The following is a 122785-nucleotide window of genomic DNA, read 5'->3' as shown; positions in this document are numbered from 1 at the left end:
TCTACAAGGCCATGCTAGGTAAAGCTCCGCCTTATCTCAGTTCACTGGTCACGATGGCAACACCCATCCGTAGCACGCGCTCCAGCAGGTGTATCTCACTGATCATCCCTAAAACCAAAACACCTCATTCGGCCGCCTTTCGTTCCAGTACTCTGCTGCCTGTGACTGGAACAATTGCAAAAATCGCTGAAGTTGGAGACCTTTATCTCCCTCACCAACTTCAAACATCAGCTATCTGAGCAGCTAACCGATCGCTGCAGCTGTACATAATCTATTGGTAAATAGCCCACCCATTTTCACCTACCTCATCCCCACAGTTTTTATTTATTTACTTTTCTGCTCTTTTGCACACCAATATCTCTACCTGTACATGATCATCTGATAATTTATCACTCCAGTGTTAATCTGCAATATTGTAATTATTCGCCTACCTCCTCAAGCCTTTTGCACACATTGTATATAGATACATTGCACACATTGTATATAGATATATATATATATATATTTTGTCTACTGTGTTATTGACTTGTTAATTGTTTACTCCATGTGTAACTCTGTGTTGTCTGTTCACACTGCTATGCTTTATCTTGGCCAGGTCGCAGTTGTAAATGAGAACTTGTTCTCAACTAGCCTACCTGGTTAAATAAAGGTGAAATAAAAAACCCTGGACAGATAACAGGTAGGTCGCCAGTTCGTCCCTTGTTGTCAGAAATACAGCATGCATACACATTTGTTTAGTATTTGTTAAAATGTTTTGTTTAAAAAACGTGTAAACCAGTGAGAAAGGTTAGGTAACTAAGGTGAATAAAGAAAGTTGCATACACAACATAGAATGTGTGGATGTTTTTGGATATCATTCTCACTAATTATTTTTGCCACCTATACATTAGGCTATATATTTCCATTTTTCCTCTTTGCATCTTCAAAGAAATATACATTGCCACTCAATCTGTATTCATCTTGTGACTTCTCCTTGGAAGAAGGAGAGAGGGACCCTAGGAGGGACGTAAAGGAGTTGATGAAATCCTGTTAAGACAGACAATGAGGTGAGAGGAGGTCCTAACTAGTCAATGATCTAAGTTGATCGAAACCTGTTGACACTGTAGCCTTTAAGGACTGGAGTTGCACACAAGTCATAGAACAACATAAAACAGAAAGTGACAGACTAATAATACGTTGTTGGTAAATGGTAGTTTAGTTACGTGCAGGACATATTAAAACACTGACATGCAGCTTTTCTCAGATGAGAGGTTACTATGTGAAGGAATGTGTTAGGATTGGACGTTGTCTCTTTATGTTTCTTTTGAGATGGTATGGCCTCTGAGGACCCCCAAGACCAACTGGATGAGGCTATTAAAAAGGCAGAACGCCTTGCTGAGGAGCTCAACCAAGAGAAGGACCCACAAGCCCAACTGGACGAGGCCATTAACGAGGCAAAAAGGCTGGCTGAGGAGCTCAACCCAGAGCGGGTAATGTAACAAGTTGTACATTACCGGTAATGTAACCCCCATAGCTCCCAGGCATGCATAACTATTCTCAACACAACCCCAGCACCACAGCGTTATGATTTATCATTGCCTTTTGTTTGTCAAAGAAGACCCCACATGGCACAAATGTGAATTTAAACGTAGACTCCGTGATATGACCTGAACACGGACAACAATGATATTGCCCATTGAGTATGATGCACAAGGGTGCACTTGTTAGCATCCTTGTGCACTTCTATACATGTTAGCTGTGTGAGTGAGCCAGAATGTGGGTCTACTGCAGGTGCCTTTCCTCAGCTGACAAATCACTTCACCTTATGTGAAAATATAATTATTGCTTGTGCTCCATATGTGCACAAGCTTTTATTAGTGGGCCAGCCATGATAATTGAAATGCACTTTTTAGGAAAATAAGAAGAAAAAGACAAACAAGCCTCCAGGGATTAGGTGCAGATGGAGACAAAGGGATGAGAGGACAGATTGTTCCTCAAACCAGGAAGGCAACTATATCCACTTCTCTTGGTAAGTTTCATCCCGTCTAGGTGTTTCATTTTATTGGTCCCTGATCTGACCTTTTCCTTTCAAACATACTGTATCATAGCACATCAAACGTTTGTTGCCGTGCCATAGGCCGGTCTAGTACCATCTACCCAAAGCACATAATACATTACATTCAGGTCTGATCCCACCTTTCCCTGTCTCTAACTGTTGTCTGTTTCTGATGAAAATACATATTTAATGGAAGGAGTGTCAGAACTCCAGAAAATCTTTTGAATTAAAATCCTTTTTATTAGAATTTTTTTCAGCTCCAAGGGCCAGTACGTCAAGAGCCAGACTAGTGCAACATTTTGTGCCTGTCACTAAGGAGGAAGAATCAGGTATTGATGAGCGATTGAATAGATTAATCTATACAATTCCTTGTTATTCAGTGGCCTTGTAATTCATTTATTGTATTTTTATTCAAGCTGTAATCGGTAGTTGAAACAATAACAAAGCACACTCCCCTCCCCTGTTTTGGTTAAAAGCTGAGTGATGGGGTTGGCGAAATGTAACCACTTTCAATTTATAGACAGAGCTATGGATGCAATAACTTACCATCAATGTTATTAAAATAATAGTTTGAACCATGTTTTAAGGCTATACTGTGTTTGTTTTTTTTTACATTTACTGTGTTTGCACACATTGACTAAAACAAGATTATAGTTTGGGTTTACGACAGTTGGAATTAAACTCATGAGGCATTAATAAGTTATAATCTTCTAGAATCAATGGGTATATATCATTAATAAAAGTCCAAAAATGGCTTTAGCAACCTCTCAATTCCCCTTTAAGTCTAATCCCTTTTTGCATATCTTATTTTAGAGACAAGGACCAGTGGATTGGAATCCACTCCAGTTTTAAACATTGATGAAGAAATAGGTATGTTTAAATTGTTTTACATTCAAAATTGGGGTCATCTTGGTGTTACTGAACTATACTGCATCTTTATTTTGACAGTGATGCAACATTTTTAAATGTGGTTCTAGTCTCCAGAATTTCAGATTTGAGATCAGATGTTTGATATGAGGTTACATTACAGAATGTCACCTTTTGTTTCAGGGTATTTTCAGACTTTTCTGATTTATCGTTTTGAAATGAAATCACTTTATATGTCTAGTTGTTAGTTTTATTAGTCGTATGTTCAGGATACTGATGGTAACACCATCCAACGAAATGATTACTTGCAGGTAGCTTCTCGACAATGCAATTCAAAATGCTGGAGTTTTGAGACAAATTCAACATTTTAGAGTCACTGTCCAAATACTTCTGTAGGGGAGTGTAACAACATCCTGGCAGAGATTTTTCCTGCACATTTCCTTTAATATGAAGCAATCTGCCATTCCACATTATGGAATTAGTCTTAGTTGAATTCATTCAAATCCATTATTGGAATGTTTACACGGTGTTGTTCCTTTTGCAACCACTGTCTGTAATTGTGAAAGCTGGAAGCATTTGCCTTTGAGTAGAGTTTACTCTGTAGTCAAAATACACAAACAAAATATTCCTAATATTGAGTTGCACTCCCTTTTGCCCTCAGAACAGCTTCAATTCGTCACGGCATGGACTCCAGAAGGTGTCGAAAGCGTTCCACAGGGATGCTGGCCCATGTTGACTCAAATGCTTCCCACAGTTGTGTCAATTTGTCTGGATGTCCTTTGGGTTGTGGACCATTCTTGATATACAAAGGAAAATGTTGATCATGAAAAACCCAGCAGCGTTGCAGTACTTGACACAAACCGTTGCACCTGGTACCTACTACCATACCCCCTTCAAAGGCACTTAAATATTTTGTCTTGCCCAGTCAACCTCTGATTGGCACACATACACAATCCATGTCTCAATTGTCTCAAGGCTTAAACATCCTCCTTTAATCTGTCTCCTTCCCTTTATCTACACGGAAGTGGATTTAACAGGTGACATCAATAAGGGATCATAGCTTTCACCTGGTCACTTTGTCAGGGAAAGAGAATGTTTTGTACACTCAGTGTGTTTTTGCTGTTTTAAGAACATTCAGAATTTCTATTCGACGATAGGATCAAGTTCTATTGTTTGATATTCCAATTTAGACTTTAGTCAATATTTTGGTCTGCCTTGTAATTTAATTTACTGTGGAATCAAAGCTGGGATTCTTGGCTTGTCACACCATAGATTGTGCAGAGATATATTTGCTGTCACCTACTCACCTACTATGTGCGTTTTAATAGATTAATTATATAATATTCTTCATTTAATCCTTTCCCATTTTGTGTTTTCAAAAAAGCAATACTTCGTCAAGAAATTAACATCCTCCTAGCTGATTTAGAAGACCCTGAGTGTGCAAATCCTGCTGTGCCTGGTGCATGACACAGTTGGAGTGTGAGGAAGGAACTCTCACAGGATAGGTGGAGGGAGTCCAGGCCTGAGATTTTATATTCTCTGCTGGCTGCAGACCATGCTTCTTATTAAAAGATCTGTCAGTCATGCAATTTGAAAAGGGCTATTTTGCGATGTAGAGACTGTCTGCCGAAACAGCTTTACTGCGAATACTGCGATGCCTCTAAACATGCAAAGTTCCCCCTGCACAACAGACAGTCCATGATCGAGGGATTATACACGCCCCTTCCTCCAACTACAGCCATATCGCTCCACAGTGATGGCAAATATGCACTTCATGAACAGGGTGTGTTTTATTTTATTTTTGTGGCTGAATGTATTATATCAAAGTTGAAAAATGTATTCTTGTTTATTGTTGTATATAAATATTGTCCCTAGATTGTTTCTTACCATTGGACGTACCAGAGGTGATATGTGGTTGCCTGACAAGCACAATCCATGTTGGCCCTGGAAAACATATAAACCTTGTAGGAATAAATGACATGTGCAATATCTACAAGAACCAAACAGTGATTTAGCAATGCAATGTAAAACAACATGAATTCAGACTACATTTTTCCCTCAAGGTTGTTACAATGTCACAGTGTCTGTGCTGACCTGCACAACCTGTCTTAGCACCTTGACAGCAAACTTGGCAGATCTGATAAAGAATGGGCGCTGGCCTGCCACTGTCAACTGTGACACCATATACCAGGTAGATCTGTTCAGCTCTTTTGAGGAGCTGAAAGTGTCAGCCCCAGGAATGTTCCATCTGGCGTTTATGCAGATTTTGGAGCAGCAAACTGACTTCTTTGGCAGGGTAACAATCAATTATACTCAGCTTTACCAATGTATGACTTCAGGTTAACAATATGTTAAAGTTATGTTACACAACGCGTTGTAACAAAATGTATTTCCTGTACTACAACTAGGTTAAAACTGCAGGTCTCTTGCTACAGTATGTGTTAGCCTCCTGCACCACTGGCCTGCCATGCCCCTTATCTGTGCCCCTCTTGCATCCAATATTTCCTGCTCTTTACAACATAAGTACTCATCCTACTTTGCATTGGCTTTCACCTGCTTTGCTGTCAACACTATGCACTGGCCCTGCTTTAACTCAAATCCAGTCAGCCATAGTCAATTATAGTATGTTTTGTTTATACTATTGTTGTAAGTTATTTCATATTTTCTATATGTATTTTTCCTTAACCAGAACGGAATGACCTGTGGGGACACTTTTCAAAAAAGCTTCTTTGAGTGGATGTACTGCCGCTCTGAAATTGATCAGGTCTGTGATATACAGTACTTTGACTGCCCAGCCTGTTCCACCGGCATGCTTGCAGTGTCAGTGGATGGGAACAAGAAGCTGTATCGATTCAAAAAAGGGTATGTAAAACTATTCATAATTTATCAAATAACACCGTACTCTATATCATTTAAACAATCCAAACAAAGTTTGCCTAATCTTTGTCCAGTGTGAACATTTTCAAATGCAGTTGAGTTTGTAATGAAATGAATTATCAATATTGTCAAATGTCCCACAATCAGTTACTGAGGTTGATTGATATTTCATATGTCATATATTTAATGTATTTCACGTATCCTTTTATGGACTGATGAGAAAGGATTCTTTGATGGCGTATTTATCTGCAAGGATGAGGATGTGTCTGACTTTGAACTATGTCCATACAAAGACTAAACATGTACAATTCCTGTGTATCCTCTAATCTGTGAAATAGGATTGGCCTCGGGCCATCTGACTCAAAGGCAGACTCATTATACACTATTCCAATAAAACATATAATTTTGGAGAGATGATAATCTTCTCTCCAAGTCCAAGGTCGTTACACCACTCCCTTTGTTCAGAAATGTAACACATTTTACAAGTGCTTGTTTTTTACAGTCAATCTCCAACTCCTGATCTCCATTGTAGCGAACACAGGGGGTAGGTCAGCGCCCTCAGCTAGATTTTAAAAACCTAACCATTGTCCTGTTAACACCCCCCCCCCAAAAAATATATATATATTTATACTCTTCTACTTCCTTGTCGAGGGTTATGGAAAAGGGCTATGAGGAGCATCCCAGTGGACAGCAGCAAAAGAGTCGTCAAGGATAACAAACAACAAAATTGATGAAGAGGGACTCGGAAGTTGCCGTCTGCCGCCACAGAATACTTCTAAGGAGCCTCAACATGATGCGTGGAGAGATATTTGCTGTTCTTGCAGAAGGAATTGTCTGGCAGCAGGAACATACAATTCATGTGTACGGATGTGATCTGCAAATTTTGGCCATCCTGACCAAAGTTGCCCTTCATTGGCCAGAGCTCGCCACTCTTCTAGACATGAAACCACTTCTTTCCGTCATGCATGCAAAGGCGCATTGTTTGAAATGCAAGTTAAGTTTTTCTTTATTAAACTGTTCAAAGAGATTTTCCAGCTTCAGTCCTTTACAAGGCTTTCCATTTAGATGTTTGTTATTCACATAATTGCAATATAAAGTCAATAATGTAAATTAAGATGAAGTAGCGAGGACGGAATCAGGAAGGAGCTTGCACAACTCTGGGGGAGGTAGTGGAACAAGGGAACAGCTTCAATCTGTTCCAAGCAAATGTCCAAAGGAGGTAAACAATTTGTTTAAGGTTGTTCTTTTCAGCTATGTCAATACTTATCTGGAATAATGAGTTCTATTTGTCTTTTCTAGCAAGAACAGACATGCTAACCATCCAGGCCGTGGGGTGGAACAGAAGGAAGAAAAGCAACCTGCACAGAGTATTGTCCAGAAGATACTTGAAGGTGTATTGTGTGGATCAATACATGTATTTTAGAAGTATTATACCTATGCATCTAATTTATTTTAAAACAATTAATTATTCTGTTTTGTTTTTGTCATAATTCTCAGACAACAGCAAAAATCCAGGAGGAGACACAGACTCTCAAACTTTAAGAGTGATTTGGGTGTAGGCGATGAGACTCTGTACAACTGGACAATGGAAGTTCAGCAATGGGCTAATACAGGTAAATGAATACAACAACAAAAACCAACCTAAATGTAACTCTCCTGGGCTGTCACCTTGACGTAGTGGAGAGGCCTGCGTACTCCAATGACCCTGAGAGCTAACCCTTAGAGGGTTATTCCACCGGCAGGTGCAATCAAGCCGGACAGGTGGAAGGATAGGAGGCAGACAAAACATTCCCTGGTTCTCCAGGTTGGGGCTCACTCACCCCCCACATAACAAATCATTTGTTACAGAAACCTTCACAGGCCTTATGTTCCTCCAGGAAGTGAGTGCAACTACTCACCGTTGGAGATACGTTGTTCATTTATAGATTTATTGTATTTCAGAGGAAACAAATGAGAACATGGATGGTCCTCAGGTAATACAGAATTGAAGTTCTGTTTCTTAGCATCAAACAAAGGAAACAGAACCTCTACCGTCAGACAGGTTTGTTACATTGCATGAATATTGAATTGCACTCACTTCACTTCTCTTTCATTTCAAAGCCAAGCAATGTACAAATAATTCCATTCTCCTTTTTTTGATGACAGGTGGATGCAAGAAAAGACACCTTCTGCTCAGAAAGATATTGGAAGAAAAGGCCAAATTGACAGCTGCCATAGAGGAGTACAACACCTGTGTACCAGATTCAGCAATACCATCTGCAGATTAGATCCTTTCCGCAGACCTTCATGCACGGCCTTGGGAGCTGCATGGACAAAGTAAGTTGTAAGTTATTGTGACACACAAACAATGTTTCTGTTTTGCTATCTGTGTTTGTTCAGTTGCTCAAACACAGACAGCACTGCCATTAAAGTTACAAATCCACATCTTATGAATTTACAGCTGACCTACTCAAAGACAATAGCCTTTGACCGGGATGATGCTCCTGAGATGGCTGAAGGAAAGGGAATCGGAGAATTAAGACCTTGCTTCACACGTGACAGTTGACCTAAAGGAAAAGTCTTTCAAAATCAAATCAAATCAAATTTTATTTGTCACTGGGAATGTTAATGCCTAAAATGAGGGTTCCGAATGCGGAGAATGTGCAAGACCTAACTGCTTCAATCTACTGTGACAGTGTGATAAAGAATATAAGGATATATGAATGAGTGATGGTACAGAGAATAGGCAAGATACAGTAGATGGTAACTTTCATGTGAGATGATATAGTATAATTGATGTTGGCACCCTGTAATTGCTATTGTATTTAAGGAATACTTCATTGTATATTCCCTACACATTACGATTGTTGGTGTTCGGCTGGCAATTGAATCAGTCGGAAGCTGGGAGCAGAGGTCTCTTCTCCATGCTTCAGAGGAGAGTCAGCAGCCTCAGAAGACACCAGGACTGTGTCAAACTGATATACAGCAAAGCTATGGGCCAAGACACCTCCCTCCTAGAAAATAACTTCATAGATGACCTCCTGGTTGAGGACCTAGATGACATCTATGACATCATCCACTACTGCTCTGATGACGAGTAATATATGACAGACTGAAGGTGTTTGTTTGGGTGGTTGCAGTTTGCACTGGGTGAAAAGTGATTCCATTTGTTTTGCATATGTGCTTTATCTGCCTTCCTAAGGAAAAATAGGGGTGTATAAAGGTTCATGGCAGAAAACAAGTGTATGTATAGAAATGCTTATATAAACTATGTTACATCGATGTTGACACTTCTAGAAGTTCAAAAATAGACACTCAACAGTCTATATGTGGCCTTTCAACCCCTATACCCATGACCCACATGGCTTTATAACCACACCTCTATTGCCATGGTCCTCGGCACATGATATTCCTGATAAGCAACAATGATGAAAATTAATTGTCATTGCATATTCAAAAAAAGCAGTTGTGGAATGATTTGGCATTCACTTTCACTAAATATTTTCCACTGACAACGAGCCTAGAGACCAAGCAGATAGACGTTCTGCCTCTATGAGCTAAACATGCTGCATGCCAATATGACTCAGAGGTAGGCCTATATCCAACATAAAAAATGCAGGTAAAGTCATATATTTAATTGCATTATATATACTGTATATATATGTAAACTATGTTGATATACACGCAGTCCTATGTATTATAATATATAGCCTAGCTGTGCCTAGCCTATAGGCCTATAATAAACATGGATATGAATTGTCAAGGTCAGTCGGCCAAAATGCTACATTCTCATCACTTTTGATGATTCTTTTCTCATTACTGAGACATTCACTAAGTACTAAAGTTGATCAGCCCAATCCACTGCTCATAACTAATATATCAACATTGTACTATGTGCCTAGGCCTCTGGTCAAAAGTAGTGCACTTTTAAGGGAATAGGGTGGCATTTGGAAAGAAATAATCCAGTATCTTTATCCTTTTGAACTAACATTCTTCCAGTAGAAAGACAGAAGGAAACAAGTGACCTTTAAGTCTCAGATTTGAATTAATTTGTTCCAGCCAGAATATTGTAGCTTCACTATATTGGAAAAGGCCCTCGTAAAAAAACGTATATGTTAACCTGTGCGCCTTTTCTAATAGTGCGCCGGCATTTTATTTCAGGACTACGGACAGCTACTGTTAGCTAGTGCGGCAGAAATGCAGGGTTTGCCGTGACGAGTTCAGAATCATGGCAGTGGAGACTGGAGAGTGTCACTAACAACAAAAACGAAGACCACAAAGATGATTTTTGCCTACTGTAAACATTTGCGTTTCAAATCACAATATGAATCTGATTTTCAACCATCTGACCTACTACTGTCTGATTCATATAGCCTGAAATTAAACATATATATTTAATAAGATAGTAAAATGAATCAATGCGAAAATAAAATACTGACTACTTTAATACACAAGTGAATTTATCACAATACTTTTGGTCCCCTAAAATGGCGGAGCTATGTACAAAACGTACTGTAATTTCTAGATATGGATAAAATACACTCAAATTAAAGCTGATAGTCTGCACTTTAACCTCATAGTCATTGTATAATTTCAAATACGAAGTTCTGGAGTACAGATCCAAAACAAAACAAAAAATGTGTCACTGTTGCAATACTTTTGTAGCTCACTTTATAGAAAGAATATCTAAATGCATATTCTCATGAAACTGATTGAGATCAAATGGTTGGCATTCTAATGCTCCATGAATGTTTAAATTGTAAACCATGGTGAATTTGGCCAACCATTTATGATTGACAGTGATACATGTGAAGGGAGAGTGAGGAATGCATTTGTGCATAAAGTAGGTTAAACTGGAGAAACGCGGTCCTCGGCCTTGATCCAGTCATCGTCCCATTTCTTGCCACTGTAAGACAAGAAAGAAAACATGAGGAATGTCTTGTTTTTAAGCAGAAATAGAACATAAATAATTCAATATGTAATCGTGAGCAAGGGTTGCACCTATTACTTTCAAAGGGTTTTATGATTTTTGGTTAAACCTAGTGCTGCCTTCTCCTCTCAAATATAATATTTCAACTACATAAAGTACCTTGCAAAAGTATTCATAACCCTTGGATTTTGCCACATTTTATTGTGTTACAACATTGGATTGAAATTGATTTAATTTATCTTTTTTTGTCACCAAGCAACTCAAAATGGTGTACTCTAATGTCAAAGTGGAAGAACATTTCGATTTTTTTATAAACATTTACATTTACATTTAAGTCATTTAGCAGACGCTCTTATCCAGAGCGACTTACAAATTGTGAATTCACCTTCTGACATCCAGTGGAACAGCCACTTTACAATAGTGCATCTAAATCATTAAGGGGGGGGTGAAAGGATTACTTATCCTATCCTAGGTATTCCTTGAAGAGGTGGGGTTTCAGGTGTCTCCGGAAGGTGGTGATTGACTCCGCTGTCCTGGCGTCGTGAAGTTTGTTCCACCATTGGGGGGCCAGAGCAGCGAACAGTTTTGACTGGGCTGAGCGGGAACTGTACTTCCTCAATGGTAGGGAGGCGAGCAGGCCAGAGGTGGATGAACGCAGTGCCCTTGCTTGGGTGTAGGGCCTGATCAGAGCCTGGAGGTACTGCGGTGCCGTTCCCCTCACAGCTCCGTAGGCAAGCACCATGGTCTTGTAGCGGATGCGAGCTTCAACTGGAAGCCAGTGGAGAGAGCGGAGGAGCGGGGTGACGTGAGAGAACTTGGGAAGGTTGAACACCAGACGGGCTGCGGCGTTCTGGATGAGTTGTAGGGGTTTAATGGCACAGGCAGGGAGCCCAGCCAACAGCGAGTTGCAGTAATCCAGACGGGAGATGACAAGTGCCTGGATTAGGACCTGCGCCGCTTCCTGTGTGAGGCAGGGTCGTACTCTGCGGATGTTGTAGAGCATGAACCTACAGGAACGGGCCACCGCCATGATGTTGGTTGAGAACGACAGGGTGTTGTCCAGGATCACGCCAAGGTTCTTAGCGCTCTGGGAGGAGGACACAATGGAGTTGTCAACCGTGATGGCGAGATCATGGAACGGGCAGTCCTTCCCCGGGAGGAAGAGCAGCTCCGTCTTGCCGAGGTTCAGCTTGAGGTGGTGATCCGTCATCCACACTGATATGTCTGCCAGACATGCAGAGATGCGATTCGCCACCTGGTCATCAGAAGGGGAAAGGAGAGATTAATTGTGTGTCGTCTGCATAGCAATGATAGGAGAGACCATGTGAGGTTATGACAGAGCCAAGTGACTTGGTGTATAGCGAGAATAGGAGAGGGCCTAGAACAGAGCCCCGTGGGACACCAGTGGTGAGAGCGCGTGGCGATTGGTAGGAGCGACCTGTCAGGTAGGATGCAATCCAAGCATGGGCCGCGCCGGAGATGCCCAACTCGGAGAGGGTGGAGAGGAGGATCTGATGGTTCACAGTATCGAAGGCAGCCGATAGGTCTAGAAGGATGAGAGCAGAGGAGAGAGAGTTAGCTTTAGCAGTGCGGAGCGCCTCCGTGATACAGAGAAGAGCAGTCTCAGTTGAATGACTAGTCTTGAAACCTGACTGATTTGGATCAAGAAGGTCATTCTGAGAGAGATAGCGGGAGAGCTGGCCAAGGACGGCACGTTCAAGAGTTTTGGAGAGAAAAGAAAGAAGGGATACTGGTCTGTAGTTGTTGACATCGGAGGGATCAAGTGTAGGTTTTTTCAGAAGGGGTGCAACTCTCGCTCTCTTGAAGACGGAAGGGACGTAGCCAGCGGTCAGGGATGAGTTGATGAGCGAGGTGAGGTAAGGGAGAAGGTCTCCGGAAATGGTCTGGAGAAGAGAGGAGGGGATAGGGTCAAGCGGGCAGGTTGTTGGGCATCACAAGAAGCGAGATTTCATCTGGAGAGAGAGGGGAGAAAGAGGTCAGAGCACAGGGTAGGGCAGTGTGAGCAGAACCAGCGGTGTCGTTTGACTTAGCAAACGAGGATCGGATGCCGTCGACCTTCTTTTCAAAATGGTTGACGAAGTCATCTGCAGAGAGGGAGGAGGGGGGGGGGGAGGAGGATTCAGGAGGGAGGAGAAGGTGGCAAAGAGCTTCCTAGGGTTAGAGGCAGATGCTTGGAATTTAGAGTGGTAGAAAGTGGCTTTAGCAGCAGAGACAGAGGAGGAAAATGTAGAGAGGAGGGAGTGAAAGGATGCCAGGTCCACAGGGACGCGAGTTTTCCTCCATTTCCGCTCGGCTGCCCAGAGCTCTGTTCTGTGAGCTCGCAATGAGTCATCGAGCCACGGAGCGGGAGGGGAGGACCGAGCCGGCCTGGAGGATAGGGGACATAGAGAGTCAAAGGATGCAGAAAGGGAAGAGAGGAGGGTTGAGGAGGCAGAATCAGGAGAAAGGTTGGAGAAGGTATGAGCAGAGGGAAGAGATGATAGGATGGAAGAGGAGAGAGTAGCGGGGAGAGAAAGCGAAGGTTGGGACGGCGCGATACCATCCGAGTAGGGGCAGTGTGGGAAGTGTTGGATGAGAGCGAGAGGGAAAAGGATACGAGGTAGTGGTCGGAGACTTGGAGGGGAGTTGCAATGAGGTTAGTGGAAGAACAGCATCTAGTAAAGATGAGGTCGGCGTATTGCCTGCCTTGTGAGTAGGGGGAAGGTGAGAGGGTGAGGTCAAAAGAGGAGAGGAGTGGAAAGAAGGAGGCAGAGAGGAATGAGTCAAAGGTAGACGTGGGGAGGTTAACCCAGGACTGTGAGAGGTGAGCCGTCCTCAGGAAAGGAGCTTATCAAGGCATCAAGCTCATTGATGAACTCTCCGAGGGAACCTGGAGGGCGATAAATGATAAGGATGTTAAGCTTGAAAGGGCTGGTAACTGTGACAGCATGGAATTCAAAGGAGGCGATAGATAGATGGGTAAGGGGAGAGAGAGAGAATGACCACTTGGGAGAGATGAGGATCCCGGTGCCACCACCCCGCTGACCAGAAGCTCTCGGGGTGTGCGAGAACACGTGGGCGGACGAAGAGAGAGCAGTAGGAGTAGCAGTGTTATCTGTGGTGATCCATGTTTCCGTCAGTGCCAGGAAGTCGAGGGACTGGAGGGAGGCATAGGCTGAGATGAACTCTGCCTTGTTGGCCGCAGATCGGCAGTTCCAGAGGCTACCGGAGACCAGGAACTCCACGTGGGCCGTGCGCGCTGGGACCACCAGATTAGGGTGGCGCGGCCACGCGGTGTGGAGCGCGTTTGTATGGTCTGTGCAGAGAGGAGAGAACAGGGATAGATAGACACATAGTTGACAGGGTACAGAAGAGGCTACGCTAATGCAAAGGAGATTGGAATGACAAGTGGACTACACGTCTCGAATGTTCAGAAAGTTAAGCTTACGTAGCAAGAATCTTATTGACTAAAATGATTGAAATGATACAGTACTGCTGGAGTAGGCTAGCTGGTAGTGGCTGCGATGTTGACACTACACTAATCAAGTCGTTCCGTCGAGTGTAATAGTTTCTACAGTGCTGCTATTCGGGGGCTAGCTGGCTAGCTAGCAGGTTGATTGCGTTACGTTACCTTAAAAGAACGACAATAGCTGGCTAGCTAACCTAGAAAATCGCTCTAGGCTACACAATTGTCTTAGATACAAAGACGGCTATGTAGCTAGCTAGCTACGATCAAACAAAACAAACCGTTGTACTGTAATAGTTACTACAGTGCTGCTATTCGGGGGCTAGCTGGCTAGCTACGTTAAAAGAACGACAATAGCTGGCCAGCTAACCTAGAAAATCGCTCTAGGCTACACAATTGTCTTAGATACAAAGACGGCTATGTAGCTAGCTAGCTACGATCAAACAAAACAAACCGTTGTACTGTAATAGTTAGTTACTACAGTTACTACAGTGCAGTACTACTACAGTTACTAAAGGCATGCCTAAATTAGTTCACAAGTTAAATTTGGCTTAACAAATCACAATGTTATATGGACTCAATAGGGGTTAACATTATTTTTGAATAACTACCCATACCTCTGTACCCCAGACATTGAAAATCTGTAAGGTCCCTCGGTCAGGTATTGAATTTCAAGCAGCAAAGACCAGGGAGCTTTTTGAAAGCCTCAAAAAGAAGGGCAGTGATTGGTAGATGGGTAACAATAACAAATCAGACATTGCATATCTCTTTAAGCATGATCAAGTTAATAATTATGGTGTGGATTATGTATTAAACATTAAACCACCCAGACACATCAAAGATAGTCATCCTTCTGAACTGAGCTGCAGGACATGAATGCAACTGCTCAGGGGTGTTACCATGATGCCATTGGTGATTTTACAGTTAGAAGCTGTCATGGTAGAACAACTGAGGATGGATCAACATCATTGTCGTAACGCCACAATAGTGACTTTAATTACAGTGAAAAAAAGAATACAACTATACAGAAGAGAAAAAACATCTAATCACGCATCTTGTATGCAATAAGGCACTTGAGTTAGTACTGAAAAAAACTGCAAAGGAATATACTTTTTGGCCTAAATGCAAAGCCTGTTTTCCACCAGACATTGGGAGAGGAAACAACCTTTCAGCAGGATAATAACCTACAACACAATGACAAATCTACACTGGAGTTGCTTACCAAGAAGACAGTGAATGTTCCTGAGTTTCCAAGTAAAATTTTGGACTTTAATCTGATTGGAAATCTATTGCAAGACTTTTAAATTGTTGTCTAGACATGATCCCCAACATATTGACAGAGCTTGAAGAATTATAAAAAGAATAATGGCCTAATTTTGCACAATCCTGGTGTGTTAAGCTCTAAAAATACTTACCCAAGAAGACGCACAGCTGTAATCACTGTCAAAGGCGTTTCCAAGGGGTCTGACTACTTTTGCAAGGCACTGTAACATCCAATACCAAGGTACAGCCAAAACCATATGTGTTTGGAGGGTGAAGCTAAAATGTAGAATTTGGATCTATAATCCAGAATTTTGTATTTTAAATACAAGGTTTCATGTACTATAACTTTAATACACATTAAGTGAATTTGTCCAAATACTTATGGCTTCTTCATATTGGGGGTGACTATATACATAAAGTGATTTCCTTTCTAAATTGTGAAAAGGTGACTTGTACAATCGCCTCATATGAAACATTTGATCTCAAATCCAAAATGCTCTAGTTTAGAGTCAAATTGTACATTTTAGCATCACTGTCTAAATACATATGGTGTTGGTTGTACAGTATATTCTCAATTCATTCTAGATTAGTTGAAGTAACATACCATCCAGAGCATGGCTTCCACCTCACGTTCTGCTCCTGACCCTTTATTATGAAACAAATAGAAATGTCTGTTTTGTTTTAAAGCTGCACTATGCAGAAATGGCTCCACAATGTCATGGTAGCTAATATCAGCTGTTTGAAGCTGTTGTACAAAACCAAAGTAACAAAACTTAAGAACGGGAAGCATAGAAATAACGCAAACTGTAGAACAGATCTACTGCTTCTTAGATTTGCTTTCAAGTAGAATGATGATATGTAACTAACATTTCTATGTGAATTTGGTCGGGCCACCCAGAAGGTTATATATTGCCACTTTAACTACAAGGTCTATGCACTGCAAGTTAACTACAATTGGTGTTGCACTAGGATTAGCCTGTAAATACAGTCACAGGAATTTCAATGTTCTGCCGATTTACCTCCTTTGAAGTTCTATTGGCAAGAATCTTGAAAATCGGTTGCCCAGGATGCACTGGACACTCAACCAATAAATGCATGTATTTATTTAATTACCACCCACCAGAACATGAATAAAGTTAGCGGGACAATCTTTTGCATTATTCATTTTCCATCTATGCCTAGCCTTATACTACACTCTTAAAAAGGGTTATTTGGCTGTCACCATAGGAGAACCCTTTTTGGTTCCAGGTAGAACCCTTTTGGTTCCATGTAAAACCCAATAGATTTCTACCTAGAACCAAAAAGGGTTCTCCTTTGGGGACAGCTAAAGAACCCTTTTGGCACCCTTCTTTCTAAGAGTGGACTGTATGCCTGCCTCCTGAAAAGTAGGGGACCATCAATCACAAATTGTTTTGTATATTTATTAAAAACATAATTTAAATTATTGACATTAACATTTATGAATAAACAATATAAGTGAGATACTAATTTACCTTTTTGCATGTAGTCATATTTCCTCTTCCTTGGTCGGGGTAGGATGGGGTTGACGGTGTCATGCTCAACAAGTTGGAGGGTTTTTTGAGGGTGACAGGACTTTCTCCCCATCTTCTTTGGTTTGGGTGTAGCTGGTCTCCTGGGCGGTGGGGGTTTAACCTGGTTGGGGATCCGGGTGAAGCTGGTCTCCTGGGTGGTAGGGATTATTGTGGGTTGTGCCTGGTTGAGGATGGGGGTGTAGCTGGTCTCCTGGGTGGTAGGGGATATCGGAAGTTCAGCCTGGTTGAGGATGGGGGTGGAGCTGGTCTCCTGGGTGGTGAGGGATATCGGGGGTTCAGCCTAGTTGAGGATGGGGGTGGAGCTGGTCTCCTGGGTGGTGGGGGATATTGGGGGTTCAACCTGGTTGAGGATGGGTTGTAACTGGTCTCCTGGGTGGTGGGGGATAGCGGGGCTTCAACATGCATGAGGATGAGGGTGTAGCTGGTCTCCTGGGGGGCAGCTGTATCAGACAGCTATTTGGGCAGCAACAGGAGGAGAGTTGGAGGGTTGTAGTGTGGGGGCATGGGTGTTGATTGCCACTGCGAAATAGAACATATTAAGGAAATGGGACAGGCAAGTGGGCAACAGTTTCCAATTGGCAGAGGTGAGCATGTATATTTAAGTAAAAGGCCCGAGGAGGTGTGGTATATGGCAATATACCACGGCTAAAGGCTGTTCTTAAGCATGATGCAATGCGGAGTGCCTGGATACAGCCCTTAGTCGTGGAATATTGGACATATACCACAAACCCCCAAGGTGACTTATTGCTATTATAAACTGGTTACCAATGTAATTAGAGCAGTAAAAATAAATGTTTTGTCATACGGTCTGATATACCAAGGCTTTCAGTCAATCAACATTCAGGGCTGGAACCACCCAGTTTATAAATAAACTTCTACACCGGATATGTGAAAAGAATGTGTTGAAATGTTGCTTGCCTGAACTAACTCCTCTACTTTAATAATAACAATAATTATACATGAAACATACATAGCTTTACAATTGTAGAAACTAACAAACAATCAATAATCTAACTAAACAACAGCAGACTAAACAAAAGGAAGAAAAACATTCAACAAAACACTTTGGCGCAAACATGCATCCTTTATCCTGATCTTGTCCACATTCTGATTGTGCCCACATTTTTAGAATGCGTCTACACATGGTCTTATCAGTCCACTGTGTCCGCATTGTGGACAGATTTACTGGTCCCGCGTTATGACTTAAATGTAAATGTTAATTCTTTTACAGATATTCTTTCAAAAAAACACTTCTTTATTTATTTTAAGACACCTATATATTCCATAAGTCAATGGTGTCACCTGTCAATGATTTTAGAAGGCAGATGATGATGATTTAAATGGTTTCACTGTCAACTCCAGACGTGGTCAGGAAGATCTGATCACAATGCTTCTTTTAATCGTCTACACCGGTCTTAAAATGTGAGAACAATCAGATTGTGGACAAGATCAAGACATATAATGCATGTAAGAACCAGGTATAAAACCGGTAAGAATGGCTCAAGGAAAGGGTGTGATGTGTGAGTATGTGAGTGAGACAGCAAGTGAGTGAGCGAGCAGGTGTTGTGCGTATGTGTGAGTGTGTGAAACAGAAGAGGTGTGTGTGGGATTGGGGAGGTAAGGGTAGGCCATGGTGAAGAGGTGGGTTTTTAGGCGGGACTGAAAGATGATGATGGACTCAAGAGTCACGGATGGCTGGGGATGATTTAGTGTGGGTTCCAGATGGGCTGCTGAGCAACCCTTTTGAGAAGGCCCTTGTCACTGAAACTCTGGAGCTTGGACCTGGGCATGACAAGGTGGCCAGGACAGGAGAGGCTGTGGTTAAGCAGAGGAATAATTAGTTTTTTACATGACAGATGGCTGGTAGGTGAATGAAGAAATCATAGAGGTCAGGGGTAGCAAGGTGGGGGAACAGTAGCCTAGTGGTTAGAGCGTTGGACTAGTTACCGTTGGACTAGTTACCGCAAGGTTGTAAGTTCAAATCCCTGAGCTGACAAGGTACAAATTTGTCCTTCTGCCCCTGAACAGGCAGTTAACCCACTGTTCCTAGGCAGTCATTGAAAATAATACTTTTTTCTTAACTGACTTTCCTAGTTAAATAAAGGTAAAATAAAAATAAAATGCAGAAATCTTTTGAGAGGAAAACATAATAAAGCTTACCAGCTTGTTTGCTGCATTAACCAAGATTGCATATCTTCCATGTTTCATTCATCTGTTGCCTTCATTTTTGGGGGCTCTAACTTGACCTTTAGCCTTTGATGCTACTCCTATTGATGTGTTACAACTAGGACACAGCTTAAGGCTGGAGCCATTCTGCATGAAAGGAGGACATGAAAGTGTCAGAAAGAATAGCCCTATACACATAACTTTGACTGATGGAATGCACCAGGGAGTTCCACTCTGGCATGAGGCTTGAATTGACAAGGAGAAAAGAGATTGTGAGATAAAAAAACTATACTAACAATAGCAATTAATAAAGAGATTTTGGACAACTAAGGAGCTGACGTTGAATTCGCATTAAACATCAAGCCCTGACCCTTCTCAAACCCACTAAAGAAGTGCTGTGTATGTGTGTTTGAAGGTGACATGGGTTTCAATGACTCAATCATATGGGTCAGATCTGATAATGGACCTCGCCTAGTAATAAAACTATGCCTGAGGCTTTAACATGCCACACTGTAACGTAATGTCTCATACTAACTGTTGACTACTATTGTAACCTAGATGTAGGCTACCTGCCATAGCCTCAGGTGCATAGGGCAATGAGTGTTGTTAGTTGACAGATGAAACAATATCTGGGTCAGTGGGATTTGGTTACTTATTTTAAGATGCCATTTTTGAATAGTCTCCTCCAATTGGTTTGCATTTTTAAACTACAACCTGGTTTGTTTTTGAAAACACAAGAAATATAAACTATCACATCTATATGGTTGTTGCTAAGAAAAAGGGACACTTATTGTGGATACATTCTATAACTATTCTCCCATTTGGAGTAAAAAATCATTTAAGTGTGAAATGCCTTCATTCGTCGTTATCTCATCTCTTTCGGAACCAAGCCATCTTGGAAAGGGTTTTGGTGGTGTCTCCTGTGGATGTAAGGCTCTGTTTGTTCTCAAGAGGTCACAATGTCCTTCTTAGTTATCTGGTCTCCATGGGTGTTCATTCCTCATTGATTGTCTGAGATGAGCTTCTCCACTCTCCACCTCGGGTAGATATTCAAAGTTCCAAATCACTTTACACATGCAGCTGCAGACTGGCGGTGTCCTGGTCTGGTAGGTGAGTTCATTTTCTTCACCTCATGTTGAGGTTGAAAGTTTCAACCATTTCAAACGTGTAGCTCTGCGCTTCATGTTTACTGGTCTAAAGGTTGATTTCTCTTCCAAACCTCTTGGTCAAAAGGGATGTTCCGTCATGCTGTCAAGCTCTCTGACCTCACCACTTGGGTTCGTGGCTACTTAATGTGCAAAGGATATCAAAAACTATTACCTCATTAGAAAACTAAAATCACATTCCAATCTTAACACAAATACCTTCATATATTTTCATAATATATACACAATGTATTGGATGGAAACTTGACAAATAAAGGAGGTATCCTTTCCAAGTTAGTTTTTAATACATCACAAAATGAAAACCAATATTACATTAATTTTCTGCATCTCCCCACTGACCATTTCCCACATCAGATTGCAGTTGTAAATGAGAACTTGTTGTCAATTGGCCTACATGGTTAAATAAAGGTGAAATTAAAAATGAAAAGAAAAACATTGATATGTTAGAAATATTGTTCCATTATTTACTTTTTGGACGTTAGAGTTTTGGATGGGCAAAAGTCTCTGTGGACAAAGGGACATTCATTTAGTTGATACTAAAGGGTAAATAGAGAGTTCTCTCCTGCTTAATTTATGACAGAGTGTGAACGGTCAACCATCCAGCAGCTCCCCCTCTCCCCTCTGTGGGAGAGAGAGGCCTGGTTACTGTCACAATCCCATCAGTCTGATCTGAACTAATTCTGATCCTCACAGGACAGTCATGACACTGGAGAGACCTGAAAATAGCTGTGCAGCGACGTTCCCCATCCAACCTGACAGTTTTTGAGAAGATCTGCAAAGAAGAATGGCAGAAACTCCCCAAATACACGTGTGCCAAGCTTGTAGCGTCATACCCAAGAAGACTCAATGCTGTAATCGCTGCCAAAGGTGCTTCAACAAAGTTCTGAGTAAGGGTCTGAATACTTATGTGAATGTCATATTTCCATTTTTCTTTTTAAAGAACATTTCTACATTTTCTAAAACCTGCTTTTGTTTTGTCATTATGGGTTATTGTGTGTAGATTGATGAGGGGATAACAAGATTTAATCAATTTTAGAATAAAAAAAATGTGGAAAATGTTAAGGGGTCTGAATACCCTCCAAATGCACTGTATATAAGCAGGGATTTGCCATCACCAAATGGACAGGCTGAAATCAACATTGAACGGCAAACAAATGGCATCACTATAGTCTCTAGGCCATTCCAAATTCAACGAGGTGCCCCACTTGACCATAGCTTGCTCGGTCTGACCACAGCGACCGTGCAAACAAGTGTGCCTGGAATTAAACCCAACTACTAGTAGTGATTTCAACATGCTTTTTACATATTGTGGCCTGCGATTTGTAAAATTCCTTTTGCCATGCATTCAGGGCCACCTCTACTCCTTTTTGAGAGTATGCGGTCCCCTTCATATCCTAAAAGGGAAGTATGAACTTGCAATATATCATATGGCCAATGCCATTGTACCATATTGCAATTGGACAGCCATCAAGTCAATTTCATACTGCAAATGTTGGTACTTGCAATATATCATATGTCTAATGGACACTGTCCATTTCCAATATATTTAAGCAGTGATCACCAAATTGACTAGCTGAAATCAACACCAATGAGCAAGGGAGAGGAACCACGATCACTGCTAGGCCATCCCGAGTTCAACGAGCCAGACAACATGTTATACTGCAATTGGACAGTGTCCATTGCCAATATACTTACATTGGGATTTACCAATATGAATCAGGCAAGCTGAAATTAACACCTAAGAGTGAAGGAGAGGAATCAAAATGTCTTTTTGGCTCATACTATATATAGGTAATCAACATTTTGTACATTTCCAATAAAAGACGTGGCTAATTGGATAGTGCATGTGTCATTGCTCAGAATCATCATACACAGTCTAAGGACAGCACAGATAGTGTGTGTGTACTGTATCATGTCCCAGTGGTGGACTTCAGCAGTTTAAGCCCTTTAACTGCATGTCCAAGTTGTGATGGTATATGCCCATTGAACATACGATATATTGCCAGTGCCAACAATTGCAGTATGAAATCATGTGTCTACTGGACACGGTCAATTTCCAAAATATTTAAGCAGTGATTTCCCATCACCAAATTGACAGGCTGAAATCAACACCAACGAGCGAGGGAGAGAAACAACTAGCTCTGCTAGGCCATCCCTGAGTTCAATGAGCCCAACAATTGGGCATCACAGCAATGTACCTGCATGTCCAATTTGTGATGGTAAATTGTAATATATTGCTAAAAGACAGTGTCCATTACGCATATGATACATTGCCAGTCTGAACATGTTATACTGCAATTGGACAGTGTCCATTGCCAATAGGAAAACCACCATAAACCCTGAAATCTCCAGCATTTTCTGCCAAGATTGAACTGCCAAAGGGGGCGATGTTGCAATCTACTGCAAAGATGGCCTGCAGAGTTCTGTCTTATTATCCAGGTCTGTACCCAAACATTTCGAGCTTCTACTTCTAAAAATTCACCTTTCCAGAAACAAGTCTCTCACCGTTGCCGTTTGCTATAGACCACCCTCTGCCCCCAGCTGTGCCCTCGACACCATATGTGAATTGATTGCCCCCCATTTATCTTCTGAGCTTGTGCTACTAGGTGACCTAAACTGGGACATGCTTAACACCCCGGCCATCCTACAATCTAAGATTGATGCCCTTAATCCCACACAAATTATCAATGAACCAATCAGGTACAACTCCAAATCCGTAAACATGGGAACCCTCATAGATATCATCCTAACTAACTCAACAATACACCTCTGCTGTTTTCAATCAAGATCTCAGTGATTACTGCCTCATTGCCTGCATCCGTAATGGGTCTGCGATTAAACGACTACCCCTCATCACTGTCAAACGCTCCCTAAATCACCTTAGGCCTTTCTAATCGACCTGGACAGGGTATCCTGGAATAACATTGACCTCATCCCGTCAGTAGAGGATGCCTGGTTATTCTTTAAAAGTGCCATCCTTGCTATCTTAAATAAGCATGATCCATTCAAAAAAAATTGAACTAGGAATAGATATAGTCCTTGGTTCACTCCAGACCTGTCTGCCCTTGACCAGCACAAAAACATCCTGTGGCGTTCTGCATTAGCATCGAATAGCCCCCGTGATATGCAACTTTTCAGGTAAGTTAGGAACAAATATACACAGGCAGTTAGGAAAGCAAGGCTAGCTTTTTCAACCAGAAATTTGCATCCTGTAGTACAAACTCAAAAAGTTCTGGGACACTGTAAAGTCCATGGGGAATAAGAGCACCTCCTCCCAGCTGCCCACTGCTCTGAGGCTAGGAAACACTGTTACCACCGATAAATCCACTATAATTGAGAATTTCAATAAAGTATTTCTCTACGGCTGGCCATGCTTTCCACCTGGCTACCCCTACCCCGGTCAACTGCCCGGCACCCTCCACAGTAAACTGCCCAAGCCCCCACCATTTCTCCTTCACCCAAATACAGATAGCTGATGTTCTGAAAGAGCTGCAAAATCTGGACCTCTACAATTCAGCCGGGCTAGACAATCTGGATCCTCTCTTTCTAAAATGATTTGCCGAAATTGTTGCAACCCCTATTACTAGCCTGTTCAACCTCTCTTTCATATTGTCAGAGATCCCTAAAATTGGAAAGCTGCCGCGGTCATCCCCCTCTTCAAAGGGAGTGACACTCTAGACCCAAACTGCTACAGACCTATATCTATCCTACCCTGTCTTTCTAAAGTCTTCGAAAGCCAAGTTAACAAACAGATTACCGACCATTTCGAATCCCACCGTACCTTCTCCACTATGCAATCTGGTTTCAGAGCTGGTCATGGGTGCACCTCAGCCAAGCTCAAGTCCTAAACGATATCATAACTGCCATCGATAAGAGACATTACTGTGCAGCCGTATTCATCGACCTGGCCAAGGCTTTCGACTCTGTCAATCACCAAATTCTTATTGGCAGGCTCGACAGCCTTTGTTTCTCAAATGATTCCCTCGCCTGGTTTACCAACTACTTCTCTGATAGAGTTCAGTGTGTCAAATCGGAGGGCCTGTTGTCCGGACCTCTGGCAGTCTCTATGGGGCTGCCACAGGGTTCAATTCCCGGGCCGACTCTTCTCTGTATACATCAATGATGTCGCCCTTGCTGCTGGTGATTCTCTGATCCACATCTACGCAGACGACACCATTCTGTATACTTCTGGCCCCTCTTTGGACACTGTGTTAACTAACCTCCAGACGAGCTTCAATGCCATACAGCTCTCCTTCCGTGGCCTCCAACTGCTCTTAAATGCATGTAAAACTAAATGCATGCTATTCAATCGATCACTGCCCGCACCTGCCTGCCTGTCCAGCATCACTACTCTGGACGACTCTGACTTACGCGGACAACTACAAATACCTAGGTGTCTGGTTAGACTGTAAACTCTCCTTCCAGACTCACATTTAAGCATCTCCAATCCAAAATTAAATCTAGAATCGGCTTCCTATTTCGCAACAAAGCATCCTTCACTCATGCTACCAAACATACCCTCGTAAAACTGACCATCCTACCGATCCTCGACTTTGGCGATGTCATCTATAAAATAGCCCCAACACTCTACTTAACAAATTGTATGCAGTCTATCACAGTGCCATCTGTTTTGTCACCAAAGCCCCATACACTACCCACCACTGTGACCTGTATGCTCTCGTTGATTGGGTTAGGGTTAGGGTTCCATACACGTCGCTTCATACACGTCGCCAAACCCACTGGCTACAGGTCATCTACAAGTCTCTGCTAGGTAAAGCCCTGCCTTATCTCAGCTCACTGGTCAACATAGCAGCACCCACTCATAGCACGCTCTCCAGCAGGTATATCTTTGGTCCCCAAAGCCAACACCTACTTTGGTCATCTTTCCTTCCAGTTCTCTGCTGCCAATGACTGCAAAAATCACTGAAGCTGGAGACTCATATCTCCCTCACTAGCTTTAAGCACCAGCTGTCAGAGCAGATCACTGATAACTGTACCTGTACATAGCCCATCTGTAAACAGCCCCTCTGTAAACAACCCATCTATCTACCTCATCCCCATACTGTATTTATTTGTTTATCTTGCTCCTTTGTACCACAGTATCTCTACTTGCACATTCATCTTCTGCACATCTACCATTCCAGTGTTTAATTGCTATATTGTAATTACTTCGCCATCATGGTCTGTTTCTTGCCTTAACTCCCTTATCTTACCTCATTTGCACTCACTGTATATATACTTTTTTCCTACGGTATTATTGACTATGTGTTGTTCATTCCATGTGTAACTCTGTGTTGTTGTATGTGTCAAATTGCTATGCTTTGTCTTGGCCAGGTCGCAGTTGCAAATGAGAACTTGTTCTCAACTAGCCTACCTGGTTAAATAAAGGTGAAAATAAAGGTAAATAAAGGTTAAATAAAGGTGGGAAAAAATGAAAAAATAAATTGTGTTTTGCCAATAAAATACGCTGCTAATTGGACAGTACATGTGTCATTGCTCACAATAAGGATATTGACAATGGGCACTGTCAAAAACAGCCCAAGGACAGCACAGGTAGAGTGTACGTATAATGTACAATGTCCCAGTAGTGGACTTGTGAGTTTATGCCATTTAACTACTTGTACAATTTGTGGTGGTAAATGCCCATTGTAATAGATTGTTTTCAAACAGTTTCCATTTAACATATGATATATTGCCAGTGTCAAAGTTTCATACTGCAAAGCATGAGTAGCTTAATTAAGGAGAAGTGTCAGGGGCCTCCCGGGTGGTGTAGTGGTCTAGGGCACTGCATAGCAGTGTTAGCAGTGTGTTTCGGAGGACGACATGGCTTTCGACCTTCGTTTCTCCCGAGCCCGTGCGGGAGTTGTAGTGATGAGACAAGATAGTAATTACTAACAATTGGATACCACAAAACTGGGGAGAAAATGGTGTAAATTATTTTTTTTACAAATTTAAAAAAAGGAGAAGCGTCAATGTCCTTGAGTGGCCCAGCTGGGGCCTGGGCTTGAACCCGATTGAACATTTGTGGAGAGACCTGATAATAGCTGTGCAGCGATGCTCCCCATTGAACCTGATAGAGCTTGAGAGGATCTGCAGAGAAGAACGTGAGAAACTCCCCAAATACAGATGTCACAAGCTTGTTCCTTCATACCCAAGAAGGCTCGAGGCTGAAATCGCTGCCAAAGGTGCTTCAACAAAGTACTTAGTAAAGGGTCTAAAAACTTATGTAAATGTGATATGTTTTTTATTTTTAATAAATTTGCAAAAAATCTAAACACATTTTTTTGCTTTGTCATTATGGGGTATTTTGTGTAAATTGATGAGGGGGTAAAGGCTGTAACATAACAAAATGTGGAAAAAGTCAAGGGGTCTGAATACTTTCTGAATGCACTGTATGTTGCAAACCAACCTAACATCCTGAGTTGGTACTTTCAATACTTACATGTGCCATTTGGACATTATATGGGCCATTTGGACATGGTTTGCTGACCTAGACGTTTGGAACCTGACTTCCTATGATCATATGTGGCGAATGGACATATCAACCTGATTTGGTACTTTAAATACTTACATGGGCCATTTGGACATGGTTTGCTGACTTTTGTGACAAGTGGACATGTTGTCCATTTGGAGTATTACATGCCTGATATCAAATCAAATTTTATTTGTCACATGTGCCAAATACAACAGATGTAGACCTTACCGTGAAATGCTTACTTACAAGCCCTTAAGAAAATAGAGTTAACTGCATTGTTGGTTAAGAAAATATTTACTAAATAAACTAAAGTAAAAAAAAAAAAGTTAAATAAAATAACAATAATAAGGCTATATACAGGGGTACCGGTACCGGTACAGGTTAGTCGAGGTCATTTGTACATGTAGGTACGAGTCAAGTGACTATCCATAGATAATAAACAGCGAGGAGCTGGGGGGGGGGGGGGGGGGTCGATGTAAATAGTCCGGGTGGCCATTTGATTCATTATTCAGCAGTCTTATGCCTTGGGGGTAGAAGCTGTTGAGGAGCCTTTTGGACCTAGACTTGGCGCTCTGATATCAGTTGCCGGTAGCAGAGGGAAGAGTCAATGACTTGGGTGACTAGAGTTTGACAATTCTTTGGGCCTTTCTCTGACACCGCCTAGTATATATGTCCAGGATGGCAGGAAGCTCGGGTCCGGCGACCTACGAGCTGTTGGACATAATATAGGCCTTATGGACAAAATCGCATTAAAAACTACAAAAAACTATATCCATACGGCTCTTGAGTAATGGATAATTGACAAACAATTCAAAACATTTTCAAAAACGGTGCAAAACGTACTTTCATTTGCCATATGGTTTCTGACAGTAGAGTGCACACGCCATCTATAGGATTTTTAGTTTATTACATGGTACATTCAGCATATACCATTTGCAAAATGTTTTGGACAATCCACCATACAAATCTGTGGTATTTTCTTTTGTGTATCTGGTTTGTCCAATGGCAATAAGTCGCCATTCATTTTTGTACATAAAGCATATGGTTTCACTACAATATTAATTACATCGGTAGAAAAGACAAAACAACCTACTAGTTCGCTGACTATACAGCTAAACACTGCAACAGTTTCCATGGGACAGAGAGCAATCATTCGAGCTCCACCACTGATGTGCTAGACTGTACCAACCAAGTTATTATAACATAATAGGACTGACCTTCCGACTCCTAGATGAGTTCCTCCAGCACCGGTCGGACGTGTGCCCTTGTCGACCACAACTGGTGCAGGAGGACACTCCTACTCCGGTCCCCCTCGATGCCGTACCTCCTAATTCCATAGAGATAGGGACAGGGGGGCTGGGGATTGGAAACGACAGGACCTGATCCGAACGCCCGCGAGCAGCCAGCAGGTTGTCGAGACGGATAGCCAGATCGATAAGTCAATAAGTCCATCCAGTGTGAATGTGGTGTCCCGACATGCCAGCTCCCTGCGGACGTCCTCCCTGAGACTACATCTGAAATGATCAATCAAGGCCCTGTTGTTCCATCCTGCTCCTGCTGCCAAAGTCCTAAACTCTAAGGCAAAATCCTGTATGCTCCTCGTCTCCTGACGCAGGTGGAATAGCCGTTCACCTGCCGCCCGACCCTCGGGTGGATGGTCAAAAACAGCTCTGAATCGGCGGGTGAGCTCTGGGTAATTATCCTTAGCCGAGTCCGGACCATCCCACACTGCGTTGGCCCACTCGAGGGCTCGCCCAGTAAAGCAGGAGACGAGGGCGCACACGCTCTCCTCTCCAGAGGGAGCAGGACGCATGGTAGCCAGGTATAGTTCCAGTTAAAGGAGGAAACCCTGGCACCCAGCCGCCGATCTGTCATACTCCCGTGGGAGTGTCAGCCGAAGAGCCCCGGAGCCAGATGTGGTCGCAGAAACAGGAGGTGCTGGAGAAGGGGTTGCTAGAGATGAGTTGGGGAGGCCACTCCTCTCCCATCGATCCATTCTCTCCATCATTTGGTCCATAGCAGAACCAATCCGGTGAATCACGCTGGTATGATGGAGGACCCTCTCTTCCATCAATGGGAGAGGAGACGCTGCTGCTCCTGCTGATTCCATGGTGGTGCGGGATTCTGTCACGTCTAATCAAGGTGGGTGGAATCAGGCGCAGAGAGCAGATAGCGATATGAAAGTTTATTCTCCAGTGAACAAGAAACACGGTCAACCCAATACACACAGGGTGAAACAATCCAAACAGGATAAAAGACGAACCGGAGAATAAGAACACAAGATACACCGACAGACATGGATGACAAATAAACAATCCCGCACAAAACAAGGGCGGGACAACCTACTATATATACAGACACTAATAAACTAAACAACACACAGGTGAAACCAATCAGACAAAACCAACAGATACACGAAAAGGGATCGGTAGTGGCTAGTAGGACAGTGACGAAGCGGAAGTTGTGACAGGTTTGGACAAGCTGTCTGTGAATATCTTAACCGTAGATTCCTCAGATTGGAATATGTAAGACATATGCCCCTCACTTGTACACAAAAATCCTTTAAAACATTCTGGAGCCTCACACAAAACATCCTCCAGGCTTTTGTCATTGGATTCATGACATGAGCTGCAGAGCACCCCGAGAATTAGCCTAGGAGACATATTTTCTATGTTTAATATTTGGGCCTTTATTTTGGGCCTTGTTCTGGATATTTATAATGTGCCACAGCCAATACCCCAGGACATTCCTGCTTCATCAGATAACAACCATAAGGGCAATAAAACTGGGGGTGGGGGACATACACGTTCCAAAAGTTCAAACACTCATCCCCCCCAGTTCAACCAGGCCCCTAGACATCAATCACCATGACTACTTCAAAGGATGCAATATAGATATAAAATAACACACACCCTCTAATACGTGACCACAGGAACAGGATGGCCTGGCCGGAGGCCCATATTTGGACATGTGTACGTCATCATGAAACACGGGTCATGAAATGAATTACTTTGACCCGTGCCGTCTACTTTATTCTCTCTCTTGTCAAAACACAACTGATAGGCTCAAATGCATTAAGAAGGAAATAAACACACCTATTAATTGAAATGCATTCCAGATGAATTTGACTGGTACTGTATGTATTTCACCCACCCAACCATTTCATTTACTGGGAAGAGACTTGCTAACGACACTAAACACTACGATTTATTGTACTCATGAGTGGGCAAATTGAACCACTCCTCGAGACGGAGTGGGAAACTGACTCTGTCTCAGTATATTCTGTCTCAAGTTCCAGACTCATTATGAACAGAGCACTCTAATAATGCAATATTTTAGTAATCTGAAGCTAATCTACCTTTTATTGTTTGCGTTTCCTATGGGAACAGAGGGATCAAGCTTGGGACTGATATTACATTTGAGGTCTCCATTCCCCGACACATCTGGAGTTTGGGTCAAAGATAAGATGTGTCCTTGGTGTTGTGAACTCAAATAGGCTGTAAGGGACTGAGGACAATTTGGAACGGAGGTATGAATAATTGAAAAGGATACAGATTTTGTCAACCTGACATGATGATTTCCAAATACTATTTCGATAGCGTTTGAATAACACTGGTGATTTAAGTAAGAAGGTCATTTTAAAAGAAAGAAGAAAAAAGATGTTTCCATTAAGTGTGACACTGTCCAAAATTAAAATGAGTAGATCCAAGACTAAACCAGCACCAATTCTTTGCAGGCCCGAGCAGATTTGTTAAACAACAGGTTTCATATTTTATTGATGTCCCAAGGGACAGAAAGTACAGAACCCAAGCCATACATCAATGCAACTGGTCTAGACTATAATATTGCAAGTGAAAGGAGCTCTGGAATTGTTTACTTTAATAGGTGCCCGTTTCGCTTAATGGTACCCTGTATTATCTGAGTATTATCTCCAGTATGATTATGTATACGCATGGTTTTATCAAGGCTTCCTGCCCAAATTGCAGTAAGCTCGATTGAAAAAGAAAGGGAGGTAAATAGCATAGACCCTAGTAGTACCGAATGTTGCATTTTTATGACTGATTAATATATAGCATAGTGAATACTAATTAAATGTTTGTTTTCTCTTCCAGGACTGATGGAATGTCCAATACCCAATATTCTGATGAGTTTAAAAAGGATTCTGTATCTCTCCCTTTGAAATGCTTCCTGAGGCAGGTGCTTTGGAAGAGCAGTTAGTGAAACTCTGCAGTACTATAAAGTTTAAGGGTACCCAGATCGGGCTGTTAAGGGAACTCCCAAATTAAGTATATCCTGGTCATTTGTTTTGATTTTTCCATACGTTTTACCACACACACACCAGCATACACACGCAGCCCACCTGTTATGAATATTTGTAATGGTTAATACCATTTCTGATTTATTTTATGTGTGATTTTTCTATGAGTTTAGTAGGTTCTTCATGGGTTAACAAAGATGCACCTTAAAGGGCCACAAAATACATTTTCTGAAGTAGGCTTCTCTGCTTCCCAAAACTCCCCCAGGTGGCCGTCCCCATCACTATCTCCAGCCTGGGTAATAGTCAAGTGGCACAATGGAGGTAAAGAACCTTTTAAAACCCAGGTGGAAATGGACCACATCAGATCACCCTCACCACCCCCACAGTGGTAAAGTGCTTGGGAAAAGACACATGGATATTGATGTGGACAAAAGGAGGTAACCTTACAGACTGAGATCTTGATTGGGTGGAGGATCAAATCAAATCAAATTTTATTTGTCACATACACATGGTTAGCAGATGTTAATGCGAGTGTAGCGATATGTTTGTGCTTCCAGTTCCAACAATGCATTAATAACCAACAAGTAATCTAACTAACAATTCCAAAACTAATATCTTATACACAGTGTAAGGGGATAAAGAATATGTACATAAAGATATGAATGAGTGATGGTGCAGAGCAGCATAGGCAAGATACAGTAGATGGTATCAAGTACAGTATATACATATGAGATGAGTATGTAAACAAAGTGGCATAGTTAAAGTGGCTAGTGATACATGTATTACATAAGGATGCAGTAGATGATAGAGTACAGTATATATGTATACATATGAGATGAATAATGTAGGGTATGTAAACATTATATTAGGTAGCATTGTTTAAAGTGCCATCAATTTCCCATCAATTCCCATTATTGAAGTGGCTGGAGTTGAGACAGTGTGTTGGCAGCAGCCACTCAATGTTAGTGGTTGCTGTTTAACAGTCTGATGGCCTTGAGATAGAAGCTGTTTTTCAGTTTCTCGGTCCCAGCTTTGATGCACCTGTACTGACCTCACCTTCTGGATGATAGCGGGGTGAACAGGCAGTGGCTCGGGTGGGTGTTGTCCTTGATGATCTTTATGGCCTTCCTGTAACATCGGGTGGTGTAGGTGTCCTGGAGGGCAGGTGGTTTGCCCCCGGTGAGTTTGCCCTCACTACCCTCTGGAGAGCCTGATTGCCGTACGGCGGTGATACAGCCCGCCAGGATGCTCTCGAGATCTGTAGAAGTTTGTGAGTGTTTTTGGTGACAAGCCGAATTTCTTTAGCCTCCTGAGGTTGAAGAGGCTGCTGCGCCTTCTTCACAATGCTGTCTGTGATGAGGTGTTTAGTATGAGATGATTTGATTTTAATAATGCAACCTCTCTGCCCAAGCAACCCATACCCTGGCCTACTTTCCCCCAGGATATGGACATTTGTGTTATATAGCTAACGGAACCGGTCCCCAGTTGGGAGAAAGTCATTGAAAGTATAACCTTTCTGTCTACAATAATCTTACCGTTACTGTTGAGAAATGGAACATTATACCCTAACATGGTCATTGGGAATACATTATAAACTTAAGAATGTCAGTGTGTAATGCTAAACCTACTTCCTCAGTAAGTACTTCCTATGTAGGTGTGTGGTGGGAAAGCCTACTATTATCTGCCAATAAACTGGTCAGGCTCATGTTATGCTGCCTATGTTGTTCCTGCTGTGAGTGCTACCCAAGAACCCCCACGTCACCCTTTCTCCCACTTGTATAAGAGGACCATTGTGGCTGGCCCTGCAAAAAATAATTATCTGCATTAATCCCTAATTATGGTTTGACAGTTGTACTCGATTCCATTAGAAAACTAGCAAATGATGTAGAAATAATGGATAATGCCTCTGCTACTGAAAAATGAACTGCTGAACTTGTAGCTATGCATACTATGGTCTGGAAGAATAGATTGGCTTTGGATATACTTCTAGCATCTCAGGGAGGGGGGGGGGGGTCAAGAATGCTGTACTTACATTCCAAACCCCTCTATTGGTGTTGCTGAGTTAGTTGCCACTATCAGAAAGGTTGTTGCTACTGTGGCAATGCGAGATAACGAGTGGAGCTGGGATCTGTTTGCATGGGTGAAAACTAGCCTGGGGAACATTGGAACTCTTGTCTTGCAATGTCTCCTGGTACTGGTCGGATTCCTATCCTTCTGTCTGTTCTTATGCCTGACGATTTTGATGAGGAGATTAAGTGAAACAGCAGTATCTCCTCCCCACCAGATGGTCATGACCATGAAGTGAACCTCAATGACCTGACGGATCTAGCCAATGTCGCCCCCTTTATTTGGGATCCAGATTTCCCTATTGGAGACGATAGTGCCTACTGATATCAAAATGACCCCGATCCCTGTGAACTGCCCTTTTCCCCAGATTATTATTATTATTAAGTTACCTTTCAGGTGTTCCATTGATATCACCCCTTTTTGTGTAAAATGCCAATTTCCTAGAAACCAGAAGGTTTTAAGTTCTGTCTGACAACATCTCAGATATATAATTTGAGGTGAGCTATTCTAAGGTTTATGTTCTGTTCTGTGATAAACTGCATTTCATAGACTCCTATTACATCTGCACCCTAACACAAGGGCATTGTGTTCTGGAACTGTTGATTGTATAAAGAAATTATAGTGCATTTAGAAAGTATCCAGACCCCTGGACCTTTCTTCATTTTGTTACAAACTTATTCTACACTGCTCAAAAAAATAAAGGGAACACTAAAATAACACATCCTAGATCTGAATGAATAAAATATTCTTATTAAATGCTTTGTTCGTTACATAGTTGAATGTGCTGACAACAAAATCACACAAAAATTATCAATGGATATCAAATTTGTCAACCTAAGGAGGTCTGGATTTGGAGTCACACTCAAAATTAAAGCGGAAAACCACACTACAGGCTGAGCCAACTTTGATGTAATGTCCTTAAAACAAGTCAAAATGAGGATCAGTTGTGTGTGTGGCCTCCACGTGCCTGTATGTTCTTGTTATGTACTTGAGTGAAGAGCGGTTTAACAGGAACAGAGTTCTTTTAATGAAAAAACAGGAATGGCATAGATCCTCTTCCGACGTTGTCAATGGCACAATAGAATACCCGCAGAGAGGGTGACAAATGAAACACAAAGTCCCTCTGATGAATAGCTGGGTAGCGGCGACAGGCTGCAGGTCGCTCTGGGTCGGTGCGGGTCACAGAGGAACGGTGGTAGCTGATCACACGTAGCATATGATGAACTGGACACGGTGCAAACAAAAGATAGTTAGTAGAGTACAGGATGCACCTGCCAGGCAGACTCCGACAGGATAGGACTAGGAGGAAGCAAACGAGACGATAGCTTGCTTCTGGCATGAGAAACACAAACGAGAATCTGACACCGAAAGTAGCAGGAACAGAGAGAGAAATAGAGACCTAATCAGAGGGAAAAAAGGGAACAGGTGGGGAAAGGGTGAACGAGCTAGTTAGGGGAGATGAGGAACAGCTGGAGAAGGAGAGAAAGAGAAGGTAACCTAATAAGACCAGCAGAGAGAGACAGAGTGAAGAGAAAGGACAGGAACAGACATAATAAGACATGACAGTTCTCCCTACAACGACCGGGGCATGCTCCTGATGAGGTGGTGGATGGTCTCCTGAGGGATCTCTCCTCCCAGACCTGGACTAAAGCATCCGCCAACTCCTGGACAGTCTGTGGTGAAACGTGACGTTGGTGGATGGATCAAAACATGATGTCCCAGATGTGCTCAATTGGATTCAGGTCTGGGGAACGTGTGGGCCAGTCCATAGCATCAATGCATTCCTCTTGCAGGAACTGCTGACACACTCCAGCCACATGAGGTCTAGCATTGTCTTGCATTAGGAGGAACCCAGGGCCAACCGCACCAGCATATGGTCTCACAAGGGGTCTGAGGATCTCATCTCGGTACCTAATGGCAGTCAGGCTACCTCTGGTGAGCACATGGAGGGCTGTGCGGCCGCCCAAAGAAATGCCCCCCCACCCCATGACTGACCCACCGCCAAACCGGTCATGCTGGAGGATGTTGCAGGCAGCAGAACGTTCTCCACGGTGTCTCCAGACTCTGTCACGTCTGTCACATGTGCTCAGTGTGAACCTGCTTTCATCTGTGAAGAGCACAGGGTGCCAGTGGCGAATTTGCCAATCTTGGTGTTCTCTGGCAAATGTCAAACGTCCTGCACGGTGTTGGGCTGTAAGCACAACCCCCACCTGTGGACGTCGGGCCCTCATACCACCATCATGGAGTCTGTTTCTGACCGTTTGAGCAGACACATGCACATTTGTGGCCTGCTGGAGGTCATTTTGCAGGGCTCTGGCAGTGCTCCTCCTGCTCCTCCTTGCACAAAGGTGGAGGTAGCGGTCCTGCTGCTGGGTTGTTGCCCTCCTACGGCCTCCTCCATGTCTCCTGATGTACTGGCCTGTCTCCTGGTAGCGCCTCCATGCTCTGGACACTACGCTGACAGACACAGCAAACCTTCTTGCCACAGCTCGCATTGATGTGCCATCCTGGATAAGCTGCACTACCTGAGCCACTTGTGTGGGTTGTAGACTCCGTTTTATGCTACCACTAGAGTGAAAGCACCGCCAGCATTCAAAAGTGACCAAAACATCAGCCAGGAAGCATAGGAACTGAGAAGTTGTCTGTGGTCACCACCTGCAGAACCACTCCTTTATTGGGGGTGTCTTGCTAATTGTGTCACGGTTCTCGTCTGTCGAAGGAGAAGCGGACCTAAATGCAGCGTGGTGGTTATTTATGTTCTTTAATGAAATGAACTAGACATGAAATAACTGACAATACAAAAACAACAAACGGAACGTGAAAACCTATACAGCCTATCTGGTGACAACAAACACAGAGACAGGAACAATCACCCACGAAATACTCAAAGAATATGGCTGCCTAAATATGGTTCCCAATCAGAGACAACGATAAACACCTGCCTCTGATTGAGAACCACTCCAGACAGCCATAGACTATGCTAGATTACCCCCACTAAACCACACACCCAATACCTAACAAAACCCCAAGACAAAACACACCACAAGAGTGGAAGAGTCTGGCTGACTCGCGGATCTGGAAGAGTCTGGCTGACTGGCGGATCTGGAAGAGTCTGGCTGACTGGCGGATCCTGGCAGACTGACGGCTCTGGCTGCTCCATGCTGACTGGCGGCTCTGGCTGCTCCATGCTGACTGGCGGCTCTGGCTGTTCCATGCAGACTGGCGGCTCTGGCTGCTCCATGCTGACTGGCGGCTCTGGCTGCTCCATGCAGACGGACGGCTCTGGCTGCTCCATGCTGACTGGCAGCTCTGGCTGCTCCATGCAGACTGCCAGTTCTGGCAGCTCCTTGCAGACTGGCAGCTCCTTGCAGACTGGCAGCTCTTGCTGCTCCATGCAGACTGACAGCTCTGGCTGCTCCATGCAGACTGACAGCTCTGGCTGCTCCATGCAGACTGACATCTCTGGCTGCTCCATGCAGACTGACATCTCTGGCTGCTCCATGCAGACTGACAGTTATGGCTGCTCCATGCAGACTGACAGCTCTGGCTGCTCCATGCAGACTGGCAGCTCTGGCTGCTCCATGCAGGCTGGCAGCTCTGGCTGCACTAAACAGGCAGGAGACCCCGGCAGCGCTGTAGAGGCGGAAGGCACTGGCAGCGCTAAACAGGCGGGAGACTCCAGCAGCGCAGGAGAGGAGGAAGGCTCTGGCTGCGCTGAACAGGCGGGAGGCTCTGGCAGCGCTGTAGAGGAGGAAGGCTCTGGCTGCACTGAACAGGCGGGAGACTCCGGCAGCGCAGGAGAGGAGAAAGGCTCCGGCAGCGCTGAACAGGCGAGAGACTCCGGCAGCGCAGGAGAGGAGGAAGGCTCAGGCAGCACTGGAGAGGCAAGGCGCACTGTAGGCCTGATGCGTGGTGCTGACACTGGTGGTACTGGGCCAAGGACACGCACAGGAAGCCTGGTGCGGGGAGTTGCCACCGGAGGGCTGGTGTGTGGAGGTGGCACAGGATGGGCTAGACCGTGAAGGCGTAATGGAGATCTTGAGAGCAGTGCTGGCACAGGACGTGCAAGGCTAGGGAGGTGCACAGGAGGCTGGTGCGTGAGGCTGGCACCATCTTCACCAGCCGACTAACACGCACCTCAGGACGAGTATGGAGCGCTGACCCAGGTGCCATCAAATCCCCGACACGCTCCGTCGGGCGAATTCCATGCTTAAAGCACCAACACAGCAACTCCCTCATTTCTCTCTCCTCCAATCTCCCCATTAACTCGTCACAGTCTCTGCTTCGCTCACCTCCAACACCGGCTCTGGTTCTGGTCTCCTCCTTGGCTCCTCACGATGAACAGGGAGATTTGGCTCAGGTCTGACTCCTGACTCTGCCACACTCTCACTGAGCCCCCCTCCCAAGAAATTTTTGGGGCTGACTCTCGGGCTTCCATCCAACCTGTGCTCGCCGTGCTGCCTCCTCATACCGGTGCCTCTCCACTTTCACCGCCTCCATTTCTTCTTTGGGGCGGCGATATTTTCCAGGTTGAGCCCAGGGTCCTTCTCCGTCCAATTCGTCCTCCCATGTCCATTCCTCTCTTTGTTGCTCCTGCTGTTGCTGTTGCCTGTTACCACGCCGCTTGGTCCTATTGTGGTGGGTGATTCTGTAACGGTTCTCGTCTGTCGAAGGAGAAGCGGACCAAAATGCAGCGTGCTGGTTTTTCATGTTCTTTAATGAAATGAACTAGACATGAAATAACTAACAATACAAAAACAACAAACAGAACGTGAAAACCTATTCAGCCTATCTGGTGACAACAAACACAGAGACAGGAACAATCACCCATGAAATACTCAAAGAATATGGCTGCCTAAATATGGTTCCCAATCAGAGACAACGATAAACACCTGCCTCTGATTGAGAACCACTCCAGACAGACTATGCTAGATTACCCCCACTAAACCACACACCCAATACCTAACAAAACCCCAAGTCAAAACACACCACAATAAACCCATGTCACACCATGGCCTGACCAAATAAATGAAGACAAACACAAAATATTTCAACCAGGGCGTGACAAATTGCCTATAATTTCCACCTGTTGTCTATTCCATTTGCACAACAGCATGTGAAATGTATTGTCAATCAGTGTTGCTTCCTAAGTGGGCAGTTTGATTTCACAGAAGTGTGATTGACTTGGAGTTACATTGTGTTGTTTAAGTGTTCCCTTTATTTTTTTGAGCACTGTAAAATGGATTTAAAAAAAATCCTCATCAATCTGCACACAATGCCCCATGATGACAAGCCAAAAACAGGTTTAGGCATTTTTGCAAATGTATTAAAAGACAAGCTTGGCACACCAGTATTTGGGGAGTTTCTCCCATTCTTCACTGCAGATTCTCTCAAGCTCTCTCAGGTTGGATGGGGAGCGTCGCTGCACAGCTATTTTCAGGTCTCTCCAGAGATGTTCGATCGGGTTCACATCCGGGCTCTGGTTGTGCCACTCAAAGACATTAAGAGACTTGTCCCGAAGCCACTCCTGTATTGTCTTGGCTGTGTGCTTAGGGTCATTGTTCTGTTGGAAGGTGAGCCTTTGCCCCAATCTGAGGTCCTGAACGCTCTGGAGCAAGTTTACATCAAGGATCTCACTGTACTTTGCTCCGTTCATCTTTCTCTCAATACTGACTAGTCTCCCAATCCCTGCTACTGAAAAACATCCCCACAGCATACTGCCACCATCATCCTTCACCGTAGGGATTGTGTCAGGTTTCCTCCAGACGTGATGCTTGGCATTCAGGCCAAAGAGTTCAGTCTTGGTTTCATCAGACCAGAGAATCTTGTTTCTCATGGTCTGAGAGTCCTTTGGGAGCCTTTTGGCAAACACCAAGCGGGCTGGCATGCCATTTAACTGATTAGTGGTTTCCGTCTGGCCACTCAACCATAAAGGTCTGATAAGTGGAGTGCTGCAGAGATGGGTGTCCTTCTGGAAGGTTCTCCCATCACAGAGGTACTCTGACCAAGGCCCTTCTCCCCGATTGCTCAGTTTGGCCAGGCGGCCAGCTCTAGGAAGAGTCTTGGTGGTTCCAAACTTCTTTCATTAGGAATGATGGAGGCCACTGTGTTCTTGGGGACCTTCAATGCTGCAGAAATGTGTTAGTACCCTTCTCCAGATCTGTGCCGACACAATCCTGTCTCGGAGCTCTACGGACAATTCCTTCGACCTGGCGTCTAGCTTTATCTGAAGCTTCAATAGACATCAGTGCACATGCACACTATCTAGTCCTTGGAAAGAGAGCTTTGTAAAACAGACAAGTCATATAATCAATTCTCAAAGCTGTACCAGCCCATTTTATTAATTTACACACTTGATCTCATATAAATAATTTTATTTGGGGCTTTCCAATCTGAAAAGCCATTTCCTTGAGTCAAGTCATTCATTGTTATGACCGAACAAAAGCAGTAATGGTTTATTTAAGTGATAAGACTTCATTTGAGTTTTTCTGCCTGTTCCGTGTTTTGCGTTGTTCCATTCCTAATAACAATTTGGAATAATGTCAGTAATAATCACATACCTCCACAACAAAAACTGAAAGTGAAGTTTCCGTACACTCATTCAATCATTAAGGAATTCGGACCAGGATTGTTTTGTCATCATGTTTAATACTTAATTTCAGTCATCATTGCCTGCAATTAAATATATGTTAGGCCAGAAAGTCAACATTGTGTGAGCAAGTGTTGCTTATTTACACATAAAAAGTTGTCAAGTAAATATGGTCAGTGTGTGTCTTCATCACTGTGCTTTCTGTTTCTCCCACTGTTCTGGTGTCAGCGTCTTCTGTTCAAAGGCATGGATCTCTTTTAGCTCTTCAGCCAAGCAGGTGTTCACCATCCTGAAAAACCAAAAATCAGAAACAAGAGTCAACTACAGTCTACTCCACATATCCATTCAAAGTTAGCTCATAACACATATCAGCTCTACCTGCCCACTGTGCCTACCTGTGTCTCGCCAGCAGTGGTTTCCCCTCAAACTGGGGAGACACTATTAGAACTTTGAAGCTGGCAGCACATCTGTTAGGGGATGTGTCTTCAACTTCCTGTGAAAATAAAGCCGGTAGAACAGGTCATTGGTGGGGTGTGTCACACCATAGCTCAGGAGTGGCAACGCACCTCCCGGGTGTGAATGGTTTTGCTCCAGTCCTGTACTAACACACAAGACTCAACTAAGGTTCTGATCATGAGCAATTGATTAGTAGAATTGGGTAAGAGCAGAGCTAGAACAAAAGTCTGTAAACCCAGTAGCTCTCCAGTAGGAGTGTAAATGTACAAATACAAAATGACCAAAATCAGCCCAATTCTGTATCACTAATTGTTTTTTTTCACCAATCAATCACAGCATAGGGCAATTTTAGATTTTTTTCAACACCTTTTTCTCCCCAATTTTGTGGTATCCAATTGATAGTTACAGTCTTGTCCCATCGCTGCAATTCCCTTACGGACCCGGGAGAGGCGAAGGTCGAGAGCCGTGCGTCCTGCAAAACACGAACCAACCAAGCCGCACTGCTTCTTGACACAATGCCTGCTTAACCCGGAAACCGCACCAATGTGTCAGAGGAAACACCGTACATCTGGCGAGCACGTCAGTGTGCCAAACCCTCTCCTAACCCAGACGACGCCTCATGGGTCTCCCAGTCACGGCCAGCTGTGAGACAGCCTGGGATCGAACCTGGGTCTGTAGTGACGCCTTAGACCACTGCGCCACTCAGGAGGCCCACGCACATTGAATATAACAAACAATTAGTCACCCAAAACATGCACCCCTCCGTTGAATTTCAAAATCCCGATGTGGCCCGAGCTTAAAATAAGTTTGCCCACCCGTGTCATAGGGGTATAATACAAAGCAGGATCAATGAGTTAGCCTGCTAACTTGCCAAAATATTCTAAAATAACTTTTTATTCTTGGAAATATAAGCTTGTTCTAAATGATCCAACAACCAAAACCACATGTCTAAGTTTCTTAATTAAAGCAGAAAATCTATATTTATTTCTGGTTGTTTATCAAAGTTGTTTATCAAAGTATAACACCCAGATCTTTTCACATCAGATTTTCAGAGGTGATCTGATTAGTCAAAAGACCAATTAGTCCCCAAAAAATATCAGAATTGAACTCCCTGTGTAAACGCAGCCTGTGATGCGCAACATCCATGTTCATTCATTGTGGAATAGGGATACATACCACATGCACCGCTCCGATCTCCTTGATTAGTTTGTCACGGATGTGATCTGTTGTAACAGACATACTTTTGGTGTCGCTTTATGATCCAAAACGTTACGGTAGGTTATTTTGTTAAACAAGATGACGAAGCGAAAGGGAAGGTCCACTACCATGTATGTATTGAGAGGCGGAATTAGATACTCCGAAAATGTGAAAGTATCCAATCGCAACTATGGAGTCAGAACGTCTAACCAAACAGCTACCAAACAGGGCGGGAAGAATATTTTTTACACCAATGAGCACTAGAATTGGACCATCTCGGAGTGACCAATCAATTGGGACATGTGGGGGTCCTTATTTTACGATCTTGTTTAATTTCATGCATGAATAAATAGTTTGTAAATATACCATCTCACGTGACCAAAGATACAAAATTGTGGGATTTTTCTCGTAAATTCACATTTTGAAATGTCTAAAATGTTAGTATTATGTGTGCTTTGTACAATGTTGTGTCAGGCATTAGCTTGAACCTCTATTAATTTGAAAACAGAAAACGTTTTGTTAAAACAAAGATTATCTATTATACTGAGAAGATAGTCGAGTGACCGCTCTAACAGTGGAAATACATGTCCTCCAAGATGGAAGGCAGGCGAGATCAGGTGGGACCATTCTAGCCAATGAGAGGGCAGATACGCCTGACACACCAATACGTCGTTTTTCTCAAAGTTGCAGGAATGCCACGTGCATCCACTTATAGTAGTACATCTGTAACAGCATGAATATTAAACGTTATTAGTCAAATAAGCCTCAAGTAATTCGACACTATCATAGATCTAAATACAAAATGGGTTTACCTCACATGGACAGATTTTGGGTGGAGTAAATACTCTCGCTTCGCTTCTTCCTCTCTTGTTTACCATACATTTTTTCTCAGGTGGTATCGGTTAGGGGGAAATTAATGTGCAAATGTATTTCATAATGCTGGAGTAAGACTATATATTACCATACTACTCACATCAGGTTTAAGTTCATTTTGTAACCAGGTAGAAGTCAGACTAGCTAGCTAACTGTTAGTTGACACTAACTTGCTTATTATTGACACATAACTACATTTGGATTTTATTTTGGTGACTTGATTATTTCATGTACATCTACTATGGTCTTGGAGGTAGAGAGTTTATTCGGGGTGTACATGCTGTATTGCACCAATCCCAAATTCAAGGGTCGTATCTACATTGGTTTCACTGTGAATCCGGAGCGTCGTATAGGACAGCACAACGCCGGGCGACACCGAGGTGGAGCCAAGAGGACCAGTGGAAGGGGACCTTGGTAACTAACAGAACTAATGTAAAATAATATGTTGCCATTTCTACAGTCTTTGGGAGACCTTGTGCATCATGTGGATTTTGTCTTTGTACCGTCTACAGGGAGATGGTTCTCATCATTCATGGCTTCCCCTCTGACATAGCTGCTTTGAGGGTAAGTCAGTAGGAACTGCTATCTTTAGCCTGATAGGCTGATCACACCGCTCGCGTCGCGAAATTTAGAAATCGATGTTATTCAATTAATGCGCCAACGAGTATCTGCGTTGCCAATGGCTAAAATAGAAGTAATTCCTATTTCTGACGCAGATCGTGCTGCAAGTCCTGCCTCTCCCATCTCCTCATTGGTTTACGCTTCGAACACACCGACTGTGTCTTTGCGTTTTGATACACCAGAAGTACATTAATTTCCACTGGAACTCTGCGCTTGCCTTGCAGCATTGTGTTGCAGTGCGTTCTGTGTGGTGCATATTGGATTTTTTCGAATGCATCAAATTGAATGCATTGAATTGACAGAAAGTAGCAAATGTGAATGTTGAATTTTTATTGCACACATATCAAGTAAAAAAAATGTGGGATAACATAATTAAAACAGTTTGGCTGTAGACTTTCTTTACATTTTTTTTTTTATAAATGTATTTGCCAAGTATATTATTTATTCGATGACATCCACAAATTAATTGTGAGAGAGCCTATCGTATAATTTCCCTCCAAAATTCAGTTTTTGAGCGAAATGCAATAATAAATAGTCAAGATAGCAGAGTAGGCTCTTTCAACATGGAGGAAGGTGGTCTTGATCGTGCTGTTGGACCGGGACCAGCCCCGCTGAAAGCGCCGTTCTGTGTGGGTCCAGAGATGGTTAAAGTCCCGAAAGCAAGTAGGGGAGTACCACCGTCTCATTCAAGAGCTTCAATTGTTTGGAAGAGGAATTCCGAAGTTACTTTCGTCTGGACCAAAGCCAGTTCGATCACCTGCTCCAGATGGTCGGAGCCAGGATCGCTCAAATGAATACCAACTACCGGGAGCCCATCAGCCCAGATGAACGCCTGGCGATTTGTCTCTGGTAAGCTAAATTCTAGTACATTTTTTAAAGCCTTTGATAGCATAATTGATTGATATTTGATATATTGCTTTTATGTGCAAGCTAAAGGGCTCTCTAGTTAATAGTCCCTATTTGACATCAGATGTATTTTTACAGAATGTCCATTAGGGCTATAACTTTTCCCAAAGTTGGTTTATAATCCTTTTTTAATTATGCAATGTTACCAAATGAAAAGAAAGTTGGGGTGCCTTCTGCTCTGATGAAGGTAGGCTAGTCTTCTCCAGGACCCATTGTTGTTCAAGACAGTTAGTCATTCATTAAGTTCTTATTGGACTTGCATTCACTCTTAGAGAAAGGTTCTAAAAGTGTCCTTCTGCTTTCCCCATAGGTTAACACTTTTTGATTCCTGGTATAACCCTTTGGGGAAAAGGTTATACATGGAACCAAAAAGGGTACTACCTGGAACCAAAAAGGGTTTTCCTATGGGGACACCCGGAGAACCCTTTTAAGTAGATGGTACCATTCTTTCTAAGGGTAGAGTTGGCCTGGGCTACAGTTTATTGATATAGTCATAGACTGAATTGTACTGTTTCAAGGCATTGTTAATGATGGTTGATGAGTATTACAATATAATTAGTAGAGTATAATAAACAGTAATGAGTAACAGTACTCAATATGAGTAGATAAAATATGTGGGTGGAATTCAAGTTACACACACTGTTGATAATTATTTTGAATTATATTTTAGATTCTTGGCAACGGGACTCCTACAGGACCATCAGGTTCAGCTTCCGAGTTGGACGGTCCACGGTGGCAGGCATTGTCCCCGCTGTGGCACAAGCCATTTGGGACTGTCTGGTTGGTGGATACATGTCTCTCCCCAAGGAGGAAGATTTGAGGGGTATCGCTGCCGAGTTCCTGGAGAGGTGCTATTTTCCCCAACTGTCTTGGCTCCATTGCCGGGAAACATGTAGTAATCCAGGCTCCACCGTGCTCAGGTTCACAATTCTACAACTGCAAGGGTACATATTCAGTTGTACTCTTGGCTGTAGTAGATACCATTTGCGGTTTTCGTGTTGTCAATGTTGGTGCTTACGGCAAGTGAAGTGATGGCGGGACCCTCCGGGACTCTGCCTTCGGCCAGGCTTTTCAGGATGGCACCCTGGAGAGTCCACCACCTGCATCACTCCCTGGGGCAGAAGACCTGGGACCTGTTCCCCACGTCTTCGTCGGCAACGAAGCCTTCCCTTTGCGACCCAACCTCATGAGGCCCTACGCTGGACTCCAGCTGCCATTGCCCAAAGCCTGTAAGGATCTTTAACAAACGACTGTCCAAGGCAAGGTTAGTTGTTGAATGCCTTTGTGATTCTGGCAGCCCGGTGGAGAATGTATCGGAGAGTGCTTGGTCTCAGTCCCTCAAATGTTGATGCCTGTGTGAAGGCCACGTGTTCTCCACAACTACCTGCGGAGGTCTTTTCCAGGAGCCGCTCTGGATGAAGATGTGCACGCCAAATGGTTACCTACCTGATGTCACCAGGGCAGATGCCAACAACACCCCCAGACAGGCACTCCAGGTGAGGGAGAAACTGACCACCTACTTCTCATCGCCAGCAGGTGAAGTTCCATGGCAGTATGCCGTGGAGTGAAACAGCTCTTTTAAGAGCCCCCTAACACAAAGGTTATTTTAAGAACCATCCACCGTTGTCCATAAAATTGCATTTTTCCCACATATTACTTTATGTATCATTTCCTCTCTTCATTTGGAAGTTATATTTAAGTGAAATTTGGGAGTAAAATCACACCTTAACCCCTTCCCTCTCCCATTAACGGCAGTATTATACACACCTGGCATGGTACATCAGGTGAGCGGGAGCACTAATTAAGGTTATACGACATGATAACAAAGGGAAAGGGTACCCTAGGGTCCATACAAATAGTACCATTTACAACCATGTTCACTGGTCTGACAAAATACAGGTGGGGAAAAAACTAATTAGGAAGAGAATGTGTTTTTACTTTCATGTCTTAGATCTGCAAATGTGTAGGGAAGAAATAAGCAGACTAAGTCTAAATGAGATATTAATAAACTGAAACTGACTATGAAAACATAATTTAATAAGTATTCAAGTACAGGAAAGAACATGACAGGTATGTATGTTTTTTTTAACTATTGAAAGAGGTGTGTACGTGCTTGTAAAAATGAAAAATAAATGAATGTATAGGCTGTAATCTGTAAGGGAACAACAAGAGCATGTATTTTTGGCACAACTGCAGACAGATACAGGCACTACTCATAAAGCCTAGACATAGTAGGGGAACTTCAGACATGGCCATAAAGAGAAGAGAGGGCAGGGCACTGGAGAGCTGAGGTACAGAGAGGACTGGAGGAGAGGTGTGTGTGTGTGTGTGTGTGTCTCTGAAAAAAAGAAAATAATATTTAGCCATAACACAGCTAAACAAACAAATGGCCCCTGGATGTCATGGACCAGTCGATGGAACTTAACTTCACAAAAAGTTTCAACACCCTGGTTTTCAAGTGGTTTTAAATTAAATAAATATATTCACCTTTAGTCTTGTAAGAGACCAACAAGAGCATCTGTGAATTCTCCAGTGTATGAGTTTCAATTCTGTCAATTCAGAAATCTAATAATGAATGCTATCCTAAGACTTTATAAACAAATTACTTTATGAATTGACTGAATTTAAACGGAACTGCCGTGTGTGAAAAGAAAGATACAATGAGGGAGGTCAAAACAACAACCAGACAACTCCTCTTCCTGTCCTTCCTGTGAGCTGGTTGGCTAAATTGACTCCATTTATGGAAGGGAAGAGAAAAACAACACATACAAGCTTAACATAAATCTCACCTTTTATGGTGTTATATTATGTTAACTAAATACTGCTTGTGTAGTTAGTGGTGTAAATATTGGAACAGGGTGGTAAAAGTTGGTAATACTTGCTGTTTACTCGTGGAATTTGTATTTCAGATCAAAAGATGAATATGACAGGCAAATATTTAGACAGCAAACTGTTTTAGGATATTTTCTAACCCAGAAACAACAGCTATACATTTGCCTCATATTAATACTTTGATCTGAAATACCAATTAGCCTACATGAGTATACTGTAAAAATGACCTACTTTACTTCACTGTCACAACACTTATGACACTACTTGTGATGTGGAGGAAAAAGAAACGGATCACTGAACTCGACTTCGAAAAGCAGCTGATACATTTTAACCTTGACTGTTGCTTTTCTTTGCTGGCAGCCTCTTCGGTGTTGGCACCAGGCTCATGGCAAAGAGGGTCTCTTCATCCTCCTTCCTGTGAGCATCAGGTTGGGCTGCATCCCTCTCGACGGCTTGGAGGAGCCTCTGCTGAAATGAGTTGAGTGGATCTGGCGATGGTTGCCCTTGTAGATGACATTGAGGGTCTTGATGCACCGGTGGCGACAACACTTGTGGATGACGTAGTAGGTCTGGCTGTAAAATTGTCACTCGTTGCCCGAGGCACAATAAATGGATCCAGAAAATAAAGAATGTGGCAGAAGCGCCAAGGCTGCTGGCCTGAAGCTGCTGACCCAGACCTCTTCTTCTCTTTCGCTACCCTTCTCTCTCTGATACCTGTCCCTGAGTCCTCTCCACTTCCTCCTACAGTCTTCTTAAGATAGACATGAACATGATAAGCCAAACCATTACCTAGCATAATTATAGTTATTAGATAGCTATCATGGACATGTCACCTACTGTACACACAGACACACACATGGTTATCTGACCAAATTATTAGTGGTACAGTACTATACCATTTCTATTACTATTTATCTGACATTCAAACTCATTCAAACATGATTATTTGGGAAAGTTATCAGGGATAGTAATTAGCATCATTTAATGACTTTCACACACACACCTCATTGGCTAGGTTAGCAAGCTAGCTAATGTTAAAAATCTGTCGTTATGCCCCTGAACAAGGCAGTTAACCCACTGTTCCTAGGCTGTCATTGAAAATAAGAATATGTTCTTAACTGACTTGCCTAGTTAAATAAAGGTAAAAAAAATAGCCACATCTAACACTTTGCTCACTACTAAACTGACCTGGCAATCCTACTCTCGTGGACACTTGTCTCCAAGCAGCGTTCTTTGTGTTTATGTCCCTGTAGCTGTCAGCAGTTGTGTCAAAAAGACACTGTTTTGAGGAAACTGCGAAAATGATTCTCCTCCATGTGTCCAACCGCATGCGACCATCTGCAAAAGATACCTGCATCAGTATAGTTACTTAGCTGCACAAAATGTTATGCAGTAGTGATGCAATTACGCAGTCGGTGTGTTCGAAGCATTACAGAATCAGGTACCCATGTGCCATCTCCTCATTGGTTATACCCACGTGGGTGACTGAAAGACAAACAAGGTCAGTGGCGGTAATGAACCTAATTTATGAAAGTTGCAAATCATAGTATAAAGTCAAGAGAGGAAAAGGCCTGGAAGGAAGAGAGATGACTAGAAACGATTCAGTTTACCGTTTTATGTGTGGATTAATTGGCGAAGTTGAGGACCTTGTGTATTTCAGGTAAAATAACAACTCCATGTTTATATCCCAGGACAAATTAGTTAGCAAGTGCAAGCTACTAGCTAAATTGCCATAAATGTTTAATGCTTTTCGACCTGTCCACAAAATAATATAATTCAGAGTTTGTTTTGATATTTTAACCTGTGTGTCGTGATCACGTTTGGTGTGGGGGTGACAAAATACATTTATGCACGATGGCGCACGCGCGCAGCCGGTTTGGGTTCTGTGTAACTTTCAATTCAACAACCTTAGTTACACCCCATACGTGTCACTTCCCCACCAGATTGACATTTCAAGACCTAACCTCTGTCTTCTCCTTCCTTCCATCAATAGTTTGAATGGGCATGGCAGAACCCCCACTCCTCCCGACGCCTGTCCCATGTCACCCGGCGCTCAAAGAAGGAATCCAGCCTGCAGTTCCACTGGCGTGTGGTGTCCAACATGTTGCGGGTGATGCCGTGGAGCCGCCTGCCCCTCACCACCCGCTGGCTCAAGCAGGAGTACAGGATGGACTTTGAGCCTGGCCTTCAGCCGCCGCTGCACGTCCCTTTGGCCTTCGGCAGCATCAGGGCCAGGAAACAGAAACCGAAGGATGTGGAAGAGGAACAAGAGGAGAAGGGTGCAGATATATGCCTCCTTTGTCAGGGGACTGTTAAGGTAAAGCTCATGGCGCTTTATAGTAAAGCTGTAGTGGCCACCAATCCTGGTCCTGGAGAGCATTGAAGACGCAGGGTTTTGTTCCAAACCTGCATTGAAATATCTAATTTAGCTAGTTGACTGCTCATGTGGACCTTGATTAATTTAATCCTTTCAGTCTGCAGATAAGATGACCTGCTTCCATCCCTTATGTCACATGACCAGTCACCTGATTTGCTTAGCCAAACACTTTCTGACGGGTGAGGCCGCACATCTCCTTCCTGTGGAGGGGGAGTGTCCTGGTTGCCGTCACTCAGTACTGTGGGGGAGTCTGATTCGCCACAAGAATGGCTGTTACGGAGATCTGGAGAAGAACACATCCTCATCCCAAGTAAGTGGCGATTCAAATGTAGGAATAATGATTGTCAGTGTTTTGTATTTTACTTATTAATTGCCTCAATAACTAACAGTAAAAATATTAGGATGAAGGCCCAAGGCATCTGTGATACTTCTGTTAAATGACTTGTAATAATGCATCTGTGCTGTTCCACAGAACCATTGGACAGATGAACTGCAGTTCTAATCTGAATGTGATCAGTCAGAACCTTCGTAATATGAACTTTGAACTGCTACCGAGTCACCATGACTGTACAGAGAAAAGACTGCGAAGATAGGATGAAATACAGTAGATCAATGACTAGCAAGTTACTCTTTAATGGACCTGCAACAGCAAAGCTGTTGATCCCATCAGAAGATTTAATGTATGCACAAAAATCATGCTAATCTGGTGTGAAAAAATGTTTTTAATGCAGCATCTGAACCCTTTTTAGATTGTATCTGTTAACTGAAAAACAATCATGAATAAGGCCGTTTTAAATGTGTGTAAAACCTATGTATTGTATGTACAACCAATAAAACATAGATGCTTTGTTTTGGAGCCAAGGAAAGCACATGTTTTTGACCCTGAGGAAGTGTTTATTTCAATATGATGTACCCACAAAGTTTCACTCCTTAAACCCATCACTAAAATAGCACCTGAGACCATACAGATCTAAACAGACATACTCTATCATCAGAAGACAACAAAATAACCAAACTTTATCATAAAAAAGGCAACCATATAACATATAAACATCAAGTGTTTGTGCAAGACAGAAAAAATAGTGACAAATAGATTTGAAAAAAGTGCATGGCTAGATAGACCCATCAGTGTCTCTTCATGATGGCTTTAGGTTCCTTTCTATGTACTTCATCTCTTGTCACTGAGCAGGGCTAGTATATGCAGTGACCACAGGCTTTAAGAAAGAAAACAACATGATTAAACAACAATGAAAGCATTCTCAGATTAAGCATAGCAGCTAAACTGTAAATACATTGTGTATGTGATCAAATAGCTTCAGTGAAGTGTTCAAGAGCATGTGAGTATGGAACATGCATCTGGTCAAACCATTTGGCATGTGTTCAAATTCTCATGCTCTTAAAATGAACTCTTACCATGCTGGGTGCTGCAGGGGAGCAGAAGCGGAGCAGCTTGCAGCTGTAGATAGTCAGGGTGACAGAAATGCCGAGGAGAGTTGCGTGCACGAGGAACCACTCGACATAGAATGGATACACTGAATTCTGGGTCAGTGTGGGCGATAGCAGACACAGAAACAGAGTTTGAGGTATGAGTGAATGACACTACCATACTGTTGCTACATTTACTTTTCTAACCATCTTCAGCACAATTTGTATTGTTTTAATATTCATGTATTCCATCAACAACCTTTGACACATATAGATGTTCTGATTGCTACCAACTACTAAGTCTCTGTGCTGTACAAGACAATAGTTTCCCCAGAACTTCCCCAAATCTTTTCAGTGTGAGATTCAGCTGAAGTAGTTGATCTCAAACAGATACATTATATAGGTATTATATACAGTATACTGTATAGTCTGTGTTCTAACTATTTCTATGCGACTCACCATCAGCTTGTCGCAGGTGATGTGATGATGTGTGTTGTTGTAATCAGTGAAAAGCCAGCAGTCTGGCACTAAGTGGGTGTCAGACAGCTTTCCTCCTACGACGACCACGTTGAACATGGCCATAAGGCAGGTAGCCAGCTGTGTCCCCAGACATGCCTTCAGCTGAAAGGATGAGGAAAATAAGACATATGTTTTTGTCTTCCAGATATAAATGAACTCTGTTAGAAAAATCAGGTAATCTCAGTTAGAAAATATGATAATTTAGCCTGGTCACAGATCTGTTTGTACTCTCTTGCCAACTGACTGTAGGAGTAGGCAAAACAGCACAAACAGATCTGGGTTCCGACTATGATGACTCACTGTGGGAACATGAAGACTCTGTGCTGCTATGGCCACACTTCCCGCCACTATCGCCTACAGAGAGCACAGCACAGTTAGCTGAAAATCCCCCATTTCATGGCAAGATACAGCAAGGAAAAACAAGAACAAATCATAGGTTTCTTCACTTGTTCAATAATAGCATGAATTTATTTACCATAGTAATAAACCTAATAAGCGGCCAAGGACATGCATAGAGAAGTATCCTACTCACAGACAGGGAGCCTATCGCCCTGGTTACTTCTTCATTTCTCTGATCCAATCGGTTGGCTACACTGACATAAACTGAGTTGAGCACAAACACACCCAAAGTGATCTGAGAGACCTATGATGAGAGGAAATATCCACAAAGTTAATAAGATTCCTACAGAATAAATGCAGTAGGAAGAACAGTTTTATGCTTGCATTTTAACGTTATTAAATCAAGTTAAGTAATTGAGAACCAATTAACAATGGAATACAATATCAGTAGTTTAGAAAAATAGCCTTATTCTGTAGGGAATTGATGAGGATTTAGTTGTTTCTTAGATTTCGCCTTCCGCAAAAATAGACTCACACACCCCCAGTGCTTTGGGCTGGAACTCCTGGTAGGTCTTGCGGGTCGGAGTCTCAGTCTCAGCACCTGGAAAGTCGTGGTCCAGAAATGTAACATCGAAGAGGGAACCTCTCTCTTCATTCACGTCGCCGGCAGGTTGTGAATTGGCGGGTGAGTCAGCAATAACCCCAGTTTCAGCAACAACTTCGGCGGGATAGAGGATGGAAAACCATATGCCAATGTGGAAAACAGACCCCTAACTGTTTTAGCCTATACATAACCATAACTGTTCTAGGCAATAGGCCAAGGTAGGCATCCAGAATTGGACAAAAATAAACAAATTGATTTCTTATGGTTAGTTTACGTTTGTTTGGAAATTACATTTGTTGAACACATTATCCGGACATTTTGAAGGAATTATGCAGCCTAGTAGGTTGAATTAAAGTAAACAAATGCAATACGAAAAGAATTTACCTTCCATTTCCACAGAGTTGCTGCAAAGATATCCTACAGCCTATTTAATAAACAGCCTACGTTTTGTATTTGAACGTTGCACATAAAATGAGACGAGTAAACGCCCAGTAAAGTTTTATTTTCCATAATGTCTGCCCTCTAGTGAGAGAAATTTGATCCTACATTCCGAAGTTGTGGCATAGGCACATAGGCAAACCATTTTTCAGAAATTGTATTCCATAATCATACATCTTATTACTAAATCCCAGTATGTTTTGAGTCGCACATTAATCAATCAATCATATTGATTTATAACGCCCTTTTTACATCAGCCGATGTAAACAAGTGCTATACAGAAACAGCCTAAAACCCCAAACAGCAAGCAATTCAGATGGAGAAACAGTGACTAATTTGGACATTTGGAAATATAACAGAACATAAAAGTTAACTCAATACAATTTATTTTAAAAATAACACTTTTTAATTACAAAAAGAAACAATATTACTCTTAGCAATCAGAAATGACATATACTGTACAACCATATACAATATTTCAGTCAATGGGAAAAAATGGCCACCAGCTGCATTAAGTACTGTCCAGCGACGGTGGGTTTGTGTCCATAGGCGACGTTGTTGCCAGTGATGTCTGGTGAGGACCTGCCTTACAACAGGCCTACAAGCCCTAAGTCCAGCCTCTCTCAGCCTATTGCGGACAGTCTGAGCACTGCTGGAGGGATTGTGCGTTCCTGGTGTAACTCAGGCAGTTGTTGTTGCCATCCTGGTATCTGGTCAAATAGTTGATTTTAAACTATTAGAATATAGGCCAGTCAGCTCAGACACACCATAGGCCTAGTATTTGTGGGCCTGCAGTCGAAACTAAAACTTCGACCTGGTCGAGTCTGTTGTTTAAACTCCAACCAAACGTTTATTTTCCATGATTGCTCGTGTCTATTCTTTATGTTATATTTCTGTTGACACGGACCATTCTGGCAGCTTGGCAGCAACAGTAGACCACCTTGCAGCAGCCAGTGTGACAGAGATAGCAACGAGAGCAGCCTGTATCAGGACCTATGAGAAGCCCCTGACTGCAGCGTGCAGTTCGGGGCCGGGCTCAATGTGGTCGGAATCAAACATCGGGGCAGGGCTCAATGTGGGTGGAGTCAAATGCAAACCCTTCCCGTCTCCTTCAAGGTCACCCAAGTTGAGTTAAACGTCAAAGGTATCAACGTCAACGAAAGCAAATCTTAATCGAACCTACATGGATAAAAATATAAACCATGGAAGTAAGTGAGACTGTCATTATGCACTTTGTAATATTAATGTTATACCAGTGCAGTGGTATATTTATATATATATATATATATATATATATATATATATATATATATATATATTTTTTTTACCTTTATTTAACTAGGCAAGTCAGTTAAAGAACAAATTCTTATTTTCAATGACGGCCTAGGAACAGTGGGTTAACTGCCTGTTCAGGGGCAGAACGACAGATTTGTACTTTGTCAGCTCAGGGATTTGAACTTGCAACCTTCCGGTTACTAGGCTACCCTGCTGCACCCATTTGCACGTGAGCTAGCTAATTGCTCTTATTTGGACAAATTCGCCTACTTGAGCAGTAAGCCTAGGTTTAAATATACAGTTTCTGCAATCGATTAGATTGTTGATATTCTGTGTTTCTTCAATGTATGCCTTGTTGTGTTTGGCTGACTCTAAATTTGTATTGTTGATGCCATTCCCTTAGTTACACATAGCGAGTCTACACAGCCTACACATAGTATATACAATAATGAAATCACCTGGTTACAACATACATGGAGAGTCAAGAAAAGACATTACAACTTGTCTATATTGCAAACTGAAGTTAAATAAGAAAAACTTCAAAACACATTTCCGAAGAAAGCATACACATTGTTTTGAAATATTTTTTGCATGTGAGTGCATTGATGTGAGAAATGGTGTGTTTGCAGTCAAAAATAAATTTTCTGGACCAGCAACATCCATACATGTTGTGAAAAATACTTGGGCTAATTCAGTTCCAACTGTGTTCAAACCTGTTATGCACGCTGGAGTATAAAAAGCTGTTGAATTGTACTTTTTATTTACTTTCATATACACTGTGTTCACAGAAACATTGCTCGGATCTTGTCCCCTGGACCTTGGAGGACTTTTGGTGTGGATGATGTTCAGGTTAGATATTCATTTAAATTATTCCACTGAACTGTACCATTTGATTGTCATTCCTTTATTGAAAATTGTACCTTGTTCACACCACAGGGCCTACAAAGCAAGGTTTCTCAAACAACTGGGAGGAGTTTGTTTTGAAGGTAAGATGCTGGCTATTCAGTATATTATATTTTTTCTGTTATAACATTTTAAAAGCTATTACTATTTCTGTGCTTGCAGCATGCAAAGCACACTATTGTTATTGCTCATACGTTTTCTTGTCTATTATTCTTGACACTTTTTGGGACCTATTTCCTACCATTTTTACACTACATACACAATTCATACATCAAATTCTTCAAAGCTGGATGCTGATATGACATGCTGTGACTTCTTGGTGTCTTCTACATCCTGAAATATATTCCTAGAGGGGGGGTGGTATTATTATTATGATTTACTATTATCATTATTGTTATCATAACTATCTAACTGAACAACCTACTCTTTCTTAACTTACAGTACGCTCTGATAATCAGACGCCTCACAAGTCCTCAACTGGCAGCTTCATGAAATAGTAACCGCAAAACACCAGTCTCAACATCAACAGTGAAGATGCGAGTCCGGGATGCTGGCCTTCTAGGCAGAGTTGCAAAGAAAAAGCCATATCTCAGACTGGAGTTGCCTCTTCACTGTTGATGTTGAGACTGGTGTTATGTGGGTACTATTTAATGAAGCTTCCAGTTGAGGACTTGTGAGGCGTCTGTTTCTCAAACTAGACACTCTAATGTACTTGTCCTCTTGCTCAGTTGTGCACCGGGGCCTCCCACTCCTCTTTCTATTATGGTTGGAGCCAGTTTGCGGTGTTCTGTGAAGGGAGTAGTACACAGCGTTGTACGATATCTTCAATTTCTTGGCAATTTCTCACATGGAATAGCCATTTCTCAGAATAAGAATAGACTGAAGTTTCAGAAAAAGGTCCTTTGTTTCTGGCCATTTTGAGCCTGTAATCGAACCAACAAATGCTGACTCTCCAGATACTCAACTAGTCTAAAGAAGGCCAGTTTTGTTGCTTCTTTAATCAGGACAACAGTTTTCAGCTGTGCTAATATAATTGCAAATGGGTTTTCTAATGATCAATTAGCTAATCCAAGTTTATAATTTTAAAAGGCTAACACAACTTTCCATTGGAACACAGGAGTGATGGTTGCTGATAGTGGGCCTCTATACGACTATGTAGATATTCCTTTAAAAATCAGACGTTTCCAGCTACAATAGTCATTTACAACATTAACACTTCTACACTGTATTTCTGATCAATTTTATGTTATTTTATTGGACAAAAAATGTTTTTCTTTCAAAAACAAGGACATTTCTAAGTGACCCCAGTTGGGGTGTGGAAGCCCGACGAACCGGCAGGAGTGTGAGACCCTGGCGAGCCGGCTGAAGCATGGGAGCCTGACGATCCAGCTGAGGCAAAGCACCTGTCGATCCCGCTGTAGAGAGGGAGCCCGATGATCCGGTGGAGCGTGACGTGGAATGGGAAGCCACCGAGCCAACCGAGGCAAGGGAACCTCTCGAGCCAGCCAGGGCGTGGAAGCCCGACAGGCTAGCTTAGGCACCCCCGGTTCCATCGACGGCGGAATCCACCCCGAAGTCACCAACAAAACAAAAGACAAAAAACTCCTGGACCGGCCTGGCGAACAAGAACTGACGATCCGGCTGAAGCCCGACGTGGGATGGGCGCCATCCGAGCCACCCGGGGCAAGGAAACCTCTCGAGCCAGCTAGGGCGTGGAAGCCCGACGAGTTGGCTAGGCACCCGTGGTTCCATCGGCGGTGACCCAGAGCTGTCCACTTAGGAAGCAACACTGATTCACAATAAATTTCACATACTGTTGTGCAAATGGAATACAACAGGTGGAAATTATAGGCAATTAGCAAGACACCCTCAATAAAGGAGTGGTTCTGCAGGTGGTGACCACAGACCACTTCTCAGTTCCTATGCTTCCTGGCTAAGCCCTGCAAAATGACCTCCAGCACGCCACAAATGTGCATGTGTCTGCTCAAACGGTCAGAAACAGACTCCATGAGGGTGGTATGAGGGCCCGACGTCCACGGGTGGGGGTTGTGCTTACAGCCCAACACCGTGCAGGACGTTTGGCATTTGCCAGAGAACACCAAGATTGGCAAGACTTCCGGTTCCGGGTTGGAGCGAGCGGTCGCATCTACACTTCGGTCCGCAGGTAGTATAACTTTTCATTACATTTCACTATAGTACAACGGTTTGATTTGTCTAATCTTAGCAATTTCTTCTTAGCTAGCTACATAGCCGTCTTTGTATCAAAGATAATTGCGTAATTATCGTATTTCGTCGTTCTAACGTAGTCTACACTGCTATCTGCCCAGCAGCTAGCTAACGTCCACTAGCACTGTAGAAACTATTACACTCAACGACTCGATTAGTGTAGTGTTAGCTAGCTACATAGTGTCTTTGCTGTCTTCGTATCCAAGGTAATTGTGTAGTTTAGAGTGTGTAGACTTAGAGTGATTATCTTAATTTACCGAGGTTAGCTAGCCAGCTACTTGTCGTCCTTAACGTAGGAGTTACTGCTAGCTAGCTAGCCAACAGCTAGCCAACGTCTTCCGATTTGAACTTCAACAACCCGGTCAACATTCCGCCTCGCTCCACAGGTAGTATCACATTTTCATTTCACTTCATTACAGTACAACGGTTTGATTTGTTTGATCGTAGCTAGCTAGCTACATAGCCGTCTTTGTATCTAAGACAATTGTGTAGTCTGGAGCGATTTTCTAGGTTAGCTAGCCAGCTATTGTCGTTCTTTTAACGTAACGTTACGTAATCAACACTGCTAGCTAGCCAGCTAGCCCCGAATAGCAGCACTGTAGAAACTATTACACTCGAAACGACTTGATTAGTGTAGTGTCAACAACGTAGCCACTGCCAGCTAGCCTACTCCAGCAGTACTGTATCATTTCAATCATTTTAGTCAATAAGATTCTTGCTACGTAAGCTTAACGTTCTGAACATTCGATAAGTGTAGTCCACTTGTCATTCCAATCTCCTTTGCATTAGCGTAGCCTCTTCTGTAGCCTGTCAACTATGTGTCTATCTATCCCTGTTCTCTCCTCTCTGCACAGACCATACAAACGCTCCACACCGCGTGGCCGCGGCCACCCTAATCTGGTGGTCCCAGCGCGCACGACCCACGTGGAGTTCCAGGTCTCCGGTAGCCTCTGGAACTGCCGATCTGCGGCCAACAAGGCAGAGTTCATCTCAGCCTATGCCTCCCTCCAGTCCCTCGACTTCTTGGCACTGACGGAAACATGGATCACCACAGACAACACTGCTACTCCTACTGCTCTCTCTTCGTCCGCCCACGTGTTCTCGCACACCCCGAGAGCTTCTGGTCAGCGGGGTGGTGGCACCGGAATCCTCATCTCTCCCAAGTGGTCATTCTCTCTTTCTCCCCTTACCCATCTGTCTATCGCCTCCTTTGAATTCCATGCTGTCACAGTTACCAGCCCTTTCAAGCTTAACATCCTTATCATTTATCGCCCTCCAGGTTCCCTCGGAGAGTTCATCAATGAGCTTGATGCCTTGATAAGCTCCTTTCCTGAGGACGGCTCACCTCTCACAGTCCTGGGCGACTTTAACCTCCCCACGTCTACCTTTGACTCATTCCTCTCTGCCTCCTTCTTTCCACTCCTCTCCTCTTTTGACCTCACCCTCTCACCTTCCCCCCCTACTCACAAGGCAGGCAATATGCTCGATCTCATCTTTACTAGATGCTGTTCTTCCACTAACCTCATTGCAACTCCCCTCCAAGTCTCCGACCACTACCTTGTATCCTTTTCCCTCTCGCTCTCATCCAACACTTCCCACACTGCCCCTACTCGGATGGTATCGCGCCGTCCCAACCTTCGCTCTCTCTCCCCCGCTACTCTCTCCTCTTCCATCCTATCATCTCTTCCCTCTGCTCATACCTTCTCCAACCTATCTCCCTATTCTGCCTCCTCAACCCTCCTCTCTTCCCTTTCTGCATCCTTTGACTCTCTATGTCCCCTATCCTCCAGGCCGGCTCGGTCCTCCCCTCCTGCTCCGTGGCTCGACGTCTCATTGCGAGCTCACAGAACAGTGCTCCGGGCAGCCGATGGAGGAAAACTGGACCTGGCATCCTTTCACTCCCTCCTCTCTACATTTTCCTCCTCTGTCTCTGCTGCTAAAGCCACTTTCTTCCACTCTAAATTCCAAGCATCTGCCTCTAACCCTAGGAAGCTCTTTGCCACCTTCTCCTCCCTCCTGAATCCTCCTCCCCCTCCCCCCTCCTCCTCCCTCTCTGCAGATGACTTCGTCAACCATTTTGAAAAGGTCGACGACATCCAATCCTCGTTTGCTAAGTCAAACGACACCGCTGGTTCTGATCACACTGCCCTACCCTGTGCTCTGACCTCTTTCTCCCCTCTCTCTCCAGATGAAATCTCGCTTCTTGTGACGGCCGGCCGCCCAACAACCTGCCCGCTTGACCCTATCCCCTCCTCTCTTCTCCAGACCATTTCCGGAGACCTTCTCCCTTACCTCACCTCGCTCATCAACTCATCCCTGACCGCTGGCTACGTCCCTTCCGTCTTCAACAACTACAGACCAGTATCCCTTCTTTCTTTTCTCTCCAAAACTCTTGAACGTGCCATCCTTGGCCAGCTCTCCCGCTATCTCTCTCAGAATGACCTTCTTGATCCAAATCAGTCAGGTTTCAAGACTAGTCATTCAACTGAGACTGCTCTTCTCTGTATCACGGAGGCGCTCCGCACTGCTAAAGCTAACTCTCTCTCCTCTGCTCTCATCCTTCTAGACCTATCGGCTGCCTTCGACACTGTGAACCATCAGATCCTCCTCTCCACCCTCTCCGAGTTGGGCATCTCCGGTGCGGCCCACGCTTGGATTGCGTCCTACCTGACAGGTCGCTCCTACCAGGTGGCGTGGCGAGAATCTGTCTCCTCGCCACGCGCTCTCACCACTGGTGTCCCCCAGGGCTCTGTTCTAGGCCCTCTCCTATTCTCGCTATACACCAAGTCACTTGGCTCTTTCATAACCTCACATGGTCTCTCCTATCATTGCTATGCAGACGACACACAATTAATCTTCTCCTTTCCCCCTTCTGATGACCAGGTTGCGAATCGCATCTCTGCATGTCTGGCAGACATATCAGTGTGGATGACGGATCACCACCTCAAGCTGAACCTCGGCAAGACGGAGCTGCTCTTCCTCCCGGGGAAGGACTGCCCGTTCCATGATCTCGCCATCACGGTTGACAACTCCATTGTGTCCTCCTCCCAGAGCGCTAAGAACCTTGGCGTGATCCTGGACAACACCCTGTCGTTCTCAACTAACATCAAGGCGGTGGCCCGTTCCTGTAGGTTCATGCACTACAACATCCGCAGAGTACGACCCTGCCTCACACAGGAAGCGGCGCAGGTCCTAATCCAGGCACTTGTCATCTCCCGTCTGGATTACTGCAACTCGCTGTTGGCTGGGCTCCCTGCCTGTGCCATTAAACCCCTACAACTCATCCAGAACGCCGCAGCCCGTCTGGTGTTCAACCTTCCCAAGTTCTCTCACGTCACCCCGCTCCTCCGCTCTCTCCACTGGCTTCCAGTTGAAGCTCCCGCTACAAGACCATGGTGCTTGCCTACGGAGCTGTGAGGGGAACGGCACCGCAGTACCTCCAGGCTCTGATCAGGCCCTACACCCAAACAAGGGCACTGCGTTCATCCACCTCTGGCCTGCTCGCCTCCCTACCACTGAGGAAGTACAGTTCCCGCTCAGCCCAGTCAAAACTGTTCGCTGCTCTGGCCCCCAATGGTGGAACAAACTCCCTCACGACGCCAGGACAGCGGAGTCAATCACCACCTTCCGGAGACACCTGAAACCCCACCTCTTCAAGGAATACCTAGGATAGGATAAGGCAATCCTTCTCACCCCCCCCCTTAAATGATTTAGATGCACTATTGTAAAGTGGCTGTTCCACTGATGTCAGAAGGTGAATTCACCAATTTGTAAGTCGCTCTGGATAAGAGCGTCTGCTAAATGACTTAAATGTAAATGTAATGTAAATGCAAATTCGCCACTGGCGCCCTGTGCTCTTCACAGATGAAAGCAGGTTCACACTGAGCACATGTGACAGACATGAGTCTGGAGACGCCGTGGAGAACGTTCTGCTGCCTGCAACATCCTCCAGCATGACCGGTTTGGCGGTGGGTCAGTCATGGTGTGGGGTGGCATTTCTTTGGGGGGCCGCACAGCCCTCCATGTGCTCGCCAGAGGTAGCCTGACTGCCATTAGGTACCGAGATGAGATCCTCAGACCCCTTGTGAGACCATATGCTGGTGCGGTTGGCCCTGGGTTCCTCCTAATGCAAGACCATGCTAGACCTCATGTGGCTGGAGTGTGTCAGCAGTTCCTGCAAGAGGAATGCATTGATGCTATGGACTGGTCCGCCCGTTCCCCAGACCTGAATCCAATTGAGCACATCTGGGACATCATGTCTCGCTCCATCCACCAACGCCACGTTGCATCACAGACTGTCCAGGAGTTGGCGGATGCTATAGTCCAGGTCTGGGAGGAGATCCCTCAGGAGACCATCCACCACCTCATCAGGAGCATGCCCAGGCATTGTAGGGAGGTCATACAGGCACGTGGAGGCCACACACACTACTGGACCTCATTTTGACTTGTTTTAAGGACATTACATCAAAGTTGGTGCAGCCTGTAATGTGGTTTTCCACTTTAGTTTTGTGTGACTCCAAATTCAGACCTCCATGGGTTGATACATTTGATTTGCATTGATATTTTTTGTGTGATTTTGTTGTTCAGCACATTCAACTATGTAAAGAAAAAATAAGAAAATTTCATTCATTCAGATCTAGGATGTGTTATTTTAGTGTTCCCTTTATTGTTTTGAGCAGTGTATATAACGGACATGGAACGAGACAGGAACAGCGTCAGCAAACTAATACAAAGACGACAACTAATTAACGCAGCAACGGGGAACAGAGCAAGGGAACTGACAAATATAGGGGAGGAAATAATCATGTGATGAATGAGTTCAGGTGAGTCCAATATCACTGAAGCGCGTGACAAGGGAAGGCAGGTGTGCGTTTTGCAGGGCTCCCTGGAGTCCTCAAGCTCCAGGGGAGGGAAAAGCGGGAGCAGACGTGACAGGCCCTAGAACATGGGTCTCCAACCGTGTTCCTGGAAAGCTACCCCCTGTAGCTGTCACTCCAACTGTAACTAACCTGATTCAGCTTGTAAACCAGTTAACTGATAGAATCAGGTGCGCTCGATTAGGGTTGGAGTGAAATTCTACAGGACAGTAGCTCTCCAGGAACAGGGCTGAAAGAGCCCTGCCCAAGAAATTTTCAAAGACTCTATCCAACCAAGTCATAGAGTGTTTTCTCAGCTACCGCACTGCAAGAGGTACCGGAGTGCCAAGTCTGTGAACAAAAGTTACCTGAACAGCTTCTACCCCCAAGCCATAAGACTGCTGAACAGTTAACCAAATGGCTACCCGGACAATTTATATTGACCCGATTTGATATTTATTTATCTTAATTGTTTTGCACGAACTCCCTTGCACTGGGTCTATGCACACTCAATAGACTCTACCCACACATTCACGCATACTACAATGACACACTACATACGCTCACACACACACATGCATATTGACGCCACACACATTCACATACACTGCTGCCACTCTGTTTATTATATATCCTGATTGCTTAGTCACTTTTACCCCTACCCACATGATCATACTGTATTACCACAATTACCTCGTACCCCTGCACATTGACTCGGTACTGGTACTCATTGTATATAGTCTCGTTATTGTTTTTATTGTGTTACTATTTCCTTTTTTATTTAGCAAATATTTGTCTTACTTTTTAAATCTGCACTGTTGGTAATGGGCTCATAACTAAACATTTCATGGTAAAGTCTACACCTGTTGTATTTGGCGCATGTGACCAATACAATTCTATTTGATTTTAATGATTGCTTTTGGGGTTTCCTGCCAGACATTGAATATCTTGTTTTGAAAGATGTACTTTGTACTTTGTTGAAGCACCTTTGGCGATTACAGCCTCAAATCTTCTTGGGTATGACGCTACAAGCTTGGCACACCTTTATTTGGGGAGTTTCTCCCATTCTTCTCTGCAGATCCTCTCAAGCTGTCAGGTTGGATGGGGAGCATCGCTGCACAGCTATTTTCAGGTCTCTCCAGAGATGTTCGATCAGGTTCAAGTCCGGGCTCTGGCTGCGCCACTCAAGGACATTCAGAGACTTGTCCCGAAGCCATTCCTGCATTGTCTTGGCTGTGTGCTTAGGGTTGTTGTCCTGTTGGAAGGTGAACCACCCCAGTCTGAGGTGCTGAGCGCTCAGGAGCAGGTTTTCATCAAGGATCCCTCTGTACTTTGCTCCATTCATCTTTTCCTCAATCCTGTCTAGTCTCCCAGTCCCTGCCACTGAAAAACATCTCCACAGCATGATGCACCATCATGCTTTACCTTAGGGATGGTGCCAGGTTTCCTCCAGAAGTGACACTTGGCACGTCTGGAGTGAACAACTATTTTACCGGTCGACCAAAATAGTGGTTTACTTTCCCGGGAAAAGTTCATAAAAATAAAGGTGGCCTTTATTTTATTCATAGCCAATCCAAACGCTGGAAATAAAAATGGCCAATCCCCCTGTCAAGTAAAATGCGAAAACGCTGTGCATTGCCATAAAAGGAATACACCGTGCTCATGCGCACTGTATGCAGTTCTGTTTGAAGTGAACTGACCAGTGAATATAGTATGCAACAATACTGGTGCAAGAAAACCATTAGAAACCATATACAAGTTTTCGTGATTGTATCAATGCATCGGTGGAACAATGTTAGGTCATCACTATCCAAACGTGGAAAAGTCACAACTGGTCAGCTATGTGGAGGATTATTTGGAATGTGTTGAGTCCATGCCTTTGGATATACAAAGAAACGTCTCTCTGCTGCGAGAAATTGACTCAAAGTATCAAGGTATTGTTTTTCCTCTCGTTGTTTTAGTGCTTATATTTGCGAGTTTGACGATAAAATTACAAAACAGGGTGTGCTGGATTGACAAATTCCCGATCCACTTTAGCTAACGTTAATATTCCACATACTAGCTAGCATTGAAAGCAAGTGTTTTGTGTGCTGAAATATAGATAGTTTAGTCTTTCGAGTACGATGTATGCCTTCAATTTGTTATCCCCAACATGTCCCGGTGTCAGGTCCGAGTTGGCTTGATATAGCTACAGAGGATCAGCCATTTTGACAAGAGAGGTGTTGTGGCGTTTAACGGCTTTCTTTCGAGTTGGTAAACCTGTTATCTGCATTCGTTTTTGTTTATTTTTCAAGGGATGTTTACTTGTTGTTGATAATGTTGCCTACTAGCAAATATACAATTCGTAGTATAACAGTAACGTTAACAGAAAGAAAAAAACGAAACGGTCGTTGTTGCAATTCGCTCTAACGCTGGTGATGAAAATGTGCCATGTACGAGAATTTTGGTAGTATTTGTGCCGCGTTCAAAACAACTAGGACTCCGTGATTTCCGAAACCGGTGCATTCACGACAACTGTGAATTTCTCTCGGACTGGGATTTTTCTTGAAGCGTCACCCATCTCGCATCGGGCCACTTTCTAGAACACACTGGCTAAACCTGGCTATTTGTATTATTTCGCTCTAAAAATCGGATTAAAAACTTAACTACACTGCAAACCTTATGTCTAAAGTAATCCCAGCCCACTCTAGTGCCTTTACGAAGGTTGGGTTGGCAACAATAGCTAGCTGCTGTAATGTTAACAAAACTGTGGGAAAGCAGTGTTCGGCAGGTGGGTGTGGAGGACACTACCGTTGTCCCCAAGCAAACTAGCAGCATCCTTTGGTGGTGTTTTTTCGGCAGTTGGCATCCAATGTTGGTGCATTACTACCACCCACGGTGCTGGATTGTGGGCCAGAGACAGCGCTGGCAGCCTCAATGGCAGTGGGCGCGGCATATAAGTAACCGCAGTGTGCAGATAGACGTTGCCTGTTCAGGCGGAAAGTTTGGTGGGTATAATTTGTGGAACGTTCCAACAGGAATCCCTTCCAAAAACTTCGTAAATAACAAGGTTGCCAACAAGCAACGCATACAGAGTCGTATAACAGTAGAATGCGATAACTCGCTCCCTACCCGGTATGTAAATTTACGTTTTTCACTCACCACGTTTATTCGGAAAAAATGTCTCTTCGTTCTAGTAGCCTCCACCATTTCTCATTCGTTGTTTTAGTTATTATTTCCGGTGTTCCTGCATTTGCGGGTGAACTCTGTTGCGCCTCAATTGGGGAATCGCTGTGGTTGAAATGGAACTAATGACCGCAAGCCCCAGTATTTTATTAGCTAGGTGGCTTGTACACAATTGTTACCGATGATACTGTATATACCTACTCGTACTACATTTACATTTAAGTCATTTAGCAGACGCTCTTATCCAGAGCGACTTACAAATTGGTGAATTCACCTTCTGACATCCACTACAGAAACATGCTTTTTATTTTGCCAAGTTCTCTCTGTGTTAATCCTTTTCCCCAAATATAGCAGGTAACTTGTGTCGATGTTGTTGAGTTCATCTTGCCTAGTTAAATAAAGATATAAAATAAATTAGAACATTTAAAATATATACTTTGACCTATTTCAGTTAACCCCAATATGCTTGATTCACTACACCTGCTTTTGAATAACTTTCCACTCGTTTTTGCTTTACATTCCGACTTTTGAACGTCTGTTTATTGGACATATATATTAGTGTCTAATTAAAAAATAGCAACTTATGTAAACCATCCCATCTGTGTTAAGGTTAAAGTGTGTGTGTGTGTGTATGTATGTAGTGTAGATATTCTTAATGTCCACTAGGTGTCAGCACAGCTTCAATAATGTCACACCAGGTTCACATGTTTTTCATGTGGAACAAATCAAATTGTATTTGTCACATGCGCCAAATACTACATGTGTAGACCTTACAGTGAAATGCTGAAATGAAGCCCTTAACACTTTTGTCTTACAACTAAATTGTTGGTTAAGTAAAAAAATAAGAAATAAAAGTAACAAATAATTAAAAGATCAGCAGTAAAATAAAAATAGCAAGGCTATATACATGGGGTACCGGTGTTCCTTTCAAGTCCAGTAGTGTAAATTACTTAACAAAATGTATTTAAAACTACTCCACTACATTCTGTTTATCTTCTTTTTTTGTATCTGTCATTTTACTGTTTATTTACAACATTCAAGTTTACATTGCCACATTTTTAAAGAAATTAATATTTTTTACTCCATACAGTTTCCCTGGCACCCAAAAGTACTTTATGCATTTGAATGCTAAGCCGGACAGGAAAATGGTCCAATTCACACACTTAGAACATCCCTACTGCCTCTGATCTAGCGGACTCACTAAACACATGCTTCGTTTGTAAATTATGTCTGAGCGTTCCCATGGCTATTTCATAATTAAAAATACAAGAGAATTGTGCTGTCTGGTTTGCTGTTGGCTTTTGCAGACAAGGATAATATATTGTTACTCCACGACATAGTATGTTATCACAACTCTATTAAAAGGACATTATATACAAGGTGTCACTTCAGTCCTTCTATTTGATGGGAACTACCCCCCAACAAACCTCAAGTTAGCTCTTTCATGCCAACAAAAGGCAGAATCAAAAATATCTCTCTAAAAAATAATCTCTTCAGACTTGAACTCGCAAACTCTGGTTTGGGGGCAAACGCCATAACCACTACCAGAGAGATCGAACCCTTGTACTATTTCACATGCAGAGTCCTTTTTCTTTTTCACATGCTATAACCTTCCAACCTTATTCTAAAATCGATTACATTAATATTTCCCTCAATACCCTATGATCACAAAGTGAATATTGGGTTTATACATTTTAGCAAATGATTTACAAATTAAAAAACAGAAATACCTTATTTACATAATGATTCTTCCCCTTTGCAATGAGTCTCAAATTGAGCTCAGGTGCATCCTGTTTCCATTGATCATCCTTGAGCTGTTTCTACAACTTCATTGGAGTACAGCTATGGTAAATTCAATTGATTTGGCATGATTTGGAAAGACACACCTGTCTATATAAGGTGCCACAGTTGACAGTGCATGCCAGGGCAAAAACCAAGCCAAATCAAATTTTATTTGTCACATGCGCCGAATACAACAGCTGTGGACCTTACCGTAAAGGTCTTACTTACAAGCCCAAACCCAACAATGCAGGTCAAGAAATAGAGTTAAGAAATTGTTTCCTAAGTAAACTAAAGTCCAAAAATGTAATAAATCCAAAAGGAACACAAGACAATTACATAACAATAACGAGGCTATATAAATGGGGTACCGAGTCAATGTGTGGGGGTACAGGTTAGTTGAGGTCATTTGTAAAGTGACTTTGCATTTATAATTAAGTGAGTAGCAGCAGTGTAAAAACACTGGGGGGGTGGGGGCTCTTTGACTATTTTTTTTTTGGCCCTTCCTGTGACAACGCTTAATATATAGGTCCTTAATGTCAGGAAGCTTTGGGCCGTACGCACTACCCTCTGTAGCGCCTTATGGCCAGATGCCCAGCAGTTGCCGTACCAGGCAGTTATACAACCTCTCAGGATGCTCTCGATGGTGCAGCTGTTGAACTTTTTGAGGATCTGGGGATCCATGCTAAATATTGTCAGCCTCCTGAGGGGGAAATGTTTTGTCGTGCCCTCTTCACAACTGTGTGTGTTTCAACCATGATAGTTTGTTGGTGATGTGGACACCAAGGAACTTGGAACTCTCGACTCACTCCACTTCAGCCCTGTCGATGTTAATGGGGGCCTGTTCGGCCCTCCTTTACCGAAAGTCCATGATCAGTCCCTTTGTCTTGCTCACATTGAGGGAGAGGTTGTTGTTGTCATCAGGCCAGGAAGTCCTGAGGCATGGTTCCAGGGCTCAGGTCCTCTGGGAGGGGAGGGAGAGGGAGAGAGAATTGCAGGGTGCATGAGACAGGAGAAATACTCCAGATATAACAGATTGACCCTAGCCCTCTGACACAAACTTTTGCAGCATAAAACTGGAGGCTGAGATACGAGGCGTAGGGAGACACTGTAGCCATGGCCTATGATTCCCCCGGACAGGGCCTATGATTCCCCCGGACAGGGCCTATGATTCCCCCGGACAGGGCCTATGATGTAGTGGACCCTACCAGAAAACATGTAGTTACTTTTGCATTTATTATGCTTTAAGTCTTACATATACACAAGAACAACACATTTCTCAATTTTGGTGAAAGTTGCCCAATAGCTAACCACAACTGTCCTGTCAAATACATTCATGACCTACAACTTGACGATCTGACAGTGTGGGGTAGAGAAATTCCAACTAACGGGTGAAAAATTAACCAGGTTCTTTCTGTATATATGCAGAACACTATACAAATACACTAATTATACATCCAGTCTCTGCTTATTGGTGATACTTTCCATTCTGCCCTATTGTGACCTTTGACCCCTTGCAAAGGGCCTTAAATTTCCACATTCTGGATGACATCCTGCTGAACTTTCATTGTTTGATCTAGCGTGTAAAAACAATTTCCCTCTCACTTGTCCCATGTGCGCTGACCTATGGTGCAGTTAGATGCAAAGGTGCTACTTGATGTAGACATGACATGTGATTTGGGATGAGGGGAAAAGACAATCAATGACAATTGAAACTGCTAATTTATTCTGCACATTGCTATATTTGTTCAGGTAGACATTGAATATGTTTCATATGTGGGTGATGCATTTCATTTGTAGTCTTTCTTAATTTGTCCTTTTGAAATATATTTAACATCATTTGGTGGGATGTCTGTAAGACATCACTTATGATGATCAATATTTCAATTTAGTGTAATGACATCAAACACTCCCTTCTCCTGAAGGGCGTACATATGATTCACTATTCGCCATAAATGTAAAAGCATTAGATTGCCGTATGCATGGCCCAAAAGGAGTATCCACCATATTTCCTGTTTATGCAGAGAATTGAAAGGGGGCACTTTGGGAGAACTGAAATGTTTGATACAAATTACTGAGCAACTCCTTCCTCCCTCCTTGAAGTAATCATTGCTTAGACAGGAATGGGTAGGTGAAACCAAGGGCTCCACTACATGGCTTTAACCTGTCTAGTCATTTCTAATCAGTGATGACTTCTAGGGAGGACAAAAGGAGGGATATATATAAAGATTGAGTGAGCCACTACTGTCAAGCTACACAACCCAATCATGTTATTTGCATATAATATACTTTTGACCTCTCACCTGTAAATTCTGTAACCATTCCACAGATATCTTGTACAGTGGAAACACTTGAGCCTCTGCCTCGTCCACATCAGCAATAACTCATTACTCCTACTCCAGGTAAATTCATTAGCATGAAGTTTGATACCCACATGACCCCACTCAACCCCAGGGGCCAAGTGTAAACATTCAATCTAACCTGGGGCCTTACGTATCAAGTGTCTCAGAGTAGGAGTGTCCCTCTCGGATCAGTTTTGCAGTTTACAACAAGAATAAGATTATAGACACATCCTAGATCAGCAATTACTGTGACATGATTTGTGGATGAAGTCCCAGGTCCCCCTCTGTCCATGTTATGTTGTTCATTTGGATCTTAACATGGCTTTTGGGGTCCCTAACCAATATTTGGTTTGGGGGATACCCACCTCGCTGGTAGAGCATTGTTGTGTCCTCCCCCCTCTTGATGGTGGAGAGAAATTGAAATTGTTGAATTATTTACATTTCAATTGTGGCCATTTTGCCATTGTGCAGGGAAAGGTTTAGCAATTTTGAATAGACCAGCGTGCTACCATCAGGAAAATGATTATTTTCTGTGCTGGTCATTGAACTAGAAAGGTCTAACACCCTCCGCTATCATTGTCAACTCTACCACGTGTGGCGGAAGGGAAGTATAGCCAATGAGCAACCCCCCTCCGTCTCCCAGATTGCCTCTACACTACCTCAAGGTCTGAAGTGACACCTTGTATAGAATGTCCTTTTTAATAGAGTTGTGATAACATACTATGTCGTGGAGTAGCAATATATTATCCTTGTCTGCAAAAGCCAACTTTGACCTGGGGGCATGCTTTGTAGACCATTCAAAAGCGTTCCGATAACTTGTCCCCAAGAAAAAACCCACGTGTTATGATAGGTTATAGACAGTAGTAGGCAAATGAAGGGACAAAGTTCCAATATTAAGATTTTGGAATAACATTTCAAGGGTCTATTTGTTGGTAATTGGAAATACGCCTCCTTCGAATTTCGTCCCCCGTTCCTAAACACATCCATCCTATAATGTAGGTTTTGAAGATCCATAATCTCTGTTTGTAGTCATCAAAAGAAGATTGAGGAACGGTTGGTGGACCCAAGAAGTACAAGCCCCCACACCATTCTATAACCTCTGAAATGTTGTCTTTGATGTGTGCATTTTGAAGTACCCCTTAACATATAGTCTCTGGTAGAGTAGTGGTTATGGCATTTGCTCCCCAAGCCAGAGCTTGAGAGTTCAAATCTGAAGAGAGTATTTTTTTAGAGAGCCATTTTTGATTCTGCCTTTTGTTGGCGTGAAAGAGCTAACTTGAGGTTTGTTGGGGGGTAGGGGGTAGTTCCCATCAAATAGGACTGAAGTGACACCTTGTATAGAATGTCCTTTTAATAGAGTTGTGATAACATACTATGTCGTGGAGTAACAATATATTATCCTTGTCTGCAAAAGCCAACAGGAAACCAGACAGCACAATTCTCTTGTATTTTTAATTATGAAATAGCCATAATTTACAAACGAAGCATGTGTTTAGTGAGTCCGCTAGATCAGAGGCAGTAGGGATGTTCTCTTGATAAGTGTGTGAATTGGACCATTTTCCTGTCCGGCTTAGCATTCAAATGCATAAAGTACTTTTGGGTGCCAGGGAAACTGTATGGAGTAAAAAATATTAATTTCTTTAAAAATGTGGCGATGTAAACTTGAATGTTGTAAAGAAACTGCTTTATATAAGTTGCTATTTTTTATTAGACACTAATATATATGTCCAATAAACAGACGTTCAAAAGTCGGAATGTAAAGCAAAAACGACTGGAAAGTTATTCAAAAGCAGGTGTAGTGAATCAAGCATCTATAGGGTTAACTGAAATAGGTCAAAGTATATATTTTAAATGTTCTAATTTATTTTCTTTAACTAGGCAAGATGAACTCAACAACATCGACATAGACACAAGTTACCTGCTATATTTGGGGGGGAAAGGATTAACACAGAGAGAACTTGGCAAAATATAATGCATGCTTCTGTAGTACGAGTAGGTATATACAGTATCATCGGTCACAATTGTGTACAAGCCACCTAGCTAATAAAATACTGGGACTTGCAGTCATTAGTTCCATTTCAACCACAGCGATTCCCCAATTGAGGCGCAACAGAGTTCACCCGCAAATGCAGGAACACCGGAAATAATAACTAAAACAACGAATGAGAAATGGTGAAGGCTGCTAGAACGAAGAGACATTTTTTCCGAATAAACGTGGTGAGTGAAAAACGTAATTACATAGCTCGCTCCCTACCCGGTATCTCATTCTACTGTTATACGACTCTGTATGCGTTGCTTGTTGGAAACCTTGTTATTTACGAAGTTTTTGGAACGGTTTCCTGTTGGAACGTTCCACAAATTATACCCACCCGAAAGTTTTGTCACTTCTTGAATCGGGTATTAGAACAACCTGAGATAAGGTAACCTAGTTTACCCAATTGGCTAGCAGCAATAACGTTACATTTTTACAATTTTCTTGTCTGCTTGTTTTAGTCAATGACAACTAGATTTAAGTACATGTTTTAAGGTTTATTTTCAACATTGCTTGCTCCTGAGTGTTCTCACTACTTAGAAAAACATTTTAGGGCTTCCCACATCCCCCTTTTCACGTGAGTGCTAGCTAGCTTCTGACGTAACATTAAGCTAGCCAAGACCAGCAACAACACAAATGGATTATACAGCGACAAGTAGTGAGTGGCATTAAACGGACAATACCAAACAAGTTAAATGTATTGCCTGTGATTTAAATGTGATCCACACACAGCTACATATAGCCTCCTTGGATTCCCTACATTCCCCACTCTCCCATGCCGAATAGTCTGAAGCCACAAGACTCTTCTCGCTGGCTCTGTTTCCTTATGTGGGAGCATTGTGAATTGTAGGTCGGGATTTTTGCTATTGCACAACAAACACAGCAGCTTTTCGGCATGTTTTGTTAGTTCTGTATAACTAAACATCGACAAAAGTTGTCTCTTTTACAGCAGGAGTCAATGTCAAATAATGTTGGTTTTCCCCAATTTGTGTGTGTGGTCGAGGGGAATTCCTTTTATTACGTGAGTCGGTCGTTCAATAAAACGTCAAAATACGGTGCCGAGCAATCGATTTGGCTGCTGTGGGGCAAGGAGATCCCCAGCTCCACTAAAACCATTGACAACTAGGTGCTATTTTCAAGGGATTGTTAAATCAGTAGTAGAAACCATAAAAATCTGCCTCCCCACACCTTGCTTGTTAAAAAGCTAAGGGATGGGGCTGGAGAAATGTAATCACTATCAAACTCATAGACGCTATGGATGCATGGATTGACCATCTCTATCACAATTATAGTTTTAACCATGTTTTTGAGGCTATAGTATTTGTTTACATTTTATTTTGTTTACACACATTGGAGTAAAACAAGTTTATTTGTTGGGTTCTGATGTGCTTATGTAACGGATGTGAAACGGCTAGCTTAGTTAGCAGTCCTCTTGCTCTGCAAGGGCCGCGGCTTTTGTGGAGCGATGGGTAACGATGCTTCGTGGGTGACTGTTGTTGATGTGTGCAGAGGGTCCCTGGTTCGCGCCCGGGTTTGGGCGAGGGGACGGTCCAAAATTATACTGTTACACTTAGTTCAACTGTCATTCCCCATGAGTCATTTAAGTTAGGGACTGTGTTATTTGTGATGAGGGATACCTGGAGAAAATCGGACTTCTGAAATAAAAATAGATGGCCTTCCCTAAAGTAAAATACATTTTTACCCGACCCTCCCTGAACGCTTGTAAAAAAGACAAGTGACCCTCCCATATACCCCAAATAATAACACAAAAATAGCAGAGAACATGCCTACCGTTATCCTCACTCCTAGGACAGACCAGCCTTGGCAAAGAAGGATACAGTCGCTGACCATGGTAGGGGTGAAAAGATATTCATGTAGTGTTTTTATTATAATGACTATCTTATTTGCGTTCCAAGAATGATCCTTTTTATAAATGCATTTCATGCAATTCTACGTCGTTTTACGTGACTGGAGACACGCAGAATATTTTAATACCACAACAGAGCATGACATTGAATGTGCACATGCTGCAGCCAGAGACGTTTTGATTTATATATATACTATTGTTAAGAGGTTAGAACTTTAGGACTGTCCCAAACTTAGACTATCAGCTGTAAAAGTTGAGCTCAACAGAAACAGTCACAACTGAGGTATCTGATCATCAATGAAATCGAGAAAGCTATTTCCTTAATTACAGCTCCCCCCCTACTTTGTGCAATTTCTGCCTGAAGACCTTACCCAAATCTAACAGCCTGTAGCTCAGGCACAGAACCAAGGATATGCATATTGGTACCATTTTGAAAGAAAACAGTTTGTGTACATGTGACTTGAATGTAGGAGAATATAACACATTTTTTATTTTTGTATCATATTTCAAATTAACAAGATAAAACAAAAATTCAGATAGGATTATGGGGACAATTTCAGTGAAAAATATGAGGGAAACAGTACTTGTGCAAAGTTTCAGAATGATAACTTCCAAAATGAGTGTGCTACATGACATTTTCATGAAGTCACCCAGGTGTCCCACACAAGTAGCCCAAATGTACCCAAGTGGCCAAATTGGTGAAGGTATACATTTTGAAATGAATAACTATATACATAATAGCAAAAATGGTATTATAACACCCCCCCCTCAAAAAAAAAGTGAGGGAAAAAAATGAAAGAATATGTATGTATATATACTGTTACTCAGGCCCAGAGGCTAGGATATGCATATTTGGTAGATAATTTTTTTCTTTTCTAACACGTAAATCACTACTCCTAATTTCCTTCCATATTTTGATACATACTTAAACATTCTCAAATCATTTTTAGTCAATCTCTCCTCAGGAACAATATGCACACTTATTTTCCTCAAAACAAAAATAAATTGACCAAACAAGAAAAAATAGAAAAGTAAATAATAATAACTGCATATTTGCAATAAATTACCACTATTGGTAATGTAATTAAACCTGGGGAAAACGTCCATCCATTTCATTCTATGCCCATGTTATGTTGGTCTCTTTCTTCTTCATACTTGGTTGTTATCGCACAACAGACTATACCTCTTATTCAATTACTTATATCATTCCAATGTAGCATTTACAATGCCATAAAACAAAAATGTTTAATCTAATGTTCTGTAAATTCTGTCACCCTGTCTCGGGATTAGTTTCCAGAGCTTCCCTAGACCTAGTAAATTTAAACAGTCCTGGGGCGGCAGGGTAGCCTAGTGGTTAGAGCGTTGTACTACTAACCGGAAGGTTGCGAGTTCAAACCCCCGAGCTGACAAGGTACAAATCTGTCGTTCTGCCCCTGAACAGGCAGTTAACCCACTGTTCCCAGGCCATCATTGAAAATAAGAATTTGTTCTTAACTGACTTGCCTGGTTAAATAAAGGTAAAATAAATTTAAAAAAAATAACTAAACGCTGTTCATAAATTGTCCAACCCAATATTCAGGATAACAGTCCTTACTTTAACTTAAATTTGACACATCATCCCTTCACTAATTAACATTTATACTAAACTTTTAGTACCAGTAATATCTATTTTACAATACACCCTTTTGCCTCTGTTTTTCTGTCATGAGTGGCCTAGTAATAAAAAGTCAGTAACGCATTCCCCTTTAGTCTTTCTTCTCCCAGCACATATCATTCCCGCATGTTGACACAGTTGTCCCTCACTATTCAGCCAGTAGGGTAGGTTTGAGTTTCACACACACTTGTTGTGGTGATAATCTCTCCCATGCATTAAAGCATTCTGATGTCACCTTCCATGATAACTCCCTTATTCTACTGGCGATCTCTCAGACGAGTTACAAGTTATCAACACAACCCTCGCAGAGACCCCCACTCCAATTAACCATTTGGAGTAACTGTCATCCCGTGTTAACATATATTTCCCTTTTATATGCAGAATGAACAAAGTGCATTTGTACCCAAAGACCATAACCCCAGGGAACTGATAATTTCTCCTATGAACCCATGTTAAATCAAAAAATAAGTGGTCTAGTCAATTTAATATTACAACTCTTCATTTTCCCAAGGAAATAATAGAATTTCAAAGTGATTGTACACTTTTCCGGAACTCCGTTTATAGCCTTATCCAGATACTTTGACTTTTTAAAGTGGCCGAATATCTCTTAACTGCTTTCCCCAGTACCGCAGTCTCCAATGTCATTTTGACCAGAGAAAATTAAACTCCTTTTTTTCTGGAAACGAAATGTACATTTCGTTAACATTCACAATGTTACCTTTTAATCAGCAAGCCAATAGTATTACTTATATATTGATTTTATTCTATAAGTGTCTTAGCAGTTTCAGAGAATAACGGTATTGAATGTCGAACGCAATTAAAATCCCCTTTTACTTTTTGGTCATTCATAAAAGTTTTAGCCATGCCACAAAACGCATAGTTTCTTCCTGGTTGGTTATCTGTATCTTATCTGTAGAAATTGAAAACACCAATGTTACATTTTGCTTTTCCTCCAACTAATTTTACCAAAGTGGTGATTTCTCATATGTTTATTTTCCATCTTTTGACGCTAATAACAAATTATCCACGTATTTTATCACCACAAACTATTGTTTCAATGCAAAATGATACCACGTGGGACTATTAGTAAATCCCATCGGTACTTTACTAGAAGTCAGGTAAAACGTGATCTAATACGTCTTTCATCACATATAACTGTGATCTCTATGAACCACTCATTGATCGATCAGAGACTATACACCGCCAGGTGAAAATTCCATTCTTACTAACCTCAAAACGATTAGTTAAAATCAAATGTATTTATTTATATAGCCCTTCGTACATCAGCTGATATCTCAAAGTGCTGTACAGAAACCCAGCCTAAAACTCCAAACAGCAAGCAATGCAGATGTTGAAGCATTAGTTGTTTCTCTTTTTGATAAAAGTGCAAACTCTTGTATAGCGGCATTTCCTGCTACCGCACTAAGTTCCAGTGTCATCTTACACTCATTTTCCCCATACTTGTTAGCTCCACACCTACAATAGATTTTCTATAGCTCTGCTAACCACTCGCACGTCTGCAAGGGCGAGCAGAGTCCTATCTGTCCCCATCGTAATGTATTTTCTGATGATAGAATGTTGACATCTGAACGCTGGTAAATTGAGCTTCTTATTATGGTTTTATGTAATTGTTCCAATTCCTAATTGTCTCCCTGAATTGTTTATTTTATTTATCCTGTTTACCGGGTAATGTTGTCCTCTATTATCCAGTTTGCTCTTTCATATTCAAGCCGAATTTGGTAAAATTCCCGTGCGCTTCCTTCAGCGACTCCATGGCTTTTTTAAATTCCGCTATCTCTGTATGCTGGGGAGAAACAGTCCTTTTGTTTCCTATGCCACTTAATTTTTTCCTAAACATTCCCATCGTATTATACACCTCGTGATATTTTTAATGTGTTCTAGACTTCTATTTTGGTGTCTCTCATGCAGTTTTGTCACTTTATTCTAGACCGCCTAGATTTATTTGAACCACGTAGTATATTTTAGAATTTAAAAATATACAAACTTTCTTCCTACTTCGCATCCGTTATATACTATCTGTGCCTTGTTTAATACCTCTTTTTAACACATTATCACGTCAATGTTTTATCCTTATTTTTACATTTAGCCCAATGTTTATCTATTTCGTTCCCTTTGTCTAGCGATCGTTAAGAGTGCCTCCCCTTAATTTATTACCCTGCCTGTCACAGAAAGACTTCGCCGTCCCTCCTCTGGACCTCCTCTGGCACGACACGCACACAACCTGTTCTTCTTCCTTTCACCACAGAATTCTCATTAATGCATTTTATTTCCATTCATTCAGTTTCTTTATTCACATTTGTTCACACACACCCTTCGTTTTACCTAAAACGATCTATAGTTTCTAAACTTATTTCGCTTCCTCAACATAAGCCAGAAACTTTCTATAGGATTTATTTTGCAGTTGAACCCAGCCAAATCGGGTCAGAATTCTTCCGCTCCCTATCTATTCACCTGAGCAGTCCCTCTCTCTCTCTTCTAAAGGCGGTAACCGTGAATACACCACCCAAGCAGACCCCTTTTCTAATCTTTTTTAAAGGGTGGTATTCGTGGACTTTCTAACTACTTATTTATGCAGAGCTCTATTCTTTTAGAGCTCTATTCATAAGTAACCTGTCCATTCAGGCCTACTACTAACTTTATTGAAGCGGTATTACAGGATTTTTAAAACTACTTATTGATTTCTTTTGACCATATGATCAGGCAGCAGCAGCCCCACACCGGACCAAGCAGCTCAGCCAGAGAGTGCGAACAGCCACACTAGTGAGCCCACACAAGGTCCCCAAATGAATGGTTCAACGAGAGGGGCAGTCCGAATCACACACTCGACACAAGTCGCCCGCTCAGGTTGTGTTTACGCACATCCCAAAACAGATCCTGAGACAGTCGAGCCCGGCCAAGCAAAATCAGACGGAACAACTCCCCCCAATCAACCCAGACACGTGGGTCCGTTCGAACGGTCCGACCAGAACGAGTGCAAGCCCCCTCCGCTAAATGCCTGACTCCAGCAAGGTTCACAACCCCTATTCACTTAGTCCCTACACATGCGCACATACATTTACATTTAAAACAACCCCAAATTCACACATGCATGCAATTCATTGAATTCAAAAGTTCTTTAGCTTTTGCTGGATTTTTAGGAAATTTTAAAGAAAAACCTATGTGATGCCCCTCTCGCTGAGACAGGATCTCTGAAGCAATCTATACAAACATTTTAACTATGTAAGAACATGCTTACCTTTTTATAGTTAGGCGGCCGCCTTTGTTTGCAAGATTGTCCAAAGAAACCGTCATCAGCCCGGAACGTCACTTCGTGGTCCCTGTCTCTCCTGGCAAGCTCGCCAAGTTCTGTCGTGGAGAATCGTTACAAAATATAACACTTACAAGAACTTGTGAATTCAATATAGGCTTTTAATACAAACATATCAGAAGCCGAGATGGTCTGCGGAACACACTTTTCCAGAGCACTGCCTCTGTATTTATACACATACAACATGAGTCCACCCCACATGCAAATTAAGTTACTTCCCTCAGTCCATCTGCCACCATTATATCCCAATCTGTGCATCCTGCTTGTTCACGCCTAATAATGCCCATATCTGCTTTCACTTAAGTTATAAGTGGCAGGACGTCTTCATGTCCCAAAAATAATACATGTCCATCTTATGCTATGGGCCCCTTATGTTTAGCTTGGTGTGTTCTTTATGTCTGTCCTTATTAGGACTTGCAGACTGTGTCTCTTCTCTTCCTGTCATAAAAATATATGTCCATAGTCCATCCGTTGGTCATTTGGCTGACCCCCCCCCTCCTTTGTGTGTCCCTCTGACCTCGGTATGTCCAGCTGTCCTATGCACTCATGGCCTTGCTTTGGTTTCCTGTCCTATACAATAGACAATGCATTTTACCCTAAACATTTATGCATTTTATGGCTTTGGCCATTACGTCTGTTATTCCTTGGTTTCCTGTTTTTACCAGAATGACAAATGCACTAAGTGTATCTTCCTCTTGTGGTCTAATGTATACCTGTCTTTCAATAGTGTCATATCTGTATATGTAACAATAACTACAACACCAGCTAGCTAGGACACTGGCACACATTTTCCAGCTCATTACTCATTTGTCAGATTGCTAATAGGTGATTTTCAGTGCTCCCAGAGTTTTCAGCAGCTATTTTAGACATGCATAAAATTGTGCTCACCAAATTTCTCATGCATTTTTCCCTGTTCCTACCAGGGTCCTTAATCAGCACTTACATTTTCCCTGCCCTGACTGACAGTGTCAGATATTATTTAATCCCTCATGATTATTCTACTCAGTAACTAAAACAAATGCAGGATACACCCATCCTAACAACTATTTTCTCATTCTGTGTGCTTTGCAGAGGTCCTGAAGGAGGTTGACGATGGCTATGAGCGTTACCAGGGCGAGCAGGATGCGGCACAGCGTAAGAGGCTTCAGATTCAGCTGCAGCGGGCCCTCATCAGTAGCCAGGAGCTCGGCGACGAGAAGATCCATGTGGTTACCCAGATGACTGAGCTGGTAGAGAACCGCTCCCGCCAGATGGACTCCCTCTGCCTCCAAGAGCCCAGCGAGACCAGTGAGCGGGTCGTCACCGAGCGGCGCTCCAGTTCTGTCCAGGAGGCGGCGGTGTCCACCCCTGCTGAGCGTTCCTCGGCCCGCCGGCCGAGACGCCAGCGCAACAGTGAGAGCCGTGACTCCAACCACGCCTCAGGGAATGGAGCGGTGATTGACGACCCGGCGGATGAGCAGCCCCTGCAGCCGCGGGAGAAAAGGTCCAAGTCGGCCAAGAAGAAGAAGCGCAAGGCCAAGCAGGAGCGCGACGCCTCACCTGTGGAGTTCACCATCGACCCCAACGAGCCCACCTACTGCCTGTGCGAGCAGGTGTCATACGGCGAGATGATCGGCTGCGATAACGACGCGTGCCCCATCGAGTGGTTCCACTTCTCCTGCGTGGGGCTCACCTACAAGCCCAAGGGGAAGTGGTTCTGTCCCAAGTGCAGAGGGGACAACGAAAAGACTATGGACAAAAACCTGGACAAGAACAAAAAGGACCGGAGGTCCAGGTAGTAGGTACAAGTCCTCCGTCCGTTGTCCCTTTCCTCTCGGAACATTGTTGAACTGAGGGTGGAGTTTATCGAAGTGATTCATTCAAGGGATGATGAAATGTCAAGTTCTGAGAGCAATCAGAACAGTATTTCCATCAGCGCTTACTCTGAGTAAAAGACTTGACCAATACTGGCGACTCACACTGAAGCCTAAATTTTGTTTTGCGAAGTCCGATGTTGACTGTAAGGATCCTCAGCCTAAGCTGCCATCTTCTGTCTGTAATGTGTGTTACTTAACTTCCGTTCTAACAAGTGTATTGAGTAACTCGAGAAGCAAATTTTGGCTTACTAGCCCATTTGGAAATGTTGATTTGATATCATGTATCTGAATGAATTATGTCCTTTTTGTAAAAATGTATAGATTATGTTTGGCCCATTTTCTTAGTTGAGTAAGCTTTTACTTAATTATGTGTTTTTAAAATAAGTCTGTTCCAAATCGTGTGTCTCGCTTCATGAATCACTGTACCAGACGGGGCTAAATAGAATGTGCAATGTTTTATTTTGTATGGCTGACAGAGGGGTAGTTTACGCTGTTTCTGTGAGGTGTTCATCTGAGTTGGGATTTCAGGTCATTTTATGATTTCCCAACTGTCATTTCAATTGACCATCCACAGGTGCAGCACTCCAATTTGCTAAAAAGTGATGGTCTTTCTGGAATGGGATTTCATATTTGTGGAGACAGTCTACGTATTCTGTCAAATGTGTAATCCCACCCCCACCATTTCTGTATATCCATTAAAACAAAGTTATACCGGCGAGAGGGGAACCAATTTATTACTTTTATATCTGTTTCACTACACCCGCAATAACATCTGCTAAATAAGTGTATTTGACCAATAAAATTTGACTTGAAATATACATTTTACCTTTCATTCTTCTGCTTATCAGGTCATATTGTTAAACTGAAGTGTTTCAGTAAGTCAAGATACTCATAAATAACATGAGTATCACAGAGATAAAGTTCCCAAAAACGAACTACTCCTACATGCGTCTGACTGTCCTATGTGTTCATCCTCGCTACGACTGGACCCTCTGAACAAGTAGTCCTTCCTGGTTACTGTGGTGATCCCCTGTGATTGTGATGTCGGCCTGAGGGCAGGGCTGAGGCCCAGCAGTAGGGTCAGACACTGGATGTGGGTATCAGGGAAGTGGACAGACAGGATGTTGCAGGCCTCCAGGTCCTATAGCAGGGGTACCCAACCAGTCGATTGTGATCTACTGGTCGATCACGGTGTGCTTGCCAGTCGATTGAGTTCACGCTTCTACTCAAATTTATCCACACAAATCAATGCTTATCTATTTTTAATGTTCAACAGTCTTCTATTCAAGCAATGTCTGAAGTCATGTGATTTACATAAAATATGACCAGTTATTGACATATGCCTAGTTAGCCTGGTCAAATGCTGCCCGCCAACTCAAAGTTGAGTTCACGGTGATGCCAAGCAGGTAGCTAGCTAACTTTGTAGCCAGATTTGTTAAGTTCGGTCAACAATAGCAATGAATGAAGGGAAGGATACAAAAAAAGGAATGGGAGGATTATTTTTTTCATGTTAAACTCAATGTGTATGCCTCATCTGCCATAATGGCATCGATATCCCAAAGAAAGTAACGTTTTAAAACCACACACAAGATTGTCCAGCATAGACTGAATTATGAAGAAAAGTACAAGAACTAAAAAAATATAAACTGGCAGCGCAGCAGTCAATTTTCACAAGGCTTGTGACCAAAGGGGAGGCGGCAACCATAGCATCTTATCCTGTGAATCGCGTTCTTGCCAAGCACAAAAGGTCGTTCAAAGATGGAGAGAACCAAGGAAGCATTTATTGAGCCTGCGGACTCGCTGTTTGGGGATTTTAAGAATAAGACTGAAATTATGGCTGCCATCAATGACATTCAGTTGTCCAGAAATTCGGTGACATGAAGACGTGAGGGAATAGCGGAGAACCTCGAGGATTAACTGAAGAAGGATATTGACAACTGCGAGTGTTATGGGGTGGCAGGTAGCCTAGTGGTAGCCTAAAGCGTTGGACTAGTAACCAAAAGGTTGCCAGATCAAATCCCCGAGCTGACAAGTTAAAAATCTGGTTCTGCCCCTGAACTAGGCAGTTAACCCACTGTTCCTAGGCTATCATTGAAAATAAGAATTTGTTCTTAACTGACTTGCCTAGTTAAATAAAGATAAAATAAAAAATAAAATAAATTCCCTCCAGTTTGACGAGTCCACAGATATGGTAGATGTGGCACACTAACACATTTTCATCAGAATGGTATTTGACATGAGTACAAAGGAGGAACAACTCGCCATTTTTTCACTGAAATGACATACAAGGGGTGAAGATATTTTTCCATCTTTTATGGAGTTTGCTAACAAATGCCAACTGCCCTTTTGTAAGCTTGTCTCCATTACTACCAATGGGGCACCCGCTGTGGTAGGCCGCATTAGTGGATTCGTTATTATTTCGTAATTCATCAGCAAGCTTTGTGCAGGAAGATGTTAAACATGACAGAGCTGATGGATGTTGCGATGAAGATTGTGTGTTCTATTTGAGCAAGAAGCCTACAGCGGAGGCTATTTAGCGCTCACTTAGAAGAGACTGAAGCATAGCACACAGTGCGGTGGCTGAGCCGAGGTACATTATTAGGGAGATTCAGTGAGTCGTTGCCTGAAATCAAGGAGTTTCTTAAGGTCTCCAAACATGCAGAATATGCACAGCTAGAGGACATACAGTGGCTCTTGGATTTAGCTTCTCTCACTGACCTAACTTACATGCTTAAGTAATTGAATGTAGAGCTGCAAGGAAAAGGCAAACATGTCATCAACATGATTAGCTCTGTGAACACTTAAATGCAAACTACAGCTGCTCACAAGAAAGCTGCAACGTAAGGACCTGCACTTCTTTCAACACATGCATTCAGAACTTGAACGCCAGGGCAAGGATACAGCACAGATTGACAGTGCACGTTACGTGGAGCAAGTCCAGAGCGTCTTATCTGAGTTTGACATTCGTTTCCTTGAGTTTGCTTCACTTGAGCCTATTGCCACTTAGATGTGCTTTCCATTTGCCACAGACATAAAAGTGGAAGTCATTGCCTCCAAAATGGGATCCCCTTTTCAGTTGGACACAACTATAGCAGAGGCTGAAATTATCACCCTTAAAACTGAAATTCAGCTGAAATCTAAGGCAACCACTGAGATGAAGGAAGAATTCTGGGAGCTACTGCTGGAGGAGAAGTATCTCAACATTGGAAGATGTGCTCTCAACTTATCAACCCTTTTTTGGATCAACCTACCTCTGTGAGTCTGCATTTTCTCACATGAAGATAATAAAGTCCAAGTACAGATCTACTATGACTGATGACCACCTTGTGATCTGCATGAGACTTGCAACAAGCTGCTACAGCCCTGACAATGAAAAACGACTTGCCAATGCCAAAAGTTACACGAAGGTAGGAAATTATATTAGTTGCATTTATTTGTGGAAAACATGTTATTGGTCCACATTATATTTGCGTATCAAATTGGTATCATAGCGGCAGGTCCATACTCAGTGGTGGGTTGTGTTTCATCCATTTTGTTGGTTCGTTTAGATTTATAGACTCGTAGATCTTATCATGCTGGCAAATAGGATCAGCTCACCTGTGTGAACACACAAATGCCATGAATTGTCACTTTACCATCACCTGGGTGTCACACACTAGTGGCACTCAGTAAATAAACAAATTGTAACTCCCTCAACTTTTACCTAACACACCTTTCTATCACTTGTCTGTGAACGTGGCTTCAGAAAGTATTAATACCCCTTGACTTTTTCCACATTTTGATGTTACAGTCTGAATTCAAAATGGATGAAATCGATTTCTGATCCATCAACACAATACCCCATAATGACAGTGAAAACATGTTTAGAAATTTTAGCAATTAACAAAAAAAATAATTCAGAAATCTCTCATTTACATAAGTATTTAAACCCCTGAGTCAATACTTGGTAGAAGCACCTTTGGCAGCAATTACAGCTGTGGGTATTTCTGAGTTAGTCTCTAAGAGCTTTCCACCCTTGGATTGTGCAACATTTGCCCATTATTCTTTAAAACATTCTTCAAGATCTGATAAATTGATGATCATTTCTAGTCAACTATTTTCAGGTCTTGCCATCGATTTTCAGGTAGATTTAAGTCAAAACTGTAACTGGGCCACTCAGGAACATTCACAATCTTCTTGGTAAGCAACTCCAGTGTAGATTTTGCCTACTGTTTTAGGTTATTGTCATGCTGAAATGTGAATTAATCTCCCAATGTCTGGCAGAAATCAAACTGAAACAGGTTTTCCTCTAGGATTTTTCCTGGGTTTAGCACCATTCCATTTATTTATTTTTATCCTGAAAAACTCCCCAGTCCTTAACAATTACAAGCATACCCATGACAAGATGCAGACACCACTATGCTTGAACATACATAGTGGTATTCAGTAATGTGTTGTATTGGTTTTGCCCCTAACATACCACCTTGTATTCATGACCAAAAGTTAATTACTTTGCCACATTTTTTGCAGTATTACTTTAGTGCCTTGTTGCAAACAAGATTCATTTTTTGGAATCTTTTTATTCTGTACAGGCTTCCTTATTTTCACTCTGTCAAATTAGTTAATATTGTGGTGTAACTACAATGTTGTTGATCCATCCTAAACTGTTTTAAAGTCACCATTGGCCTCACGGTGAAATCCTTGAGCGCTTCCTTCCTCTCCGACAACTGAGTTATGAAGGACGCCTGTATCTTTGTAGTGACTAGGTGTATTGATACACCATCTAAAGTGTAATTAATAACTTCACCCTTCTTTGCGAGGCATTGGAAAACCTCCCTGTTCTTTGTGTTTGAAATTCACTGCTTGACTGAGGGACCTTATATGACAGGTTAAAGGAAATATTCATAGCCTGTTATACATTAAAAAGTATTAGTAAATTCATAGTATGTGAGGATCTTAAAACATCTAAGGTTAAAAAGATGCATTCAGTATTAGTTGATAGAGATTGATAACATTCATATAATTGTGTTAAAGTTCAAATCTGTCAAAGTGTACGAATTGAGAGTAATGTGTAAACGTTATATTGATTACTTTATTTTGTAGTGCCTAAAAGTGTTAATCTGTGATCTACGAAATGCTCTTAATCTATGAGCCGGAGATCGATTGCTCTGGTCTCCACCCATATTCCTGGGGAAAATCGCGGTCTTTTCTCATTACACTAAACGTTGAATTGAGAATACAACACCGTATCACTCTCGTGATTATTTCTCCCCTGTTTTCAGGGGCGTAACACTTACAGATAATTGTATATGTGGTGTACAGAAATGAGGAAGTCATATGAAAATCATGTTAAACACTATTATTGCACACAGTGAGTCCATGCAACTAATGTCAAATCAAATTTTATTGGTCACATACATATGTTTAGGAAAAGTTATTGCGGGTGCAGCGAAATGCTTGTGTTTCAAGCTCCAACTGTGCAGTAATATCTAACAATTTCACAACAAGACACACAATACACACAAATCTAAGTAAAGGAATGGAATTAAGAATAGAGTCCATGCAACTTATTATGTGAATTGTTCAGCACATTGGCTTGCCATAACAAAGGGGTTGAAAACATATTAACTCAAGACATTTCAAAAAAAATAAAAATAAAGGGAAAAAATACATAATTCCACTTTTACATTATGGAACACAATACGTGTTCAGGCCAGTAAAAAAAATTTTTTAATCAATTTTAAATTCAGGCTGTAATACAACCAAATGTGGAAAAATAAAGGGTGTGAATACTTTCCGAAGGCACTATATGTGTGCACATAAACCTAATCATATTTCTCTAAAAAAGGCAAAGATGGCTGAAACTCCAAAGTAATCGCTGTCCTACCTGCTAGTAGAATGGATGTTGCTCCTCTCAGGGATATACATCTGGTTGGACACTCCTAGCCTCAGGCTAGCCTCAGGCTCCTGTAGCCAGAGATAGTCTTGTGTGACCCCAAAGACCACACTGCTGGCATCATCTGTGATCGCCACACAACAGACTCCAGGCTCATTCATTACTCATTTCCTTACCTTCATTTAAAAAAAAATGCAATAATTCAAAACATATTGGGTGGGGAGAGATCAAATAATGTAGCTTGTATGGACAATAGTGTCGACAGTGATCACAGATGGACAATAAAGTTATTTGAATTTGAATCTGGCTTGATAATGTACATACCGTGCCTTTCTGCAGGTCCCAGAGGGTGAGGTAGGGTGTATGTTGAGCTTGGCTGTAGTTGGCCAGGACCAGATGTCCCCCAGGGCGAGTGAGGGCGATGATGTGGCGGGTCAGCAAGGACGTTCTGGCCTCCAGGATATGGAGGTGTTCCTGGGACTTCACGCTGAACACATTGAGGTGGTGGGAGAAATAGGAACACACCACCAGTTGATAGAGAGGGGTAGAGAGGAGATCAGAGGGATGGAGAGACATCACATAGGTTAATTAAACTCTATAGAGCCAGCCACAAGTAAAATAGAGAGCGCACAAGTAAAATAGTAGACATGGCACACACAAACACTTTACCTGTTGGTCCCCACCGAGGAGGTATTGGTCTATGGAGTTGTATGTCTCCCTGTCCAACCTGCTCTGCTCCCTTTGCGCCTCCCTTTTCGTCCTCCTCTTCTTAGCAGTGTCTCTCTGTCCTTCCTTCCCAGGGCATCACCTGAGCCAGGGTTAATAGTAATCCACAGAGCAATATAAATGTGTATATTGTTACAGCTACAACATTGGAGTGTTCAGAATAATTGAGAGCATTAGACTACAGGGTAATAGCAAGGTAATAAAATAGTAACATTGAAAACAAGTTATGCTGGATTTTTGGACAGATTGCTTAGCTTGCACTACTTTTCTGAAAGAGTCTCTGGTTTTGTTACCTGTGGTTATCTGTGGTCTCCTTAATGATGGTAGTATCCGGGACTGCCTGTCTCTGACGATGCTGCTGGACACTTTGATCCTCCCTTTGATATGCCCAGACTCTAGGTCCCACACTACCAGATGGTCCCTATAACACCCAACAGTCCAAATAAAATAGGTTATGGACAATATAAGTGTTATAAAAGCCTTCCACATCCCAAAACCGGTTCACAACAATGGGGAAAACCGTATTAGGGGCAACAATGAACAAAACATTGTTAAGCTGTGCAAGAATTAGGATGCTAGAGGGTATTATTTCTCTGAAGTAACTGACTCAGAGGGACTGTTTTTGGAGTGTGGTGTTTCAGGTGGTGGACTAAGTTAGCTGGTGCTTGTTTCAAGTAATCGACTCTCTCTCCCCTTGTCTCAGACAAGCCCAGGAGTAGCTGTCCGACCGGGAGCCTTTATTTGTGTCGGGGACAGGGGACAATGTAAAGACCAGACTGTCTCTTAAGCTAGCTTCTCTTGAAGAGGTCATAGAGCAGCAGAGTATATGGAGTCAAGTGTGACAGAAGCTTAATGACTAGGCTTAAGCTCAGTGGGCTAACATAGTCTTGTTGCATGCAGGAGACCTGAGCTCGAACCTAGGGAGTCACAAATGTAGAGCACATATTTCATGACAACTAATAAGGTGACTTCAATCCATGAGGTGAAACAACAGTGTAGAGCAGAGGGGATTCAGTATGGATACCAGGCAAATTGATAAATTAGTTGGTGACCTCCAGGTCAGTTATGGGTGAGTGGGTGTCAGTGAAGGTGGCTGTCCCTCTGTCTGTCAGGATGTACAGCTTCATGTCATGGGCCAAGGAGGCCGTAATCCACTCTGACTGGCCACCCTGTGAACCTTGACCTGGTCAGGTTCCAGACCTGCACCGTGCAGAGCCGTAGGGATCTGCACACCTCATAGCTATCACCAGAGGGAGACAGAGACCCTGGAAAGATCAAGACATCAAAGCAGATACCTGGGCACAACTTAATTGTCTAATTGTCTAAAGTGGCTTCCTTCCTCCTTGTCATCGCCTTCAACTGCATTGATGTGAAAGGCAGGGCAGGAGAAGCAAATTCCCAGTAGGTATCTACACATCTCGTCTATGCCATATAAATAGAACAGTGAATATGAAGGAGAGGAGATAAGAGGAGGATATCAATTTAGACTATTGAGTTGTCCCCAATTACATGCTAAAACGGAAACAAAATTAAGAATATTTAAAAATACACAGTACTACTTAAACAACACAGAAAATACTAATACAATATTATTTAAACATTAACAATACAGAAAAATAGTACAGTAAATAAATTCTTGATAAAACCTACTGTTGTCCCTCCTCACCTTGTGGACGTTGTCGGTGAGGGTCTGATCGTTGACCCAGGAGGACAGGTCCCACAGCCTTAGGTGTCTCTACCCTCTGCACACCCCCGACAGAACCACAGCTCCAAAGACACACCTACAGACAGAGGAGAGTAGAGTACCAAAAGGAAATGGTTTCCTGAATCTAACTCAATGTAAATTTAGCACCAAAAGTCAACGGTTTGTATCTGTCGATGTAAACCAATGTAAGTCCCTGAGTTCACTAAGATTGCGCATGTGAATAAAACGGTTATATTTATATTCACTGGGCTTTCCCATATTAATCCACAGAAGTCTCTCCCGCTCTATCACAAACACTGCAAGATAATGCTGCAGGTAGCCTAGTGGTTAGATCGAGTCTGCCAGTAACCGAAAGGTTGCTGGATTGAATCCTAGAGCTGACAAGGTTATTCTGCCCCTGAACAAGACAGTTAGTTAACCCACTGATCCCTGGTAGGCCATCACTGTAAATAAGAATTTGTTCTTAACTGACTTGCCTAGTTAAATAAAGGTTAAATAAAACAAATGTTTAATGCATGATGAATTAACCCTAAGCCTTTGTCGTTATGACTTAACATTTTCAATCTCCGACTCCGTCACATTCTAACCGATCTCCAATCAGTCGACCTGCCAGTACGGGGTAGGGGCAGAAGGCCACGACGTGCGTCCCTTTGCGGTTGATGGTGGTGACCTGTGAGATGTAGTCCAGGCTGTAGCCCAGGATGGAGCGCTGGTGCTCGAAACTGGCCATGCTGTATGGCTCGATATGGATGATCTCACTCACTTTCCCGCTTGTAAGGGTACCTGGGAGGGAGGGATAAACATGTTAACACGTGCACTATGAACAGTCTGTTGTGGCAACTCTGTGTTCTTTTTCTAAAAATAAAAATATTTGATAATGTGATTATAATGCCGTGATAAAAACTTTCGGAAGCGTTTATGAACAGGGGTTGGAACCAGTTCAAGGAACAGAACCAGAACTGGGAACAAAAGCGATCTAGAGTGTTCTGGAACAGAACCATTATTTTAAAAGCATGGGAACTGGTTATAATGTTATTTTCATATTCTTTCAGTCCCACAAAAAAAACACAAACCGCCTATGCAAAGCCCTTCCTCTGTCAATCAGAAACTTATTTCAGAGTCTGCCTGCCTGCTGTAAATCTTTGCCAGTGTGTGTGCATGTAGCCAGGCTACAGCATATCTATAGCCTACTGATATTACAATCATGATTCAGAAGATAGGGAGAGACATTTTTATCAAGAATGGAAGAATAGATTAACTTTTTCAATGCTCGTTAGGGATAGTATAGTTATTACATTTCACATTGGATTTATTAACTACAAAAAGGTAAGACTTGTTTTTAATTCTGGTGCCCATCTGACAAACAAGCTTGTTAGCTAGCTAGCTCTGATACAAGTTCAAAGACAAAGGTCCTCCATAGAAGCTGCTCCTTCATAGGTTTAATTCTGTGGGCCTAATTCAGATAATGACAATCTACACAAGATGCCCAGTGCTTCAAGCCAAGCCTCCTCTTCCATCCTCTCGCTCTCTCCCTACCTGCAAAATTAAATTGGTGAAGCAATTTAATGTCAAGCACACACAATATAGGTGCTAAGGGTTATTAATAGAGGGGATGCATACTTGCAGTTTAAGTTTTATCAAGTTAAATAAAGGTTGGCCTAGATAAAACCGATACCTGCAAAAGAGCAGTAGGTACTGAGCAGTAATTGTGAAAGAAAGACAACTCCTTCAATGTACACAAAATTTGTCCACACTAGTTGGGTAGTGCATTTTAATTAATGACAACCTGAATGAACAAAACCTGGAATCCCAAAAACATTTCCAGATAGTTATATTTTAACATCAATAAAACTGTAGTTTGTAGGAGCTACCTTAAGTACGATGAGTAGAGACCAGCAGTAACAAGAAAAGAGTACCAGAGGCACAGGTACCAGAGACACATGAATGTGTGGAGTTAGGGCGCTTCCACCAGAGTTATCCAATGGCACCAGGGGGAGACCTAGTTTTAGTGGGATGGGAACATGGGAGATCATATCAACCATTATTTAAAATGGGAAAAATTGACCATACCAATCAAGATCTTACGCAAACTGCTTAGTGAGAATTGGTATAATACAAGGGGAGAAGGTATATCGTATGAACGCAGACTGTGGCCAATTATATCCCCCTTTGTCCTTGTTAGTGGAAAAAGTCCATTTGTCACTTCCCTGTTTAGTGACGTGTGGCCCGTAGCAATTCACTGCAAAGCCAGCCTGAGTTATCTGATCTCCAACCACTTTAAACATGTATAGCTACAAATTCTACATTCTATTGATTGCTTAATGGTTGGGGTCCATAATGGTTCTTTTTTGTTTGTAGGAGCTACCTTACACGCACTCAGTAAGGAGCTGAAAGTCCTAAAATCCTAAAACCTAAATATAAAAATATTTGGACCCAACTTGATCAATTCTCCTTCATGTACTCTTTCCACACACACACACACACATGTTCCATCATCTCCCATTTTCTCTTTCTCTCCCTTGCATGCTCTCTCCCATCAGTTTCACTCATTGTCTCATTGTCTCCCTGCTCGGATTACTTTGATCAGCTGACTTGAATGCATGTCTAACTGGCCCATGAACTTCACTTTCAAGGTAACAGTCATGATTCTGAGGAACTCTTAATTTATCTGGAACAAATAACATAGCACAGAGCTTTGAAATCATTATAACAAATCCAACCTGAATGTCCATAAAAATCACCAATATCTACTTCCTCTCAACCTTCCCACATTGTGACAAGTGCATCACAGCCAACTGTAACTAAAACCAATCACTTCAGCTCATACATCCTCTCATTTAGATTGAAAGCGAAAGTCTGAGCCATGTTGTCCCTGACAGTCTTGCCATTATTCCTTTTCCCAACCTCTTTCAGAAGTTCAAGTCTCTTTTTCAAGGCTTTCGGGAGAATGACCAGTAGGGATGGATGGATAATAGTTAGCCTCAGTTCATTTAGGCTTTTTAACCTTTTTTGCCAGGACAGCATCTGCAGTCGCTTTGGATTTCAGTGAGTTAACTGAGAGCTCAGGACACCCGTATAATTTGAGCTGGGTCCTGTAGTTTCCCCATTTTGTACTTTAGTCTTTGTTTCCAACCGTAGAAGCCATTGAACGATCCATATTCTTTCAAGCAGGGGTTCTTCTTGATTAAGGCCTCCGAAACTGTCAGCTTCATTAAATAGTACCCGCAAAACACCCGTTTCAACGTTGACAGTGAAGAGGCGATGCTGGCCTTCTAGTCAGAGTTGCAAAGAAAAAGCCATAACTCAGACTAGCCAATAGAATGAAAAGATTAAGATGGGAACAAGAACACAGACACTGGACAGAGGAACTCTGCCTAGAAGGTCAGCATCCTGGAGTCACCTCTTCACTGTTGACGTGGAGACTAGTGTTTTGTGGGTACTATTTAATGAAGCTGCCAGTTGAGGACTTGTGAGGCGTTGGTTCCTCAAACTAGACCCTCTAATGTACTTGTCCTCTTTCTCTTCTGGTTAGAGACAGTTTGCACTGTTCTGTGAAGGGAGTAATACACAGCGTTGTACGAGAAGGTTCTCGCATGGAATAGCCTTAATTTCTCAGAACAAGAATAGACTGACGAGTTTCAGAAGAACGTTATTTGTTTCTGGCCATTTTGAGCCTGTAATCGAACCCACAAATGCTGATGCTCCAGATACTCAACTAGTCTAAAGAAGGCCAGTTGTATTGCTTCTTTAATCAGCATACAGTTTTCAGCTGTGCTGACATAATTGCAAAAGGGTTTTCTAATGATCAATTAGCCTTTTAAAATGACTTGGATTAGCTAACACAACGTGCCATTGGAACACATGAGTGATGTTTGCTGATAATGGGCCTCTGTATGCCTTTGTAGATATTCCATTAAAAATCTGCCGTTTCCAGCTACAATAGTCATTTACAACATTGACAATGTCTACACTGTATTTCTGATCAATTTATTGTTATTTTAATAGACATCAAATTTTATTTTATTTAAAAAACAAGGACATTTCTAAGTGACGCCAAACTTTTGAAAGGTAGTGTATTTTGTCCTTAGAGTCCTTAGAGCCTTCATGTTCAAATCCAGTATCGAAATTCACTTCATTACATGATATATCGTCCCCATCCAAAGTGTCAGCAGGAACACTGTCAAAAGATTATTTGTCATAATGAGCAAGGGTCATTGTTTCTACAATTCCAGGTTTAAAGTAATTCACTGCATTGGCGTGTTTTCTAGTTTCAAAATTCTCATAAAAGTTGGCTTTCTATGAGCAATCCTGAAGCATACAAGTTAGAGCCTCTTGATTTTTCAGGTGTTTGCCAATGTCTTGAAAATATTCCTTTTCTGTAAACGTCCATAATGCCTATGATCAAGTTTATAATGTTTGAGAAGTTCAGATCTTCTTGCAAACGACTTCCCACAATCATCGCAACACTGGAAAAACAATAGAGAAGAGACTTTATACATTAGGCTATTTTGTTTGATATAATCCATCATCAATTTACTAGCTTTTGAGACCACCACCAGCGACAGTAATATTATACCAAGTGCTACACAATATTATAATGACTTACTAACAGCAGTGAAAGGAACAGGTCCAACCATCCAACAGGAATTGGGTGAATTCAAGCCTGGGGAGAAAATGCAAAGTACTTTTTAATGTTGAGAACAGAAAAGTCTCTGATGCTCAGATGTGATCAACACTGTTTAAAAAACGCTAGCAATCTACAATACATTTGGAAAGTATTCATACCCCTTGACTTGTTCCACATTTTGTTATGTTACAGCCTTATTCTAAAATTGATTACACAATTTTTTTACTCATCAATCTACACACAATAGACCCATATAATGACAAAGCAAAAACAGGTTTTTAGAAATCTTACCCTAAAATACAGAAATACCTTATTTAAGTATTCAGACCCTTTGCTATGAGACTCAAAATCGAGCTAAAAGTGCATCCTGTTTCCATTGATCATCCTTTAGATGCTTCAACAACTTGATTGGAGTCCACCTATGGTAAATTCAATTGATTGGATATGATTTGGAAAGACACACACTTGTCTATATAAGGTCCCACAGTTGAAAATGTCAGAGCAAAAACCAAGCCATGAGGTTGAAGAAATTGTCCGTAGAGCTCCGAGACAGGACTGTGTCAAGGCACAGATCTGGAGAAGGGTACCAAAACATCTCTGCAGCATTGAAAGTCCAAGAACACAGTGGCATCCATCATTCTTAAATGGAAGAAGCTTGGAATCACCAAGAATCTTCCTAGAGCTGGCCGCTGTCCCAAACTGAGCAATCAGGGGAGAAGGGCCTTGGTCAGGGAGGTGACCAAGAACCCGATGGTCATTCTGACAGAGCTCCAGAGTTCCTCTGTGGTGATGGGAGAACCTTCCAGAAGGACAACCATCTCTGCAGCACTCCAATCAGACCTATACGGTAGAGTGGCAAGATGGAAACCACTCCTCAATAAAAAGCATATGACAGTCCACTTGGAGTTTGCCAAAAGGCACCTAAAGATTCTCAGACCATGAGAAACAAGATTCTCTGGTCTGATGAAACCAACATTGTACTCTTTGGCCTGAATGCCAAGCGTCACATCCGGTGGAAAGCTGGCACCATCCATGCTGTGGCGATGTTATTCAGGAAAAGTGTCCTTGATAAAAACCTGCTCCAGAGCGTTGAAGACCTCAGACTGGGGCAGGAGTGGCTTCCTTGAATGTCCTTGAGTGGCCCAGCCAGAGCTCGGACCTGAACCCGATTAAACATCTCTGGAGAGACCTCAAAATAGCTGTGCACCGACGCTCCCCATCCAACCTGACAGAGTTTGAGAGGATCTTCAGAGAAGAATGGTAGAAACTACCCAAATACAGGTGTACCAAGCATGTAGAGTGATACCCAAGAAGACTGCCAAAGTTGCTTCAACAAAGTACTGAGTAAAGGGTCTAAATACTTACAGTGCCTTGAAAAAGAATTCACCCCTTTGGCATTTTTCCTATTCTGTTGCATACACAAAATAGTTCAAATTGGTGAAGTGAAATGAAAAAAATAACTTGTTTCAAAAAATTCTAAAAAAAAAAAAAAAAGTGGTGGTGAAGTGAAATTAAAAAATGAAAAAAAAAAACAGAAAGGTTGTAACGCTTGTCGTCTGGGGAAGGAGAGGAGGACCACGGTGCAGCGTGGTAAGTGTTCATATTTTAAATATTTTAATGAACACTGAAAACAAAACAATAAACAACCAACGAACAGTCCTGTAAGGTACAACACGAAACAGAAAATAACCACCCACAAAACACAATGGAAAACAGGCTACCTAAATATGGTTCTCAATCATGGACAACGATTGACAGCTGCCTCTGATTGAGAACCATACCAGGCCAAAAACAGAAATAGAAAATCATAGACAAAATAACATAGAAAACCCACCCAAAACCCACCCACCCTGACCATACTAAAACAAAAGACAAAACAATGGAACTAAGGTCAGAACGTGACAAAAGTGGTGCGTGCATATGTATTCACCCCCTTTACTATGAAGCCCCTAAATAAGATCTGGTGCAACCTATTACCTTCAGAAGTCACATAATTAATTAAATAAAGTTCCCCTGTGTGCAATCGAAGTGTCACATGATCTGTCACATGATCTCAGTATATACAGTGCCTTGCGAAAGTATTCGGCCCCCTTGAACTTTGCGACCTTTTGCCACATTTCAGGCTTCAAACATAAAAAATTCAGTTTTATATCTTTTGTGAAGAATCAACAACAAGTGGGACACAATCATAAAGTGGAACGACATTTATTGGATATTTCAAACTTTTTTTAACAAATCAAAAACTGAAAAATTGGGCGTGCAAAATTATTCAGCCCCTTTACTTTCAGTGCAGAAAACTCTCTCCAGAAGTTCAGTGAGGATCTCTGAATGATCCAAAGTTGACCTAAATGACTAATGATGATAAATACAATCCACCTGTGTGTAATCAAGTCTCCATATAAATGCACCTTCACTGTGATAGTCTCAGAGGTCCGTTAAAAGCGCAGAGAGCATCATGAAGAACAAGGAACACACCAGGCAGGTCCGAGATACTGCTGTGAAGAAGTTTAAAGCCGGATTTGGATACAAAAAGATTTCCCCAAGCTTTAAACATCCCAAGGAGCACTGTGCAAGCGCTAATATTGAAATGGAAGGAGTATCAGACCACTGCAAATCTACCAAGACCTGGCCGTCCCTCTAAACTTTCAGCTCATACAAGGAGAAGACTGATCAGAGATGCAGCCAAGAGGCCCATGATCACTCTGGATGAACTGCAGAGATCTACAGCTGAGGTGTGAGACTTTGTCCATAGGACAACAATCAGTCGTATATTGCACAAATCTGGCCTTTATGGAAGAGTGGCAAGAAGAAAGCCATTTCTTAAAGATATCCATAAAAAGTGTTGTTTAAAGTTTGCCACAAGCCACCTGGGAGACACACCAAACATGTGGAAGAAGGTGCTCTGGTCAGATGAAACCAAAATTGAACTTTTTGGCAACAATGCAAAACGTTATGTTTGGCGTAAAATCAACACAGCTCATCACCCTGAACACACCATACCCACTGTCAAACATGGTGGTGGCAGCATCATGGTTTGGGCCTGCTTTTCTTCAAGAGGGACAGGGAAGATGGTTAAAATTGATGGGAAGATGGATGGAGCCAAATACAGGACCATTCTGGAAGAAAACCCGATGGAGTCTGCAAAAGACCTGAGACTAGGACGCAGATTTGTCTTCCAACAAGACAATGATCCAAAACATAAAGCAAAATCTACAATGGAATGGTTCAAAAATAAACATATCCAGGTGTTAGAATGGCCAAGTCAAAGTCCAGACCTGAATCCAATCGAGAATCTGTGGAAAGAACTGAAAACTGCTGTTCACAAATGCTCTCCATCCAACCTCACTGAGCTCGAGCTGTTTTGCAAGGAAGAATGGGAAAAAATTCAGTCTCTCGATGTGCAAAACTGATAGAGACATACCCCAAGCGACTTACAGCTGTAATCACAGCAAAAGGTGGCGCTACAAAGTATTAACTTAAGGGGGCTGAATAATTTTGCACGCCCAATTTTTCAGTTTTTGATTTGTTAAAAAAGTTTGAAATATCCAATAAATGTCGTTCCACTTCATGATTGTGTCCCACTTGTTGTTGATTCTTCACAAAAAATACAGTTTTATATCTTTATGTTTGAAGCCTGAAATGTGGCAAAAGGTCGCAAAGTTCAAGGGGGCCGAATACTTTCGCATGCACTGTATACACTTGTTCTGAAAGGCTCTGCAACACCACTAAGCAAGGGATACCACCAAGCAAGCGGCACCATGAAGACCAAGGAGCTCTCCAAACTGGTCAGGGACAAAGTTGTGGAGAAGTACAGATTAGGGTTGCGTTATATAAAAATATCTGAAACTTTGAACATCCCACGGAGCACCATTAAATCCATTATTAAAAAATGGAAAGATGGCACCACAACAACCCTGCCAAGAGAGGGCCGTTTACCAAAACTCACAGACCAAGCAAGGAGGTCATTAATCAGAGAGACAAAAAAGAGATCAAAGATAACCCTGATGGAGCTGCAAAGCTCCACAGTGGAGATTAAAGTGTCTGTTCATACGGACCACTTTAAGCCCTACACGCCACCGAGCTGGGCTTATGGTAGAGTGGACATAAAAAAAGCCATTGCTTAAGCCTCCTGTTGTCCTCATATTCCGTATACACCCGTGTCCTCACACCGTGTCACCTTCACCAAACCCCCAATGAGCACAAGTGGGACTGTATGCGGGTGCACAGCCTTTGCAGATATATTTCTTACACCTGCAGCACACAGTATGTGTATTACAGTCCTTCTTTGGTGGGCAGATCTGACACCTCTTCCTCTTACTTGCCCCAGCTGGGGATGTGGCTGGGGCAGCTGGCTCCTCAGGTTGATCACGAGATCTAGCCCTGTGAACAGCTTCCATAAGTTCTGCAGATTCTTCTGTGCGGGGGAGATGCTCCCTTCTTTCGATGAATGCCTTTCCCAGCTGCTCCAGGAACACCCTCCTCTTGTTTCCGCTTACAAGGCATCCAGCTAGGGTTGATCTCTCCATATGACAAAAGGTATTGTAGGAGGAAACATCAATGATGTTGTGGAAGATGACCAGGGGCCAGCGGGCAGTCATCCTTCTGCAGCTGTACATTCCAATAACCTTATCTAGGTTTTCCACACCTCCTTTGTTGCAGTTGTAGTCTAGGATCATGGCTGGCTTCCTGTTCTGGCGATGGCTAATTTCAGCCTCTGTGTGCAGTGTGCTCAGAAGTAACACATTCTTGTTTTTCTTTGGGAGGTAGGAAACTAGAGTGGTGGTGGGCGTGAAAGCAAACCTTGATGAGAAGAACTCTCTGTCCTTTGACGCAAGCAGTACAGGTGGGAGCTCAGACCTGTTCTTTCGAACCATGCCAACCATGGTGACGTTCCTCTTCAAGAGCTGCCGTCCGAGTTCATAAGAGGAGAAGAAAATGTCACGTGACATTGTGACCCCTCAGTCCCATCAAGCACAACCCGCATCCCCTGTTTCTTCTCTGGGCCTCCACTGGTCGGCTTCCCGGTGTAGACTTGCATCTTCCAAGTGTAGCTGGAATTGGCATCACAGGCCACCCATGACTTGATCCCATATTTTGCTGGCTTGCTGGGCATGTTCTGTCGGAATGGACAACGGCATTTGGCAAGAAGAGATTAGAGTCATTAGTAATTATTAGTATCAGTGTCACACAGAAACAGTCACAGAAGTCAGTGGTGAAAATCACTTTTATTATATATATAAATTTATATTTATTTATAAAGCACGTTTTACATCAGCTGATATCTCAAAATGGAGTACAGAAACCCAGCCTAAAACCCCAAACAGCAGCAATGCAGGCGTAGAAGCACGCTGGCTTGGAAAATCTCCCTAGAAAGGACAGAACCAAGGAAGAAACCTTGATATACCTAGATATACTACCTCTGAATGGAACCAGTTGCTCATCCACTGTCACGTCAGGCCCTGGGTTGTAAAGGACTGGCAGCCGCTCCACCCACTTGTCCCAGACCCCTCTTATGGCTGCCAGTTTGTCTGTCACACATCTTGTGGGTCTTGACTCACGGTCAACAAATCATAGCAGTCTTGAGTAAGTGTGAAAGAGTTTGCGTGGCATTGTGGCACGGAAAATGGCCCTTCCACTCTCTGCATCCCATAGACTAGCGGCAGCCTCACCTCGGGACCTGTATACACCTGCTAAGATTACCATTCCTATATAGGCATGCAGGTCAGTCTCATCCATCCCTTTCCAGCTGTCTCCATATTTTCGAAACCCCTCCATATTTGTCATGTCCAGGACAATTTTTTCTATTGCTGGTGTGATGAACAGGTAGAATGTCGAGGCCATGTCAATGGCATGGGAAATGGGATATGTTGTGGGTCCCGGGGTCATCTCCAGGCCCCTATGCTCTGCCATCCTTCCCTGTTTGTGATATGCTACTGAGGACCATTTGATTTTGCAGTTTTTTTGACAGGAAACTTTCTCTTTCAGCTTGAGGGATTTCTTCTTCCTCCCATTTTCATCTTCTGACATCCTCCATTTCCTCTTCAGAATCATAGCAGTCTTGCTGGACATTTGAAAATATCTGTTCTAGAACCTGTTCAGCAGTGAACCGCACATTCATGGCTTCAGCACCTTGGAGAAGACCTCATGTCTGGCCATGTACGGATGTGTACCGATAGAAATATTTTTAAAAAAAATATATATATTTCACCTTTATTTAACCAGTTAGGCTAGTTGAGAACAAGTTCTCATTTCCAACTGCGACCTGGCCAAGATAAAGCATAGCAGTGTGAACAGACAACAACACAGAGTTACACATGGAGTCAACAATTAACAAGTCAATAACACAGTACAAAAAAAAGAAAAAGAAAAAGAGAGTCTATATACATTGTGTGCAAAAGGCAAGAGGAGGAAGGCGAATAATTACTATTTGGCAGATTAATACTGGAGTGATAAATGATCAGATGGTCATGTACAGGTATAGATATTGGTGTGCAAAAGAGCAGAAAAGTAAATAAATATAAACAGTATGGGGAAGAGGTAGGTAAAATTGGGTGGGCTATTTACCGATAGACTATGTACAGCTGCAGCGATCAGTTAGCTGCTCAGATAGCAGATGTTTGAAGTTGGTGAGGGAGATAAAAGTCTCCAACTTCAACGATTTCTGCAATTCGTTCCAGTCACAGGCAGCAGAGAACTGGAACGAAAGGCGGCCAAATGAGGTGTTGGCTTTAGGGATGATCAGTAAGATACACCTGCTGGAGCACGTGCTACGGGTGGGTGTTGCCATCGTGACCAGTGAACTGAGATAAGGCGGAGCTTTACCTAGCATGGACTTGTAGATGACCTGGAGCCAGTGGGTCTGGCGACGAATATGTAGCGAGGGCCAGCCGACTAGAGCATACAGGTCGCAATGGTGGGTGGTATAAGGTGCTTTAGTAACAAAACGGATGGCACTGTGATAAACTGAATCCAGTTTGCTGAGTAGAGTGTTGGAAGCTATTTTGTAGATGACATCGCCGAAGTCGAAGATCGTTAGGATAGTCAGTTTTACTAGGGTAAGTGTGGCGGCGTGAGTGAAGGAGGCTTTGTTGCGGAATAGAAAGCCGACTCTAGATTTGATTTTATGTTGTTTGATGTTTGATATGAGTCTGGAAGGAGAGTTTACAGTCTAGCCAGACACCTAGGTACTTATAGATGTCCACATATTCTAGGTCGGAACCATCCAGGGTGGTGATGCTAGTCGGGCGTGCGGGTGCTGGCAGCGAATGGTTGAAAAGCATGCATTTGGTTTTACTAGCGTTTAAGAGCAGTTGGAGGCCACGGAAGGAGTGTTGTATGGCATTGAAGCTCATTTGGAGGTTAGATAGCACACTGTCCAAGGACGGGCCGGAAGTATACAGAATGGTGTCGTATGCGTAGAGGTGGATCAGGGAATCGCCCGCAGCAAGAGCAACATCATTGATATATACAGAGAAAATAGTCGGCCCGAGAATTGAACCCTGTGGCACCCCATAGAGACTGCCAGAGGACCGGACAGCATGCCCTCCGATTTGACACACTGAACTCTGTCTGCAAAGTAGATGGTGAACCAGGCAAGGCAGTCATCAGAAAAACCGAGGCTACTGAGTCTGCCGATAAGAATATGGTAATTGACAGAGTCGAAAACCTTGGCAAGGTCGATGAAGATGGCTGCACAGTACTGTCTTTTATCGATGGCAGTTATGATATCGTTTAGTACCTTGAGCGTGGCTGAGGTGCACCCGTGACCGGCTCGGAAACCAGATTGATTCGAGATGGTCAGTGACCTGTTTGTTGACTTGGCTTTCGAAGACCTTAGATAGGCAGGGCAGGATGGATATAGGTCTGTAACAGTTTGGGTCCAGGGTGTCTCCCCCTTTGAAGAGGGGGATGACTGCGGCAGCTTTCCAATCCTTGGGGATCTCAGACGATATGAAAGAGAGGTTGAACAGGCTGCTAATAGGGGTTGCGATAATGGCGGCGGATAGTTTCAGAAATAGAGGGTCCAGATTGTCAAGCCCAGCTGATTTGTACGGTTTTGCAGCTCTTTCAGAATATCTGCTATCTGGATTTGGGTAAAGGAGAACCTGGAGAGGCTTGGGTGAGTAGCTGTTTTACCGAGCCTCAGTGCAGTGGGCAGCTGGGAGGAGGTGCTCTTGTTCTCCATGGACTTCACAGTGTCCCAGAACTTTTTGGAGTTAGAGCTACAGGATGCAAATTTATGCCTGAAGAAGCTGGCCTTTGCTTTCCTGACTGACTGCGTGTATTGGTTCCTGACTTCCCTGAACAGTTGCATATCAGGGGACTATTCGATGCTATTGCAGTCCACCACAGGATGTTTTTGTGCTGGTCGAGGGCAGTTAGGAGGTCTGGAGTGAACCAAGGGCTACATCTCTTCTTAGTTCTGCATTTTCTGAACGGAGCATGCTTATCTAAAATGGTGAGGAAGTTACTTTTAAAGAATGAGCAGGCATCCTCAACTAACGGGATGAGGTCAATGTCCTTCCAGGATACCCGGGCCAGGTCGAAAGGCCTGCTCACAGAAGTGTTTTAGGGAGCGTTTGACAGTGATGAGTGGTGGTCGTTTGACTGCGGATCCATAGCAGATGCAGGCAATGAGGCAGTGATCGCTGAGATCCTGGTTGAAGACAGCAGAGGTGTATTTGGAGGGCCAGTTGGTCAGGATGACATCTATGAGGGTGCCCTTGTTTACAGATTTAGGGTTGTACCTGGTGGGTTCCTTGATGATTTGTGTGAGATTGAGGGCATCTAGCTTAGATTGTAGGACTGCCGGGGTGTTAAGCATATCCCAGTTTAGGTCACCTAACAGAACAAACTCTGAAGCTAGATGGGGGGCAATCAATTCACAAATGGTGTCCAGGGCACAGCTGGGAGCTGAGGGGCGGTCGGTAGCAGGCGGCAACAGTGAGAGACTTATTTCTGGAGAGAGTAATGTTTTTAATTAGTAGTTCGAACTGTTTGGGTATTGACCTGGAAAGTATGACATTACTTTGCAGGCTATCTCTGCAGTAGGCTGCAACTCCTCCCCCTTTGGCAGTTCTCTCTTGACGGAAAATGTTATAGTTGGGTTTGGAAATCTCAGATTTGGTGTCCTTCCTGAGTCAGGATTCAGACACGGCAAGGACATCAGGGTTAGCAGAGTATGCTAAAGCAGTGAGTAAAACAAACTTAGGGAGGAGGCTTCTGACGTTGACATGCATGAAACCAAGGCTTTTTTGATCACAGAAATCAACAAATGAGGGTTCCTGGGGACATGCAGGGCCTGGGTTTACCTCCACATCACCCGCGGAACAGAGGAGGAGTAGTATGAGGGTGCGGCTAAAGGCTATCAAAACTGGTCGCATAGAGCGTTGGGGACAAAGAATAAAAGGAGCAGATTTCTGGGCAAGGTAGAATATATTCAGGGCATAATGCGCAGACAGGGGTACACAGTGCCTTGCGAAAGTATTCGGCCTCCTTGAACTTTGCGACCTTTTGCCACATTTCAGGCTTCAAACATAAAGATATAAAACTGTATTTTTTTGTGAAGAATCAACAACAAGTGGGACACAATCATGAAGTGGAAAGACATTTATTGGATTTTTCAAACTTTTTTAACAAATCAAAAACTGAAAAATTGGGCGTGCAAAATTATTCAGCCCCCTTAAGTTAATACTTTGTAGCGCCACCTTTTGCTGCAATTACAGCTGTAAGTCGCTTGGGGTATGTCTCTATCAGTTTTGCACATCGAGAGACTGAATTTCTTTCCCATTCCTCCTTGCAAAACAGCTCGAGCTCAGTGAGGTTGGATGGAGTGCATTTGTGAACAGCAGTTTTCAGTTCTTTCCACAGATTCTCGATTGGATTCAGGTCTGGACTTTGACTTGGCCATTCTAACACCTGGATATGTTTATTTTTGAACCATTCCATTGTAGATTTTGCTTTATGTTTTGGATCATTGTCTTGTTGGAAGACAAATCTGCGTCCCAGTCTCAGGTCTTTTGCAGACTCCATCGGGTTTTCTTCCAGAATGGTCCTGTATTTGGCTCCATCCATCTTCCCATCAATTTTAACCATCTTCCCTGTCCCTGCTGAAGAAAAGCAGGCCCAAACCATGATGCTGCCACCACCATGTTTGACAGTGGGTATGGTGTGTTCAGGGTGATGAGCTGTGTTGCTTTTACGCCAAACATAACGTTTTGCATTGTTGCCAAAAAGTTCAATTTTGGTTTCATCTGACCAGAGCACCTTCTTCCACATGTTTGGTGTGTCTCCCAGGTGGCTTGTGGCACACTTTAAACAACACTTTTTATGGATATCTTTAAGAAATGGCTTTCTTCTTGCCACTCTTCCATAAAGGCCAGATTTGTGCAATATACGACTGATTGTTGTCCTATGGACAGAGTCTCCCACCTCAGCTGTAGATCTCTGCAGTTCATCCAGAGTGATCATGGGCCTCTTGGCTGCATCTCTTATCAGTCTTCTCCTTGTATGAGCTGAAAGTTTAGAGGGACGGCCAGGTCTTGGTAGATTTGCAGTGGTCTGATACTCCTTCCATTTCAATATTATCGCTTGCACAGTGCTCCTTGGGATGTTTAAAGCTTGGGAAATCTTTTTGTATCCAAATCCGGCTTTAAACTTCTTCACAACAGTATCTCGGACCTGCCTGGTGTGTTCCTTGTTCTTCATGATGCTCTCTGCGCATTTAACGAACCCTTGAGACTATCATTGTGCACGTGCATTTATACGGAGACTTGATTACACACAGGTGGATTGTATTTATCATCATTAGTCATTTAGGTCAACATTGGATCATTCAGAGATCCTCACTGAACTTCTGGAGAGAGTTTGCTGCACTGAAAGTAAAGGGGCTGAATAATTTTGCACGCCCAATTGTTCAGTTTTTGATTTGTTAAAAAAGTTTGAAATATCCAATAAATGTCGTTCCACTTCATGATTGTGTCCCACTTGTTGTTGATTCTTCACAAAAAAATACAGTTTTATATCTTTATGTTTGAAGCCTGAAATGTGGCAAAATGTCGCAAAGTTCAAGGGGGCTGAATACTTTCGCAAGGCACTGTAACGGGGGCTGTTTGATGCTAATGCAGAACGCCATAGGATGTTTTTGTGTTGGTTAAGGGCAGTCAGGTCTAGGGAGAACCAAGGGCTATCTTTTCTTTCCTACAGCTTACATGGGTACATGAATACAGTCAACAGTTCACTTTTGTACTACTGGGGTCAGTCTAGGACAGGTCATCACATTCCAAGTTGAATAATATCCTTGAGGGGATTGTTTTCACTGCTCCACATGTCTGGGCATGTACGGACATGTACCAGTGACAATAGTAGTATATTTTCTTTCCTACAGCTTACATGGTTACATGAATACAGGCAACAGTTCACTTTTGTTCTACTGGGGTCAGTTTAGGACAGGTCATCACATTTCAAGTTGAATAATATCATGGAGGTGATTGTTTTCACTGCTGTTAAAGAAGCTCTCACTGCCTCCTTCAGACAAATTATCCAAAAAATGAGCGGGAGGGTTAAACACAGTGGTGGGTCATTTTGACCCGAGGACAGCGGGAGGGTTAAAAATGTGAAATGTCAGAATAATAGTAGAGAGAATTATTTATTTCAGCTTTTATTTCTTTCATCACATTCCCAGCGGGTCTGAAGTTTACATACACTCATTTGGTATTTGGTAGCATTTTCTTTAAATTGTATAACTTCGGTCAAACGTTTCAGGTAGCCTTCCACAAGGTTCCCACATTAGCTTTGATGAATTTTGGCCATTTCCTACTGACAGAGCTGATGTAACTGAGTCAGGTTTGTAGGCCTCCTTGCTCACACACACTTTTTCAGTTCTGCCCACGCATTTTCTATGGGATTGAGGACAGGGCTTTGTGTTGGCCACTCCAATACCTTGACTTTGTTGTCCTTAAGCCATTTTGCCACAACTTTGGAAGTATGCTTGGTTTCATTGTCCATTTGGAAGACACATTTGCAACCAAGCTTTAACTTCCTGACTGATGTCTTGGGATGTTGCTTCAATATATCCACATAATTTTCCATCCTCATGTTGCCATCAATTTTGTGAAGTGCATCAGTCCCTCCTGCAGCAAAGCACCCCCAAAACATGATGCTGCCACCCCTGTGCTTCACGGTTGGGTTGGTGTTCTTTGGTTTGCAAGCCTCCCCATTTTCCCTCCAAACATAACGATGGTCATTATGGCCAAACAGTTCTATTTTTTTTTCATCAGACCAGAGGACATGTCTCCAAAAAGTATGATCTTTGTCCCCATGTGCAGTTCCGTAGTCTGGCTTTTTTATGGCGGTTTTGGACCAGTGGCTTCTTCCTTGCTGAGCGGCCTTTCAGGTTATTTCAAGATAGAACAAGTTTTCCTGTGGATATAGATACTTTTGTACCTGTTTCCTCCAGTATCTTCACAAGGTCCTTTGCTGTTGTTCTGGGATTGATTTGCACTTCTGTCACCAAAGTACATTCATCTCTAAGACACAGAACGCGTCTCCTTCCTGAGCGGTATGACAGATGCGTGGTCCCATGGTGTTTAAACTTGCGTACTATTTTTTGTACAGATGAATGTGGTACCTTCAGGCGTTTGGAAATTTCTCCCAAAGATGAACTGAACTTGTTGAGGTCTACAATTTTTTAGTCTTGGCTGATTTCTTTTGGTTTTTCCATAACGTCAAGCAAAGAGGCACCGAGCTTGAAGGTAGTCCTTGAAATACATCCACAGGTACACCTCCAATTGACTAAAATGATGTCAATTAGCATATAAGAAGCTTCTAAAGCCATGATATCATTTTCTACAATTTTCCAAGCTGTTTAAAGGCACAGTCAATTTAGTGTATGTAAACTTCTGACCCACTGGAATTGTGGTACAGTAAGTGAAATAATCTGTCTGTAAACAATTATTGGAAAAATGACTTGTGTCAGGCACAAAGTAGATGTCCCAACCAACTTGTCAAAACTATAATTTGGTAACGAGACATTTGTGGAGTGGTTGAAAAACGAGTATTAACTTCTTCGATATAGGGCGTGCTCTTTTAATTTTTGGATAAAAAACGTTCCCGTTTTAAACAAGATATTTTGTCACGAAAAGATGCTCGACTATGCATATAATTGACAGCTTTGGAAAGAAAACACTCTGACGTTTCCAAAACGGCAAAGGTATTATCTGTGAGTGCCACAGAACTGATGCTACAGGCAAAATCAAGATGAAATTTTAAACAGGAAATGGCCCAGATTCTGAAGGCGCTGTGTTCCAATGTCTGCTTATATGGCTGTGAATGCGCCAGGAATGATCCTACACTTTCTGTCGTTTCCCCAAGGTGTCTGCAACATTGTGACGTATTTGTAGGCATATCATTGGAAGATTGACCATAAGAGACTACATTTACCAGGTGCCCGCTTGGTGTCCTCCGTCGAAATGGTTGCGTAATCTCCAGCTGAGTGCATTTTTCCAGAGGAGAAACACAACTGCCACGAATGATTTATCATCGAATAGATATGTGAAAAACACCTTGAGGATTGATCCTAAACAACGTTTGCCATGTTTCTGTCGATATTATGGAGTTAATTTGGAAAAATGTTCGGAGTTGTAATGACTGAATTTTTGTTGTTTTTTCTTAGCCAAACGTGATGAACAAAATGGAGCGATTTCTCCTACACAAATAATCTTTTTGGAAAAACTGAACATTTGCTATCTAACTGAGTCTCCTCATTGAAAACATCCGAAGTAGAAGTTCAAATTGTTTGTGTACAGACCTGGATAGTAGGACAGAACTCTGCAGGCTATCTTTGCAGTAGAGTGATCATGATCTGCTGTCAATTACATGGAGAGGCCAAAGTAAGGAAAGGAAAAGACAAGCCAAGAGAAGTCATGACAAGAGAAGCCTAAAAGTAAACAAGATGATAGTCATCACAGTACATCCACCAGTGGAAGTAAAATATTAGACCCTGGACCTTGGACCCATAGCCGGCACATTCAGGGAGCCTTCATGCTGTTACACGGCAAACCACCAACCCCCAAGAGATTGACTTTACCGTGATCTAGCAACAGCTGAGCCTCATCTCGAATCCTGACACTGTGCCTGTACAGCATGTGCTATGGCAGTGAAAAGGAATACAAATAAATAACTGAACAGTCCATTGAAGACGTCTGTGTTTCTCATTTCATTGAGTATGTGTATCTATCCCTACATCTCTCCGTCATTACTATGCAAAGCATACTGCGCAGTGTTTCATATCCCACATAGGATAGTCGTTACACTCCCCTAATTTACAAAGGAGCAGTAGCAATCTGCATTGATGTTCAAAAGTGTAGTGTTTACACTGGGAGGGAAAAATAGAATATATCTCCCTTGACAGATAGACATTTAATTAGTCAGTCTTGCCAAGCAACTTTCCCAATTCACTCTGTGAGACGGGGATTTGTGATGAATGCAATAAATCTAGCAATTGCCAGAGTGATTCAGTGGCATTAGGTCTGTCTACAGAGAGAGGTTGAGAGAGAAGGGAATAGCGATCGGGGAGAATGGGTGGCTGTTTCATATCACAGGCCCGGTGATGTAGCTCGCCGATTTTCACTGTCAGCCGCAGTTATTCCACTCTCATCTATCAACCCTTGTCTGTGCTGTAACCAGCAGCAATGAACTATGTTGTTATCCATGACACCTATTTCATTTGCTGCATCAGTCACAAAAACTGAGAAACGGAAACTTAATCTCAATGCAACGCCACTCCTGCGCCAGATAATTGCAGCGACCATTACCTAGGCCAGATAAAGCAGGACATGAGAGGAACATTAGGGGGAGATGATGAGAAAGCACATGAACAAGCACACCGAGGTAAAGTTGCTCATGGTGAGAATGATGCTCACCCGCCACTATGTTGAACCAAGTGTTACTTTATTTTTATATTGTTGGATCAGTTTTGAGAAGGAGGCAGTGAGACTGTCTTTAACCGGGATCAATACCCAAACGCACACAGTCCACAACCAAGGGAACCGGAATGTCCTCAGTTTCTGAATCAGGGCGTTTCAATTGTCACCACTGGGGGGTGCTGAAGTGTCATTGAACTGAAATAGCCTTTAACCCTCCTGCAGTCCTCGAGTCAAAATGACCTGCCACTGTGTTTAAACAAATCAAAATATATTTTACATTTGAGATTCTTCAAAGTCGCCACCCTTGATGACCGCTTTGCACACTCTTGGCATTCTCTCAAACCTTTTCATGAGGTAGTCTCATGGAATGCATTTCAATAAAACTTTTTGGGATAGGGGGCAGCATTTTCACTTTTGGATGAATAGCGTGCCCAGAGTGAACTGCCTCCTACTCTGTCCCAGATGCTAATATATGCATATTTATTAATATTGGATAGAAAACACTCTGAAGTTTCTAAAACTGTTGAATCATGTCTGTGAGTATAACAGAACTTATTTAGCAGGCGAAACCCCGAGGACAAACCATTCAGATTTGTTTTTTTAAGTCACTGTCTTTTCAATAAGATTTCATGGGGAATCCAGAATTCTAATCAACTTTCCTGCAGTTCCTACCGCTTCCACTGGATGTCACCAGTTTGTAGAAATTGGTTGAGGTTTTTCCTTTGTGTAATGAAGAAGTACCATAGCTCAGAACGAACGTCACATCATGTGTACCTTTTGATTGAGATGCGTAACCAGAAAAGTAGCGTCGGTTTGTTTTGCTCCTGTATTGAACACAGATCATCCCATCTTCAATTTGATAGATTATATACGTTTAGAAATACCTAAAGTTGTATTACAAAAGTCGTTTGAAATGTTTTGGCAAAGTTTACAGGTAACATTTGAGATATTTTGTAGCAACTTTGTGTAAGTTGGAAGCGGTGTTTTTCCGGATCAAATGTGCCAAATAAATGGACATTTTGGATATGTATCGACGGAATTAATCAAACAAAAGAACCATTTGTGATGTTTTTGGGACATATAGGAGTGCTAACAAAAGAAGCTTGTAAGGCATGATTTATATTTTATTTCTGCGTTTTGTGTTGCGCCTGCAGAGTTGAAATATGCTACTCTCATTGTTTGCTGTTGTGCTATCATCAGATAATAGCATCTTATTCTTTCACCGAAAAACCTTTTTGAAATCTGACATGTTGGCTGGGTTCACAACGAGTGTAGCTTTAATTTGCTATCTTGCATGTGTAATTTAATGAAAGTTAGATTTTTATAGAAATGTATTTGAATTTGGCGCTTTGCATTTCCCCCGGCTATTGGCCATGTGGGAAGCAAGCGTCCCCGCCTACCCCAGAGAGCTTAACTTAGAACTAAAGTCTTGCGTAATTGGTCAAATCAAATCAAATCAAATCAAATCAAATTTATTTGTCACATACACATGGTTAGCAGATGTTAATGCGAGTGTAGCGAAATGCTTGTGCTTCTAGTTCCGACAATGCAGTAATAACCAACAAGTAATCTAACTAACAATTCCTAAACTACTGTCTTATACACAGTGTAAGGGGATAAAGAATATGTACATAAGGATATATGAATGAGTGATGGTACAGAGCAGCATAGGCAAGATACAGTAGATGGTATCGAGTACAGTATATACATATGAGATGAGTATGTAAACAAAGTGGCATAGTTAAAGTGGCTAGTGATACATGTATTACATAAGGATGCAGTCGATGATATAGAGTACAGTATATACGTATGCATTGTTTAAAGTGGCTAGTGATATATTTACATCATTTCCCATCAATTCCCATTATTAAAGTGGCTGGAGTTGAGTCAGTGTCAGTGTGTTGGCAGCAGCCACTCAATGTTAGTGGTGGCTGTTTAACAGTCTGATGGCCTTGAGATAGAAGCTGTTTTTCAGTCTCTCGGTCACAGCTTTGATGCACCTGTACTGACCTCGGCTTCTGGATGATAGCGGGGTGAACAGGCAGTGGCTCGGGTGGTTGATGTCCTTGATGATCTTTATGGCCTTCCTGTAACATCGGGTGGTGTAGGTGTCCTGGAGGGCAGGTAGTTTGCCCCCGGTGATGCGTTGTGCAGACCTCACTACCCTCTGGAGAGCCTTACGGTTGAGGGCGGAGCAGTTGCCGTACCAGGCGGTGATACAGCCCGCCAGGATGCTCTCGATTGTGCATCTGTAGAAGGCTGTGAGTGCTTTTGGTGACAAGCCAAATTTTTTCAGCCTCCTGAGGTTGAAGAGGCGCTGCTGCGCCTTCTTCACGATGCTGTCTGTGTGAGTGGACCAATTCAGTTTGTCTGTGATGTGTATGCCGAGGAACTTAAAACTTGCTACTCTCTCCACTACTGTTCCATCGATGTGGATAGGGGGGGGGGCTGCTTGATGCTGCTTGATTATGTTTTGTGGCCAAACATGTTAAGAGAAGGGATTGAGAGATGCTTTAACTGTGATGTGGTAAAGTTGGACCTAGGTGCAGAGAAGAGACCAGAAGATGAAGCAGAGGTTCCAACCAGTGTCTACACCCCTCAAGGGCCCACTTAACTGCCAAGAGCTCCCGGTTGCCTACATTGTAGTTGGGTACCGCTGGTGAGAACCGCTTGGAGAGAAAGGCGAATGGGTGCAGTTTCTTGTCCTCCTCGTTCCGCTATGAAAGGACCACCCCATCTCCGGTATCTGAGGCGTCCACCTCTACCACAAAGGGATGAGTAGGATCAGGATGAACAAGGATGGGTCCGGAGGTGAAATGCCCTGTCTGCCTCGGGATTCCAGCAAAAACCTGCTTGAGTGAGTTGGGACAGGGCCGTATGTGTTCCAGGAAGGTTTTTTGGAGAAGATCAGGATGTCATCGAGGTAAACAAAGATTAACCGATTCAACATATCCCTAAGAGTGTCATTGATCATTGCTTGAAAAACTGTGGGTGAGTTCGATATTCCGAAGGTCATGACTAAATACTCAGTGACCACTAGGGGTGTTAAAGGCAGTTTTCCACTCATCTCCCTCCCTGATTCTCACCAGATTTTATGCGTTGTGGAGATCCAGTTTGGTGAACAATTGGGCTCCTAGGGGCACTCCAAGGCGGCGGACATCGGGTAGGGAGTAACGATTCTTGATCGTAATCCTTTTCAGCCCTCTGTAATCGATGCAAGGTCTGAGGTTTGGGTCGGAAACAGAAAGACAAGGGATGCGTTTAGACAGGCAGCCCAATTATTATATTTTTTCCACTAATTGGTCTTTTGACCAATCACATTAGATATTTTCGCATCAGCTCTTTTTCAGAGTATATCTGATTGGTCAAAAGACCAATTACTCAAAAAAATAATTGGGCTGCCTGTCTCAACGAAGCCATAGAAACCTGGACATGCTCCAACTGAAATGTTCCCTCATCAGCATTGATGTTGAATGACATTAAATACATTAACATCATTGACCTTGGCCAAGGCTTTCGACTCTGTCAATCACAGCATTCTTATCGGCAGGCTCAATAGCCTTGCATTCTCAAATTACTGCCTCGCCTGGTTCACCTCGCCTGGTTCACTCCATCCGTGGCCTCCAACTGCTTTTAAATGCTAGTAAAACTAAGTGCATGCTCTTCAACTGATTGCTGCCCGCATCCTCCCGCCCGACTAACATCACTATTCTGGACGGTTCTGACTTAGAAATCAGTGGACAACTACAAATACCTGTCTGGTTAGACTGTAAACTCTCCTCCCAGACTCGCATTAACATCTCCAATACAAAATTAAATCTAGAATTGGCTTCCTATTTTGCAACAAAGCGAAATAGAAAATTAAATCTAGAATCGGCTTCCTATTTCGCAACAAAGCCTCATTTACTCATGCTGCCAAACATGCCCTTGTAAAACTGACTATCCTACCGATACTTGACTTCGGCGATGTAATTTACAAAATAGCCTCCAATACTCCACTCAGCAAACTGGATGTAGTCTATTACTGTGCCATCCATTTTGTGACCAAAACCCCATATACTACCCACCATTGCGACCTGTACGCTCTCGTTGGCTGGCCCTCGCTTCATACTCGTCGCCAAACCCACTGGCTCCATGTCATCTACAAGACCCTGCTAGGTAAAGTCCCCCCTTATCTCAGCTCGCTGGTCACCGTAGCATCTCTCACCTGTAGCACACGCTCCAGCAGGTATATCTCTCTCGTCACCCCCAAAACCAATTCTTTCTTTGGCCGCCTCTCCTTCCAGTTCTCTGCTGCCAATGACTGGAACAAACTACAAAAATCTCTGAAACTGGAAACACTTATCTCCTTCACTAGCTTTAAGCACCAACTGTCAGAGCAGCTCACAGATTACTGCACCTGTACATAGCCCACCTATAATTTAGCCCAAACAACTACCTCTTTCCCTACTGTATAATTTAAATTATTTATTTATTTTGCACCTTTGCACCCCTTTATTTTTATTTCTACTTTGCACATTCTTCCATTGCAAATCTACCATTCCAGTGTTTTACTTGCTATATTGTATTTACTTTGCCACCATGGCCTTTTTTTGCCTTTACCTCCCTTATCTCACCTCATTTGCTCACATCGTATATAGACTTGCTTATACTGTATTATTGACTGTATGTTTGTTTTACTCCATGTGTAACTCTGTGTCGTTGTATGTGTCGAACTGCTTTGCTTTATCTTGGCCAGGTCGCAATTGTAAATGAGAACTTGTTCTCAACCTGCCTACCTGGTTAAATAAAGGTGAAATAAAATAAAAATAAATATTATTACTTACCCTCTTGCTCTTTTGCATCCCAGTATCTCTACTTGCACATCATCATCTGCACATTTATCACTCCAGTGTTAATGCTAAATTGTAATTATTTCACCTCTATGGCCTATTTATTGCCTACATCCCTACTCTTCTACATTTGCACACACTGTACATAGATTTTTCTATTGTGTTATTGACTGTATGTTTGTTTATGAGTGTTGCTGTTTTTGACGCACTGCTTTGCTTATCTTGGCCAGGTTGCAGTTGTAAATGAGAACTTGTTCTCAACTCGCCTACCTGGTGAAATAAAGGTGAAATAAAAAATGAATATATATAAAGATACAGTTGGGTGTGATTACTTTCCTAGCCAGAAGATGGCAATGTTGTCTCTCTTTACAATGACCCCTGATCTCAAGAAGTGTCTTTTGGTTCAGTGATGTGAATGCGGAATTTAATGCAATAGGTCTCTCAGCCATTCTTTATCTTGTTAGATAAATTTGGATTGAAGCCAGAACACCCAGGACCTTCACAACTCACAATGTTAATATGATCAAAACATTATATTGTCATTCTGATTGCAAATTCAATACACACCAAAGTGAACAGTCGTTTCATAGAAACTGAAAAGGAAAGTATGAGTACATTATACCACCATTCTCTTAGTAACCAGCTTAGGCTAGGTTGATGATTAAATGGAAAGCAACCTGCTTCATAATAGTGACATGATGCTCCCCTCTGACAGTTTAAAAAAATTATCTCTGTTGCTGTTAATGGTGAATGGGGTCCTACTTTACAGTTAGACAGGGCCTCATCCATCAAGGAATATACACACACATGCATGCACACACACACGCAAGTCAAAGAGGAGACGACTTTACTCTCCCCTGGTTCATTCATCTGAAGATCCAAAGAGCACTGGCACTCACGACCTTGAATCGTGTATAAGGAGGGATGAATGGGGAAAGAGAGAGGAGGAAGAAAAAGGTTGAGTGAAGTTACTTTTAAGTGACGGTGGGGATGAATAAATCTTGGCGTGGCAACGGTGAGGAAGAATTAGGTATGGGCACGGCATTGAGTCTTCCGCCCTGCTCCCTCCCTCCCTCCCTCCCTCCCTCCCTCCCTCCCTCCCTCCCTCCCTCCCTCCCTCCCTCCCTCCCTCCCTCCCCTCCCTCCCTCCCTCCCTCCCTCCCTCCCTCTTGTGTGCTCCTTCTTTCTCCCCCTCTCTGTCATGGTGGGCAGGCTGCCAGTAGAACACTCAGGGGTGGGAGAGGCCAGCTCAGGAGGGGAGACAGGGGTGTAATTTATGGAACTAGGGGAATCTTGCAGGGTAATGGACACCAAAAAAAAGCATGGTGCTCTGATTCCCGCATATACAAACATCCACAGCACATGACCATTAGGGACACAAAAAGACAATAGACTCAAACTTCAATTGATGTTCAACAACTCCAACTCGCCTCACATGTGGCAAGGACTACAGACTAAAAAGGCAAATCCAGTTGTGCTGTGCACACAGAAGCCTGCATCCCAGACCAGCTTAACACATGCTATGCTTGCTTCAGGGCAGACAATACCGAGCCATCCAGGAAGATTTCTCCGGACGACCAGGTGCTTTGGCTCTCTGAGGCTGACGCAAGGAAATCTATCAATAAGGTGAATGATCACAAAGCTGCCGTCCCAGATGTCATCCCTGGCCACATCCTCAGTGTGTGCTGACCAGCTGGCAGGCGTCTTCACTGATATCTTCAGCATGTCCCTGTCCCAGGCTGTAGTCCCTACCTGTTTTAACCTCTACGGGATCGGTGTCCCCCCACGGGATGGTTGAGCTAACGTGAGCTAATGTGATTAGCATGAGGTTGTAATTAACAAGAACATTTCCCAGGACATAGACATATTTGATATGGGCAGAAACCTTACATTCTTGTTAATCTAACTGCACTGTCCAATTTACAGTAGCTATTACAGTAAAATAATACCATGCTATTGTTTGAGGAGATTGCACAGCTATGAACTTGAAAATATATAAATTAACCAATTAGGCACATTTAGGCAGACTTGAAACAACATTTTGAACAGAAATGCAATGTTTCATTGGCTCAGTCTAAATCTTTGCGCTTACACTGCTGCCATCTAGTGGTCAATATCTAAATTGTGCCCTAAACTGGAATAATACATTATAGCCTTTCTCTTGCATATCAAAGATGCTAAAAAATATTTTAAAAACACATTTTTTTTGTATTATCTTTTACCAGATCTAATGTTATATTCTCCTACATTAATTTCACATTTCCACAAATGTCAAAGTGTTTCATTTCAAATGATATCAAGAACATGCATATCCTTGCTTCATGTCCTGAGCTACAGGCAGTTAGATTTGGGTAAGTCCGATCCTTATTAAGAACACCACCATCGTACCAGTGCCCAAATGACTGTCATCCCGTCACACTCACCTTGGTCACAGTGAAGTGCTCACAGAGGCTGGTCATGGCCCACATCAAAATCCTACAATGTGATTTTCTGGATTTTTTCTCTTCTCATTTTGTCATCGTTGAAGTGTACCTATAATGAAAATTACAGGCCTCTTTCATCTTTTTAAGTGGGAGAACTTGCACAATTGGTGGCTGACTAAATACTTTTTTGCCCCACTGTACATACACACCACCATTATCAGACTCTTTGTATACTGCTAAATGTATACACTTGCCCCCCTTCCAGGGCATAACATTTTTTTCTTTGTCAACCTAGATTTTTGGGGGGTATACCAGCCAATTTAGTTTTTTTTTTACCAGCCAAAATATATTTTTTCCCGCTAAAATTATATCAATAAAAAAACACAAATGTCTGAGCAGGCTTTGTGGGATATTGTTTAATTCTTTTTTCTGTGACAAGAGTCTTAAATATCACAGATGAGACAAATGTTTCAACTGCCATTTTGAGGGCGGGAGGTTACCTTGGTAGAGTGCAAATCGAGTCACGTTTCTGCCTGTGAGATTGAGTCTGACTAGTTGTAGCGTTGTCTTCTCTTCCATAGCAGTTGAAACTAAAACATAGAAAACATCCTTGCTTGTGAATCAAACAATGTAAATAGCCAAGAAACACAAGGACAAAGTATCACTTAAATATACTTTTGTTTCAAGTAAATTAGACCAAAGTTTATGCCTGTGCGCAGCGCTTCTAAAAATGAATCTTTCACTGAGCTCTTTATGTGCGGACAGCCCCCAGCCAGGCATTGTTGCAGCACGAGGTGCAATAGGCTATAGCTATAGGATTCGTTGTTCTTTGACTTTGTGAGATATAATTTACCAGCCAAGAAACAGAACGGCAGAAATACTTTGAAAATTGATACTGCAGCATTTATTTAACTATAAATCTGATCATACTTGACTATTTTTATTCACAAATGCGAGTGAAATGCTTGCACTGTGGAGCCCTGACCACCCACCAACATGGTTGGTGAAATGGACATCTCACACGCGATGCCAAAATCTATGGCATTTGGCAGGTGGAGAGTGTTCATTTTAGGCCCCCTTCCTGTATTATGCTTAAGCTAAAATGTATTATTCTATTCTACTGCCATTTAATTTACGTTTGTGTTCTTATATTTTTTTATTCTTTATTGTTGCATTGTCGAAGGAATCTGCAGGTAAGCATTTTGTTTGCCGATGTACTGTATACCATGCATATCCGGTATCTACAACTAATAGAACTTGAAACTTGAAGACATTACCCCGCTCCTCTCACTTCAAAAAGTAAAATTTCTGTTAACTCATACCCAAAACATTTTGTTTACTCATCCTATCTTCGTGTTTGAGGCCAAATCATACTTTTAAAAAACATTTATAATAAAATCAAACTTTAAATTGGATGTCAGACAGTTTAAAATACGCTTGCTATTTCCTCATGTCCATCCTAAGAGCTGGCCAATCAGCGGTCTACTAGCGTTATTATTTTTAATGACTAGTATATGCCCACACCATTCTGATGTTGGGATCCACCCACACCATTCCACTACAGAAAAGCTGCTTTTTAACATAATATAAAACAATTGGAAGGAAAACTATTTTACTCACACTGCAATTAAAGATGCACTATGCAGAAATCGCTCTGCAATTTCCTTGTTGCTAAAATTCGAATAGTTTGCTTAATTTCAGTTTATGTAACAAAACAAGCAAGTATTGTGTAGTCTTGAGACTCATTATACCATCTAAACTGTAATGGGATATATTTTCCATATCCAAAATATTGTATTTTTATCTGTTTGAAGCTGGTGAACAAAACCAAAGTACAACATGCAAAAACTACACTTTAGAACAGGAGTCATAAAAATAGCGCACATAGAAATCTACCGCTTCTTAGACTTGCTTTCAATGCGAATGACAGATCTATAACACACATTTTGGTGGATTTGGTCGGGTCCCCGAAAATGTGTCTTGCATCTCCTCTCAAACGCAACAGCACAGTATCACCACATATAGTCCACTCTTGCACACTCCTCCACTTTTAGGTCTCCCCAGGACAAACATGATTAATAAAGACTTTAGTAATTGAATCAAGAGAGTGCAGCCGGCTTGAAATAGTACAGCAGAGATACTCTGTCCAATTACTAGAGCCGGGGTTGTTATCTCCGGTCCTGGAGAGAGCCATAGCGTGTGCAGGGTTATTGTTCCAGTCCAGCACTGAATCCCATAATTTGGATTAGTGGAATCTGGTGTGTTAGTGATGGGATGGAACAAAAGCCTGCATTTCATGTAGCTCTCCAGGACCAAGGTTCATGATTATGAATACTAGAGTGTCTTCTACTAAGGTCAGATTCTTGTCTTCTGGTTTACAATAAACCTTTAGTCATTGTGAGATTGTCTGCCGAGCGTATAACACCAGTGTGCTGGAGTGCCTTCCTTTTTTTCATCTTACCCTTTTCAACCTTCTTTCCCTCCACAGCCTACCACTGACTCCAACCACCCCCAAACACACCTGCAACCACCTGTACACCATTGGAGGCATGGAAGGTCACAAGAACATATGCAACCTCTGCAACCACAAGAAGTGGCCCTTGATGAGGGGCGTGTCCCACAAGAGGATAGCAGACAGGGGGAGCCAAGGAGAGGTCACAGTGCTGGCTGTGGGGAGGTAGGAGAGCGAGAGTGTCTGAGAGACAGGAAAGGTGGTGGTGGTGATTGTGTCAGTATACAGATATGTGTGTGGATGTGCGTGATTTTTTTCTCTCACTGAGATAGACTGCCCAGTTCAAGTGAATGAGTGTGTATCATCCCATCCTCCACTTCTCCCTTCCTGTAGAGTAGCTCATTTGAATGCAGAGCGGCCTCTGTTTTTAATTTGCTCATCCAGATGAATGGAAGCATACGTCTGGGGTCGTGCTGACCTGGGAGGGAATATTCATTACATGATTTAATTTAATCTATCCAGTGCCAGGGAGTGTGAAGTTATATCATGGGACCCTCAGTGAGAATAATAACATAGCCCCTGGGCCAGGCAGGAATACATCTTAAATAGCATCACACTAATGTCACTATTGATCTACTCTGGCTGTAGTAACAATGTTAGGGTATGGTTGAATGACATGTGAGGACCGTTTGTTATGTTGATGTTAAAGGCCCAGTGCAGTCACAAATGTTATTTACCTGTTTTTATATACATTTACACAGGTATGAGGTTGGAATAATACTGTGACATTTTTTAAATGATAAGCCCTTTTAGTGTAAGAGTTGTTTGAAAAGACTGCCTAAAATGTCAAATCAAATCAAATCAAATTTTATTTGTCACATACACATGGTTAGCAGATGTTAATGTGAGTGTAGCGAAATGCTTGTGCTTCTAGTTCCGACAATGCAGTAATAACCAACAAGTAATCTAACCAACAATTCCAAAACTACTGTCTTATACACACAAGTGTAGGGGGATAAAGAATATGTACATAAAGATATATGAATGAGTGATGGTACAGAGCGGCATAGGCAAGATACAGTAGATGGTATCGAGTACAGTATATACATATGAGATGAGTATGTAAACAAAGTGGCATAGTTAAAGTGGCTAGTGATACATGTATTACATAAAGATGCAGTAGATGATATAGAGTACAGTATATATGTATACATATGAGATGAATAATGTAGGGTATGTAAACATTATATTAGGTAGCATTGTTTAAAGTGGCTAGTGATATATTTTACATCATTTCCCATCAATTACCATTATTAAAGTGGCTGGAGTTGAGTCAGTGTGTTGGCAGCAGCCACTCAATGTTAGTGGTGGCTGTTTAACAGTCTGATGGCCTTGAGATAGAAACTGTTTTTCAGTCTCTCGGTTCCAGCTTTGATGCACCTGTACTGACCTCACCTTCTGGATGATAGCGGGGTGAACAGGCAGTGGCTCGGGTGGTTGTTGTCCTTGATGATCTTTATGGCCTTCCTGTAACATCGGGTGGTGTAGGTGTCCTGGAGGGCAGGTAGTTTGCCCCCGGTGATGCGTTGTGCAGACCTCACTACCCTCTGGACAGCCTTACGGTTGTGGGCGGAGCAGTTGCCGTACCAGGCGGTGATACAGCCCGCCAGGATGCTCTCGATTGTGCATCTGTAGAAGTTTGTGAGTGCTTTTGGTGACAAGCCGAATTTCTTCAGCCTCCTGAGGTTGAAGAGGCACTGCTGCGCCTTCTTCACGATGCTGTCTGTGTGGGTGGACCAATTCAGTTTGTCTGTGATGTGTATGCCGAGGAACTTAAAACTTACTACCCTCTCCACTACTGCTCCATCGATGTGGATAGGGGGGTGTTCCCTCTGCTGTTTCCTGAAGTCCACAATCATCTCCTTAGTTTTGTGACGTTGAGTGTGAGGTTATTTTCCTGACACCACACCCCAAGGGCCCTCCCCTCCTTCCTGTAGGCCGTCTCGTCGTTGTTGGTAATCAAGCCTAACACTGTTGTTAACACCTTAATTCTTACTTTCAGTCCATTTTGTCAATGTTTGCTTTGGAGACTGTAAAGTATCAAAAAAATCTAAAAAAATCTTATCAGAATTGTCTGCCTTTTAATTAACTAAAATGTGGAAATGTAGCTTTTTTTTCTCACAATTTGTTCACACCAATAAAAAATACTATAGAATTTAATGAGCAAAGCAATGTTTATAAATAAAGTACTATATATTTTTTTTTAAATATTTTTTTTAAATATATGTTTGTACAATACATTAAATTGATTATACCAACAACTTTGTATCTTTCAATTCTTCTCTTCAATAACATGTATTTTCTCTCCCTCTTTCCTTACCTTTCTCCCTCCATCCCCTCTCTCCCTCTCTATTTTCAGTATTCAATAACCTCCGATTTCCCTCACCATATCCTGCCAACCCCTCCCCTCCTCACTTTTCTCATAAAGTAGTGATTTTTGAATATATATTCTATCCACCCTCGATGCCAAGGCTCTTGTCTTAATTTCATATTACTGTCAGAGTGATGAGAGGGGAAGTGAGGAGATGTTTTGTTTCAACATGTAATACCTGGAATTATCAACTGCTCTTGACCTTACCAGATGTAATCAAATTCGCCACCTACACACACGCACACACACATACAGCCTACACTGTTTCCATTGAGATATGTGTGTATGTTGCACCTGTCATTTTACTTAGCCTTTTGAGAAAGAGATGAGAATCAGATTTAGTTAAATCATTCAAAGTATAATATGACCATACCAAATATGTCTGACACCCAGTGGCGACACGTCATTTTTTGTTTTTGTTGTTGCCTGTTTGCATGTTATTCTGGCATTAATACATGTCACATATCAGTTTACAATGTAATACAAATGATCAGTGAGTTAATAAAGCCGCATACAAACAAGGTCTCTTTTTTGCTTTCTTGAGTATGGCAACTCCAAAATGCAGATGTTTCAGCTAACTCTGTGGTGGTGGGGCAGCCAGCGTAAAATACGGAGTGTATGGGGTTGGTAATGTTCTCTAGTTGCACTGTGATTGGCTCAGTGTTCTGTCTTTTAGGATACATTTAGGATCTTAGCTAGCAAGCTAGACAAGTAGTCATCATGACTCTAGTGGACAATCTACTGGCAAATCCTTTTCTATCCTTGTCATATGAAGAGAAATTATAGAATAAACATATCGTTGCTCATCGGCCATTGGACATAAACATTACACAACAAGTTGGAAATCGCAAATTCAACAATGAGTTGGTTTGGAAGGAATCAGATGCAAACTGCAAGCGTTGTAAAGCAATCACTAGCCTGCAATTCAGTGGAGTTGGTGTGTGGTCCAAGTCAGAGTTTAAGGGCCTCTTTCCCAAGCTTAAAATTATGAAAATTCACATGCAACATCATGGGCCAGAAAAGTTTGAAAACATTGGCCATGATGTCAGTACAGCATCACTTCTGCTGTGTTCAAAAGAACTGGAAACTCGGAACTAGGAAATCTCAGACTTCAGTGAATTTAAGACAACTGGGAACTCTGAAAAAACGAGCTCCGACTGGGAAAATATGTTTTCAACAGTCATCCAACTCGGAATTCCAAATCGAGAACTCTGGCCTCTTTCTAGAGCTCCAACCTGAGAATCACTGATGTCATGATTCAACCTTATTTTTTCCCCATAGTTCCCAGTTGTCTTGAAAGCACCATAAATCCAGAGAATGCCAGACTTGCTCACAAGAAGGACCACAGCACAACAAGGTGAGTCCAAAATGTCTTGTTTGCTGCTACGTAAATTATGTAATATTCCAGGGAGATATGTATACTGTAGCTAAGAAAGTAATACCAAGTGTATGTTGTGTAGTAAGCTGTTAGTAGCCCATGTGCCTCACCCTAATAATTTGGTCTCTTTCTCCCTCATAACTTAGCTACTGTTCTGACTTGGTGGTGGCCATGTAGACTTTAGTCTGTTTTAGAGAAATGTAATCATCAAATGTTGTAAGAGCTTTCATTGGCTGATTATATGCCGCCTTTATTTATCCTACGGTTCTGACTTGTTGTACAGGGATAATACTGTAAGAACAGCCCATGTTCTGAATTTTGTCACTGTACACTTCAAAAGTGCTGAACAAATAGTTATATTGACTCGATCATTGTCTTAATCTAAATTACAGACTGCCTGTTATCAACTCATCGTTCCCTTATGCCATAGTTTGTACATCTCAATTGTCAGTAGAAATCACATTTGTGATCGGTGTCCCATCCACGGGATGGTTAAGTTAACGTAGGCTAATGCGATTAGCATGAGTATGTAAGTAACAAGAAACATTTCCTAGGACATAGACATATCTGATATTGGCAGAAAGCTTAAATTCATGTTAATCTAACTGCAATGTCCAATTTACAGTAGCTATTATAGTGACATAATACCATGCTATTGTTTGAGGAGAGTGCAAATTTTGAACATGAAAAGTTATTAATAAACATATTAGGCACATTTGGGCAGTCTTGGTACAACATTTTGAACAGAAATTCAATGGTTCATTGGATCAGTCTAAAACTTTGCACATACACTACTGCCATCTAGTGGACAAAATCATACATTTCACCTGTGCTGGAATAATACATTAAGGCCTTTCTCTTGCATTTCAAAGACAATGGTACAAAACAAATGCAAAAGAACGGTTGTTTTTTTCTTTGTATTCTTTTACCAGATCTATTCTGTTATATTCTCCTACATTCCTTTCATATTTCCACAAAGTTTAAAGTGTTTCCTTTCAAATGGTACCAGGAATATGCATATCTTTGCTTCAGGGCCTGAGCTTCAGGCAGTTAGATTTGGGTATGTCATTTTTGGCCCCCCCAAAAAAGGGGGTGTATCCCCTTAAGCAAGCATGGTGCTGAGAAGAAAGCTATTCTATTGGAATAGCATTATGTAGGCTGTAACAGTTTGTGGGCACTGTTTGTTACCGTTATAGTGCACTTCATGTATTGTTTAGTTTTGTGTTGTGGCTTTGCTGGCATGCATCTAAACAATTTTTTGGGGAGTTTGCCCCACAAAGGTTTACATGCTAAAATCGGGCACTGTCGACACCAACTTATATTTACTGTGTTAATGACAGGAGATAATGTTGTGTACTGGTTTATGAATGTATTTCGATTGTAGTTCAAGGTGTTGACAATGACTGGGACGTTTGCATCTTGTGGAAAAATACCTCACAACAATAGAATTGGAGCATTCATTATAGTAACTATGCTTACAACACCAGGTTAATGTATGTCACCGCACCCATGGCTGTATACATTAGACATGTTAGCTAATACTAACCTACCCTACCGCACGCACCCACGGGGTAAACGGTAGTAGGGCTTAAGGGTAGAGAGTGTCAGGTTGAAAACAAGCCCTGAGTGGTGACAGAGTACAGGACATGGGATAGCAATGAGAGGACCTTGAGCAAATATTGACTATAGTGTAATTTGCCCTTGCTCTTACCTTGGACAAACTGGTCACAGCCATGCTTGGTTAATATCTATCCATTTCCCTATTCTTTATTCTCTCTCTTTTTCTTTCTGTTATATGAACTAAGTTCACATGATATGTTATGGTACATAATTGCAATGGAAGTAGAAATG

At 42.5% G+C, this 122785-nt stretch overlaps 4 protein-coding genes and 2 long non-coding RNA genes across 6 annotated transcripts; 3 read left to right on the top strand and 3 right to left on the bottom strand.

Moving 5' to 3' along the window:
• Nucleotides 1–39730: 39730 nt before the first annotated feature.
• On the bottom strand, nt 39731–41512 carry zgc:112271 (uncharacterized protein LOC553698 homolog). Its single transcript, XM_064930779.1, has 3 exons — nt 41324–41512; nt 40087–40184; nt 39731–39980 (listed from the first exon to the last, which is right to left on the bottom strand). The coding sequence occupies exons 1-3, from the start codon at nt 41384–41386 to the stop codon at nt 39881–39883; spliced, it is 261 nt and encodes an 86-aa protein (XP_064786851.1). The 5' UTR covers nt 41387–41512; the 3' UTR covers nt 39731–39880.
• Nucleotides 41513–42095: 583 nt separating this feature from the next.
• On the top strand, nt 42096–49822 carry slx1b (SLX1 homolog B, structure-specific endonuclease subunit). The gene is made up of 5 exons (XM_064931923.1): nt 42096–42631; nt 42730–42781; nt 48570–48893; nt 49051–49263; nt 49426–49822. Exons 1-5 carry the CDS (start codon nt 42459–42461, stop codon nt 49453–49455), a joined length of 792 nt encoding a protein of 263 aa, XP_064787995.1. The 5' UTR covers nt 42096–42458; the 3' UTR covers nt 49456–49822.
• Nucleotides 49823–49830: 8 nt separating this feature from the next.
• Nucleotides 49831–53511, bottom strand: LOC135510751 (uncharacterized). Its single transcript, XM_064931924.1, has 7 exons — nt 52225–53511; nt 51776–51954; nt 51430–51540; nt 51198–51251; nt 50838–50999; nt 50367–50492; nt 49831–50167 (listed from the first exon to the last, which is right to left on the bottom strand). Exons 1-7 carry the CDS (start codon nt 52229–52231, stop codon nt 50132–50134), a joined length of 675 nt encoding a protein of 224 aa, XP_064787996.1. The 5' UTR covers nt 52232–53511; the 3' UTR covers nt 49831–50131.
• On the top strand, nt 53412–55827 carry LOC135510752 (uncharacterized). Its single transcript, XR_010451150.1, has 4 exons — nt 53412–53486; nt 54342–54402; nt 54490–54539; nt 55744–55827. It is a non-coding gene; the product is annotated as an uncharacterized LOC135510752 (long non-coding RNA).
• Nucleotides 55828–63187: 7360 nt separating this feature from the next.
• Nucleotides 63188–80377, top strand: LOC135510749 (inhibitor of growth protein 2-like). The gene is made up of 2 exons (XM_064931922.1): nt 63188–63472; nt 78777–80377. Exons 1-2 carry the CDS (start codon nt 63331–63333, stop codon nt 79481–79483), a joined length of 849 nt encoding a protein of 282 aa, XP_064787994.1. The 5' UTR covers nt 63188–63330; the 3' UTR covers nt 79484–80377.
• Nucleotides 80378–85800: 5423 nt separating this feature from the next.
• On the bottom strand, nt 85801–87895 carry LOC135509958 (uncharacterized). Its single transcript, XR_010451029.1, has 4 exons — nt 87829–87895; nt 86456–86583; nt 86106–86244; nt 85801–85923 (listed from the first exon to the last, which is right to left on the bottom strand). It is a non-coding gene; the product is annotated as an uncharacterized LOC135509958 (long non-coding RNA).
• Nucleotides 87896–122785: the final 34890 nt, after the last annotated feature.

This window comes from Oncorhynchus masou, chromosome 23 (assembly GCF_036934945.1).
Source record: "Oncorhynchus masou masou isolate Uvic2021 chromosome 23, UVic_Omas_1.1, whole genome shotgun sequence".
Classification (NCBI taxonomy): Eukaryota; Metazoa; Chordata; class Actinopteri; order Salmoniformes; family Salmonidae; genus Oncorhynchus; species Oncorhynchus masou.
The sequence above is the reverse complement of the archived record's forward strand: the minus strand, read 5'-3'. Positions and strand labels throughout refer to the sequence as shown.

Coding starts and splice junctions, on each gene's coding strand:
- LOC135510751 (XM_064931924.1), bottom strand. Junction 51,252..51,429: donor GGGCGATAGGCTCCCTGTCT/GTGAGTAGGATA, acceptor TGCTCTCTGTAG/GCGATAGTGGCGGGAAGTGT. Junction 51,000..51,197: donor AGAGTCTTCATGTTCCCACA/GTGAGTCATCAT, acceptor TCATCCTTTCAG/CTGAAGGCATGTCTGGGGAC.
- LOC135510749 (XM_064931922.1), top strand. CDS start 63,331: ATGTTAGGTCATCACTATCCAAACGTGGAAAAGTCACAACTGGTCAGC. Junction 63,473..78,776: donor AATTGACTCAAAGTATCAAG/GTATTGTTTTTC, acceptor TGTGCTTTGCAG/AGGTCCTGAAGGAGGTTGAC.
- slx1b (XM_064931923.1), top strand. CDS start 42,459: ATGGTCTTGGAGGTAGAGAGTTTATTCGGGGTGTACATGCTGTATTGC. Junction 42,632..42,729: donor ACCAGTGGAAGGGGACCTTG/GTAACTAACAGA, acceptor TACCGTCTACAG/GGAGATGGTTCTCATCATTC. Junction 48,894..49,050: donor TTTGTCAGGGGACTGTTAAG/GTAAAGCTCATG, acceptor TAATCCTTTCAG/TCTGCAGATAAGATGACCTG.
- zgc:112271 (XM_064930779.1), bottom strand. CDS start 41,386: ATGTCTGTTACAACAGATCACATCCGTGACAAACTAATCAAGGAGATC. Junction 40,185..41,323: donor AGATCGGAGCGGTGCATGTG/GTATGTATCCCT, acceptor TTATTTTCACAG/GAAGTTGAAGACACATCCCC. Junction 39,981..40,086: donor CCACTGCTGGCGAGACACAG/GTAGGCACAGTG, acceptor TTGGTTTTTCAG/GATGGTGAACACCTGCTTGG.